Source organism: Muscardinus avellanarius, assembly GCF_963383645.1.
Source record: "Muscardinus avellanarius genome assembly, chromosome: X".
Lineage (NCBI taxonomy): Eukaryota > Metazoa > Chordata > Mammalia > Rodentia > Gliridae > Muscardinus > Muscardinus avellanarius.
This window is the reverse complement of record NC_137792.1, coordinates 71,250,360-71,394,538: the sequence shown is the minus strand read 5'-3', so window position 1 is coordinate 71,394,538 and position 144,179 is coordinate 71,250,360. Positions and strand designations below refer to the sequence as shown.

Below are 144,179 nucleotides of genomic sequence, written 5' to 3'. Positions count from 1 at the left end.
AATTCTCCAATGCACATGATGTATTTTAACAAACATTTCAAAGTCAATCACTAAGCCAAACAAGAAGGAGGGAGTGGGAGGGAATGAAGTGGGAATTGGGTAAGGGCTAATTAAGTGATGTGTACACATGTGCATGTATGTCTCCACCATCTTGTATCCCATTAAGATGTATGAGTACAATGCATCAATAAAACATTAAAAATATAAAATAAAAACTGACTTCTGAGAAGTTCAGAAATACTTTATTACTCAGGGAATATACTTGACAGCAGTTAAATTGACTAGCCAAGTATAACACAGTGGAGTTTAGCAAAAAGCTCTTAACAATTAAAGCTGTGAAATAATTATCAGATTTCAGAGCTTCTGAGAAACCCAGTTTGCAAAATTATCTTTGATATTCTCTCAATCTCTAATGTTCTAAGTGCTCCACAATTGTAGATAAGAGCACAGTTCTCATCAGATTACTTTCTTTATAACTGAATAATCATGGCTACCTGATGCCTACATAATAAATCCAAATAATGTATTATGGCATTCGAGGCCTTGTGCTATATCTCAGTTCTAAATTCCATACAAAGGGCTTGTACATAATATTTAAGAATCCAGGTTTTTATCTCTCTACCCAGATCTAAGATTGAATTATTTGCCTCATCACCATTTCAATAAATCCCAAATGATTTGCCCTTTGGATCCAAATTCACCTCTTCATCATATTCCTGTCTCTCCAGATCCCTGTCAGAAGGTATCTCCACATGACTGTGTCTACGCTGCTCTCATGGAATTTATATCTTTTTACAAGGTAGCTTGTTTTTTTTTAATGACCTCCCTACTACAGTGTTATCCCCATAAAGATAGGATTCCCCCAAGAAATCCCAGCATATTGCTTGCGCATGCCAGGCTGATAGTAAATGTTTGTAGAATTGAATGAATGAATTAATTAATTAATATATTTTTCTTGTAACAAGGGCCCTGCTAATTTACAGATGCTACCAGCAAGTGGCAATAGTCTCCTTGGGCTCATCTACCACTCAGCTCACTACTGTTCATCAGCATCTATAATCATTGTCTAAACTCAAGCTCAATATGGGATTCTTGGCTTGTTGACAGCATCATTTCTCAACTTTTTAGAATGTACTTATGATAACAATATTCACTGAGGTATTTCCGTAGAAATTCTCTCCAAATGCTTGTTCCTTGTTTGGATGTAATGGGAACTGCCAAAGCTCAGCCATCTCAAATCTCTCTGACTAGTATTGAGTCTCAGGAAGAAATTGGGCAGTGATCCTTAGAAAGGAGGGAACAAGGCTAAACATGGTAGTATATGCCTGTAATACCAGTACTTGGGAGGCTGAGCCAGGAGAATCAGAGGATCCAGGCCAGCCTCAGCATCTTAGGCTCTCATTAACTTAGTGAGATCCTGTAACCAAATACAAAATAAAATAGGAATGGAGTATAGCTCAGAAGTAGAAGACCCCTGGGTTCAACCTCCAGAACAGCAACTTTAAAAAAGTGAGGGAATCAGGAGGAAGAAGGAAGGAATTTGAGTTCAAGAACCAGGGATCACACAAATTCGGAAGGCTGGAAATCAGCTCATAGTGGGAAAGAACCCTGTGGTGTTTCTTTAGAAACCTCAGCACTTTTTTTTCCTGCATGGATGTTTTCTAAAGTTCATTATCTGTGGAGAAAGGAGTAGTAATTATTTATACTTATTATGATAATTTAAGTATTTAAATATTTTTGTTTATTTTTAAAAGTTTTGGAGCTGGGCATGGTGGCATGCTTATAATCCCAGTACTTGGGAGGTTGAGACAGGAGGATCGCTGTTAGCTGATAGCCTTAACTACTTAGTGAGGACTTCTGCAACTTAATGAAACCTTGTTTCAAATTAAAGAATACAAAATAGGGCTGGCGATATAGCTCAGATGTAGAATATTCCTGGTTTCCATCACCAGTACTGAAAAAAATTAAGTTTTGGTGGTACTAGGGATTGAACCCAAGAGGATTCTAACTCCAAACTACAACCTCAGCCATATTTTTTTTTTGTGGTACTGGGGTTCCTGGAAGCCCTTCTACCTCGGGGCTACACTCCCAGACCTATTTTTACATTTTCATTTTGGAAACAGGGTCTCCTAAGCCAGCGCGCGCGGCTGGCTTCGAACCTGCGCGATCCTCCTGTCTCCGCCTCCCAAGCGTGGGGATTACAAGCGTGCGCCACCACGCCCGGCCATATTTTTTTTATTTTTATTTTGAAATAGGGTCTTACTAGATTGATGAGAGTCTCAAAACATGTTGAGGCTATCCTGGAACCTTTGTTCCTTCTGTCTCAGCCTCCCAAGCACTAAGATTACAGGCATGTGCTACCACATCTGGCTTCTATTTAGATATTTTAAAACCACAGTTCTACCATAATTGATGAAAAGGTATCCCTGCTTCCCATCTTCCCTCAGTTGAGGAACAGACAGTTGATGAGATATGGCTATCAAGGACAGCACAGCAGGAAGCCGGAAACTAGGGCAGAAATCACAACCAAGATTTATTTGGCAGGGTAAATTTGGTAGTCATAAGAAGAGAAATTCTCACTACATCAGATTTTAAAATCAAGAAGGAAGAAATGTTTTTTTTTTTCCAAAATGGCGACTGAGGGACACAGCACTTCTCAGTAGCTGAAGCAAATAAAGTTTAAATACTTAGAAAGCAGTGTCTCAATCAACAAAATAAATACATACTAGGAACCAAAACACATCCAGGTACCTCGGCGGAACCCTGAACTTGAAGAAGAATAACAAAGATCGGACACAGGACCTGCTGCAGATACAATCGGAACGCTGATTGGAACACCGATCGGCGGGCTGCTTTTGCAGCTGCCCAAGGAACTGCCTGCCCGATATTACCGCGGCAAGATAATCCGGGACTAAAAACGGATTTAGGACCGCATCTTAAGCAGCGAGCAGCACCACATCAGAATTCTGTGTGCTCACCAGTGACTGGATCACAACTGCATAGAGACTCCCACGGATTCCTGCACCAAGTCAGGTACCTGAGGGCGCCCTGGTAAGTTGGGGTCCTAGCGTGTGCGCAGCCTCAACCCCCCAGCACGGGCCCAAGCCTCAGAACCGAGCACTCTCCTCGCGCACCTTGACTGCACCACGGTCCCCTGCTAGTAGTCAGTGCCTGTACCACTGCCACCCCTAAATTGGAGCCTGCTTGTGTGTCTAGCTCCTGCCACCTTGCCAGAGCCTGCCTTCCAGGCTGCGAAAGCCCTGTGTGAACCGGAAATCTCCCTGGGGCACCCCCAGCTTCTACGTCCCGCAGGAGGCAGAGACCATTGCTGGACACCGCGCACTGGTCCCTTGAGCACCTACCCTGCACCCCTGGCCCACCAATGGGTGTTCCCACCCTCCCGGTAGCCAGATGCTTAGTTCTAAGCGAGAACACAGCTCAATACACCTTGGAAGAGCATACCAGCTCTTCCAAGACAAAAAACAAAAAAAAAATTCAAAGAATCAATAAAACAAAAAGTTGGTTCTTTGAAAAGATTAATAGAATTGATAAACCCCTGGCCAACCTAACCAAAAGAAAAAGAGAATCAACTCAAATTATCAAAATTAGAAATGAAAAAGGAGATATCACCACAGATAGGGAAGAAATTCAAAATATTATCAGAAACTACTTTAAAAATTTATACTCCAATAGATTTGAAAACCTGGATGAAATTGACAGATTTCTAAGCACAGTTAACCTTCCTACACTCAACCAAGAGGACATAGCAAGCCTAAACCAACCAATAACAACCAAAGAAATAGAAATGGCAATAAAAATTCTTCCACCAAAGAAAACCCCAGGCCCAGATGGGTTCCTAGCTGAATTCTACAAAACCTTCAGTGAACAACTAATACCAATACTTCATAACATGTTCCGGGAAATTGAAAGAGATGGAACTCTTCCAAACTCCTTCTATGAGGCCAGTATCACATTAATCCCCAAACCAAATAAATATACCTCAAGAAAGGAAAACTACAGACCAATATCCTTAATGAACATAGATGCAAAAATTCTAAACAAAATACTAGCTATATGCATTCAAAACTATATCAAGAGAATAATACACCATGACCAAGTCGGTTTCATCCCAGAAAAACAAGGCTGGCTCAACAGAGGCAAATCAATACATGTTATTCACCACATAAATAGAACCAAGAACAAAAACCACATCATCATAGCAATAGATGCTGAAAAAGCATTCGACAAAATCCAACACCCATTTATGTTAAAAACACTGAAAAAAATTGGGATAGAAGGAAAGTATTTCAACATCATCAAGGCAATATACTGCAAACCCAAAGCCAACATTATATTGAATGGAGAAAAACTGCAAGAATTTCCGCTACAGTCAGGAACAAGACAAGGATGCCCACTATCACCACTCCTTTTCAATATAGTCCTTGAGACTCTTGCTGCAGCAATCAGACAAGAGAAGGAAATCAAAGGAATCCACATAGGAAGAGAGGAAGTAAAATTATCCTTATTCGCAGATGACATGATCCTTTATCTGGAAGACCCAAAGAACTCAACCAAAAGACTTCTGGAGATGATTGACAAATTCAGCAAAGTCGCAGGTTACAAAATCAACCTAAAGAAATCAGTGGCCTTTCTTTATGCCAACAACGAATCCACAATGAAAGAAACAAGAACAACAATTCCATTCACTATAACCTCAAAACCAATAAAATACCTAGGAATAAACCTAACCCAAGATGTAAAAGACCTCTACAACAAAAACTATAAAACATTAAAGAAAGAAATAGAAGAAGACCTTGGAAGATGGAAAGATCTCCCGTGCTCATGGATAGGCAGAATAAATATCATCAAAATGGCCATTCTGCCAAAACTGATCTATAGGTTCAATGCAATTCCCATTAAAATACCAGTGACATTCTTCAGAGACCTAGAAAAATCAATCATGAACTTCATATGGAGAAAGAAAAGACCTAGAATAGCCAAAGCAATTCTCAATAACAAGAAACACGCAGGAGGCATTACAATCCCAGACTTCAAACTATACTATAGAGCAATAGTAGTAAAAACAGCATGGTACTGGCACAAAAACAGATATACTGACCAGTGGATTAGAATAGAAGATACAGAAACAAACCCACACATCTTTAGTCAATTAATCTTTGACAAAGGGGCCAAACACATACGCTGGAGAAAAGACAGCCTTTTCAACAAGTGGTGCTGGGAGAACTGGCTAACCATTTGTAAAAAGATGAATCTAAACCCCTATATCTCACCTAACACAGGAATCAACTCAAGATGGATCAAAGACTTAGAAATTAGACCTGAGACTGTGAAGTTAGTAGAGGAGAACATAGGTTCAACACTACAACATATTGGCACAGGCAGTAACTTTCTCAACAAAACCTCCAAAGCTCAGGAAATTAAAGCAGGAATAAACAAGTGGGATAACATCAAACTAAAAAGTTTCTTCTCATCAAAGGTAACTATCAATAACCTAAAGAGGAAGCCTACAGAATGGGAAAGGATCTTTACCAGCCACCATTCTGATAGGGGCTAATATCTAGAGAATACAAAGAGCTCAAAAGACTCTACACTAGCAAAACAAACAACCCAATCAAGAAATGGGCAAATGAACTAAATAGACACTTCACAAAAGAAGAGATACAAAGGGCCAATAGATACATGAAAAGATGTTCTTCATCACTGGCCATCAGGGAGATGCAAATCAAAACTACACTGAGATTCCATCTAACCCCAGTCAGAGTAGCAAACATAAAGAAATCAAACAACAACAAATGCTGGTGAGGATGTGGGGAAAGAGGAACTCTTTTACACTTTTGGTGGGAGTGCAAACTAGTTCAGCCACTATGGAGATCTGTGTGGAGATTCCTAAGAAAGGTGGGAATAGATCCACCATATGATCCAGCTATACCACTCCTGGGTATCTTTCCAAAGGGGTTGAATTCAGAGAAATACAGCAACATATGCATACCTATGTTCATAGCAGCACAATTTGTAATAGCCAAAATATGGAACCAACCCAGATCACCATCAACAGATGAATGGATAGCAAAACTGTGGGAAATACACACAATGGAATTCTATTCAGCCATAAAGAAGAACAAAATATATCATTTGCAAGAAGATGGAAAGCCCTGGAGAGCCTCATGTTAAGTGAGATCAGCCAAGCACAGAAGGAGAAGATACACATGTTTCCTCTAATATGCCCAAACTAGAAAACACAAAGGATACCAGTGGGACTCCAGATATTAGAAGGGAAATACTAGCTAAGTTTTAAGGGAAAGACAGGAGAGGAGAAAGGCCGATCTTGATTAATGAGGGTCTATACCTGAACATGTGTAAAATTATGAATAAGACATGGTTAACCTGGACAACCATTGGTGGGAGGGGGGAAGAGAAAATGGGGGCGGGGGGTTAGAGGGCACCAAATATAGTGTAAATGTATACTATTTATGTTCAATAAAAAATGTTAAAAAAAGAAATAAATAAAAAAAGAAGGAAGAAATGGCTGTTAAGATACTTAAAGACCAGTTGTGGTGGCACATGCTTCTAATCCCAGTACTTGTGTGGCAGAGACAGGAGAATTGCAGGTTTAATGACAACCTCAGCAAATAATGAGACTTCCCTTAACCTAGAAAAACCCTGTTTCAAAATATTAAAAATAGTGCTGGGTGTGTAGCTCAGAGGTAGAATGCCTCTGAGTTTAATCCCCAGTGTTACAAAAAGAAACAGAAAATGATTTAAATAGCTAGGATTTATATTCCATTAACAAATGTAATGGGTATTGCATTTATATATTTGTTCCTTAAAAATATAACAAAATTATATATTATTTTAATAAAGAGTTGAATTTGGTATAGAAGCTGATTCTAGCTGCAGGGAAACATCTTCACCTTTTCCCTGTTATCTAGTGGCAGGGGTTTTATGTTACAAGAACAATAATAAAATTTGGAACAAAAATTTCCTTTGAAAGGAAAATTCTGAGAAGGAAGCTAATGGGGGTGGATAATATTTTCTACTTAGAAAGAATAACTGATTTGTCAATAAAAAATTAAAAAAGAAAGAATAACTGATTTAAGTTTAGCTTAGCCCATGATATTTGTAATGGATTAGACTTATAATGCCCCCTAGCCTCATGGAAACAAAGTAGTAATGTTGGAAGCAGTTCTTGGTTGCTAAGGAGCAGTCCCTAGGAGTGTGACTTTGGGGATTATATAAAGTCCTTTCCTAACCTTTCATTCTCTCTACTTCTAGCCTCCATGATGTGAGAAAAGATCCCATGTAACCTTCCTCTCTCCACTTCCCACTGCCATGCTCTGTCATTTTAAAGAACTCCAAAACTGTGAGCAAATAAATCTTCCTTCCTGTAAGTTGTGTGGTCAGTTTTTTGGATTGTAACAGTGAGAATGTTGGCTGAGGCAGTGGATCCACACCCATAATACCAGTACTTGGGAGGCTGAGGCAGAAGGATTGCAGATTCAAGGACAGCCTCAGCAAAATGGTGATAGCCTTAGCAACTTAGTGAGATCGTGTTCCACAGACAAAAAGTAGAAAAGCTAGGGGTGTAGCTCAGGGATAGAATGCCTCTGAGTTCAATCCACAGAACCAGAAATAAAGCATGAGAGACTGAGTTTTGTGTATACATATGCAGCACTCTCTAAGGAAAAGAAAACAAATCTCAATATAATGCTAAATTAATAAATCAGATTAAATTCCTATAAACAGAATAACCCATTCCCATAATTATAATAGACACATATAGAAAAATGAATGGAAGAAAATTTACAAAATATTCACAGAGCTGTGGGTATAGCTCAGATGTAAAATACCCTGGGTTCAGTCTCCCATCATCAAAATATAAAAAGTAAAATTAATATCAAGGTCTATTGTGTTATTAATTAAAAAGTAGATATGATCAAGTTACTCTGGATTTTTGAAGCCCCTCTCGTTATCTATCCTTTCCCAGCTCCCTACCATCAACAGGTTCCCAAGAGTAAGATATTAATTACAAAGATGCCCCAGAAAATAGCCTACTTATTACTGAATCCCTAAGTATTTATGTATCCTTGTAAAGTGGCCTGTGCTATGTGTGGGATGAAAAGACCTCATTTATCCCTTCAGCGTGAAGAGTCTTGGAATTAGGCCTAAGTAGGCATTATTATAGGATCAACTTTTTTGTCCTTGACTCATCTTGGTTTTCTCCTTCTAAAGGTCAAGGGACTCTGGGCTGACTTGTCACACTAGTCACATGAAATACTGTGGCTCAAGGAGGGCACAGAAAATTCCAAATACACTGGAGAGATAGGCCTCAGTCCTGTTTCAACTTAAATCACTTTAATCTTCACAGAGAAAGCTCCCATGCCTATTAGGGGACAGAAGGGGAGAAGTCCTAGGGTAGGGCTATCCAACTTTGACAATCCTAATAAGCACCTACCATGTGCTCCCACACACACCTCAAGTAAAATTTTGCAAACATGTTATCAATAGGGCCTCTTTCCTAGGCATATGACACATACACAGCAGAAAACACCATGCTTTATTTAATACTCTGCTTTTGCTGCCTGGATATTATTAACCATATATATACTTTTTGATGGTACTGGAGTTCCTGGAAGCCCTTCTACCTCTGGGCTATACTCCCAGACCCATTTTTTAAATACTTTTTGTTTGGAAACAGGGTCTCTTAAGCTAGCACGGCTGGCTTCGAATCTGCTCAATCCTCCTGTCTCTGGCTCCCAAGCACGAGGATTACAAGCGTGCGGCACCACGCCCTGCAACCATGTATTTTTGAACTCATATTTTCTAGATAAAGTAAGATGCAGCAATAGTGTTTGTGCATCTATATGTGTGTTTTGCCTGTTCTTCTGGTCCTGTTTGCATGCGGTCATTGTGATGCCCCAGGTCCTATTCTTGGGAGTTAAGCAAGACTGAAAGGGGAGGATAAGGTTAGTGAATTCCATCTACCACTCAGTACGATGGGGTGGGAATGCTGTTACAGTGATGCACCAAAGAGTCCACAGTTTCCTTTTGAACCAGTACTTGTTTCTGATGTGAAAACAATGCAATGAGATTCTGAGAGAAATGAAAACCAAAGAACCCTCTCCAGTTACAGTAGTGTCCCTTTAGCTGTGGTTTCATTTACCCCAGTTTTGGTTACTCAATCAATCATTGCCCCAAAATATTAAATAGAAAATTATAGAATTAAATAGATTATAATTTTTAAATTCCCTGCCATTATGAGTAATGGGATAAATTTTTGTGTCATTCCCCTTGGTGTGCCTGAAATAAGAATCACCTTTTAACCCATTTACCCACCCATTAGTCACTAAGCAGTCTTCTGGGTTATCTGGTTGATCAACTGTCATGGTATCACAGCGCTTGTGTTCAAAATAACCCTTATTTTACTTAATAATCTCAAAAAACAAGAGCAATTATGCCCGCAACTTTGTTATAGTATATTTTTATAATCATTATATTTTGTTATTAGTTGCTAAACTCTTACTGTGCCTAATTTATAAATTAACTTAATCATAGATATGAGTGAATAGAAAAAAGAATTATATATATATATGTATGTGTGTATATATATATATATATATATATATATATATATATATAATTTCAACACATATATTTCAACACATATCCCCAGAAGAGAAGAGGAGACTATAGTATGCTTTAAATGATGACATAAAAGGAGAGGCAAAGATATATGAACCTTTTCCCTTTTGTTATTTCCTACTGAAGGCAGAGAATATTGGTAAAATATACATCAAGAAGTGAAATAAGGGTTGGATTTTAGCTCAGTGGTAGAGAGCTTTCCCAGCACACACAAGGCCCTGGATTGAAACCCCAGACCCACAAATAGTGCAATAAAATATGGTATATACACACACACTGGAATTTTAGTCACCCATAAAGAAGCACAAAATTGTTATTTGCAGAAAACTGGATAAAACTAGAGAATATTATGCTGAGATCAGCCGTCTCAGAAAATCAAGGGTCATATCTTTTTTCTCATTTGTGGAAGCTAGAGATAAAATAAGAAACAAAAAGTAATTTCATAAATGATGAGAGAAACCAGCAGAACAGTGGCAGGGGCTTGGACGTGGTGGCTCATGCTTGTAATCCCAGTACTTGGGAGGCTGAGACAGGAGGATTGCAGGTTTGTGGTCAGCCTCTGTTATTTAGTGAGGTTCTCTACAACTTAGTGAGACTCTATTTAAAAATTAAAAAAAAAATTAAAAATAGGGATAGGAATATAGCTCGGAGGTAGAAAGCACCTAGATTCAATACCCAATTCCACACACACACACACACACACACACACACACACACACACAAAGTGGAAGGGGACTAGGGAAAGGGGGAGAGGAAGCTTGCTGAAGAAAACAGTTCAAATAATGCTATGTCCATATATGTAGGTATCACTATCAATCTCATTAACATCCATGGAGAAGGGAGAAAATGGGGTGTAAACCAAATGTTGTGTGCATATAAATTGCTGAGGTTCAAACCTGAAATCCTCATGTCTGTAACACATTGAACCTCACTATAATGTATAATTATAATGCACCAATAAAAGCATCTTAAAAGCTGAGTGTGGTGCCACATACCTGGAATCCTAGTACTTACGAGGTTGAGACATGAGAATTGCAGGTTTGAACCTCAGCAACTTAGTAAGACCCTCAGCATCCTAGGGAGACCCTATTTCAAAATAAAAATTAAAAACTTTGGGGGTATAGTCAGAGGTAGAATGCCACTGGGTTCAATCACCAGTACTCCCAAAAATGTATTTTAAAATAAATTAGTTTTGTCAAGCATTTTCCACGTTCTGGTAAGAGCTAGAAAATGCTAATTATGTAATTTTGGTGATTCTACCTGTAAATTAAATGTTCTTGCTCTTACCTTAGACTGGCCTTTAAATACAGATGAATACTAAAAAAATTTGTTTATTTAAAATTTCTTCTTTTTACTTAGTATGATAATAAGTAGCCAACAAAATAAATGTCATAATAAGTCGAGATAATGAGTGTGTAGATAAAAGGGGAAAAAAAAAATTTGTAGCCGGGCATGGTAGCGCCCGCTTGTAATCCCCAGCGCTTCGGAGGCGGAAACAGGAGGATCGCGCTGGTTCGGAGCCAGCCTCGCTAGCTTAACAGACCCTGTTTCCAAATAAAAACTATAAAATAGGCCTGGGACTGTAGCCTGGAGGTAGAAGGGCTTCCAGTAACCCCAGTATCACCAAAAAAAAAAAAAAAAAATCTTTGTATTTGACCTTTAACATTTGTTTCCTGCTTTTTTTTTTTTTTTTTTTGTGGTGGTGGTGGTGGTACTGGGGTTGCTGGAAGCCCTTCTACTTCCGGGCTACACTCCCAGACCTACTTTTATAATTTTTTTATTTGGAAACAGGGTCTCTTAAGCCAGCACGGCTGGTTTCTAACCGTGATCCTCCTGTCTCTGCCTTCCAAGCGCGGGGATTACGAGCGTAGGCCACCATGCCTGGCTTGGTTTCCTGCTTTTTGATCAAGGTTCCTAACATTTTTACTTTTTCACAGGCAATATTTCACAATGTTTTGAAAAAACTTTTGGCTTTTAAAACCTAGTACATTTTCTGAACCATTTTTATTAACTTTTTTGCAATTGAAATGTCCGGGTAAACTTTGTTAAAATTTAGTTGACCCTTTATGAGTATGTTTATTTCTGGAAACTCTCTTCTGTTCCTTTAATATGTTTGTTTGTTTGTTTATTGATCATCTATCTAAAAGTAAATGTACCCCAAATAAAAATTTTGAGATAGACACAACAAGAATGAGAATATGGGAACTTTGAGAAAGTGAATAAATTGAATTTTTTGGAAAAAAAAAGAGAGTTACTATAGGAAAGGCTTAAATATTTAAGGAAGGGAATTGATGAGAAGAAAGGTAGATAAATGGGTGAAAATTTGAAGTTGAAAATCTCAAGGGATATGGTAAAATATGAAAAGTGAATTGAAACTTTATCTTAATATACTAATAAAATGGGTCAGACTGAAAGTTAACCCATGAGAAACTGTTCAAATATCCATTAACAGGAAGCCAGACAAATTGTGGCATATTCATATAATGGAGTACTATTCAGTAATAGAAAGAAATAGACCCTTGATAATACACATCAGGTAAATCTAAGTAACATTATAAAGAATAAAAAATCCAGACACAAAATAATATAATAAGAATATATTCGTCATACATTATAAAGAATAAAAAAACAGACACAAAAGAATATATACAATATGGTCTCATTGGGACTGAGGAGGATGTGGTAGAGTAATTGCTTAGCATGTACAAGGTCTTGGGTTCGATTTCTAGAACTGCAAAAACAATTCCATTTATATAAAATTTAACAGCCTACAATAGGCAATGATGATATAATTCAGAACAAAGGTGGGGAGCATGAGGGTGGAAAGAGGCACAAGGGGATCTTTTTGGGTTATTTTGGTACTATTAGCATGGGTGTGTACATTCTTCAAAGTACATAAACTGGTACACTTGAGATATGTGCCTTTAACTTGGAATGAAACCACCTTAGAGCGCAGCTATACTACTCTTATTTATCCAAAATACCTGAAGTCAGCATAGTATACTGATACATGCATACCCATGTGTATATCACCACAATTTACAACCGCCAAGTTATGAAACCAACCTAGATATGAATAAAGAACATGTGATATATGCATAGAATGTAGTTTTATTCAATCATAAAAAGAATAAAATTGTTATTGTTTGCAGGAAAATGGATGGAACTGGAGAATATCATGCTGAGTGAAATCAGCCAGACTCAAAGTTATGGGCCATATGTTTTCTCTCACATGTAGAAGCTAGAGAGAAGAAGAAAGGGGGAAGTTTCATGAAAATAGAAGGGATAGCAGTAGAGTAGGGAAGCAGAGAATGGGGATCAGGTGGAGGGGAAGGAGAGGTGTTGGAGAATTAAATCAGCCAAATTTTTATGTGTGTGTGAACATTATCACAATGAATTCCAGTATTACATATAATTATAATGCACCAATAAAATCAACTTTAAAAGGTCTGTGTCTTTAGCTGAATTCAATTATATCTCAAAATTTTAATGAACCACTGGATCAATATTGTAGTAATAGTGTGTGTGTGTGTGTGTGTGTGTGTGTGTGTGTGTGTGTGTGTGTATTGCTGGAAATTAAACCTAAGGAAACTCTATCTTCTAACTAAAACTACAGACCCCCCAGCCCTTTTTATTTTTTGTTCTGAAACAGGTTGCTGAAGCTAGCTTCTATCCTGTGATCTCTCTGTCTTAGCCTCTCAAGTATTTGGATTATAGGTATGCACCACTATGCCTGGATTGGACCAATTGTACTTTGAATCTATTCATCACTGCTTCAAACTAAGATGCGTGTTTCTTTTCAAATGAAATGCTTTAGGTGAGGCTATCACCACCTGTACTGAAAAAGACTCATTTATAAAAAAAATATTCACTGTGAGGCATGTTTGTGCATGCCTTTAAATCCCAGTACTTGGGAGACTGAGTCTGAAAGATTGCAGATTCAAGGCCAAGCTCAGCCAAAAAAAAAAAAAAATCCTGCTTTCATCCATTCTTCCTCATGTGTACTAGTCCACCTAGAACCTTCCATTTGGATTTCCCACTTTCAACTATGCGCTGCTACCATTCTTTTTCTGAACAGCAGCTACATCAATCATATCATAGCATTTGCCTCCTGAGCCTTCCAATGTTTTACTCTGGCACATTCAGAAAGAAATGAAAGTTCTTTCCTCTGTCCTGAAAGCCCTGCAAGATCAGGTCCTTGCCTCCTCACTCTGCCAGTGCACTGTTTCTTCAGAATCTTGCATTAACTGTCCAGTAAATATTTGGTAAATGAATGGATGAATGAATGAATGTTCCTGTCTTGCTAATTAGCTATATAACCCTTAAAAGGGTTTTATAACGGAATATTTTAAAGGATACTATGACTACTGGCCTAATGAGAAAAAAAAGGGAACACTAAGCTGGGTGCAGTGGTGTGCACATATTATCCCAGTAGTTGGAAGGCTGAGGATTGCAGGTTCAAGGGCAGTATCAGCAACTTAGTGAGTACTCAGCAATTTATCAAAACCCTACTTTAAAGTAAAAAATAAAATAGATCTGGGAGTGTATTGTAGAGGTAAAATGCCTCTGGGTTCAAACTCCACTACTCCTGAAAAATAAATAAATAAATAAATAAATAGGGCTACATGTAGCTTAGAGTAGAATATCCCTGGATTCAATCCCCACAAAAAAGAAAAGAAAAAAGAAAGGAAGAAAGGAAGAAAGAAAGGAAGGAAGGAAGAAAGAAAGAAAGAGAGAAAGAAAGAAAGAAAGAAAGAAAGAAAGAAAGAAAGAAAGAAAATTATTGAAACTACTGTGGACAGAGTAGAAAGATGAGCAATCACGAAAAAGTGAAGGGCATCTGTTGTTTGAATGAATGTCCCAGGTGATGCTTGAGACAAATGGTTCCAAAAGGGACTCAGGCCAGAGCCAGCCAGCAAAAGTACGGGTTATGAAGAGAGGTGTGAGGATGAAGAATTCAACTCTAAGAATTTGATTCTCAGAATATTTAATTTATTCTAACGTGGGGGGGCCGTCAGCCTACTATCTCTACTGGCCAACCCCTGCTCCTGGGTCAATATCTCTACTGGTCGACGACTACTCTTGGGTCAGTATTCTCTATTGTGCCAATTCTGGGTTTGTTTTTTCCAGAGGTATTTATACAGTTACAGGTCAATCAATATCCTCGTGCTGCCACCACCAGAATACAATAAAGACCAATCCAAAGCACATATATTACAGATAGGTTAATCAGTACCCTCATGCCATCACCATCTGATCTTCTCCCAGACCTTTTACTTTGAACTTTCTATGACCCCAAACCTTGTTGACTCTGGGCAAAGGAGAGTCAGCTGAGTCAGAAATATTCTTTTAGGGAAAACCTTAATGGCTCTCCACAGACTCATTGCCTGTTTCATGCTACAGGTACTTTAGTATTAGAATCCAGGGAGAAAACAGGGAAGAAGATGGGAAATTCTTACCCTTACAGATTTCACATTCTTGTGGAAGGTGAGAGAAAATAAGCAAAATAAGAAAATACTGTATAATATGATGTTGCATTTGTAATGATAATGTAGGGCTCAATGTTTTTGCTTCTGTCTGCATTCTCTGGATTTTATTTTATTGTTTTGATGGTACTGGGGGTGGAACCCATGGGCTTTTCTACCTCCAGGCTATACTCCCAGATCTATTTTATACTTTATTTGGAAACAGAGCCTCACTCACTAGCTGAGGCTGGCTTTGAACCTGTGTGATACTCCTGTCTCAGACTCCCAAGCACTGGGATTACAAGTGTGCACCACCAGGCATGGCAATTCTCAGGATTTTAGAATGAACCTGAATCAGGTCACTGCCCTTTCTATTTTCACTGTGCTTCCAAACCATGATTGTACCATGGAATGGTTGGGGAGCTCTTACGAACATTAATACTTTGGGGTCATCTACCAAAAATTCTGACATGTAATATGGGCATGTGGATTTTTTAAGTTCCTAAGGTGATTCTCATGTCTATCCAAGGATGAGATGCTGTACTAGAAAGACTACAAGATCCAGCAAGGTTTTGGACATCTGTGATTTTTAATAAGCATCTATTTTTTGCTGAACATTTCAGTCCTAGGCAGAGGTTCTCAGTGTACCTGAATCTAGTTTTTTTTGAAAATTTAAAGAATTTTATTAAAAAGATAGAAATACAGAAAATAGAAATACAGAAAATAGTTACAGCCCCATGCCAAAATGGCATGAGGGGGGAGGGTGGCCCGGGCCAACTCACCACTCCCCAGCCTGAATCTGTTTTGCCTGAATTCTCTGTGTCTCTTAATGTATTGAGAAACTTGGTAAATGCTGACTTTTAGAGTCTATACTCAGATGTTTTGATTCATAGATCTTAATGAGGCCTGTGAATCTGCACTGAAACAAGTATCCTCCTGGGGTCCTGAGGATTGGCCACTCCCACAAACTGGGGGATACAAAGTCCTGTTCTAGGTGATATTGTGGGTTACAGAAAGAAAGACTAAATCAAACACTTCATAGCCTAGTCGAGAAGAGGAATGCTTCATGTAAATAACTGCAAGTCACAGTACAATCATGTGCAGGGATATTTATGTAGAAAAATATGAATTTGCTGATATCCAAAATTTTTCTTTGATAACAGTACTAGGGATTGAACTCAGAAGCATTCTACCTCCAAGCTAAACTCCTAGCCCTATTTTATTTTTTTTATTGTGAAACACGGTCTCACTAAGTTGTAGAGGGCCTTAATAAGTTGCTGAAGCTGGCCATGAATCAGTGATCCTTGTTTCTCAAACTCCCAAGTACTGGGTTTACAAGCCTGTGCCACCACATGCTTCAAAACATTTTTAAGGATGAACAAAACATTAGTAGGTTGAAATAGAGAAAGAGAGGGGCAGGCCTATACCACCACTACCACCCCTTCCAGTCCTAGTGTGGTGCACTAGGTTTCAAGAGTATCTGGTTTTAGTATTGAGCTCAGTTCTTATTTCTTTGGAATAAATGCCTAAGAGTAGCATTTGTCATGGGTCACATGATAATTTTTAACAAAAAATTTAAACAATTGTATGTTCTAGTGGTGATACCATTTTACATTCTGACTAGCAATGTGTGCATGATGCTGTTTTCCCACAATCTCACCAGCATTTGGTGTTGTCACTGTTTATTTTTGTTTTAGATATTCTGATAGGTATATTGTAGGAATATTTTGTTGTTTAAATTTGCATTTCTCACCTGAGAGTGGTGATGTACATCCATAATCCCAGTACTTGGAAACCTGAAACATTTCTATATTGAAAAGAAGTGGTGGTAATAGACATCTTTGTCTTGTTCCTGTTTTAGCGGGAATTTTTTCAGTTTTTCCCCATTTAATATGTTGGCTGTGGGCCTATTGTAGATTGTCTTTATGATGTTGAAGTACGTTCCTTCTATTCTGGTTCTTTGCAGTGCTTTTAGCATAAATGGGTGCTGGAAATGCTTTTCAGCATAAATTGAAATGATCATGTGATTTTTGCCTTTGTTACTTTTTATGTGATGAATTACATGGATTTTTTTGTATATTTAACCAGCCTTGCATCCCTGGGATGAACCTTACTTGGTCATGGTATATGCTTTTCTTGATGTAGTTCTGAATGTGTATTGCTAATATGTTGCTTTGCAGTTTTGATTCTAAGTTCATCAATGATATAGGCCTGTAATTTTCTTTCTTTGAGCTGTCTTTATTTGCTTTGAGTATTATGTTGGTTTCACAGAATGTATTTGAGAGAGTCCCACTTCTTTCTATTTTATGAAATAGATGGAGAAGTAATGGAATTAGCTCTTCTATAAAGGTTTTAAAAGTTCACTTGGGAAACCATTTGTTCCTGGGCTTTTATTTGATGGTAGGCTCTTTATTGCTGCTTCAATTTCTTTGATTGCTAATGGTTGGTTTAAATTTTTATATCTTTTTAACTTAGTTTAGGAAGGTTGTATTTATCTAGAAATTTGTCAATTTCTTCTAGATTTTTTTCATTTTGTTATAGTTTTTCAAATTAGTTTATGATAATCCTCTGGATTTCTACACTGTTGGTGGTAATATGTCCTTTTTCATCTCTTATTTTTGATTCTCTTTGTTTTGATTAGGTTGGCATGGCCCACCTAGTTTATTTTTTTGAGAAATCAGCTTCTGGTTTTGTTGATTTTTGTATACTTTTTATTCTCTACTTTGTTGATTTTTGCTCTGATTTTAATAATTTCCTGTCCTCTACTGGCTTTGGAGTTACTTTTTCTGTTGTTCAAGGGCTTTGAGGTGTTTATATAATTAGGTTATTTATTTGGTGATATTCTGTTATTATGTGGGCACTTAGTGCTATGAATTTTCCTCTTAATTCTGCCTTCAAGGTATCCCAGAGGTTTTGATATGTAGTATCTCTATTTTCATTTGTTTCTAGAAATTTATTAAATTCACCCTTACTTCTTCTATGACCCATTCCTCATTCAGCAGTATGGAGTTCAGTAGCCACACATGTGGTTTCTTTGGATTTTTTTTATAATTGATTTGTAGTTCACAGAGTCATCTAAACAGACTCTGGGAAGTATGTCACATTTTTAAAAATTTGCTTGTGCTCACTTTGTGGCCCAGGAAGTGATATATTTTGGAGAAGGTTTAGTGAGCAGCTGAGAAATATGTGAACTTGACTATTTGCATAGACCTATATTAGACATATATATTCCATTTCTATTTGTGTGTAATAGGTTCATTTGGATGGCAACCAAAGGAAGCAGCACATACCAATCCTGCTGATTGCCTTAAAAACAGAATTCTACAAAGCCAGAAAATACTATCAGTAAAGAAGTAAAATGATAGGTACAGGTCTGCCAGGAAAAAAGTTTAGAAGACCTATCAGAGAGCAGAAAAGAAACCCACCTGCCTTGAGGCTGTGGACACCACAGTGGCACCACCAAACCTCAATACACCAGACACCAGAACCTTCTCCAAAATAGACCACATCCTGGGCCACAAAGTGAGCACTAGCAAATTAAAAAAAATGTGACATACTTCTCTGTGTCTTTTCAGATCATAATGGAATAAAACTAGAAATCAACTATAAGAACACAGAGAAAAACCACATAAACAGGTAGAGGCTGATCACCACACTGCAAAATGAAGAATGGGTCATAGAAGACATAAGAGGTGAAATCAGGAAATTTCTAGAAACAAACAAAATTAGACATACAACATATAAAAATCTCTGGGATGCTTGAAGGCAGTATTAAGAGGAAAATTAATAGCACTGAGTGAGCACATAAGAAGAACAGAAAATCACCAAATAAATAACCTAATGACACACCTCAAAGTCCTTGAAAAACAGGAACAACCTAACTCCAAATCAGTAGAAGGCAGGAAAGTATTAAAGTCATAGCAAAAGTCAACAAAGTAGAGAATAAAAAATTAGAAAATCAACAGAACCAAAAGATGGTTTCTTGAAAAAAGTAACAAGATAGATGAACCACTAGACAGCCTAACCAAAAAAGAGACAATCAACCCAAATTAAGAAGATAAGAGACTTCCGGGAAGATGGCGACCGAGAAAAGCGGGGCTTAAGAGTCCCGCTAACAACCAATCTCCATTACCACAAAAAGAGCGCCTTTCATAGCCAGAAAACACCATCACCAGAAAAACAAAAAAACCCACCAGGCTCCAGAGAGAAAGCGGACTGAGAACAGAGCTCAGGGCCACAGAGGAGACACACGCGCCCAAGGACGCGGCAGCAGCGCCATACTGCCGGCGGCAGCGGCGAACTCAACGGACGGCTACAGCAAGCCAGGTGAGCCGCTGCGGAACAGCCAGGCGGGATCTTTCGGCGCAGACAGCATTTAAAGCTCCCAGTGGCTGAGCTCAGCACACGCTACAGGGATTCAGAGTGGAAATCAAAACCAGAGAAGAAAAAATACGCCAGCCTCATGGCCGAGGGCGTGGCAGAGGCGCCATATTGCCACCGGCAGCGGCAGCAGCAGTGAATTCACCGAATCCAGTACAGCTACATCTGCGTACTCAAGAACAGTGAGTCAAATTGCGGGCCACAGAGGAGAAATCGCAGTATTGTGCCTCCTGGGACTTGACCCAGTGAGGGAGTGGTGGTGGCAGAGATATCACACCATAGGAGAACGTGCAACCTGGCACCCCTCATAGTTTAAAGCAGCCTCTATCGACTCCCTGGGTCGGAGACTCTGTGATACAACCCAGTAAAGGAGTAGTGGGGTCTGAGATAATACAGACTCGAGATCCAGAGCACCTTAAGTGAAGCCATAGTGACCCAAGGGAAGAACCCAGAGAAGGCACAAACCTCCGAAATCATGGGAAAGAGGAATAACACTGGAGTAATGAATGTGCACAACCCCACAACATCAGAACCTGATAAAACAGAAAATCAGAGATTTCTAGAAGATCAAATCAGGAAAATAACTGTAGAAATAATAGATGTGCTTCGAAAAGAACTCAGAGAGAGCCAAAAAGAGATAAAGGATGCAATTAATGAAGTAAAGGCCTCAATTCAAAGCACAAACAACCGATTAGACCACATGGAGAACAGAATCTCGCTCTTAGAAGATGAGCAATCCAAAAATGAACGCATAGTTTCTAATCTAGAAAAAAATATCCAACAGCAGGAATCTGACATTGAAGAAATATGGGCCCATCTTAAGAGAGCTAACCTAAGAATAATTGGAATAGAGGAGGGAAAAGAAAGTGATACCAAAGGGATCAACAATCTCTTCAAGGAAGTAATAGCAGAAAATTTTCCAAACATAGAGCAAGAGGTTGATACACAGATCCAGGAAACTTATAGAACTCCCTTTAGACAGGATCGGAGAAGAGGATCCCCACGCCATATAATTGTCAAAATGACCAATGTGGAAGCCAAGCAGAGAATCTTAAAGGCAACAAAAACAAAGGGCCAACTGACATTCAGAGGCAAACCAATTAGAATCACTCCAGACTTCCCAAACCAAGTCATGAGAGCCAGAAGGGCTTGGAGTAACATATTCCAAACTCTGAAAGAAAACAACTTCCAGCCAAAAATTTCCTATCCAGCAAAACTTTCTATCAAATTAGATGGAGAAATAAGAAGCTTCCATGACAAACAGAAACTGAAGGAATTTATGTCTTCAAAACCAGCGCTAGAGAAAATACTCAAAGAGATTAACTACAAAGAAGAAATAGGTAACACTCACCAGAACCAGAGAAACAAGAGTTTCCATCCAACAGACAACTAAGATTGGTTATCTGTGGAGATTCATTATTTATGTTAGTCTTTTACCTATCTCTAAGTTGTATTGTTTGCCTTTATTGTTGTTAATTTTTAGGATTTCTAGTTGGAATATTAATATACCTTCAGATATAGCATTTGGAAATATTTTATCCAATTCTATTAGTAACTTTTAACTCTGTTTACATTGTCTTTGGATATACAATATTTTCTTTTATTTTTTAGGGAGTTTGTATATTCTTCTGTTGCCTGTGCCATTGAAATCATATCTGAGAAATCACTGCCAATTTCAATGTTGTGAGGTTTTATGACCCAGATTTTCTCCTAAAAGTTTATAGTCTTAAGATTTATATTTAGGTCTTTTATCTATTTTGAGTTAATACTTGTATATGGGATTAGGTAAAGGTCCAATTTTATTCTTTTCCATGTAATTATTATTTTTCAACAATATTTAGTTAAAAGATTATTATTTCTACCACCAAATGTTCGTGGAAACCTTGTCAAAAATAACTTGACAATATAGGGAAGAATTTAGCTCTAGGCTTGTATTTAACTCCAATGGTCTATATATCTGCCTTTAGAACAGTACTACACTGTTTCAATTATTGTAGCTTTATATGGTTTGAAATCAGAAAATATATATCTTCTAGCTTTGTTCTTTTTCAAGATCGTTTTGGGTATCTAGAATTCATATTCCATATTAGGATAGATTTTTTTCTGAAAAATAAATATATAAATATATGATAGTTTCACCTAAAAAAACAGAAAAAAATATGCTCTAGTAAGAAAGAAAGCAAAAAGAAATATTGAAATGCTATCTTTAAATCATCAAACACTTGGTATCAGACAAATGAAACTGTTATGTGAGATTATCATTTTTAATTTTGGATAAATTGCTATAATACTAGATGTCAACCACTAAGCCAAGCATGGGAAGGAGGGATGGGGAGAGAATGGGGTGGGGATCGGGTGGGGGCTGACTGGGCGATGTGTGAAAAAAAAAAAAAAGAAAGAAACTATTAAAATAATTTCTGGTTTTTTGTTTGAAAAAAAAAGAAGATAAGAAATGAAAAAGGAGATATTACTACTGACAGTGTAGAAATACAGAGGATTACCTGAAATGACTTTGAAAAACTACTCTCCAACAAAATGGAAAATGTGGAAGAAATTGACAACTTTCTAGATAAATACAACCTGCCTAAACTGAGTCAAGAAGATACATAAAATTTAAACCAACCAATAGCAATCAAAGAGACTGAAACAGGAATAAAGAGCTTGCCGTGAAAGAAATCCCAGGACTAGATGGTTTCCCAAGTGAATTTTATAAAACCTTTATAGAAGAGCTAATCTCAATTTTCCTCAATCTATTTCATGAAATAGAAAAAAAACCGGACTCTCCCAAGTACATTTTATGAAACCAACATCACATTAATACCAAAACCAAATAAACACAGCTCAAGGAAGGAAAACTACAGGAATATATATTTTATGAACTTGGATGCAAAACTGCTAAACAAAATACTAGCAACACGCATTCAAAACCGCATCAAGAAAATCGTACACCATGGCCAGGTAGGGTTCATCCCAGGGATGTAAGGCTGGTTCAACATATAAAAATTAATCTATGTAATTCATTATATAAACAGAACCAAAGACAAAAATCACATGATCATTTCAATAGACGCTGAAATAGCATTTGAAAAAATCCAACATCCATTTATGCTAAAAGCACTGCAGAGAATCAGAATACAAGGAACATATCTCAACATCATAAAGGCAATCTGCAACAGGCCCATAGCCAACATCATAGTAAATGGAGGAAAACTTTGAGATTTTACCCCCAAAATCAGGAACAAGAAAAGGATGTCCATTATCATCACATCTTTTCAATATAGTACTTGAAATTCTTACCAGAGCAATAGGCAAGTAAAAGAAATCAAAGGAGTACAAATAGGAAAAGAAGAATTCGAACTTTTACTATTCACAGAGAACATGATACTATACTTAAAAGACCCAACAAACACAACCAAAAGACTTATAGAAGAGATCAACAAATTCAGCAAAGTGTCTCAATACAAAATCAATCTTAAAAAATAGAGGAGCAAACAAGACAACCTAAATGAGGGGATGGGAAGGGGAAAGAAAGAAATTCTCTAAAACACACAATATACTTAAACATCGATGTCAAACACTAAGCCAAGCAAGGGAAGGAGGGATGGGGAGGGAATGGGGTGGGAATTGGGTAGGAGTTAAATTGGTGATGTGTACATGTATGTCCACACAAGACTTTTTTGTACCCCAAATGATGTATGAATATAATGCACCATAAAATTTTTTTTAAATCGGAAGTTTTTCTCTATAATTACCATAAATCCACTGGAAAAAATCCAGAAAACACTTCCACTCAGGATTTCCCCCCCAAAATTAAAATACTTAGAAATAAACTTAACCATTGAGATAAAAGACCTCTTAAAAATTATAAAACATTGAAAAAAGAAATCAAAGCTGGGAATGTTGGTTCACGCTTGTAATCCCAGCATTCAGGAGGCTGAGACAGGAGGATCACAGTTTGTGGACAGCCTAACCTACTTATTGAGGCTCTTTGCAACTCAGTGAGACCCTGTTCCAAAATAAAGAATAAAAAATAGGGCTGGAGGTGTAGTTCAGAGGTGGAATGCCCCTGGGTTCCATCCCCAGTACGACAAAAAGAGGAAGAAATCAAAGAAGACCTTAGAAGATGGAAAAAATCTTTCATGTTCATGGATAGACAGAATAAATATCATCAAAATGGCCATAATTCCAAAGGTGATCTACAGATTCAAAGCAATGCCCATTAAAGTACCAAGATCGATCCTCACAGATATACAAAGATCAGTATTTAAATTCTTTTGGAACAAAAAATACCCAGAATAGTCAAAGCAGTTCTCAGCAACAAAAACCATGTAGGTGAAATCACAATACCTGACTTTGAACTATACTACAAAACTATAGTAATAAAAACAGCATTGTATGGCACAAAAACAGATACACAGACCAGTGGAACAGAAGAGAAGACTCAGAAACAAATCCACCTACAGCGAATTAATTTTTGACAAACGGGCCAAAAACATACACAAGAAAATAAAGATAGCCTGTTCAACAAATGGTTTTGGCTAAACTGGTAAACCATATGCAGAAACATAGAAATTAATCCCACTTTCTCACTCTGCACAAGAGTTAATTCGAGATGGATCAAAGACTTAGAAATTAGACCAGAGACTTTGAGGCTCCTTGTAAAGGGCATAGGTCCAACACTGCAACACATAGGCACAGGTAAAAATTTCTCAACAAGACAGACCCCAAAGATACAAGAAAGTAAAAGGCAAATCAATATGTGGGATTGTATGAAACTGAAGAGCTTCTGTGCAGCAAAGGAAACTATCAAGTACTTCAAATGTAAGCCAACAGAATGGGAGAAAATTTTTGCCACCAACTCCTCCAATAGAGGACTAATGTTTAGAATATACAGAGAACTCAAGAAACTCAGCAACAAGAAAAGTAACCCAATCAAAACATGAACAAGTGAAATAATAGACACTTCACAAAGGAAGAAATTCAAATGGCCAAATAAATGCATGAAAAAAATGCTCAACATTATTAGCAATCAGAGAGATGCAAATCAAAACTACCTTGAGATTTCACATAACTCCAACTAAAATGGCAATTATTCAAAACAAAACAACAACAAATGCTGGCAAAAATGTGGATAAGTGAGAATTCTAATACATTATTGGTTGAATTCTATTAGTGCAACCATTTTGGAAAACAGTATGGAGGATCCTCAGAAGAGTGGGACTGAACCTACCATATGATCCAGCAATACAACTTCTGGGTATCTATCCAAAACAAAGGAAACCAAACTACCAAACTAATGCATGTGTATCTATGTTCATAGCTGCACAATTCACCATAGCCAAGCTATGGAACCAGCCAAGATGTCCATTAACAGACAAATGGATTACAAAACTGTGGGATATGTATTCAATGGAATTTTACTCTGCTATAAAGAAAAACACACTTACATAATTTACAAGAAAATGTATAGAACTGGAGGACATTATGCTAAGTGAGTTTAGTCAGTCACAAAAAATAAGAAATCGAAGGCTCTCCCTAATATGCAAAAGCTAGAGCTAAGTGTATCATAGGGGAAACTCTAGATGAAGAAGGAGATTCTATAGATTAGCAAATAAGGAGACCTAAGGGGATAGGAGGGAAGAAAAGGAAATTCTCTAATTAACATGATGTACTTTAACAAACATATCAAAGTCAATCACTAAGCCAAGCATGAGAAGGATGGGAATCAGGGAATGGGGCGGAAATTGGGTAAGGTCTAATTGGGTGATGTGTGCATTTATGTCTCCACCATCTTGTAGTCCATTAAGATACATGACTACAATGCACTAATAAAATTTATTTTATTTTATTTTATTATTTTTTAAATTTATTTTTATTGGTGCAATGTATTCATACATCATAATGGTATAAAGAAAATACTTTTGTAGACATACATGCACACATCGCCCAGTTAGCCCCTATCCAATCCCCACCCCATTCCCTCCCCATCCCTCCTTCCCATGCTTGGCTTAGTGGTTGACATCTAGTTTTATAGCAATTTATCCAATATTAACGATGATAATCTCACATAACAGTTTCATTTGTCTGATACCAAGCTTTTGATGACTTAAAGATAACATTTCAATATTTCTTTTTGCTTTCTTTCTTACCAGAGAATATTTTTTCTTTTCTTTTTTTTAGGTGCAACTATCATACATTTATTTATTTATTTTTCAGAAAAAATCTATCCTGATATGGAATATGGACTCTAGATGCCCAAAACAATCTCGAAGAAGAACAAAGCTAGAAGATGTATATTTTCTGATTTCAAACCATATAAAGCTACAATAATTGAAAAAGTGTAGTACTATTCTAAAGGCAGATATATAAATCATTGGAGTTAAATAAAAGCCTAGGGATAAATTCTTCCGTATATTGTCAAGTTATTTTTGACAAGGTTTCCATGAACATTTGGTGGAGGAAATAATAATTTTTTAATTAAATATTGTTGAAAAATAATAATTACATGAAAAAGAATAAAATAGGACCCTTACCTAACACATATAAAATATTAACTCAAAATAGATAAAAGACTTAAATATAAATCTTAATACTATAAACTTTTAGAAGAAAATCTGGGTCATAAAACCTCACAACATTGAAATTGGCAGTGATTTCTTGGATATGATTTCAATGCCACAGGCAACAAAGGGTAAATAAACTCCCTAAAAAAATATTGTATATCCAAAGACAATGTAAACAGAGTTAAAAGTTACTGATAGAATGGGATAAAATATTTCCAAATGCTATATCTGAAGGTATATTAATATTCCAACTAGAAATCCTAAAAATTATCAACAATAAAAGCAAACAATACAATTTAAAGATAGGTAAAAGACTAACATAAATAATGAATCTCCACAGATAACCACCCTTAGTTGTCTGTTGGATGGAAACTCTTGTTTCTCTGTTTCTGGTGTGTGTTACCTATTTCTTCTTTGTAGTTAATCTCTTTGAGTGTTTTCTCTAGCGCTGGTTTTGAAGACATAAATTCCTTCAGTTTCTATTTGTCGTGGAAGCTTCTTATTTCCCCATCTAATTTGATAGAAAGTTTTGCTGGGTAGGAAATTTTTGGCTGGAAGTTGTTTTCTTTCAGAGTTTGGAGTATGTTACTCCAAGCCCTTCTGGCTCTCATGACTTGATTTGGGAAGTCTGGAGTGATTCTAATTGGTTTGCCTCTGAATGTCACTTGGCCCTTTGTTTTTGTTGCCTTTAATATTCTCTGCTTGGCTTCCACACTGGTCATTTTGACAATTATGTGGCATGGGGATCCTCTTCTCGAATCCTGTCTAAAGGGAGTTCTATAAGTTTCCTGGACCTGTGTATTGACCTCTTGCTCTATGTTTGGAAAATTTTCTGCTATTACTTCCTTGAAGAGATTATTGATCCCTTTGGTTTCACCTTCTTTTCCCTCCTCTATTCCAATTATTCTTAGGTTAGCTCACTTAAAATGGGCCCATATTTCTTCAATGTCAGATTCCTGTTGTCGGATGTTTTTTCTAAATTAGAAACTATGCGTTCATTTTTTGAAAGATCATCTTCTAGGAGTGAGATTCTATTCTCCATGTGGTCTAATGTGTTGTTTGTGCTTTGAATTGAGGCCTTTACTTCATTAATTGCATCCTTTATCTCTTTTTGGCTCTCTCTGAATTCTTTTCGAAACACCTCTATTATTTCTACAGTTATTTTCCTGATTTGATCTTCTAGAAATCTCTGATTTTCTGTTTTATCAGGTTCTGATGTTGTGGGGTTGAGGGCATTCATTGCTCCATTGTTATTCCTCTTTCCCATGATTTTGGAATTTTGTGCCTTCTCTGGGTTCTTCCCTTGGGTCACTACGACTTCACTTAAGGTGCTCTGGATCTCGAGTCTGTGGTATCTCAGTCACCACTACTCTTTTACTGGGTTGTATCGCAAAGTCTAAGACCCTAGGAGTCAATCAAGGCTGCTTTAAACCATGGAGGGGGAGGTGCCAGATTGGGCGTTCTCCTATGGTGTGTTATCTCTGCTACTGCCACTCCCCCACTGGATCAAGTCCCTGGGAGTACAGTATTGGTATTTCTCCTCTAGGGGCCACAATTTGACTCACTGTTGTTGAGTGCGCAGATGGAGCTATCCTGGACTCGGTGAATTCGCTGCTGCTGCCGCCGGTAGCAGTATGGCGCCGCTGCAACGCCCTCGGCCATGAGGCTGGCGTATTTCTTCTCTGGTTTTCAGCTCCGCTCTGAGTCCCTGCAGGGTGTGCTGAGCCCAGCCTCTGGGAGCTTTAGATGCTCCCTGCGCCGAGAAATCTGCCGAATTCCTCCCGGCTGATCCGCAGAGGCTCACCTCGGCTCGCTGCCTGCCACTACTCTCTGGAGCCTGGTGGGCTGTTGTGTGTTGGTCTGGTGCCGTCCGGTGAGCTCGCCGCTGCTGCCAGCAGTAAGGCACTGCTGCCGCGTCCTTGGGCGTGAGGCCGGCGTATCTCCTCTGTGGCTCTGAGCTTCGTTATGAGTTCCCTTCCTCTCTGGAGCCTGGTGCTGCAAGGGAAAATCTAATAAAAATTTTAAAACATAAAAATTAGAAGCCGGGCGTGGTGGCGCATGTTTGTAATCCCCACGTTTGGAAGGTGGAGACAGGAAGATTGCGCAGGTTCGAAGGCAGCCTCGGTGGCTTAAGAGACCCTGTTTTCAAATAAAAATATATTTAAAAAATAGGTGTCTGGGACTGTAGCCTGGAGGTAGAAGGGTTTCCAGAAACCCAAGTACCACACACACACACACACACACACACACACACACACACACAAATAAAAATTAAAAATTAAAATAAAATAAAATTATAAATTAGAGCTGAGCATGGTGGTGCATGCTTGTAATCCCAGCCTTTGGGAAGCTAAGACAGAAGGATAGTGGTTTGTGGACAGCTTCAGCTACTTAGTGAGGCCTCACTAAAGAATAGAAAATAGAGTTGGGGCTATAGCTTGGAGGTAGAATGCCCCTGGGTTCCATCCCCATTACCACAAAAATAATAAAAATATAAATTAAATTTCGTTCATAGTTGTAATTCTATTCAAATTATTTATTTCATATTGAGTGAGTTTTGGTAGTTTTATTTTCAATGGAATTGATTAATTTTATATAAATTATCAACTTTTTATGTGTTGATTTGTTTGTAACAATCTTTCATAGTCTGTCAATAGATACAATCTGTACTAATATATACCCTATTTCATTCCTGGTATTAGTAATCAATGTTATATCTCTCTTTCTCTTTTTAAATCTTGCTAGGGATTTGTTAACTTTATACAACTTTTCAAAGAATCAGGTTTTTGTTCCATTTATTTTCTTTGTATTTTTCTACTTTTAGTCTATTTAGTTTTTTAGCACTTTTATTGGTGCACTGTAATCATACATCATAGATTCAAAGCAATACAAACGTATATGCACACAGCACTTGGTATATTTCTTTCTGTTCAGTCTCATTAACTTCTTGATTATTATTTCCATACTTTTCCTTTCTTTGAGTTTATTTTGCTCGTCTTTTTTCTAGGTCCTTATGGTGAGCTTTTAGAGAACTGATTTTATATATTTTTCTAATACAAGGATTTGGTGTTATAAATTTTCCCTTTAACTCTACTTTAGTTGATTTCTACAAATTAAAATAGTTTTACTTTTCATTTAGTTCAATGAATTTTTCTGTTTACTTTGAGGATTCTTCTTTGATCTATGGATTACTTAAAAGTGTGTTCTATAGTTTGAGAATTTTCCCATTATTTTTCTCTTATTAAGTCTTAGTTAGAAATTATCATGACTAGAAAATTGGCCCTGAATGTTTTCAATATTTTTTATATTTTTGGAAGTTTACTTTATGATCCAGAATATGATCGATTTTAGCATTAGTTCCCATGGTTACTCAAAAAGAATGTGCATTCTGCTGGCTTTGGATGGAATATCCAATAAATGCTGATTACTCTTTTGACTAATAATATTTAATCTTTCTATATCTTTACTGAATGTCTGCCTGGTTCTATTAATTTTTTAATTTTTTATTGGCACATTATATTCATACATCATATTGGGGTAAAAAACTTTTGTGTACATACTTGTACACATCCCTTGCTTGGCTTAGTGGTTGACTTCGATATGTTTTAAGTACATTGTGTGTTTTAGAGATTTTCCTTCTTCCCCCATCCCATCCCCTCATTTAGGTTGTCTTGATTGTTCCTCTATATGATTTCCTTTTTCATCTAGAGTTCCTCCTATTACTCATTTCTCCTTAGCTCTCACATATTAGGGAAAGCATCTGATTTCTTATTTTTGTGACTGACTAATCTCACTTAGCATAATGTCCTCCAGTTCCATCCATTTCCCTGAAAATCATGTAATAGAGAGATGTTGAAGTCTCAACTAAAATTGTTAATTCTCCTTCAGTTATATCAATTTTGCTTCACAAATATTTCAGTGCTGCAGTTTGATATGTATACACTTAAGAATCATAGCAGCTGGCTCTTTTATCATTATATAATGATCCTCTTTGTCATTGATAATTTTCTGTATTTTATTATTCCTGTCTTTCTATATGGGACTTTACCATTTTTAAAATTCTATTGTGATTTATGTACAGTGGTGTTTGTGTGTGTGTATGTGTGTGTGTGTGTGTTACTATTTTTTACTTCTTTCCTTCCTTCCTTCCTTCCTTCCTTCCTTCCTTCCTTCCTTCCTTCCTTTCTGGGGCATTCTACCGCCGAGCTATACCCCCAGCCCTCTTTTTTTACTCTTTATTTTGAAAAAGGGTATCACAGAGTTGCAAAGGGCCTCACTAAGTAGCTGAGGCTGTCCGCAAGCTGAGATTCTCCTGTCTCAGCCTCCCAAATGCTGAGATTACAAGCGTGTGCCACCACACCTGGCTCTGCAGTGGTTTTAAATGTACTTCTTTATATTACATTTTTTGTGGTTGATCCAGGTATCATACTATACATATATAACTTCTCATAGTTTACTGGTATTGCCATTTTACTAGTTCAGGTAAAGTATATATACTTTACCTTCCCATATATTCCTTTATAATGCCATTATAGTACCATTAATTTTTGTGTGTGTGGTATTGAGGATTAAATCCAGGATTGTTCTATCACTGGTCTATACCCCAAGCCCAATTTTATTATTTTTAATTTTATTTTAAAACAGGGTCTCAAGAAATTACCATATGCTGGTCTCAAAACTGCAATCCTCCTGTCCTAGTCTCCCAGGTACCAAGATTACAGAAATGTCCACTGTACCCAGATGACTATTTTCTTAAACACTTCCCCTACATATATTAACAACAAATTCAAGGAAGTGTTATATATATTTGCTTCAATTGTGAAACATGGTTTAGAAAGCTCAAGCGAAAACAAAAGATATTTATCCTATTTTGTGGGTTCTGTTATTTTCTTTTTCTTTTTTTCTTTTTTTTTTTTTCAGTACTGGAGATGAAACCCAAGGAAATTGTACCTCCAAGCTACACCCACAGCCCAATTTTTAAATCTTTTTTACTTTTGAAACAGGATCTCACTGAGTTGTGAAGGGCCTCTCTAAGTAGCTGAGGCTGTACATGAACCATGATCTTCCAGTCTCTGCCTCCCAAATGGTGGGATTACACGCATGCACTATCACACTCGGTTATTATCTTTTTTCTGATAAAGATGCTCCTTCTATTTCCTGTCTGTTAATAGGCATTTCTGTAAGCATTCTTTTCCCACTGACATGGCATTCTTTTTCTTCATCTGAAAATGTGTTAATTTCACCTTCATTCTTGGAGAATATTCTGGCTATAAAGAATTTTGGCTTGACAGTTCTTTCCTTTCAGTATTTGAAAATGTCACTTCTTTTCTCCACAGTTTCTGTTGAGAAAACTACTGTTTTTTAATTATTTTCCCCTATTCTTTTTTTTTTCCTTTGGTGGTACTAGGGGTGGAACCCAGGGGCTTTCTACCTCTGGGCTATACTCCCAGATCTATTTTATATTTTATTTGGAAACAGGGTCTCACTAAGTTGCTGAGAGCCTCACTAAGTAGCTGAGGCTGGCTTCGAACCTGTGAGATCCTCCTGTTTCAGCCTCCCAAGCGCTGGGATTACAAGCATGCGCCACCACACCCGGCTTCCCCTATTATTAAGCTGTCATTTTCTTATCATTTTTAGATTTTCATTTCAGAATTTTAATGTGATTCTTTTGGTCTGAATTCCTTTCATTATATCTTTTTTGGAGGTTGTTCAGCTTCTTGAATTTGTAGATTTATTTCTTTTGCAAATGGAAACTTCATTCATTATTTTTGAATAATTTACTCAGCTCCCCAATTCTCTTTTGTTAGAACTCTGTTGACAACATATGAGATATTTTGCTATATTTCCACATGTCTCTGAGGATATGTGCATTATTTTCCATCAATATGTTCTCTGTTATACGAATTGGGAAAAGTTATTGTTGTATTTTCAATTTCAAATATTCTTTCCGAGCCGGGCATGGAGGCTGAGACCGGAGGATCGCAGTTCGCGGACAGCCTCAGCTACTTAGTGAGGCCTCTTCAACTCAGTGAGACCCGATTTCAAAATAAAGAATAAAAATAGGGCAGGGGGTGTAGCTCAGAGGTAAAATGCCCCTGGGTTCCATCCCCAGGCCCACACATACAAAAAATATTCTTTTCACTGTACTGCACATTCTGTTGTTAGGCCATCTATTAAATATTGTATTTTGGTTTTTGAACACAAAAAGATTCAACTTGCTTCATATTTATAACTTTCTTTTCCCTTTTGGATTTTAACTTTTATTTTCTTCAAATATGTCTGTAATTGTTCATTGAAGCATTTTTATTACAACTCCTTTAAAAAAATTTTTTGGCTAATGCTAACACTTGTTTTAAATTGATGTTGGCATCTACTGGTCACCTATTTCATTGTTAGAGGTCTTCCTGGGCTGGGAATATAGCTCAGTGGTAGGGTGCCTTTCTAGAATGCTCGAAGTCATAGCACCAGAAAGAGAGAGGACGAGATCTTCGTTTTTCTTTGTAAAACAAGTGACTTTTTAAATGGAAACCTGAATATTTTTATATTATGTTTAATATTAGGGCTCTTATTAAAAGAAATCATTTTCGATTATTCATTCTGGCTCTGTATTAGTAGGAAAGGGAGAGACATTGCTTCCTATTGATAGGTAGAAGTCAAAGTCCAGACTTCCCAATTGACCTCCATTTACACCTGGGGAAGCTTTCTCATTACAGCTATGAAACTCCTGACTTCAGGTATTTTGTTATAGTAACAAAAAATGAATTCTCACAGTCCTCAAGCATTTTTAAATTTAAAATTTGTCAACTTTTAAGACAATGGGGGAATATGTTAAAATCCAGATTTCTGGGTCAGGCACAGTGTCATGTGCCTATAATCCCAGGTATTCAGAAGGTTGAAGGAGGATCACAAGTAGTAGGTCAACCAGGGAAACTTGGTGAGACTCTGTCTCAAAATGAAAAATGAAAGGGCTGGGGGTATAGCTCAGTGGTAAAATATCCCTGGGTTCAAAGCCCAGTACTGAAGAAAAAGAAAAGATTGCTGGACTAATCCCTCAGATACTCTGACTAGGTAAATATGAGAAGAAATTTGAAAATTTGCATTTCTCTTTTTGTGGGTCTGGGGATGGAACCCAGGGGCATTTGACCTCCAAGCTACATCCCCTGCCCTATTTTTTATTCTTTATTTTCAAACAGCGTCTCACTAAGTTGTGGAGGGCCTCACTAAGTAGCAGAGGCTGTCTGCGAACTGAGATCCTCTGGTCTCAGCCTCCCAAATGCTGGGATTACAAAGGTGCGCCACCATGCCTGGCGAAAATTTGCATTTCTAACATGTCCTAGCCAATACTGTTCATTATGGACCACATGTAAGATACCTACTTAATTATTCTCAACTGGATGTGCAATTGAATCACCTGACAAAGCTGGGTGTGGTGGCCTATGCCTGTAATCCCAGTACTGAGATAGAGAAGGATCACAGATTTGAGGCTAGCTTAGTGGGGCCCTTGAAGCTTAGTGAGACTTTATTTCAAAATAATAAATTCAATAGGACCGGGAGTGTGGCTCAGAGGTAGAATGCCCCTGAGGTCAAACCTGAGTACAGAAGGAAAGAGAAAGAAAGAAGCAAGCAAGCAAGCAAGCATGCAAGCAAGCAAGCAAGCAAGAAAAAGAAAGAAAGAAGAAAGAAAGAAAGAAAGAAAGAAAGAAAGAAAGAAAGAAAGAAAGAAAAAAAGAAAGAAAGAAAGAAACCACCTGGTGAGCATAATTAAAAATACAAGAATGTTCAGACACTACCTACACTCCACTCCCCAGATATTTTAATTCCATTGGTCTGGAACTTGGCTTTGATATTCAGTAGTTTTTAAAACTTCCCAAACATGAATGTTCATAGCTGCATTATTCATAAGAGCCCTAATTTGGAAATAAATAAATATATAAATAAATATTTATTTGTATATTACAGGTGGTGAATACCTGTAATCCCAGTACTTGGGAGGTTGAGACAGAAGGATCACAATTTTGAGGCCAGCCTCAGCAACTTAGTGAGATCCTCAGTAGCTTAGTGAAACCCTGTCTCAAAATAAAAAATAAAATAAGGCTGAGGGTGTAGCTCAGAGGTAGAACACCCCTGGGTTCAATCCCCAGTACCATACACACAAAAAATACATATATTTGTATGTATATTGTGTGAGGGTCTGAGTATTAGTGAATACATAATTAAAATGTGTTATTGTAATACAGTGAAATAACATTTATCCAAAAAATGAAATGAAATACTGATGCATGATATGACATGGATGGACCTTAAAATATCACATGAAGCAAAAGAATTTAATCACAAAAAGTTACATATTATATAATCCCACTTATAGGAAATATTCATAATTGACAAATCTGTAGAGGCAAAACTCAGTGTCAACGTTGGCAAAGCTGGGGGAAATATAGAGTGACTGCTAATGGCTATAGGATTATTTTTGGGGAGTGATTAAATAATCAGGAATTAGTTGTGAAAGTTGTATAAATATGCTAATATAATAAACACTGCTGAATTGTACTCTTTTTTTTTGTGGTATTGGGGATTGAACCCAGGGGCATTTTGCCTTTGAGCTATACCCCCAGCCATTATTTTTTATTCTTTATTTTCAAATAAGGTTTCACTCTGTTGAGGAGGACCTTACTACTTGATGAAGCTGTCCTCAAACTTGCAAAACTGTCTTAGCCTGCCATGTACTGGGATTACAAGCATGCACCACCATGCCTAGTTAATTGTACTCTTTTTCTTTTAGAGGGTGTGCTGGGGATTAAACCCAAGGGCATTCTACCTCTTGTTTATATTCCTAGTCTCTTTATTATTTTTTTTAAAAAAAGGCCTCTCTTGGTTGCTGAGAGTCTCACTATATTGCTGAAGCTGGCTCAAACCTGTGATCCTCCTGTCTCAACCTCCTAAGTACTAGGATTACAGGTGTGCACCACAGTGTACCACTATAACCTCTTGAATTGTACTCTTTAAATGAATGAATTGTATAGTATATAAATTCTATAGCAATAAAATTTCTATCAGGTGATGTTTAATATATTCCAATAGTTGCAACAATGCAGAATTATACCCCACAAGCTGCAAATGCTGACCCCTGAGATGCTTTAATGTCCAGGTAAAGGGTCTGTTACTATTTCTGTAGGTCAGTGTTTTCTAAACTTACTTGGTTAGAAGAATCACCTGAGACCTTGTTTCTTAACAGAGTCCCAGACTCTTCTAATGAGGATTTAGATTCTTGATTTTAATCAGTTGTAGGTTTATAATGCTGCCTGTAGATGTATTGTCTTCCAACTCATATGCAGCGATTTTGATGCTCAAGCAAGTTTGGGAAATAGCTTTAGGTGATGGGAAGCCACTGAAGGCTTTTTCTCCTGTAATTATAAATTATGTTATTTCCTGAAATCTCTTTTGTTTTGGATGCATAATAAAAGAAAGTTAATTTAATCAGGAATTAATTTACTGCACATGTTTGTCAAAGAGTAATGAGTGGTCTTATATTTGAGCTGTTCTAAACAATGAGAAATGTTCTTTGTATTCTTACAGTCCATTCAATGCTAAGTCTAAATATTTCTCCGTAGTTCATTACTACAGTTAACAGTTAACAAATGTGAATTTGTGTGAACTTTATATTTCTAAATACTTTCTCATGATTTACCCCATCTTCTTCCTTTTTTCCTTTTATGTATTTCTAGCACATTATAACCTTTACATCATTGATTTTTGTTTTTTAATGTTTTGTTTTTGTTTTTTGGGGAGAGACTTTTTTTTCTGAGGATTAAACCCAGAGGTATTCTACCACCAAACTAAATCCCCAGCCCTTTTCATTTAATGTTTTATTTAGAAACAAGATCTTGCTAAGTTGCCGAGGACCTTGCTAAATTGCTGAGGCTGGCCTCAAACCTGTCATCTTCCTATCTCAGCCTCCCAAGTTCTAGGATTACAGGTGTATGTCACACTCAGCTACACATAGCTTATAAAAATGGGAAATTCCCCTCATTTCTGACAGTACATTCAAAAAATATTCAAACAATAAAAAAATAAAGTTCTCCTTATACTCCCCCACCTCCCAGAAATAATTTCTGTAAACACTGTGGTATATATACTTCAAACATCTTACATTGTGGTATATATACTTTGGTATATATACATTGTGGTATATATACTTCAAACATCTTTCATATATACAAAAATGGTACTTATACTATATGCCTTCTATTTTTTTTTGCTTACTATGGAAAATGTTTTTATTTCAATTTTTTTTCTTTTGTGGTGGTACTGGGGTTCCTAGAAAACCTTCTACTTCCAGGCTACACTCCCAGACCTAATATATATATATATATATATATATATATATATATATAATTTTTTTTTTAAATTTTGAAACAAGGTCTCCTAAGACAGCGAGGCTGGCTTTGAACCTACGCGATCCTCCTGTCTCTGCCTCCCAAGCGCGGGGATTACAAGCGAGTGCCACCGTGCCAGGCTTATTTCAATGTTTTAAAGATCTACCTTATATATCTTAGTAATGATATGGCATTTCATTATATATGTGTGTATAAGTGAATACTAAAATTTATATATAATTCAAATATAAATGAATGTTATAATTCATGAATACTATAATTCATGTAATCAGTACTCTCAGCATTTTTTTTTAGCAGTACTCAGGATTGAACCCAGGGATATTTTTACCTCTGAGATACAACCCCGATCTTTCTTATTTTTTAATTTGAAATAGTCTCACTAAGTCACCCATAAGCTGGCCTCTAACCTACTAACCTCCTGTCTGTACCTCACAAGAACTTAGATTACAGGTGTTTGTCAACACAGTCAGTTTGTAATCAGTACTCCGGAAAGACTTAAGAATCCATTTTGTTGCTTTTTTTTTTTTTTTTTTGGCCTTTGGAATTAAAGACTTATGTTTTTTATTATTTTTGTTTTTGTGCTTGATACAGGGAATTGAACCCAGAGGTCTCTATCTCTGAGTTACACCCCCAGCCCTATTTTATTTTTTTATTTTGAAACAGAGTCTCACTAAATTGCTGAAAGTCTTGCTACATGGCTGATGCTTCAAACCTGTGATTCTTCCATCTTAGCCTCCTTAGTACTGGGATTACATGCATGCACCACCATGCCTTGCTGACTTAAATATTTAAAATGAAATTATGAATGTATTAAGTGAAAATATAGAACATATTTATGATCATGGATTAGAGAGAGCTCCTTAAACCATAACAAGTAACCCAGACCATAAATAATATGTCAATCAAACTTCATGGCAGAAAAGTTGTTTTTTTCTCCTTTTGTTCAGTACTGGGGATCAAGCCCAGGGGCACTCTGCCACTGAGCTATACACCTAGGGGTTTTTTTTTTTGAGACAGGGTCTTGCTAAGTTTTTCAGACTAGTCTCAGAGTTGTGATCCTCCTGCCTTGGCCTCCAAGGTAGCTAGTATTATAGGTTTGTACCACCATGCCTTGTGGAAAAGTTAAAAGTTCTAACTGACACCATTAACAAAGTTAAAACATGTATTAGTAAATTGGATTAAATAGTTACAACACATGGCAGAGGCAAAAGTGTTACTATGTAATAAGCTCACAGAAAATAATTAAGAAAAATTTAAAAATCCAGAAGAAAAGTAGATCAAAGATATTGGTCAATTCATAGGAAATGAAATATAAGTGGGACATGAATTTATGAAAAGTTGTTCAATTGCAGTACTTAAATTGATATAAATTAAAACAATGCAATAGCATTTTAACTAATAATTTTGAAGACATTAAAATGATTAATAGTCTGGGCTTGAGTGTGGGAAAGTAGAGACGCACTGTTATGAGGGTGAAAATTTCCATAACCCATCAAAATACAATTTTGCATTTTCTCTCAGTATTTAAAATATCTACACCTTATGGTCCAGAAGTTATATTTCTAGGACTTTAACCTATAGAAATGACATGAGTGCATAAAGGCATATATACAACTATACTTACTGCAGCAATATTAGATAGCAAAGTGCAGAAACAACCAAATGTTTACAATAGGAAAATGGTTAAGTAAATGATGGTGGAATACTATGAAACTCTGTGTGTGTGTGTGTGTGTGTGTGTGTGTGTGTGTGTGTGTGTGTGTGTAGTGAACCCAGGAATATTCCAACTCTAAGCTATACCCCCAGCCCTTCTTATTTATATTTATTTTTGTTTATTTTTCAAACAGAGTCTCACTAGGTTGCTAAAAGTCTTGATACTTTGCTGAGGCTGTCCTCAAACCTGGGATCCTCCTCTCTTAGCCTCGCAAATACTGGGAATACAAGTGTGCACCACCACACCTGGCTAACTATGCAGCTTTTAAAATGAATGAATTTGATTTTCATGTGCTTATTGTGAAAAGATAGTCAGGAAGTAGTGTTACGTTAAATAAAAACTAAATTGACCCAGAAGGCCCCCGAAGTCCGGGCCGCATGGCCCCGACCCCAGGCTGGTGGGCTGGCGCAGGCGGGACTCCCTTAGACGACACCCCCCCACCCCCACCCCACCCCCACCCCCGCACCTGGAAGGCCTCCAAGGTCCAGGCCACAGGGCCCCGACCCTGGGAGGGTGGGCGGCCCCAGCTGGGCTCCCTTAGGCGACCCCCGCACCCGGAAGGCCGTAGAGGTCTGGGCGCATGGCCCCAACCCCGGGCTGGTGGGTGGGCATGGGCGGGGCACCCTTAGGCGACCCCCCCACCCGGAAGGCCCCCGGAGGTCTGGCCACAATGCCCCTTAGCTGGGCGGGGCACCCTTAGGAGACCCCCTCTCCCACCTGGGAAGAAAAAAAAATTTCCATCGCTACCCAGTGCCTGATCCCACATCCTCTCCAAACCACACATACTCTCTTCTCTTATTAAAAAAAAAAATGGAAACGAAGAAAGAAAAATATTCGAAAGGGGTTAAGATGGCCGCGGCGGCAGCTAGAATATTGGAGATGCAGACAAAACATATCAATCTGAACTGGAACTTTTGGAAAATTTCCCCGTGAAGGAGGACTGCTGCTTCTCTACATCGTTAAGAATCCTGGACATCACCTATAAGGAGAGAGTCTAGCGGAGACCTAGGAGGAAGGCGGTGGCAGCAGCAGTGGCCCAGATGGCGGTGTAGACTTGGATTTGGGAGAGGCAGACATCTGATCCAACCCATCCTGATCCTCTGAAGAAATTACCCCAAAGGTCGAATGCTACTGTCGCGGATACTTAGGAACACTGGACATTATGCAATATGAGAAAAGAGCTTGGGAAAGATTTGAAATGGTGGAGGCAGTCGCATTGGCAGCAGCAAGTACTCAGGGGAGGCAGAGATCTGATGTAATACACCTGGAACTTTGAAGAAATTACCTTAGAGGGAGAATACTACCACCACATACCCTTGGGAATGTGGGACAACCTGCTGGGTGAAGAGGGTGCTCAGATTGGAGCCTGCTGAGGGGTGAGGCCGGTGCTGGGGCCAGCGAGGCCGGGAATGGAGCCTGCCATGAGGCAAGGCTGGTGCTGGGGCCTCCGAGGCTGGGATCCGAGTCTGCTGAGGGGTTAGGCTGGTGCCGGGGCCAGCGAGGCCGGAATTCGAGCCTGTCTTGAGGTATAGCTGGTGCTTGGGCCTCCAAGGCCAGGATCGGAGCCTGTCGAGGGTTGAGGTCAGTGCCGGGGCCAACGAGGCCAGGAACGGAGCCTGCTGTGAGGCAAGGTCGGTGCTGGGGCCTCCAAGGCTGGGATTGGAGCTTGCTGAGGGGTTAGGCTGGTCCCGGGGTCAGCAAGGCCGGGATTGGAGCCTGCTGTGAGGCAAGGCCGGTGCTGGGGCCTCCAAAGCCTGGATAGGAGCCTGCCGAGGGGTTAGGCCAGTGCTGGGGCCAGCGAGGCTGGGATTGGAGCCTGCCTTGCGGTATGGCTGGTTCTCGAGCCTCCAAGGCCAGGATTGGAGCCTGCCAAGGGTTGAAGTCAGTGCCGGGGCCAATGAGGCCGGGATTGGAGCCTGCCATGAGGCAAGGCCTCTGAGGCAGGGATTGGTGCCAGCTGAGGGGTTAGGCTGGTGCAGGGGCCAGCAAGTTCGGGATCGGAGCCTGCCATGAGGCAAGACCGGTGCTGGGACCTACGAGGCCAGGATCGGACTCTGCTGAGGGGTAAGGCCAGTGCTGGGGCCAGTGAGGCTGGGATCAGAAACTGCTGTGAGGCAAGGACGGAGCTCGGACTTGCACGACTAGGATAGGAGCCTGCTGAGGGGTTAGGTCGTTGCCACGGTCAGCAAGGCCGGAATCGGAGCCTGTCGTGAGGCTAGGCCAGTGCTTGGGCTTCTGAGGCCGGGAGAGGAGCCAGCCGAGGGGTTAGTTCGGTGCAAGGGCCAGCGAGGCCAGGATCGGGGCCTCCCATGAGGCAAGGCCGGTGCTGGAGCCAGCGAGGCCTGGATCAGAGTCCTCCAGGTGGCCAGGCCTCCACTGGGGCCGTCCAGAGTGGGATCGGAACTTGCAATCTGGCATGCACAGAGAAAGAGCATAGAAAATAAAATCCGGATGCTTCCCCTAATTAGCAAGAACTAGAAGGAAAGGGGTAACAGGAGGAGGCTGAGTAGTAGAAATGGCCCTATTGAGAAGCAATTAATTTGACCAATCAGAGGGGAGGGGATGGGGAAGGATGGAATCTCTTTAAAACTCATGAGGTGCGTAAACAATTATATCAAAAATAATCACCAATTAAGCATGGGATTGAGGGAGGGGTAGGGAATGGGATGGGGATTGGATGAGGGCTTATTGGATGTTGTGTGCTTATATATCCTCTCAAGTCTTGCATTCCAAAGTGATGTATGATTACAAAAATAATAATAATAAATAATTGCCACAAGCATAATGTCCTCCAGTTCCCACAAAAAATATGAAATCAGATGCTTTCCCTAATATGTGAGAGTTAGGGAGAAACAGGTCATAGGAGGAACTCTAGATGAAAAAGGAAATCCTATAGAGAAGCAAACAAGGCAACCTAAAGGAGGAGAATGGAGGGGGGAAGAGGAAAATCTCTAAAACACACAATGTACTTAAACATGTTGAAGTCAACCACTAAGCTGAGCAAGGGAAGGAGGGAAAGGGAGGGAATGGGGTGGGAATCGGGTAGGGGGTAAATCAGTGATGTGTACATGTTTGTACACACAAGTTTTTTTTTTAGCACACTATGATGTATGAATATAATGTACCAATAAAAATTTTAAAAAATAATTGCCACAAAAAATAAATAAATAAATAAATAAAAACTAAATTGCGAACAATATAAAATATTTCCTAACTGTATCTACTGTATATGTGTCTGTATGTCTCTGTGTTTTGTGAAGCATATATACACATACCTAGAATAAGCACACACCAAAAATGTCTGGAATGCAACAACAAATGTTATAGTAACTACCTCGTTGAGTGAGAAATTTACTATTTTTGTATATATTTATTATAACAAATATAAGTTTTATTCATATATATATATATATATATATATATATATATATATATATATAATGTGTTTCCAGTACTGGTATATATTTCCAGTACTTGAACCAAAGATATGATTTTGTTATAATGAAATTTTTTTTGTGTGTGGTACTGGAGTTCCTGGAAGCCCTTCTACCTCCGGGCTACACTCCCAGACCTATTTTAACATTTTTATTTAGAAACAGGGTCTCCTAAGCCAGCACGCGTGGCTGGCTTCGAAACTACACGATCCTCCTGTCTCTGCCTCCCAAGTGTGGGGATTACAAGCGTGCGCCACCACGCCCGGCTTTTTATAATGAAAAATTTAAATATTATTTCTGTAAATATACATATCTATAAACATATACATTTAGAATATGTATTTATGATATATAATATATATATAAAATTTAATCTGGAGGTTGTGTTTTTGTGAAAATTGACAGTTTTGGAGCAAGAGTTTGGACACAATTAGATCTGGACTTTGGTTTATTTAGGACAGAGGCAAGTATCAAAGAAAAGAATAGATAGCAGAGACATTGTATAAAATAAAATCCGAAGGAACTGACAATTAATTATATCTAAGTGAACAGATAAAGATAAGTTTAAAATAGCTTAAGCACTGAAAGAACATTGCAGGTAGCATTCACCTGGATAGGGGAATAGTGACTTCAGTGCCTATAGAGATGTATCAGTTATCTATTGCTACAAAATATATTACTCTCAAGCTTAGTGGCTCAAATTAACAATAACCATTTATTATTTATAAAATGTCTATGAGTCTGGAATTCAGACTTAGGCACTGTAAAGAAAATTTATTTCTACTCCATGATCTCTGTACCCTGAGCTGGGAGATCCAAAAGCTTGAGGACTGGAGTCATCTCATAGCTCTTTTACCATCAAGTCTGATGACATATTAGAATGGTGACTGTTATCAGTTGGAGCCCTAGGTGGGACTGTTGGCCAGGACACAAATATGTGGTCTCTTCATATGGCCTGGCTTCTTCACAAAATGATGGTTGGGTTCCAAGAGAGAGCTTTCTCCTTTACTTTTCTTTTCTTTTCTTTTCTTGTACTTGAGATTGAGCCTAGGGGGCATTCTACCTCTGAGCCATACTCCCATCCATTTCTTTATTTTTAATTTTTTAATCAGGGTCTTGCTAAGTTGTTGGGGCTGGCCTTGAATCTGTGATCCTCCCGTCTCAGCCTCCCAAGTACTGGGATTATAGGCATGCACCACCATGTCTGGCTGAGAGACAATACTGTCAAAGAGAGACCCAGATGGAAGTAATATAGCCTTTTAGGACCTTGCCATAGCCATCACCTTGTATTACCTGTACTATACACCACTGTATAGGTCAACCACAACCCCTCTTCCCAGTTTCAGTAGTGGGAAACCTACACCCCACTTCTCAGTGGCAAGAATGTTAGACATTTTGTGAGAGCACATGGGGTGGGAGATTTTGTGAGAGCATATGGGGTGGGAGAAGTTGCTGGGTGTGACCACCTTTGAAAAATAAATCTGCCATGTTTCATCATACCCTAAAGTGACTCCTTAGGCTCCATGGATTATCACTTTCAGAGATAATTGCATATAGCTTAGGGACCCTGATAACCTTCAATACTGTAACCTAAAATAAGTCACTATAAATGTTAGGGGCATGGTTTGAGGAAGTCAGCTTTAGTCATTAATTTAAAAGACTCAAAATATGAAGATATAAAAATTTTAAAAGACTTAAAATACTTTCATATGTTTGTTGGTCAGCTTTCTGTCACTGTGACAAAATACCCAAGATAAACAACTTAAAGGAGGAAATACTTATTTTGGTTCAGATTTAGAGGTACTAGTCCATGGTCACTTGACTCCACTGTTTCTGAGCCTGTGGCACGGGAGATCATCATGGATCAAAGCAGCTCAGATCATCACAGCTGGGAATCAGGGAGGGTTTGAGACAGGATATATCCTTCAAAGGCACACTCCCAGTGGTACATCTAATAATTAGATCCCACCACTGAAAGTATCCAACACCTCCAAATAGTGCCACCATTGTGGGACTGAGCCTTCAACACATGAGCCTTTGGTGGAAACAATAACAATGGTGGACAATGGTATCTATGATCTAGATTAAGTCTAACTCTTGGTCTTAATCTTCACCCTATTCCTTAACTCAACCCTTACCTTCGAGGTATGTCAAATGTCTAAAAGTTTATCAAACCTGCTGCTTTAGGTCAGTTTCTCTACAAGGAGAGCCTGAGGCAGGGATTCTTGTCTTTTTAATTGGAGCAGAATTCTCAGGAAGAAGTTGAGTGAAGGAAAATAGGACAGGGCAAAGGACACAGCTAAGCAAGGATGGGGGCTCATTTGCAGTCAAGCTTTGGCTCAGATCACCAAAGCTGGGAAGTAGAGATGATACCACAAAGATGATCCCATCATAAAGCAAGGGGTCCGTGTCAAGAAAACATTGGCTTAAGGTTGGTGAAGGGGAGGAAACAGACTTCCCACCTGATAGAGCCTGACAACCATTCAAGGTAGATCCCACTTCTGAGGGCAATTATCCAGAGAAAGGGGAGAAGATGACATTTGTAGCAGCTATGAGGTAGGAGTACTAGCCAGTAAGGGAGATTAGGGCAGACCAACCCTGGGAGCCACTACACACATGAATGAATTTCAAGGCTTCAGACTCTGGCTCCTAGTAGTTTCTTACTCTGGAGATAATTGCCTCTCATACTAATGTTTATTTCTTTTCCTTTCCCTTTTTATTTTGCTATTTTTTTATTTTTGTGGTACTGGGTATTGAACCCAGAGGCATACTAACTGGAAGTTAAACCCCAGTCCTTCTCTTATTATTCTTATTTTGGAAAAGGGTCACCCTAATTTGCTGAGGGCCTCACTAAGTTCCTGAGGCTGATCTTGAACTTGTGATCCTCCTGTCTCAGCCTCCCAAGCACCAGAATTACAAGTGTGTTCTACTATGCCCATGTGTAACTTACTCTCCTTCATCTCAAGTCAAAGTCAGGTACTACCTCTTCAAGGTTAAATTTCTTGGCTATGCCTATGCTCATTTAGAGGCATGTGAAACTATCTCTGAGCATTTAGCTGCACTGAAAACAATTGTTTTCGTCCTAGCTTTCTCCAGTGGAGTCAAAGCTACCAAGGCAGGAACCATGTCTTGTTAATTTTTTACCTTAGGCATGTGATAAAATATCCTACAGAAACTAAATATCTGATAAACTGAACACCAAGTAAGTGGCTTCTGTGACTATATGAGGCCATTTGGCTCAGCTCTTCCATCGCCATAGAGTAACAGCGGGAAAACCCAGCAATACATTTGGAATGAATGAAATGATTTATGACAAAATGGTTATAGGAGTTCTCTCTACACCAATATTAAAAATAAATAATTTTAGCCAGGTACAGTGGCGCACGCTTGTAATCTCAGCATTTGGGAGGCTGAAACAGGAAGATCGCGGTTCGCAGACAGCTTCAGCAACTTAGTGAGGCCCTTTGCAACTCAGTGAGACCCTGTTTAAAATAAAAATAATTAAAAAATAGGGATGGGGTGTCACTTGGAGGGAGAATGACCCTGGGTTCCATTCCCAGTATCACAAAATAAATAAATAAAAATTAATTCTATCAGTTACTTGTTATTTTGCAGTACTGAAGATCAAACCCAGGGATTCATGCATGGTAGGCAAATTCTCTACCACTTAAGCTACATCCCCAGTAGTATTATTACTTTTTCATTTTTATTTTTGGAACTGGGGTTGAATCCAGGGGAATTCTACCTCTAAACTATACATACCCCCAGTTTTTTTTTCTTTTGAAACAAGGTCTCACTAAGTTCCTGAAGCTGACCGTGAACCTAAGAGTCTTCTCTTTCAGCCTCCCAAATACTAGAATTAGATGAGTGCACCATCATGCTCAGCTCTATTATCACATTTAGTTTAGTTGTTTTTTACTTTTTATGGTACTGGGGGTTGAACTCAGGGGCATTGTACCTCTGAGCTATACTCACAGTTCTTTATTTCCTTACTTCTTTCCTTTCTTTCTTTCTGTCTTTGTTTGTTTGTTTCTTTCTTTCTTTCCTTCTTTCTTTTTTCCTTCTTTTGTAATAGGGTCTTCATAGGTTGCTGAGATTCTAGCTAAATTGCTAAGGCTGGTCTTGAACCTGCATTCCTTCTAAGTACTGGAATTACAGGTGTGTGCCACCATGCCCAGTTTATTTTTACATTCTAGAAATAAAGTATATATTCTTGCTAGGCTTAGTGGCACAGGCCTGTAATCCCAGCTACTCAGCAGGCTGAAACAGAAGGATCATAAATTTAAGTCCAGAAAGACCCTGACTAAAAATAAATAAAAAAGAAATGGAATTGAAGCTCAGTGATAGAGTGCTTCCTTAGCATGTGCAAGATTTAGTGTTCAATCCTCAGTAAAACACACACACACACACACACACACACACACACACACACACACACATACACATACACACACACTAAAGGCAATAAAGGACACATTCCAACATCAATTTAACATTGTCAGTATATTTTAAGTAGCCTTAAGGAAAAAAAGGAAGAATGATGTAACCTAAACTTTAGCAAGAAACAAAATGTTTATTTATTAGTAGAAATGATTTTTCATAAAAGCTGGATAAGAATTTTTTTCACATCACTGACCATTACCAGAAGTTTAAAAAGAAACTAATTGTGTATCAACAATATGGGCTAAATATGATGCAAAAGGCCTAAACAAAGAGAAAGGTGAAAGGGAGATGATATCTGCAAGGTAAAACTCAGCAGTACCTGATGGCTCGGTAATATGGAGGAAAGAGATGGAAAAAGACTCTAGGTTTAGGCAGGCAGGAGAGATTGGGACTGGCTGTGACAGGCCTGCCACCACTGTGCTTAGAATCACTTCCCATGTTTCATGTGCACCCCCTGGAGTTTCACACATAGATAATGATGTTCTTGCCTTGTGAGTCCCTGCCACTCCAAACCACAGGGGACTTAAGTGGTGGCCTCAGGGCAGTGGGGTAGCAGGAGGAAAATAACTCAGAAGATATAAAGAGAAAAGATGGAGGGAGTTTCCAGGGCCTCAGCACAGTCTTTGGAGGGAGCTTCCAGGGCCTCAGCACAGTCTTCTACTCTCTGACTTGCAGCAGGAAGTTACTTAAGTGGCAATAACCTCGGGGGAGCTTGTGTTAGGACTGTCCTAGGCCAAATTTCATCACCAGCTATTTTTATTTTTTGCCTACACCACCACTCAGAGTAACCAGGTCTATAAATGTCCATACAGTTTGCTGTGCCTGGACCCTGGCAGAAAAGAACAGCTAAAAAAGGATTGTGCTCAGCCTTGTGTGGGAAACTTGGCTGCCCTTGATCAGAAGGTGCCTGGACATTGCTTTGATTTTCTGGGCATGCTACTATCCTCACAAGCCCTCATCCCATCAGTGAACACAAGTAGATTGGTAGGTGTTAGTGGACAGATAATAGCAAATCCAGGTACCTGACAGTCCCACAAGATGCTGGAGGGAGGTCTCTAACCTGTGCTTCCACTTGCAGCAGGTAGACTCACTCATGGCTTCCTTTCTCTTGTCCCTCTGCATCTTGCTGTTCTGGCTTCTTGGACTCCCTTACTGGTGATCTGGTATCATGTTGGGACTCTTTTCATGTGTTTCTAGGCTCTCAGGCCCAACACACACTCATGCACACCTGTATTGCAGAGTAGGGAGGGGAGTTTGGACTCACAGCCAGGCAGCTTACCAGTAGAGGGCCCTAAGTTTCCTCATCTTCACTTGGAAGAATAGGCCCTACCTCATAGCACTATTGCCCTGAAAGAAGATGTGCAATGTGTAAGCCCTTTGCCTGGCACAGTTACATTCAAGGAACTACAATTCCAGGAGATCCCCAAAACATCTGCCTGGGCAGCTTCTTCTTTTGAGGTTTATTTTTATGCTTATCACTGCAGTTTGCTCCCTGGTTATTTCTACTTGGGTGGCCCACAGGTAAATCAAACTCACCTTGTCCCCCTGCACAAGGAATGACCCTTGATCTTTTCTATAGATTTATCACCACCTGCCACACTAGATATTTACTCATTTATCATCTATCCCAAAAGGCAGAGGTTTGAGCCTGTCTTATTTGCTGATGAATATTTAGCTCCTAAAACAATGCCTGGCATGTAATTGATGCTTACTAAATATTTGTTGAATGAATTCCCTCATGTGCTCCTCTTCCCTTGCTCTTCATCTTGATCACTAAGTTCCTTAATGCCCAAGCCAGAATACTGGCAGTCCTAGACTCCTCTCTTCTAACTCCCCATGTTTAGTCCATGGATAGGACTTGACTATCCTTTGACCCTAGTGTCCCTGGAACCTACACACTTCTCTCCCCCACTAGACCCCATTACAATGCAAATCACCTAGATTACATAAACAGAATTCTCACCTACCATCTGGATTCCATTTTGCCCTCATCTAATCCATCTTTTATGCTGCAGACAGAATATCACCCAACCATGATGTGGAGAGAGTCATTCAGCACTTTCTTGCCACTCTCAGAATAAATTCAACTCCTTACAAGGGAGCTATGCCCTGCCTGACCTGGCTCCAGCTCACTTCTCCAGGCTCATCTCTGGCCACCTCTCTCCCCATCCTACTCTCTTACCCCAGCTCCCCAACAATCTAGCCATACAGAAATTTATTTGTTTCCAAGGGGTCTCTTTCAGCCCCTCTCACTCTCCTGACCCCCTTCACCATTCCCCACTGTGACATTGCCTTCTTCTCTGCACTGGTCCCTGCTCTTCACCAGCCTTTCTTAATGTTCTTTAAGTAACAGCTTCAAAGTCAGGTGCTCCAGGAAACCTTCTCTGTGTGTCCCCACACCTCCAACTTCTCCACCTCCTATAGAATATATGCTCCTTCTTAGTGCTTCCATAACAAGACATTCTGTATTTCCTCTTTCGCAGCACATATTATAATCTGGAATCACTCTTTTATTTTTCTTCTAGAATACAAATTTTTTGAGGCTATATATTACTACTTCTCTTCCTTCTTCTTTCTGTTCTCTTCCTCCTCCTCCTTCTTTTTCTTCTCCTTTTACAGTACTGGGAATTTGACCCAGGACCTTGCACATACTAGTCAGATACTCTGCCACTGAGCAACATCCCAAGCCCTTATAAATTATGTATTTTATTTTAAGACAGGGTCTTTTTGAGTTTCCCAGGCTAGCTTCAAATTTATGATCCTCCAGCCTCATCCTCCTAGGTAGATGGGATTACAGTCATGTGCCATCTATTATTGTTTTTATTTAATACTTATTTAGAGCTTACTCTGTTCTAAGCAGATCTATAATCCCAGGGGCTATCTACTTCTCAGTCCTGTTTTTATTTTTTTTGTTTTGAAACAGGGTATGCTAATTTGCTGAAGCTGGCCTCAAACCTGTGATTCTCTTATCTCAACCTCCCAAATATTAGAATTACAGGCATATTTCATTGTACCTGGCTTTATAACTCTTTGTAAATATTAATTCATATAATCCACATATAAATCCTATGAGGTAATATTATTATTACTTATATAGATGCTGCAGTTGTGTCAGAAGGAAGTTAAGCAACTCACCCAAGCTCAAATACCTGGTAAATGGTGGAGCTGGGATTTAATCCCCAAAATCCAAACTCTTAACCATTATAATATGCTATCTCCTTTGTTCCCCCAATGTATCCTCAGTACTTTCCTTAAAGAAAGCCCGCCCGAAGGTATCTAAATAGAACAAAGAATGAGTTAACAGAATGGGAAACTAACACAGGTTTTTGTGGGGGCACTGGGAGGTAAAGAATAGCCACAGTGTAAGGCAGAGATTTTTAGAAGTCAGCAAAGATGAAAAACTTGCCCAAGCCGGGCATGGTGGCGCACATTTGTAATCCCTGCACTTGGGAGGCTGAGACAGGAGGATCGCACGGGTTCGAAGCCAGCCTCAGCTACTTAGTGAGGCTCTCAGCAACTTAGTGAGACCCTGTTTCCAAATAAAATATAAAAAAGGTCTGGGAGTATAGCCCGGAGGTAGAAAGCCTCTGGGTTCCACTCCCAGTACCACCAAAAAATAAATAAATAAATAAAAAATAAAAAAATAGCCCAAGGTGCAGAAGAAATAGCAGGTAATGCAATGTAAGGCAGTTGGGGCCTGGGGGAGCACAAAAAGGTAAGTGAAAAATATATCTGTAATCAACAAAGGAAAATATAGAACAGACCATTGGCCTTGGTCAGGAGCAGGCCACTGGGGACCTCTGAATAGTTTCCATGGAGTGCTGGAGAGAGAAACCATACTTTGGGGGGTTGAGGAGGGAGTACATGGTGGAAAAAGCAGGCAGGGAGATTTTACTTCCCTCTGGGCCATGGAGGTAGGATTTGGAAAAGAGTTACTAAGGTCTTTTTGTCAAGATGTGTTTAGGGCCTGCTTACAGCCAAAAGGGAAGAAATTGTTGGAGAGTGAAAAGTCAAAGTGACCTGCACTAAAACAAAGTGTTTACTACATGCTGGGGGACCACATCAGGGCTAGACGCAGAATGTAAACATGGGGTAAAGACTGCTAACATATGTATGAAGGGAATGAAAGCCAAGACAGCAGTACAAGGTAAATTTTTTTTCTCCTAAGAGGCAACTGGTGGCCCCAAATATGAGGCAGAAAGCTCTAAAATGGGAGAGTGTAGTAAGATAGAAAACTGAATTCATTTAGAGGCTCCCAGTGAACAAAACACATATAAAAAGCAGAGACTTGAAGAAAAAAAGACAAGTATTTTCAAGAGGTCACAAGTTTTAAAAAATGAGTAGACTGGAAAGAAGTCAGTATGGTTAGTACAGGTCACACACAGAGCTGCAATACAAAAAAAAAAAAACAAACAAACAACAACAACAACAACAAAAAAAACAAGTGGAGTCCAAGGGGAGTTGCACATGCCTGTAATCTCAGTACCTGGGAGGCTGAGACAGGAGGATCACAGGTTCCAAACCAGCCTCAGCAACTTACTGAGGCTCTCAACAACTCAGTGAGACTCTGTTTCCAAATGAAAAGTAAAACAGAGCTGGCAGTATACCTGGGCAATATAATGCTCTTGGATTCGATTTCTAGAACTGCAAATAAATAAATAACTCCATTTACTGGTCAGAGGCTTGGCAGTCAAAATGAACCTATAGTTAGGAAACTGGTGGGAAGATTTGACTGAAGGATGCAGACAGTGAACAGTGCCTATAAATGAGCCATTTTATAAGGAAGCATGGGTGGGATATAAGGGAAACTGCCAGGATTGGTTGGAGCTCCCCAGTTCAAGGTTGGTCTGAAGGGGTCTACTAGGGACTAAATATAAAAGACCTTGGATTCACAGGGACAGGGACTAGCCTACTTAGGGGAGGACAGGCAGGGGCAACAAGACAAGAATAGGTAATTCTAGGAAAGCAGCCTCAGGATAATACCCAAGCACCTGGGAAGACAATGAACAAATGAAAACCACAGCATATTTGACAGTTTCTTTCAACAACCACTTATTGAGCAAGTACTTTGCACCAGGCATTGGTTACAGGCTCTAATGAGTCTCAAGGAGTTAATATTCTAGTAGGAAACACAAGGCCATCCAAGGCACAAATAACATACAACAAAGGGGGGCTGATGTTGTGTTACAGAGAAAGATGTGGAAAATGTTAATGTGTACTAAAGAAACAAGGGACAAACTAGACACACAGTCTAGTATGATGTAGAGTTTACTTTCCTCCAGAAAAGGAAGAGTTGCTTTACACCGAGGGCTTGAGGTTTGATTTACTCCAGATAAGCACATCTATCCACAAAATTTGTTTTCATTTTTGTTGCATATACTACTTTTGTATTTTATGTCACTACTTTTGTATTTTATGAGATATGATATTTTTCAACTCTTTGTTTGTATCCTTTCAATTTCATTTGAGCTTATACCAAAAAGAACAAATATTATGCCTTGTTAGGAAGGCATTCACCTGCCTAGGAAGAATATCCCCCCCCAGAGGTCTACCCTAAGGGGCTTGTATGTCCATGACCACTGGAGAATTGTGTGACTGAAATTGTTTGTGTTTCACGAATACTGGTAAGTCATTTTTGAGAACCATTTCTGTGTATTCAGCCTAGAAGTGATGTTTTTGAATATTTCATAATTTTTAATATAGCTCTTTTCCAATTATAAAAGCAAGTCACACTCAATGTAGAAAAGTTGAGAGGGAAGTATAAAGGAGATTTATTTTTTATGTCATCTTAAAAATCATTTGTGAACTGGGGGATATCATGACTCAGGAATCTTTATTTAGAAGCTCAATAGATAGATATCACAATAAAATATAAGCTCCTAATAAAATATCTTGTAATTCTTCAACCAAAGCATAGTCTACTATAGATTCCAAAGTGGGAGGTACCTCTCCTAGGATGGTGCTGAAATGAAATAAAGATGCATAAAAGAATACAAGTTTGTTCCTGCATCTTTCTGTTTATTCATTTAAAGAAAGTAGATTTATAGGGGGCAATTATTTTTTCCCTGAAAAGTGGTAGTAAGCCAAATAAATTTGAGAGCCTCTAAGGTAACTGTCAATCCAATTAATTTACTTGGTGATTTTGTTTGTTTGTTTGTATATTTATGTATGTGCTTGGGATTAAGCCCAAGAGCAGTCTACTTCCAAACTACAGTCCTTCCCCAGCCCAATTTTATTTTTTTATTTTGAAACAGCATCTCACGAGGTTGCTGAGAATCTAATTACTTAACGGAAATTTTCCTCCAACGTGCAATCTTCCTGTTTCAGCCTCCCAATTACTGAGATTACAGGCATATGTCACCACACCTGCCTCATGGTATATTTCCTACTCAAAAATTGACTTTAAGAAAAACTTTGAATGAGGAAAAGTTTGTTTCTAGGTAGCAATATTCTCCCCACCCAGAGTTAGGCAGAATTCTTATATGAATTTCGTGATTTACACCTATAGGTTTTACATCCACCACAATTCTCTTTGAGTATGGGTAGGGTCTGTGACTTGCTTCTTGTTAGTAAGAATATGGCAAACATAATGGGTGTCACACTCATGCTTGTTATAAAAGGATCAGAGTGAAAGATTTCCCTGCTGACCTTGAAGATGCAGCTATAATGGAGAAGGCCACATGGCAGGGAACTGTAACATCAATGGAACTGAGAGTGGCCTTCAGCGTCCATCCATATGACTTCAAGGAAATAAATTTTCCAATAGTCTGATGATCTGCAGAGCAGATTCTTTCTCAGTTGAGTCTCCAGGTGAAAACACAGCCTGGTCAACACCTTGACTATAGTTTTACCTGAGCAGTGAATCCAAATAAACCCAAGCTCCTGATTCCTAAAAACCAGAAGATAGTAGATGTGTGTTTTGTTTTCAGCTGGTGAATTGTGATAATGTGTTACACTGCAATGGAAAAATAATACACTGGCCCCACCAGTGCTAAACTTTCAGAACCCTAGCCCATGTGACTATTGTCCTCCAATAATATTTTGTATCACACAATGGAAATGGCAACTTTAATGTCGCTTTCATCCTTATTTCTCCACCAATTCCCAAACATCCCATCAGCCTGGCCCCAAATGTACCATGCATAGTGCTTTTTCTGGCTGAATTTTTATTCACACTACTGTAACTTAGACTCCCTCCCTTCCCTCTTTGTGCCTTGACCAGTAAACTTTCTAAACTTCTAGACCACTGGACTTTTGCTTCCATTGCACTTTTTATTTTCACCAAAGGTCTGTCCCTGATTCAGACTGCCATGTGACCTTTTTGAAATCTTATTTTTCTAGCAACATTATTGCATATAGATATAGCAAATATATATGATGTCTATATAGAATATTTAAATATATACATATAAGTGTATATAGGTAATATCTCTCCTCATGAAGCTGCAAACTCAGTCACTGAAGCTCATGATTCTCTGTTGTGCATAGCATATTGCTAGAAATACTCTATTTAAAAATTGTGTTGCTATTTATTGAGCCCTTCTATAGGGGCAGACCTGAAGGCATCCTTCATTGTTACTCTAACCTCAGGGACTGTGGTTTCCATTATTGGGAAATTGAATGCAGTGCAATCTACCATCATTATTTCAAATATTAGAGTCTACCACGGGTACCTGGCACTTTATGGGTGCTCAATAAATGTGAGAAGCAGAATCTAGGTTGGCAAACCTCTCACGTGTAAAGGCTGCACAGATACAGTGGTGGAATTATCACATGCAGGTGAATGCTTCAGAGAGCTCAAGGAAACTGAAGAAGTTTGTGCATACAAAGGCCAGTTTCCATACTGTTTCCTGTATATAAGTGGAATAGAATGTCAGAAAACGATGCAGAAATACTGATCGAGAGTAGGGCTGTATCTAAAAGAATGCGAGTAAGTCTGGCCAGGAAAGTTTTCTGCTTCTGAAATGTTTTGGTCTAAACCACTGTCAAGATTGATCGATTGCAGTTAGCAAAGCGTTTTTCTGTGTAGTATGTCCAAGCATCTGCTTCTGTACTTCTGTGCAACTGTTGTTCAATTCACTCTTCCTGTCAAATCACCATTTTCGAAGAGCAAGAGAAAATCCATCCAGGCCTCCCAGACAAATCATCCCGAAGGCTTCCATGTCCTTTAAAGGAGAATTTGCGCCTAGGGAGGGTCTTTAACATTTTCCTTACCCCCTGCCTGAGTTCAAACTTCAACTCCCAGGGTTCGCTGAAGTCCCTCCCCATGCCCTGCCATCTAATGAATACGCAAATACCACATAATTGGCAGCCAATGGCGTGGGTTGTGGTCACATGGTGCTGGCAGTAGGTGAGCCCACAGAAGTTGTGTGTCAGTGAACAGAGAGGGATCGCTGGGGCAAGCGCTCTAGTGAGCGTAAACGGATGCTTAGACAGTAGTCCTGGCAGCAGCTGCGGTGGCAGTAGTGGTGGCCAGAGCTGAGGGGAAGGGGGAGGGCCCCGAGGGCTACACAAGCTCACACTTTTAAGTTCCCTTCCAGGGAGAGGAGGTGGGGCTGCTGAAAGAAGAGGCCAGCAAGCAGTCCCATCTGTCTTGTCCCATCTCCCCTTTCTCTTGCACCCTGCCCTCTGGCTCTGCGAGAGTTGAGGGTTCCAGAGGCCATACGTGGCAGGGAGGGCAAAAGGGCCAGGAGATTGGGGAGCAGAGGTAGGGTGCGGGGGGAAGATGCCCATCCTTCTGTTCCTTATAGACACATCCGCCTCCATGAACCAGCGCACTGACCTGGGCACCTCCTATTTGGACATTGCCAAAGGCGCTGTGGAGTTATTCTTAAAGGTAAAGGAAAGGGAAGGAAGGGACGGGGCTCGTTCCCTAGGGATGGGGTGGTGGTGGTGGTGGTGGTGGTGGTATTTAGCTGCTTCTGTAACGTCTCTATCGCTCCCCTCCTTTTTTGCGCTATCCTCTCTGGCATCCCTCGCTCCTCAGCTGCGCGCCCGGGACCCGGCCAGTCGAGGAGACAGGTACATGCTGGTCACCTACGACGAACCCCCATACTGCATCAAGGTAAGAGGGCTATCCAGGGAGTGGTGGGCGGAAAGCGCTGGCAAGATGAGGCGCAGAGGGCAAACCGCGCGGTGCTGTCAGCCACTTCGGAGGAGCTCCGAAGTCCGGGATCCGAGAGCGCGGACCTGGGAATGGCGGCGGGGAGGAGAAACTGCATGAGGACTGAGCTCGCGGCGCGATGTCCGCAGCCGCCTCGGAAGATGGCGGACATTTTGCTTTTGTATGAGCCTGGGAGAGCGAGGGAGACTGAGGGCGCTGCTGAGATGGAAAGGAGGAGGGGAGGGAGAAGAAGGAAGGAGGGCCCTAGCCCCGGAGGAAGGCTGTGAGGCGGGCCCACCCCTTCGCGGCGCTCAGCAAGCCCCTGCGGCCCAGCGCAGGCGGAGTCTGTGGCTCGACTTGGAGGCGCTTCGGTCTAAGCGCGCGGGCTTTGCGCGAGCCCGGGCTCCTCCTCTGGGTCCTCTTTCCTCCTCTTAGCGCAGCCCACCGGGTCCTCCTCCCCTCCTCCTGTTCTGTGCTCTTCTCTCCCTCTTCCTCCGGCTCCCCTCCTCTTCCTGCTGTAGCGTGGCAGCTCCAGCCGGTGGCCTTCAAAGGCCACACTGCTGCTTTTCCTACTTTTGCACTCCATCGCCTCCAAGCCACCCCCGCCCAATCAGAAATCTGTCCGCGAGGCAGCTCCCAACCCCCAGACCCAGAGACGCTCTTTTCATTTCTCCTCTGGATTCAGCTGGCCTCTCAGTTACCTTAGCTACTGTTACTGTTTCATTGGAGATGCCTGCGAAGCAACGATGTGTGGGGGGTTGGGGAAGCAGAGGTAGATGCCAAGGCAGAACCTACAAGGGGCAAAGCCATTTAGGGTCCTGGTCCACCTATTTGCCTCAGAAATCGAGTTTGTGCTAGCTCCGTAGGGATTTGCCCAGAGGACGCGCAAGAAAGGAAGGGGGACTGTGAGAGGTTACAATAGTCACATTTAATAAGCTGCTTCCCAGGGTTCTGACCCACCGGAAAAAAAGTAAGGAGGACTTAGCCTCCGTGGGGTAGTTCATTCCTGTTCCCATGGTGAAAAGATAAAGAACTGCTTTGCCTGCAGTGGCCAGATAAAATAGGACTCAAACTGTTAAAAGAACCTGCATGAGAGTCGTACTTGAATATTGAAAATTTAAAAAAGTTATTATCACAGTAATAATTACCTCCCTCTGGAATGATCACAATAGTGTCAAGAGGTTCAATCTGGATATTTTATAATCAGTTGCAGCAGAGTATAAAGTGTTAGTAAAGTGTTTTAATGAGTGGAACCTACCAAACTGAATAAGTGGCCAAAGTGTGTTCCTTTAGACATGAGGAAACCAAAAGGAGATTTTAATTTGGTAATTCGTAGTTTCCGTTAACAGTTTGATTAATAGGTTCCCTTAGCACTGTTCTGGTTTTGTTGCTTTGTTTTCAGCTTCTTATATATTATGAAAAATTGAACAAGTATAAATATATCAAAATGCCATTAACTTTGTAAGATGTTGGTTTTCTAAAAGTGTAATCTTTTCTTGAATATAGAAAAACATTTTTATGCCTTGAGTCGAAATGGCCATTTGACTACTAATACAGATAAGAACCACTATTTGTAGAGTAGCCATTTAAAGGCATGCTCCTTCATTTGAAGTAGTAAAAGGGGTACATACAAAGCAGTGTGCCTATCTTTTCTTTAAAAGGATGGCTTACATGGGATTTTTTCAAATGCTAGGACTGATAATTTTTTATCTATGAAATCACATGGCACTATTTATAGAATGCTTTCCTTTAAAAAATAAAAAGTCCTACCCCACTCTTAACCATCATTACATCTTTTTACCTAGCATTGCAATCCTACTGCACATATTACTTTATATTCTGCTTTTACCACTTATTTTATCCCATGAATTATTATGAGGTGCCACATAGTCTTCAGTCTTTAAAAATTTGAGTGGCCTGTGTAATTTATTCATGGTATATGAATACAGAAGGAAAAGGTTTGATTTTATTTTCAGTGGAAATTTTATCTGACTTCTTTTTATATACTACATTTTTCTCGAGTGAAAAAATTCTATGTAGGTCAGGTATGGGAAAATAATTTGTGTGTGTTTAGTTATTTATCATTGGTTATCTTCATCTTGGTCTTATACTTTCCCACAGTTTTTCAAGTTTTTCACTTATATTCTTATCCCACAGTTTTTCAAGTTTTTCACTTATATTCTTAGGTAACAACTACACATTCTAGGAAAAGATTAACCATCTAATGATATTGTCATTTTGCTCTGTATAACACAATTACTAATGATAGGTCATGTTTTGGTTTTCTTCTCTGGATCTCTTGTTGGTCACTCATTCCTACTGCCCCCAACCCTCCTCTCAGCATGCGGTAATTATTCTTTTAATTTTAGGATCTAGCCTGATTGGAAGGTAGGAAATTTTAGAACATCTAGTTATTTTCTTTTTTAAAATTTAGTCTAGTCTTTCACTTGGTAATAGCTAGGAGCCATAAATGTTTTCTGTCACACTGATTATCAAATAAGTCTTTCTTTGTTTATCAGCAAGCATCTTAGTTCCTACTTAAAACTTTATTCTTCATTAGAAGCCTGAGGTATTTTCAGCAGAGTTAGGTGGGAGTTTATTGGTAGCTTATTCTTCTGCAGGAAATTGTGAATGCATATTTTACTTTCTTTAAGGTTTGAGAGCTATTGTTAACCATTTACTTCTCGGGTTTAGGTTATAAGTAACTAAAAACTGAAAAATGAATTTTATTTTCTACCAGAAGTTTAATTTCTGTTGGTATTGTAACAGGCATGAGTTGTGCATTTAGTTATTGTTGCTGTTGTTGTTGCCGTTGTTGTTGTTTTCTCTTAATAGGCATGCAGCTATTCTCAGTATATCCACTTACAAGCTCTTTCACAATAAATCTTGTAAAAGGTTACTGACACTGGAATTTTTCACGAATGTGTGCTGTTGAGTATTTAAATATAGTATTTCACCAGTCTTAGTAACATTTTACTGCATACCTCTTAGCACATAGCTGTGCTCTCTTTTAAAATTAGTTATACCTGTTACTTGTAGTTAGCTTTACATGGGATGGAATTAAGCTTGTTTTGGGAACCACTTAAAAAGCTATGAAATGCAATCAATCATTGTGTGCTGCATCTGTTTTAAGTGTTGCTTTGTAGACAAGTTTTATGTATAATGTTACAAGTATTAACTCTACATTTATACAATTTATCTTTAGGGCACAACCAGAATGAAACCTTGTTTAATATATTTTTAAATTACTAATATATCCTCATAAGACTAATATAGTACATGGCTTTAAAAATGTTTTGTGGGTTTTATTTTTGGCATAATAGGTCTTGGCTGAGGTTCTGCCATCTTGTATGTTTTGTTATGAATCACAATTTCCTTTTATTCAGTGATGAGGAAAGGCAGAAGAATGTAAGTCATTGGACTTGGATGTATATGACTATAAGTATTCAAAATGGTTTTATGTTTGAAGCTACTTTATTAAAATTATTTCTTTGGGAGAGAATCTGGGTGGGAACTGAAGGGAAACACGATAAATGTTGTGCACATGTATGTATTTATAATTCTGAACCTCACTATGATGTACCAATAAAAATTATTTCTTTCTTATTGAAGGAAATTATTTTTAACATAAAATGGAGTCACTTTTCTAGAAATAGTTGAAACACATGTATAAATATTGGTTAGAAGTTGCTTTTTATAAACAGGAAGAGATAATGTTTCAAGGAAACATCCTAAGCCAGCAATTTAAAATCATTCACATTTGAAAAAGTAAAAATTTCTCTTGAATATTGCTTTTTTACATTCTGTAGCTAACTTTGCTTCCTGATGTCTTCATTACTTTGTTAATATATATTAGATGATGACAGAATTTTGGCTTACAGATTGAGAAAGTAAACTTGACCTTTTAAAATTATGTTATAGACTTGTATTGGAATTTTATCTGACAACTTTTTTATGTGACCATGAATATATTTTATGGGTTTATGGGCCTTGTTTGGAAAAGAAACAACTTTCAGAGGAGTCCTTCATTGTGGTTAGGAAGTTCTGAAAGCGTTTTGGGGGGAAACGGTAGCAGTAGGGCTGTGAGAACAATTTCAGACAATGTAAGATGCTTTAAAAACTCCAAATGCTCAAGGGCAGCACACTGACTTTTATGATAATTGCTTCCCTTGTGATCTTGTATTCTTTGTCACCTTCTTCACGGGCCATTTGAGGCATTTGACAATAGTTATTTTGAAACAAGGAAAGAGGAGGGTTAATTGTAGAAAACTAGATGTCTGGACAAAAGTAAAGTACAGATTTCAGACTAGAAACCAGTTGGATGATAAATAGGGAACACTGACAAAATGGTGGAGGCCTGGCTATTCAGCCTCAATTGTGTCAATTACCCCGTGTTTGCTCCAAGTTTAAACCTTTATTGCTCTTTACCTGTACCACTGCTGTAGCAACCAGTCAACTGACATCCAGCCTAGCTTTCCACTGATACTTACCCTCCATTGCCAAAAGAATATTCTCTTGTTTTGTATGTATGTGATACTCGGCATTGAACCCAGGGACATTCTACCTCTGAGCTATGCCCCCAGCCCTATTTTATTTTTTATGGGGGGGGGTACTGAGGATCAAACTCAGGGCCTCATGCATGCTAAGCAGGCACTCTTCCACTGAACTACATCTCCAACCCCTAGAATAGTAATAGTGTTCATATTGGGTTGCATAATACGGGCTTTTTAAGGGTGTGTATTTGAACATCACTATATTGGTAACTTAGTAACTAAGTAAGTACCTAGATTTTAGTAGGTACACAATAAGTGGGAGGAAAAGGATTTTGGGCAACATGTAAATGTGAACGATACTCGATACTCGGCTTCCCCCTCATGATTTTTCTACATAGGGTGACCACCACTAACAACTTGATATGTTTAACTATAGCTACGCATGTTTATTGAGCACCTCCTGTGCATCAGGCCTTGTTATAAGGACCTAAGGTGACATCAAAACACATGGTGTAAGGGGACTAGAATAGTAAAATATATGGCTCTAGTATTCAAGGGTCTTGAGAATAATAATTGGAAAATATGTGACTGGAGAAAGTTGGTGAATTGGAGGCCAGGAAGGGAGAATGTGTAGGTCTCTGTAAAAATTCAGTTTAAGCTGGTTGTGGTAGCATGCACCTGTACTCCTGGTACTTGAGAGGCTGAGACAAGAGGATTGCAAGTTTGAGGATAGCCTCAAGAACTTAGTGAGACCCTCTTTCAAAATAAAAAATAGGAGCCAGGCGCGGTTACGCACGCCTGTAATCACAGCATTTGGGAGGCTGAGACAAGAGGTTTGCCATTCACAGACAGACAGCCTCAGCTATTTAGTGAGGCCCTTTCAACTCAGAGAGACCCTGTTTCAAAATAAAGAATAAGGGAGGGTTGGAGAGCACCAAGTACAATATGCCATTGTCAACATGATCAATATTATGATGTGAGACTATAGAGCACCAATAAGATAAAATAAAATAAATATTTAAAACATAAAGAATAAAAAATAAAGATTAAAAAATAGGGCTGGGGGTGTCGCTCAAAGGTAGACTCCCCCCTTCCAATCCCAGTACTGTAAAATAAATAAATAAATAAATAAATAAGGCAGGGATGTGGCTTGGAGGTAGAATGTCCCTGAGCTCAATCCCCAGTAAAACACATACATATACACACAATTTAGTTTATCTGGTAAAGACTGTAATTAGTTCAGACTATACAGCAAATGGCTTTGAAGTTTATAGGCTAGAGTTTATGCATTTCTTCTGAGATGAGTATTTTGATTGATTTGAAGAAAAGTAGGGCAAGTTTTGTTGTCTACATGCTTTTTTGGATATTATACCACACCTCTTGAGAGGGAATGAGAGGGGAGAAGGAAAGGTGGGGGAGGGGACCTAGGAGATGCAGTTGAAGTTGCTTAGTTTTGCATTAGTAAAAGCATTAACCTTGGTGTTGAGATGGGGAACAGGCAGCAGGGCTCAGGGAAGGGGGAGGACAAATATTTTCCTTTTCAGTTTGCCTTTGCTTCAGGAAGATACTTCAAACTGGTTAGAACATAGAGATCTCAGTTTCACAGTAACCAGTCAAGGCAGCTGTTACACATCTTGGGTAGAAATACACTTTTTAGGAAGGGGGCAGATAGAAGAACTCTCTTAGGGGGTAGAAGCCAGGTGAAAAAAGGAATGTATTTATTCAAGTGCTTAAATGAGAAACTTTATAAACCTGGCCACTGGTTCCCCTTGACCCAGTGAATGTAAATGAGAGATCGAGGCAGACATTTTGTATGTGTGTTAGGAGCCTGGAACACATTATCTCTTGGATACAAGATTGGAAATGGTGATTAACTTCCGATACCTTGCTCCTCATTTTAACCCGTAATGGTCACTTAGCCGAAGAACATTTGTGCACTGGGGATATAGATCAGTGGTAAAGATATAGCTCAGTGCTAAAGCAATTTCCTGGCATGCTCAGAGACCCTGGGTTTGATTCCTAGATCCTGAAAAAAATTATTTTTATTATTATTTCTACTGGTAAATGAGTTTGAGATTCCAACTTGATTTGTTAAAAATAAATCAAGCCGGGCATGGTGGCGCACGCTTGTAATCACTGCATTCAGGTGGCTGAGACCGGAGGATCGCAGTTCGCGGATTACTAAGCTCAGCTGCTTAGTGAGGCCCTCTGCAACTCAGACCCAGTTTCAAAGTAAAGAATAAAAAAATGCCCCTGGGTTCCATCGCCAGACCCACAAAAAATAAAAGAATAAAAAATAGGGCAGGGGGTGTAGCTTGGAGGTCAAATGTCCTTGGCTTCCATCCCCAGACTCGCAAAAAAAAAAAAAAAAAAAAAAAAAATCCTTCCCCTTCTTCACAATTCCCTGTGGCCTAGTGCTTCCAGGGAGGGATGAGGATATAAGTGGATGCTACACCGAACAATGAACGACATAGTGTTTTGGAAATATTGGGTTAAATAAGTTATATTATTAAATTTGGCCCTTTTCTTATTTTTTACTTTTTTGTGACTCAAAGTCTCACTATGTTGCCCAGGCTGACCACAAACATCTGGGCTCAAGTGATCCTCCTGCTTCACTATCCCAAGTATCTTGCACTGCAGGTGTGTGCCACCATGACCACCTTTTACCTTTTTAATGTGACTGCTTGGAAAAAGAAAGTTATATATAAGGCTTGCAACATTTCTGTTAGACAACAGTGTTGGTCTATATTTTTTCTGAAGATAGTTTCTGATGTTCGTGCCCTAAAGATTGTTTCTGAAGGAGAATTCTTTCAAAGTTCTGTTTAAAATGAACACTTCCATGAAGGACTCATTTATGCATGAAAGGTTATCATACAGTTTATAATTGAAGGCTTGATAACCCTTTCCCCTGGGGCAAAATATGAAAGCATCCCATTCTTATTTGTACTGAAAACCAGTTTGGTTGCTTAAACTTTTGGATCAGTTGCTGATCTAACTGGTTGGGTTAGAAGGTTTTTTTTTTTTTTTTTTTTTTTTTTTTTTTTTTACTGTGCCAAGTACAACAGAATATGTCTGTGAACTAATTTAACTGTGGTAATTCAGAATTCTGTTTATAACATGTGCCAGTTTGTGACACTAAATGTTTCAGGATTTCAATGTTATTAGAAAAATGTAGCATATCCTTTATTGATTTACATAACTATTTTGCCCAAGACTTTTCAGGAGGTGTAATTTTCAGTAAATGTTGGGTAGAGATCTTGGCATAGTATAAAAACCTGAGGAACAAAAGGGAGTTTGTAGCATTGCTATCACTGAAGGCTTTTTTTATGTTCCCTGAGCACTTGTCTTATCATGGGAAGTAATCAATAGCATTAAGAGGAGGGGGAGGTATACCAGACAGGAAGGCTCCCAGGGTTCTTAATGCTGGTGGTAGCCAACTTTCTAGTGGGGTTTCCAGGGATGCATACTTGTGATTTTTGTTACTATAATGAATCCTATGTAAGGGATTAATACCAATGTCTAATTGTGAGGCTGGACAGAAGGACAAGTATTCTAATGAATAGCCACATATAAGAGGTGAAGAGAAGCTGAGGATGTACCCAGTGGCAGTGTGCTTGGCTAACATTTGAAAGGCCCTGAGTTCAAATGCCAGTGCCAAAGAGAACCAATTCAAAGCCCTAGTTTTGGAGCCTTTTGAATCCCATCTTATAGTCGAAGGTGTTATCTGGCTTTTATAGCATACCCTGTATCTCAGAAATGAGCTGACTTATATCTGCTTCCTTATAATAACGAATAATAATATAATTGCTTTCTAATAATAGCAGCTGACATTTATTGAGTAATGCTTATGTAGAGGGCACTGTGCCAAAGAGCAGAAAGTGTTTAGTTTATCTTCCCAGTTAGCCTATGTCATAGGTACTATTATTATCACCAATTAATAGATAAGGAACAGCTTTATCTGGGGCCCAGAGAGATTAAGTAACACAAGTGATCCCAGATTTTTCTCTATTCCAGTAATTAACCACCTCACTTTTCCTATAAATTGTGATAGAATTTTTCTTTTGATAACATTTCGCAGGTATTTTCTCATGGTGAAATATATCCCGGAACCATTATTTTCCAGAAACAATCATCATGCTCTTATTTATAGGTGCAGTTAACATAGCAGTGCTTGTTACCACGGATGCACTCAATGGATAAAAATGATGACTGCTAGTGTTATTTCTTTGGCTATTTCTGGGTGGGTATCATTTTGCATTTATTTGCAAAACACTTCAGCCTTTGACATTCCACAGTTATGCCCCTACTCAGGGCAGATGCGGAGTTGTTGAAGTTGAGTTGATGGAGCTTAAGATAATACATTTGTGCTGGGGAGTAAAGGGGAGGAGCCTAGTAGCTAGCTAGGCTGAGTAGGCCCTATAGAAAAGAGTGGTAGACTTATAAAAGCAACAGGGTAATCCAATGAGCACGAGATATGTCATCTTCACTTTATTAATCTCCTATGAAATGTTATTCCTTTGTGAAAAAGAAAGACATTTCATGTATGCCACAGAAGACATGTTGTTTCTTTGTTTTTGTTTTTTAATCCATCTCAGGCTAAAGTAGAAGTATGTTTTTTTGTTTGTTTGCTTGTTTGTTTGTTTTACAGTATTGGACCCATAGGCATTCTACCTCTGAGCTATACCCCCAGCCCCATTTTTTTTCTTTATGTTAAACCAGGATCTTACTAAGTTGCAGAGGGCCTCACTAAGTAGTTGAAGTTGGCCATGAACCTGCAATCCTCTTGTCTCACTGAGATTACAAGTGTGCACCACCATACATGGCTTTTTTTAAGGCTTGGATATACTGCACTAACTTTTAGAGTTTTACGTATCAGAATGTGCCTCCATATGGCCCTTATTTCATCCAGGTTTTCCATTCTCTCCTCTAGCCACATATCTGTCATAGCCAGAGAGCTTTCTACTCTCCTCCTGTTCAGTTATATGGTCTCAAGTAGAAGGTGGATTTCAGCAATGAAATGGAGATGCCACCAACTCAATCACTGAGTGATCACTAGAGAAGCATGTTCCTTCAACTCAATCTCTACTGCCATTACTTTAACCAGGTCCTCGGGTTTTTATTCTTTGGCCATTGTACGAAACTTTTAATTGGTCCCCCATGTACCTCTCTACTCTCCACTCATACCAACTTCTCATTTTCTAAAAATTCTGATTCATCATATCACCCTCTCCACAAACCTTCAAGACTTCCCATATTGATGGGGCCAACTCTAAATAGCTCAGCCTGCTATTCAGAGCTTTGAAATCTGCTCTATGTGTCTGTATAAACTTACTTCACATCATTTTGGTCTTACACTTCAGCCAGACCTGTTTCTACCCCTGAATCTGTCCCCCACTCCTGATGGCAGCCCTTAGAACATTAGTTAACAAAGAAAAAAGAGATTCAGTCCCAGCCAGCTGAAGGCCTCAGAGAGGAAAAAAAGTCAAGTGAAAACATTCCATTAGGGGTGTGACTTGAAGGTGCTTTAAAATGCTATTGTAATGATGAGAAGTTATAGAAGGAATGCGGGAGGGAGTTGGAACATGACCTTCAGTGGTTGTTTACCCTGAACTAGACTAGGATATTTAGATTTAAATTGGGCTAAAGTTGCCTGGAGGCACTTCTATTTAATAAGAAACCCATCTCTCATGAATTTCTGTCTCTATGGAAGAGAGCCTGCATAACTAGGTAGTAGATTATAGGATTCTGGGAAGAATACTTAACACTTAATGCAGCCACAACACTGGAAAATTTGGTCTCCCTCTCATTTTATTTCTTAAATGAGAATGCTTATGGTGTACAGAGCAAATTTTCTACTTTTCTTGAAATCTTACCTAACTATATAGACATCATAAACTCCATTTCATAATGATTGTTTTGAGCTGTATGCTGGAAGATTTAGGCAATTGCTGGGTACTTTTAAAAAGTGGTCACAGTACATCCTGTCTGATTGATCACACCTTATAATTGGTAAGTTGTGCTACTTCAGCAGCTTTGTAAATGCTAGACTGGAGGGCTGAAGACTGGAGTCTGCTACTAATTACCCACAAGACCCAGAGCAAGTCACTTAACCTTTCATGGTGTCAGTTTCCTTGTCCTTTAAATGAAAGGATTTGACAGGATTACTTCCAGGGTTTATTCCAGAAAAGGTACAGAAAAGAATTGTAGAATGAAAAGGCAGGAAGTGGGATAATTGAGACTCATAATTCAGGCTGATTTCCAAATTACTTTACATTTTAAAAGAGTTCCTAGGTGTGCTCAATGTGCTCTATCACACACTTAGTGGTTAAATTGGTTATTGTCACTTCATCTTATTGATGTTTTTGTTTGATCTTAACAGTTAAATAAATGTTCAAGACAGAGCTCTATCAATAGTTACTTCAGAGGGGTAACAGTGAGGGTTTGGTGAACAGATAAATTAATTTCATCTTTCTGATGGGATTTTTAAACAATGAATATGTTACTTTTATCAGGTAAAAAACAACTCATAAAATTTGAGGGGATTTTTAAAATAGAGTCTGGGAGGGAATGCTAGAAAAGTCTAGAATGGCATAAATGGACAGGCTGGGGATGTAGCTCAGTGCTTACATGTGCATGGTCCTGTGTTCAATCTCCAGCACGTGAGCGCGCGCGCGCGCGCGCACACACACACACACACACACAACACACAGAGAGAGAGAGAGAGAGAGAGAGAGAGAGAGAGAGAGATTATAAGTTGCCACTTTGCTACTGTGTTTACTATGCTTAACTTTTTATGCTATATTTGGGTGGCTTAGTCTCATTTCTATTCATGTGTGTGTTTTTTCCAATGCCTCTTTAAATTTTTATTTTGTATATGTGTTTATAAAATGTCTCCTTTTTTTTGCGTTACTGGGGATTGAACCCATGGGCATTCTACCTTCGAGCTATACCCCCAACCCTATTTTTTAGTCTTTTATTTTTTTAAAACAGGGTCTCACTGAGTTGTGAAGGGCCTTGCTAAGTAGCTAATGCTGTCCTTGAACCATGATCTTCCGGTTTCAGCCTCTGGAATGCTGGGATTACAAGCTTGTGCCACCACACCTGGCTTAAAATGTCTCCTATTAGAAGCCAAAATTTAAACTAATATGCATGTAAACTGCACAGTACCATTTTTTTCTGAGAGTGCATATTGGTTGATGGCTACAGTTGAAATGGTCTGAGTCTGGGGAAGAAATTTGTTTTTCTTTGTGGTGTTTAAACCTAGGGTCTTGAACATTCTAGGCAAGCATTCTACCACGGAGAATAAAAAAAAATAAAGAATAAAGACTCAAAAAAGGGCTGGAGGTGTAGTTCAGGGGTAGAATGCCTCTGGGTTTAACCCCAAGTACCATGTACAACACACACACAAAAACCTGAATACCTCATAAATATATTTTGAAAATTTCCTACATTAATCTTTATGATTGTTTAGCCATTAAAAAAACCAATACTATTTCAAGCTGGGTGTGGTGGCTCATGCTTGTCATCCCAGTACTTGGGAGGATGAGACCAGAGGATTACAGGTTTGTGGCCAGCCTGTGGTACTTAGTAAGGCCCTCTGAAACTTAGACCCTGTTTCAAAGTAAATAATATTTTAAAAAATAGGGCCGAGGTAGAATGCCATTGGGTTCAATCCCCAATACTGCAAATATATATATATATATATATATATATATATATATATATTTAAAGCAAGATGGTGAACTGTGTCTGAGGAATAAAGATGTGAATCACTTCTTTGCCTGGTTCACTTGAAATATATGGTCCTATGAGTCGTTAGCAATTTGCTGAAAAAAACAATTCAGCATGACACAGACTGTCAAACAAGTTTCTGCAATATATTTGTGGGTCAATTTCTTAAGTATTTCTTTTTTAAAGTAGGTGACTTGAGTAAGCTAGACGTGTGTGTGTGTGTGTGTGTGTGTGTGTGTGTGTGTATTACTGAGGATTGAACACACGGGTATTCTATGTTGGAGCTACACCACCAGCCTTTTTTAGTTTTTATTTTTTTTTGTTTTGAAACAAGGCTTGCTAATTTCCTGAGGGCCTCACCAAGTTTCTAAGGCTGTCCTCCAACCTGTGATAACAAGCATGTGCCACCATAGACTTCTTTTTTGTGATCTTGATTGGTGGTATTTCTTTGACTATGTGGCTAGAAATTGAACTACAGAGTGGTAGCATTCAGAGTTCTCAAGGAGAAAACTCATTTATTCAAGTATAATGAACTGGACTTGGTTTACCATGAGTACAGAGCACTTAGGGACATAAATCTGACAAAAGAAAATCCAAGAGAAATGGATATTCTTAAAACAAACATTTTTTACGGAAGAACTATACTAGCACACATAAACCTCAGACTAATCAAATGTTTTCTTTGGGTCTGAAAGTATATCAGTACCTCCAGTTGATTAAGAAACCACACAAAAAAGGAAAATCAGGCCAAATTGCTAGAGGAAGAAAGGAAAAATTGTGTCAGACAGGGTCAGAAAACAGAATGCAAGAAGAAGTTTTGAAGCAAGCCAGTTTCAGTTTTTGTAATGATACAGCTTCTTCCAATATGTAATTCATGATATTAACAACCTCTTTTATAGGTATGCCAGTTGCAAACATAATTTGAAAAATATTCTAACTTTTAAAGGTGATTCAGCTGTCACAGTGTTCTGCTGCTTAAGAGGGCAGATAAACCTTGTCTATCTGTCAGCATTGGAGTCCATTTTAATGGTGAGAAGAAAATCTTGATATTGAAAAATTTTACTTTGCATACATATTCAGCATAAGGTTAAAGGCAGCAACCAAGAGAAAAAAGTTATTTGTCTACCTGGGAGACAGAATTTATTGGAGAAGCAGGGCTTCTTCTTTTGCATATCATACCATCTTCTTCATCAGTTTACCCAACACAGGAACGGTTTGTGATGACAAAGGTGCTAGAATGTTAAATAGAAGAAGTAAGTCCATTAAAAAATACTGTTGAAATGATGTGTTCCAACTGTCTGGACTGTTGCAGGGCAAGTTCCCTCCAAACTTATGGAGATCACGTGGAAAAAGGAAAATAGTTTGTCTTTCAACAAGAGAACTGATAGCCCTGCTAAATTTAGGTGCTTTGGCCTTAACTTGGGACATCTGGGAAAATACTCAAATCCATTAATCATCTACTTTGTAACCATCTAGAAAGGAGCCCAGGATTCAGAATAACCCTCTGATATAGGCTTATGAAGGGCAAATATTATAAGGCTGATTTTATTTTCTTTAATAAAAGATAAAAATTTATTGGAGGGAAGGTGGCATGTATTGTCTCTCTTGACATCAGTAACACATGTTATTGATCATGAAGGCTTTACTAACAAGCTAGGAATACTAAGAAGCTAGGAAGACTTGTGCTGGACTGCACCACTATTCAGGGGAATCTCCAAATAATCAAGGGGCAAGTATGCTCCAAATGGGTCAGTGCAGTGGTTCCTCACTAAGTTGGGAATACAGAAAGTGGTGCCTCCAAAGAGAAGTTCCCCCACTGCCATGAGAGAGCCTGGCTCATCACAATCCGTAATATATAATGATTCTTTTTTTTTTTGTCTTTGGTTAGATTCACTGCCAGTCTCTTTGACTAGCTACTGCCCTAGAATCTTCATTATTCAATTATTATTTAAATTACAAATGCTCGATTTACATACAATTTATAAGAGGTACTTCTGTGGGTCATGACAGCTACCCTAAATATCAGTTACAAGGAAATTAATAACATGTTTATTAAACATCCTCATTATACATCATCATCAAGCAAGGTCACTAAATACTCTGGAAAAGGATTACAAATGATCTTTAGAAATAGAGCAGGAGTTTTCAGAAAGGGCTCTAAACTACTCCCACATTCTTTTCAAGGACAGTTGTTGTGCTTTTACCCCTTTTACTTCTTTATAGTTCCTGGCAAGATTTTGATGGTGAAAGAGTTCCTCTATTTTTCTAAAAGTAAAAAAAAATAAAAATCATTGATTCATAGAAATGGTCTGGTCAAAGTAAGAAGTTAACAAAGGACAAGTATTAGAAAGCTGAGGTTTGGGGAAGCCAGTTAAGTCACACATCTTCTTTAACCTCCTCTATTTAAAACCAATGGAGAAAAAATGGCACGAGAACTAGCCAGAGTTCTAAGTAACAGCTATATTGCAGGTAAAAAGCTAGACCTGAGGATATAGCCTAAATATGTGTTCACAAAAAGTTTCCAAGTAGTTTATGTATTGACCGACCTTCCCTGTGGGTCTGTTATAGGGGCTGAATGTACCTCATAAGCACCACATGTCAGAGAATATACCTGAAAATCAAAAAGGGGGATTCAGCAACAGGCCTAGAGAGAATCAGCATGCCAATTTTCTGACCCCAAACCTGCCAGTCAGGTAGGAAGAGAAAAATGAGGACATACTTCTGGTTGCTATTCTGAGCAAAGGGGTGCGAATTCATTCTTCTGTGGTGACACGAAGGGAGAGTAAATGACCATTGGTTAACAAAATAGAGTTGAGACCAGAACCTAGGTCACTGACAGTCTAAAAGGCCCATATATGCAAGGCAGTGTGGTTCACACCTGTAATCCCAGTAGTTTGGGAGGCTGAGACAGGAGGATCGCAGGTTCTAGGTCAGCCTCAGCACTTTGCAAGACCCTGTTTCAAAAATTTAAAAGAATAAAAAGACCTGGGAGCTTAGCTCAGAGGTAGACATCTCCTGGGTTCAATCCCCTGTATAAAAAAAAGGAGAAAAGTGCCGGGCGTGGTGGCGCACGCTTGTAATCCCCGCGCTTGGGAGGCAGAGACAGGAGGATTGCGCAGGTTCGAAGCTAGCCCCGCGCGCTGGCTTAGGAGACCCTGTTTCCAAATAAAAATGCAAAAATAGGTCTGGGAGTGTAGCCCGGAGGTAGAAGGGCTTCCAGGAACCCCAGTATCACCAAAAAAAAAAAAAAGGAGGAGAAACTATTTTTCTATTAGTATGAAATGACTTTTTAGTTAACTATAAAAATTTAAACCTGGCCCAAATTAACATTTTTTTAAAGACAGGAGGTACTTAACTTTCTGTAAGTCAGACTTGTTTAAATTATTGCAAGGTACAGAATTATGGGGTACATATGTGCAATTTATATAAAGGTGCAGTTGTTTGACCTGGACAAATTGCTTAGACTTGCTGAGCCTCAGTGTCATCATCCATAAAATGGACATCACCTACTTAGAGGGTATTTATGAGGCCCAGATGAGAAATGTGTTTATGAAAGCTGTGCTTAACAAAAGTGAGTTCCTAGCATATAGGCACTCATAATCTATCATTATTCATTATCATCATCATTTTACCTATGAAAGATTTTAAAAGTTGGACCCATGAAGATAATCCTTAAGATTTTACCTTTCCCAGGTTAGCCCTTTGTCTTAAATCTTTGTCCTCATCATCTTTTATTCTCTTTCCTGAGTATGACTCCTGCTCTTTCACCAAGTCCTATCTTGTTTCTTTCAAATGTTTCTTACTTAATACCTTCTCTATTCTCATCTTAATTCATGCCTCCCTCCATTCCCATAAGCCTGGATTACTATTCAAACCTCCTACCTCCCTTCTTTGACTAGTATCTCCTTCCTCCAGTTTGTCTTACAAGTTACTACAAGATTAATATTCTGAGACATTGCTTTTATGCAATTTTCCCCCTGCCATGGAACCTATAGTGACTCCGTTGTCTGCTGCCTCAAGGCCAAGCACTCTTGCCTGACCTTTAGGTACCGTTAGTCTAAAATGTCAATGTCCAATAGAAATGTAATGTCAGCCATACATAATTTACAATATTCCAATAGTCACATTGTAAACTAAAAAAAAACAGGTGAAACTTACATATTTTTAACTTAGGATATCCAAAACAGAATCAATCATTTCAACAGGTAATCAAATATAAAAATGAATAATAAGATTATTTTCATTGTGGGGAGAGTGGTTGTAGAGCCTAGCATGTATGAGGCCCTGTGTTCAATCCTCAGGAGCACAAAAAATCCATTTGTATTCTTTTTATTGTTGTTGATACTAGGAATTGGACCCAGGGGCATTCTACCTCTGTGATACCCCTCCTTCCACCCTTTTTATTTTTTCTTTTAATTTTGAAATAGGGTCTCACTAAGTTGTTCAGGGTCTTACTTGCTGAGACTGTCCTCGAACCTGTGATTCTTCTGTCTCAGCCTCCCAAATACTATGATTACAGGCATGTGCTACCACACGTGGCTAATCTATTCTATGCTTACATCACATCTTGATTCAGACTAAGCACATTTCAAGTGTTCTGTGGTAATATATGGGTAAGGGCCACTTAATCAGATACTGCAGTTATAGAATGTGAGTTGTCACTACTGTCACTTCAACAAACAAGATATATCAAAGTCTCACTTCTCCCCTGTTTTCTAAAATAGTGCTAGTAATGTCATGCCTATTTTATAGGGTTGTCCCAAGCCACTGTGAAGTGTGAAAGAGTTTTATAATCTTTTATAGTTGTTCAAGAATCTATGAAAGTTATTTTCAGGAATAAAGCAGTTTCCCTAATATGAGATTAGGATTTCTTTGAAGTAAATTAATTTAAAAGAAAGGGCCATATTAAATTGATAAAGTAGGGGCTGGAGATATCCCTGAGTAGTAGAGTACATGATTACCATGTGAGAGGCCGTGTGTCCAAATCCCCAATATAAAATATATATAGCTAATTAACTGGCCTGAATTTGAAATCGCTTTATGCACTAAATTAAGATTAGTATAAATGTTCACTTTCTCTTGCTATATATTTATTTTTTGAATTTTTTAGATTAATCCTCGTGAAAAACTCGCACATTCACTGGGAATAAGTCATTGCAGAAACTTTACTCCTTTGGGTTTTTGCCAGCACCAACACTGGCCTTTGCAGTTTCCTTTTTTCATTCTAATGTTCCTTTCGCTGTTTTCTTGAGGTCTTTTTCTTTTAATACAGGCTATGTCTTGCCAGTCTATGTTTGGGTTCATTTTTCCTTGCATAATTCAAGGAACCATGAATCATGCCAAAGCCAGTTGTCTTGTCACCACCAAAATGGAACCTGAATCCAAATACAAAGATAACATTTGGTGTTATCTTGTACATTTTAGCTAATTTTTCCTGAATTCCCATCTTAGGCACTGTTGCCTTCCCAGGGTGAAGTGTATCAATAACCATTAGCTTCCTCTGAAATACTCAGTTGGTCATGGATTTCCTGGGCCTGATTGTTACTGTGCCATTCATGGTGGTAACAGAACCTCAAAAAGCCAGTTAGGAAAAACAGTATTATCTCTTTATAATAATCCTTCTTGGAAGATACTTGTCATATTAATAAATTTTCTAGATATTTAACCTGTGAACCTTTTCTTTTCCTTCAGAATTTTGAAAAGTAGATAAAAGAACATTTAGTTTTTATTTTAAAATAGGGACTGGACCACTACTAAGAAACTCAACGATTTGATTAGTAAATGTGAACCATACTAGTACTGAGTTAGGAGATTTACAAATTTCTCATATGTCCAATTTGTTGCAAAGGGTCAGAATATACCTAAAAACAGAATGTCAGAAATCCAGATGTTGTAACTATTCATAAAATGCTTTCAATCCACCTTATAAAGGAAAAATTAAACTATTCTGAAAGATAATGGATATGACTACTAACAACCAGGGCATCACTTTAAATAATAGTGAGTTATAAAGTAATGTCCAATGTCTTATCAAACCAAATAGTCCACTAAGATATTTTTACTCTTACCCAGGACTATCAAGTGGCCCTTTAGGTTGAACATTAATATAATAATAACCATAAATTTACCGTGTGGAAGTAGCATTACTAAATATATTAATGCCCCTAAAAGTCAGCTTTATAAAATGGCTTCTGGGTAAAGAACCCCACCATTCATAAATGTGCCCAAATCAGAAATGCCAATCTAATGTCTGACACTTTCTCCCTCACCTACCCCTCTAGCTAACTACTAAATCCTTACAACTCCATCTCTTAAATGCTTCTTTAATCTGCAACTTCCTCTCTGTCCTCACTGCCCTAAATTTGGATTTCTTAAGCTACTGCAGTAGTCTCCAAACCAGTTTTTGTACCTCAAGCTTTAGCCTCCCCTCAACCCCACAATTTAGCCTCCAACTCCGGGCAGAATCATCTTGCTTAAACACAGATGCCATCACACCAGTCCCATAATTAAAAACTCCATGTTCATTCCAGAGCTGACATATAAAATCCAAACTACTGAGCATGGTGTATAAAGCCCTTTACACTCAGAGCCCAAGTGACCATATCTAACATGCCTCTTGCTCTGCACCCAGAACAATGATTATTGTACCTAGTTCTCCAATAGTTCCTATTCTTTTATGAACTCAATTCTCTCTCCTTGGATGATCCTTCACATCAGTGAGTCTCTTGATCTTTAGACTTTCTCAGTGTTCCATCTTCCCATTGGTCACTTCCTAACAGCCTTAATATTCCCTCCATATATCTTGGTGCTTTAGAAGACCATGAAACTAGAAAAAAAATGTTGTACTTGTATAGGTAATGGATATGTGCCTTTAGCTAAGTGTAAAATTTAAATTGGTTAGCACAGTTCAGTGTTATTTGTCCTTGCTGTCCATCTCCATCTGTACTGGCCTAGTTGCAGTAACTTCATCCTTCAGCATATATCACCCTGCTGTCTTTAGGGTTACCAAGGCTCAGGTGGCCCGTGAGTCCATCATATTGCTAAGCTGTGCCATCTGCCTTCACCTTTGCTGGCCCACTCCTGTGAATTAGTGATAATTACCATCTTCCTTTGCTTTTTTTTTCTTGAATTTTTGTGTTGATTTGTTCTGATAGCCATCACTAGCCAGAAGTACAATTTTTTCCTTCTTTCTATTCTATAGACCAATCCATTACAGCATGCTGGATGTTAACCTTGGGTCTTTGGATCGTTGCTGCTATTCATGGATGCTAATAGTGCCTAGAGGATCCTGCTTATTTGCCCCAATTTTGTTGTTGCTGTTGTTATTTCTTTCCTTTTTCCCCTTATTCTAGATTTGGGGCTTTCTGAATAATTGATGGTGCCAAAACATTTTTCCAAATAAGTGTGGCTTTATTCTTTCTTTTCTTTTTACTTTTTCTTTCTTTTCTTTTTTTTTTTTGGCAGTACTGGGAATGGAACCCAGGGGCATTCTACCACCAAGCTACACCCCCAACCCTATTTTTTAGTCTTTTATTTTTGAAACAGGGTCTCCCTGAGTTACAAAGTGCCTCCCTAAATAGCTGAGGCCATCTGCAATCCTCCCGTCTCCGGCTCCCAAATGCTAGGATTACAAGCATGCACCACCACGTGGCTCTATTCTTATAGATCCTTTTTACTTTGATTTCAAAATAATTGCTTGGGAGGAAGAATTTTGGTTAGCAGAATTCATGTAGATCAGATACTCAATAGCTAATCACTTGTCTCTATTGAAGATAACACACTATTTTGTGGTGCTGGGGATTGAACCCAGGGACACTACCTCCAAGCTTCATCACCAGCCCTATTTTATTTTTTATTTTGAAGCAGGGTCTCAGTAAGTTGCAGAGGGCATCACTAAATTGCTGAGGCTGTCTTCAAATCTGCGATCCTCCTGTCTCAGTCTCCCAAGTACTGGGAATTATAAGCATGCATCACCACATCCTGCCAGAGGATAATGCATTTTAAAAGTAACTGCTCCTTACTCTCCTCTTACTCCATGCTTCTCATCAGCTAAGGTAACTGAGGTGTTTGGGTAGGTTTGGTTGAGCCTGAATAGAAATCTGGACTTCTTGAGCCAAAGCCCTCCTGCCATAATGGATGAATGCATATGCTTGAGTTAAGATTGCTAGAGTTTGCTCTTGATCATTAAAGCTACCAGAACTTCCTCAAACTGCTTGCTTTAGTTCTATTCAATAAGTCAAGATACAGAATAGGATTAGGTTAAGGAGTGACTAATTTGTTAGCCAGAGGTTTAATACTTGCTGTTTAGTACTATTGCTCATTTTATAATCAGAAATTTCTTTGTAAATGTTTGGTTTTCAGGCTGGTTGGAAGGAAAATCATGCAACATTCATGAGTGAACTAAAAAATCTACAGGCTTCTGGACTGACTACTCTTGGTCAGGCTCTAAGATCCTCATTTGATTTGTTAAACCTCAATAGATTAATATCTGGAATAGACAATTATGGACAGGTAAAAAAAAATTGAGTGAGTATAGCTAATTTATTTTGGTGACTTGGGGTAAGCATTCACAATCGGACATGGTTACCAAGATATCTAATATATTTTACTTCCTCTAAAAAGAGGCTCATATACATATTAAATGCATAGCTTTAAAAAAAAACTGTTTTTTGGTTCTTGAATGTGGCTTGATAATACAATAGTATAATCTGCCTACAACAAAATCATTAGATATCTGAGAATGTGATGAATAAATTGCTGAGAAATACTGGGACAAGATTGTTGAAAAGAAACTTTCTACATCTTTAACCCCCCTCTCCTCTCCCCACATAGTGAAAAAGCTCTAGAATAAGAGGAAGTCAGAAAAGCAGTTGTTGCTGCTACTATTATTCTTTTCTCTTCCAAAAACTGCTCAGCTTCTCCAGAGACACCCCCCATTGCTCAAAGTGTTGCTATTGCCACTATGTGTGCCAGGATTTTTACTTAGGTGAATGGACCCAGGAGTGTGGGTGATACTGCCATTACAATCCCTTTAATATCATTATTTTTTATTACTGGAAATCAGTGAGAGAAAAGTGTTTTGAATGTTTTGGCTCATGAAGTTCCTTAATTATAAGAATTTCTCAGTTTATACAAGTGTTATCTCTTTGAGAATTGTTCTTTTGATTCCTATCCATTTCAATCGCTAATCTTTCTATTCTTACTTATCTAGGCAAATTTTACCATTAATTTGAGAGCTTATTGGCAAGGCAAATGTGGAAATTTAAATATAATTTTATTACTTTACCCAGCTCTAATGCTTTTTAAATGTATTTTAGGGAAGAAATCCATTTTTTTTAGAACCGTCTATTTTAATTACCATCACAGATGGAAACAAGTTAACAAGTACTTCTTGCATTCAAGAAGAGGTGAGATTTAATTTTTTTCAAGTTTCATTTCAGTGTCAGAGAACATGCAGCTAATTCTGTGGGAGGCATGTATTTCTGGTTTAAAGTCAAATTTGGACAATTCTCCCATCTTGGTAATCCTGGAGAGATTGCTTAATTTTATTGTTCCATGAAAGAACCTTTTGACTCTTTCTTCATTTTTATATAGGTTGTTATGATGAACCTTTTCAAATTTTGCCTTATCAGCTTCATCTTCCTTTGAACTCTCCTCTGCCTGGAAGTGAACTAACCAAAGAACCTTTTCGTTGGGATCAAAGGTTATTTGCCCTGGTGTTGCGATTGCCTGGAGTGGCTTCTACTGAACCAGAGCAACTAGGGAGTGTGCCAACTGATGAATCGGCCATCACACAGATGTGTGAAGTCACAGGAGGTATTGGCTAAGTTTCATCTTTTTGAAAGAAAAATTGGGGGCAGCAGAGTATAGTCTCATTCAATGCCTTATCTAGCCTTCAAAATATTTTAAATTGCCAGGTGTGGTGGTGCACACTTGTAATCCCAGTACTTAGGAGGAAGACACAGGAAGATCTCACAGGTTTGAAGCCAGCCTCAGCTACTTAGTGAGGCTCTCAGCAACTTATATAAAATAGGTCTGGGAGTGTAGCCCAGAGTTCTAAGTAGAAAGCACCCGGGTTCCATCCCTATTACCACAATTTTTTTTTTAAATATACTGCTTAAGCTCATCAATGGTATTATATTTGCTGTCAGTGTGTTACAATTATTAGAAATTACGTTTTAGGATTTCAAATGTTCATATAATGAAATAGTATTTTCTTTAATCAGATTTGTGCTATTTGTTTTTCTCTCTGGTATAGGTCGCTCCTACTGTGTTAGAACACAAAGGATGTTGAATCAATGTTTAGAATCTCTAGTTCAAAAAGTTCAGAGTGGTGTAGTTATTAATTTTGAAAAAACGGGACCAGATCCACTTCTTCCTGGAGAAGGTATGGTAGATAACTTTGTTTTTTTTTTTCCAAACTTTAACATTTTGTACAGAAAAGTTTATCTGACATTCTTGAAATACTAAACAAGTGATAATTGAGACAGCCTTCATTATCCAAATACATTTGAGTGGTTACACACTTCCAACTTCTAGCATATATTAGTTATCTACATATGCGTCAGGTGACCAGATTCTAACAATTTTAATTTCATGTCAAAAGTCCCCAAGAAAATTGCTCATTTTCCAAGCCTATTTTATACTCGCTGGTCCCAGTGTTTTTGTTTGTTTGGTACGGGGGATTAAGCCCAGGGATGATTTACCTCTGAGCTACAACCCTAACCATTTTATTTTGATAGGTGGGGATACCCACCATTATATTCATGAAGATGGTGCTAGCCCTTTTATTTTGAAACAGGGTCTGTGTTAATTACTATATCACAGCAGAGTTTGTGAATGTTTATCTAGGAACTTAGAATTTTCCATAAGGTACTACCCTAATATATTCCTGGTCAGTTTTTTTTTTTATTTTTTATTGGTGCATTGTAGTCATACGTCTTTTTTTTTTATTTTTTTTTTTTACTTTTTTTTTTCATATTTATTTTTATTGGTGCACTGTATTCATTCATCATAGTGGGATACATACTTTTGTAGACATACATGCACACAATGCCCAGTCAGCCCCCACCCGATCCCCACCCCGTTCTCTCCCTATCCCCCCCTCCTATGCTTGGCTTAGTAGTTGACATCTAGTATTATAGCAATTGATCCAAAATTAAAAATGATAATCTCACATAACAGTTTCATTTGTCTGATACCAAGCTTTTGATGACTTAAAGATAACATTTCAATATTTCTTTTTGCTTTTTTTCTTACCAGAGAATATTTTTTTCTTTTTTTTAGGTGAAACTATCATATATTTATTTTTCAGAAAAAAATCTATCCTGATATGGAATATGGACTCTAGATACCCAAAACAATCTCGAAGCAAAAACAAAGCTAGAAGATGTATATTTTCTGATTTCAAACCATATAAAGCTACAATAATTGAAACAGTGTAGTACTGTTCTAAAGGCAGATATATAGACCATTGGAGTTAAATACAAGCCTAGAGCTAACTTCTTCCCTATATTGTCAAGTTATTTTTGACAAGGTTTCCACGAAGATTTGGTGGTGGGAATAATAATCTTTTAACTAAGTATTGTTGAAAAATAATAATTACATGGAAAAGAATAAAATTGGACCCTTACCTAATCCACATACAAGTATTAACTCAAACTAGATAAAAGACCTAAATATAAATCTTAAGACTATAAACTTTTAGGAGAAAATCTGGGTCATAAAACCTCACAACATTGAAATTGGCAGTGATTTCTTGGATATGATTTCAATGGCACAGGCAACAGAAGAATATACAAACTCCCTAAAAAATAAAAGAAAATATTGTATATCCAAAGACAATGTAAACAGAGTTAAAAGTTACTAATAGAATGGGATAAAATATTTCCAAATGCTATATCTGAAGGTATATTAATATTCCAACTAGAAATCCTAAAAATTAACAACAATAAAGGCAAACAATACAATTTAGAGATAGGTAAAAGACTAACATAAATAATGAATCTCCACAGATAACCAATCTTAGTTGTCTGTTGGATGGAAACTCTTGTTTCTCTGGTTCTGGTGAGTGTTACCTATTTCTTCTTTGTAGTTAATCTCTTTGAGTATTTTCTCTAGCGCTGGTTTTGAAGACATAAATTCCTTCAGTTTCTGTTTGTCATGGAAGCTTCTTATTTCTCCATCTAGTTTGATAGAAAGTTTTGCTGGATAGGAAATTTTTGGCTGGAAGTTGTTTTCTTTCAGAGTTTGGAATATGTTACTCCAAGCCCTTCTGGCTCTCATGACTTGGTTTGGGAAGTCTGGAGTGATTCTAATTGGTTTGCCTCTGAATGTCAGTTGGCCCTTTGTTTTTGTTGCCTTTAAGATTCTCTGCTTGGCTTCCACATTGGTCATTTTGACAATTATATGGCGTGGGGATCCTCTTCTCGGATCCTGTCTAAAGGGAGTTCTATAAGTTTCCTGGATCTGTGTATCAACCTCTTGCTCTATATTTGGAAAATTTTCTGCTATTACTTCCTTGAAGAGATTGTTGATCCCTTTGGTATCACTTTCTTTTCCCTCCTCTATTCCAATTATTCTTAGGTTAGCTCTCTTAAGATGGGCCCATATTTCTTCAATGTCAGATTCCTGCTGTTGGATATCTTTTTCTAGATTAGAAACTATGCCTTCATTTTTGGATTGCTCATCTTCTAAGAGCGAGATTCTGTTCTCCATGTGGTCTAATCGGTTGTTTGTGCTTTGAATTGAGGCCTTTACTTCATTAATTGCATCCTTTATCTCTTTTTGGCTCTCTCTGAGTTCTTTTCGAAGCACCTCTATTATTTCTACAGTTATTTTCCTGATTTGATCTTCTAGAAATCTCTGATTTTCTGTTTTATCAGGTTCTGATGTTGTGGGGTTGTGCACATTCATTACTTCAGTGTTATTCCTCTTTCCCATGATTTCGGAGGTTTGTGCCTTCTCTGGGTTCTTCCCTTGGGTCACTATGGCTTCACTTAAGGTGCTCTGGATCTCGAGTCTGTATTATCTCAGACCCTACTACTCCTTTACTGGGTTGTATCACAGAGTCTCCGACCCAGGGAGTTGATAGAGGCTGCTTTAAACTATGGGGGGTGCCAGGTTGCACGCTCTCTTATGGTGTGATATCTCTGCCACCACCACTCCCTCACTGGGTCAAGTCCCAGGAGGCACAATACTGGGATTTCTCCTCTGTGGCCCGCAATTTGACTCACTGTTCTTGAGTACGTAGATGTCGCTGTACTGGACTCGGTGAATTCACTGCTGCTGCCGCCGCCAGTGGCAATATGGCGCCTCTGCCACGCCCTCGGCCATGAGGCTGGCGTATTTTTTCTTCTCTGGTTTTGGTTTCCACTCTGAATCCCTGCAGCGTGTGCTGAGCTCAGCCACTGGGAGCTTTAAATGCTGTCTGCGCCGAAAGATCCCGCCTGGCTGTTCCGCATCGGCTCACCTCGGCTTGCTGTAGCCGTCCGCTGAGTTCGCCGCTGCCGCCGGCAGTATGGCGCTGCTGCCGCGTCCTCGGGCGCGTGTGTCTCCTCTGTGGCCCTGAGCTCTGTTCTCAATCCGCTTTCTCTCTGGAGCCTGGTGGTTTTTTTGTTTTTCTGGTGATGGTGTTTTCTGGCTATGAAAGGCGCTCTTTTTGTGGTAATGGAGATTGGTTGTTAGGGGGACTCTTAAGCCCCGCTCTTCTCGGTCGCCATCTTCCCGGAAGTCATCGTAGTCATACGTCTTAATGGGATAAAAGATGGTGGAGACATACATGCACACATCACCCAATTAGCCCTTACCCAATTCCCGCCCCATTCCCTCTCCCTCCCTCCTTCCCATGCTTGGCTTAGTGATTGACTTTGATATGTTTGTTTAAGTACATCATGTCCTTTAGAGAGTTTCCCTCTTCCTCCCCTCCGATCTCCTCAGTTAGGTCACCTTATTTGCTCATCTATAGTATCTCCTTCTTTGTCTAGAGTTCCACCTATAACCCATTTTCTCCCTAGCTTCCACATAATAGGGAAAGCATCCTATTTCTTATTTTTTGTGACTGACTAATCTCACTTAGCATAAGGTTCTCCAGTTCTATCCATTTCCCTGTAAATGATATAATTGTGTTTTTCTTTATGGCTGAGTAAAATTCCATTGTGTACATATTCCACAGTTTTGTAATCCATTCATTTGTTGCCTATGGCCATATCACCCTAAATGCACCTGATCTCGTCTGATCTCAGAAGCTAAGCAAGGTCAGGCCTGGTTAGTACTTGGATGGGAGATATATAAAGCTTTTTCTCTTCAAATGGGATTTTACAGAAAGTTTGACACCTAGAAATACATAAAATCAGGGCTACTTTTGCATAAGGGACATTAACCATAGTTAATATAGATGTTTTGTGAAAGTATATAACCACTTGAATGCATATGGATTTCAAAGGGCTCATAAAACTAAATCTTACCATATAATGCATTGCAGGACATTCTTAGTTTATTTTAGGTTATTACTTTTCCTTATTCATGTATTTCACACACATGCATAAGATACTTGTCATTCACACACATTTTACCATGGTACTTGTCTAATCTACTCCATACATTTTAATTGCCTTGGCTAAGATCAAAAGGGTCAGGTGCACAGGGCCTAAAGGGACACATTTCTCTCTGAAGCAATGGATCCTGTGGTTTCTGATTTCCTTTTATTTCCTTGCATTCCTGGATCCCTTTGAGAAGGTGTTGGAAAAATAGAGTTCTTTCTCAAGAAAAATAGACATAGATCACAAGGAAAATTTTATGTATAATTTTAGTATTTTTCCTGGACACCTAAATTAAGAACACTCATTATATAATAAGAGGGAGGCCTTACAGCCTATTTTAAATTAATCACATTGGGAAGGCATGTTATATAACTAGAAATTGCTGCCCAGTCTATAAATTTGTGTTTATTACCTTAAAGTTATCTGCAAACTTCCATGTGGAAATCTTGGTGTGAGTTGCTGTTAGGTAAGTAGCTCACATTTCCTTTCTAGCTCCAGTTCTACTTTGTCCAGAGTTCTAAATCTTTCAGATTCCGATGAAAATGGTAGACCCTATCCTCAGGAAAATGTACATACCCAGAATTGCAAGCTCAAATTTAGAGGGGTTCTCCAGAACCATTACACGTTCTCCCTAGAGCCCAATGGACCCCAGTAAGTCTCCTGGTATAAAAGTATTTACTTATTAAAATAATGCTAAAATTAAAAAATTAAATGGCCTGTAATTTAAGGAAAATGAGATTTGAGTCATTAAACGTCTATTTTACAAATATCATTTAGATTAACAAATTATGACATTGAATGTCATGTCATTCTGCCTGTTTGCAGGGGACAAATGAAATAGGCAGGTTTAAACAATTAAAATGCATTCAGCATTACACAATTCTTAATTTCCGTGGAATTTTAATGATGAGTGGGGAAACCATAGTGAATTAAACCACAATAACCTTGGTATATTTGCTTTATGTTCCCCACCGCACCAACTACACATATAAGGTTATATCATCAACATTCCTTCTACTTTCAAATGGATTTGGATAGTTCTTTTTTGCCTTTGTGTGTGTGTTTTTTTTTTTTTTTTGCGGGTCTGGGGATGGAACCCAGGGGCATTCAACCTCCGAGCTACACCCCCTGCCCTATTTTTTATTCTTTATTTTGAAACCAGGTCTCACTGAGTTGCAGAGGGCCTCACTAAGTAGCCGAGGCTGTCCGCGAACCGTGATCCTCCGGTCTCAGCCTCCCAAATGCTGGGATTACAAGCGTGCGCCACCACACCCGGCGCCTTTGTGGTTATTGGTTCTAACTATTCAGTATAGAATACCTTTTCATGTAAATGGAATTTGTTAGCTATTTTGTCAGATTTCAGAAGTATTAAGACTGTATTGTGGAAAAATTGATTTTATTTACCCAATTTGGTCATTGTATTCTCGAAAAATAACTAGGGTATTGGTGTGTTTATATATCTGAGTCTCATGAAACTTAAATTTTCCACATAATTAAATATTTTCATAGTAGGGTTGTTGAATTAGAAAAGGTAGATAGAAATCCTAGTAGCATCATTTTTTCTTCTTTCAGTGCTTTCAGTGTTCTTTTTTTTTTTTTTTGGTGGTACTGGGGGTGGAACCAAGGTGCTTTCTACTTCCGGGCTATATACTCCGAGATCTTTTTTTAAGATTTTATTTGGAAACAGGGTCTCACAAAGTTGCTGAGAGCCTCACTAAGTAGCTGAGACTGGCTTCGAACCTGTGCAATCCTCCTGTCTCAGCCTCCCAAGTGCTGGGATTACAAGCGTGGTATTACGCCCGATGAATTTCTCTTTTTTAATTTGCTTTGTATTTTGTTTTTAGCTGGAAATTTTGTGTGAGAAGATCAGCAGCTGTAAAAGAAATTCATGCCTTAATCTATCTTTTGTTTAATTTTCAGATGGACATATGGATTCATGTAGGCCAAGCAATTCATTTATTGCTCAACCATGGCATAGTTGTCACAAACTCATTTATGTACGACCTAACTCTAAAACTGGTGTTCCTGTTGGACATTGGCCAATTCCAGAATCTTTTTGGCCAGATCAGAATTTACCTTCACTAGTGAGTATTATAAATAAAAAAGGAAACTGTTATTCTGGATTTTTAATTTGCTGATTACAGTGAACCTCTTATAGTATCTTGGAAGCTTTTTTTGTTGTTGTTGGTACTGGGGATGGAACCCTTCTACCTCCGGGCTACACTCCCAGACCTATTTTTATTTTACTTGGAAACAGGGTCTCTTAAGCCAGCAAGGCTGGCTTCAAACCTGCGCGATCCTCCTGTCTTCGCCTCCCAAGCCCGGGTGTGCACCACCACACCCGGCGATATTGGAGGCTTTTAAGTTGTGCCCCAGGCATGTGGATTTTCCCTTCTTTGACTTCTATCACTGGAAGTCTAACCTATGCCTCAAAGCAAAGAAGGAGACCTTTTTAAATTTTCTGGCACTTTTCTTTCTTTCAGTTGCCTTTACTACTTAAACTGCCTTCTTTGGATATTAAAGCTTTATTATATTTTTTGTTTGTTTTTGGTGCTGGGGATTGAACTCAGGGGCATTCCACCTCTGAGCTACACATCCAGCCCTGTTTATTTTTTGTTTTGTAACAATATCTCACAAGGTTACTTTATCCTACAGATCATAATGTCTTCTTAAAAGTAAAAAATCGAATGCTCTCCCTAATATGTGGAAGCTAGGGAGAAAATGGGTAGGATGAACTCTTGACAAAGAAGGAGAAACCACAGATGAGCAAAAGAGTCATGGAAGGAGGAATAGGGAAATTCCCTAATGTACATGATGTACTTTCACAAACATATCAAAGTCAATCATTAAGTCAAACATGAGAAGGAGGGAGGGGGAAGGGAATGGAGTGGGAAATGGGAGGGCTGAGTGATGTGTGCATGTATGCCTCTACCATCTTGTACCCCATTAAGATGTATGACTATAATACACCAATAAAATAAATATACAATACATAAAAAAGAAAAAAAAGAAAAGAAAAACATATTTGAAGCATGTTTTGCTTTACTGAGATTCTAGTTATGAGTATTGTAATTTGCCTTTCATCTTACCAATGCTAAGTAGATGGTAGAGATAAAGAATTGAGTCTCAACTGGTTGTGGTGATACACACCTTTAATCCCAGTACTTGGGAGGCTGAGATAATAAGATTGTAGGTTTGAGGACAGCCTCAGGAACCTAGGCACTCTCAGCAACCAAATGAGAACCCATTTCAAATTTTTAAAAAAGCCCAGCGTGGTGGCGCACGCTTGTAATCCCTGTACTTGGGAGGCGGAGACAGGAGGATCGCACAGGTTCAAATCCAGCCGCACTGGCTTAATAGACCCTGTTTCCAAATAAAAAAGTATAAATAAAATAGGTGTCTGGGAGTGTAGCCTGGAGGTAGAAGGGCTTCCAGGAACCCCAGTACCACCAAAAATATTTTAAATAGGTTTTGTGGTGTTTCTCAGAGGTACAATGCCCCTGGGCTTAATCTCTAGTACAAAAAAAAAAGAATTTGAGTTACCACCATTTGTAGAGGCCATTGGTGATTTCTACAGATCTAGTGACTGTTTCTCAAAGCATTAGTCTGTATCTCAGTTATGAATTTAACAAAATATGAAATGGCTTGAAAAATTGTCAGAATTGTAGACTTGCTTGCTAACTGTTCATGTTTTCTTCTGTTTCTTAAAGCCTCCACGAACATCTCATCCTGTTGTGAGATTCTCCTGTGTAGACTGTGAGCCAATGGTTATAGACAAACTGCCCTTTGACAAGTATGAACTTGAACCTTCTCCTTTAACTCAGTACATTTTGGAACGAAAGGCTCCCCATACTTGCTGGCAGGTACTTATTTTTACCTATTAGCCAAATGTCTCTAACCACCCTGGGATATGGGAATTATTTTAAGTTTCAAAGATTAATCTAAAAATATTAACGGAGACTTTTTTACCCATATGTTATTAAATAAGCAATAGCACCAAGCAAATAACTTTGATATGAATCACTAGCCTCCTGTACATGCCATTCAAGGCAGTGGAATCTTATGAAACCTATATATTTGAGAAGTTGGGGGACTCCACTGAACCCTATCTGTAGACTCCAGGTTAGGAATCCCTAACCTAAAGGATATAATTTTACTAAAGTATGGTTTCTGTATCTAAAGGAAGGTTCTCAGTTTTTAGTTTGAACTCAGAATATGGGGAGTACAGAATATTCAGGGCAAAAAATCATAAGTTCTAAAATGAACTTCTGTGTTAGTATAATATAATAAAACTCTTCTTCCTATAGTACAAACCACTGTATTGGGATTTTACTGGACATAGCAATCACAGACGTTTTTTTCTGCAGAACTAGGAATAGAAGCCAGGGGCATTCTACATCCAAGCTACACCCCAGCCCTATTTTTTATTATTTATTTTGAAACAGGATCTCACTAAATTTCACAGGGCCTCACTAAGTAGCTGAGGCTGGCCACGAACCTGCAATCCACCTGTCTCAGCTTCACAGGTGCTAGGATTACAAGTGTGTGCCACCATGCCTGGCTAGCAATCACAGTCTTTTTATTTGGCTACATTAAAAAGTCTTACACTGAGCTGGGCTGGACGTGGTGGTGCAAGCTTATAATCCCAGTACTTGGGAGGCTGAGACAGGTGAATCTCAGGCTCTCAGCCAACTTCAGCTACTTAGTGAGGCCCTCCACATCTTAGTGAGACCCTGTTTCAAAATAAAGAATAAAAAATAGGGATGGGGGTGTAGCTTAGAGGTAGAATTCCTCCAAGTTTGATCCAGTTCCACACACAAAAAGTCCTGCACTGTAAAAGATAAAATTAATTTTAGTCCTAAGCTACAGTACCATATAGCAATCAGTAAGTTTTCAGTTCCATTGATACAAGGAAAACTTTCCAATTTCCATCTATTTCACCTGAAAATGTGATATTATTATCAGTAGTTATCTGTAAATTAATTGTTTTATACCAAGATTCTTAAACCACTTAAAAGGGAGAAGAGGCTTGAAGTAAAAATGTGAAAGGGCAAAAAACAGAACAATCTCAAAAACATAATATTGAGCAAAATCAGGCAGACAGAAAAGATTACATATTGTATAACTTCACTTTATACATATTCAAAGAGAGGTAAACTATTTAACTCTGAAGTCAAGATGGTGGTTTCTACTGGGGATTGTAAGGTAGTAACCAGAAGCATCCTCCTATCCTTTTCTAGTTGTGTTTGATTTCTTAACCTGGGTGCTATTTCCACATGTACATCCTTTGTCAACATGACTTGAGCCATGTATTTATAGTTTACTCAAAATGTTAGAAATTTAGAAATATGGGTAATAAAATGCTAACTTAAAATAGAGATAAGCCAGGCATGGTGGCACATGCCTATAATCCTAGTGCTTAGGAGGCTGAAACAGGAGGATTTCAAGTTCAAGGCCAGCCTCAGCAACTTAGTGAGGCCTAAAGCAACTTAGACCCTGTTTCAAAATAAAATATTAAACAGGGCTGGGGTGTAGCACACAGGTAGAATGCCCCTGTCGTCCATATTCAGTTCCCAATAAACATACACTCTCTCACACACACACACACACACACAATAGGGATATTAGAATGCTTACTTAAAGATATGGATAATATGCCAACAAACCCCAATGTGAGGTTTGAATTCATAGCTTGAAAAACATTTTGCAACTAAAGCAAATAAATTTTAAATTAAACTTTTTTCCTCAAATAAAATCTCTTCTACTTCGCACATTCTTTGTAAACCTTCTCCAAAGAAAGTTAAGAAATCTGATCTTCACTCATGCATAAATCTTCAAATATGCCATAGTCCTTTGGTCTAGCCTTATGTTACTTTGCTTTAGCACTTAGTTCATGTGATGAACTAGTGGGAGTGAAAAAGAATAAAATGAACTAGGAGCCATAATGGAAATTTGGCCAAGCCACAATGGAGACTAGATCCTAACACTATCTCTTCCATCAATTAATGTGGCTTTGTACTAGATGCTTACCTTCTCTGGTTTAAATAGTTCTTAAAGATCTTTTACCCCCTGCCCCCAAATCCATGAATTTGTGAGTAGAAGAAATTTAGAAAGATTCAACGGGTATATATGAAAGAAGGAAAGAAGGGAGAAAGGAAGAAAGATGGGAGAGGACGGAAAAAAAAAAAAAAACAGTGCTTTCCCATACATGGGAATCATAGGTCTGACCCTTAACTGCTGTGTGTGTGTGTTTGTGTGTGTATTATTTTATGATAAATTTTCCCCTCTCCTAATGTTTATATTTAGGATGTTAATTTCAGCATGTTTAATTATAGTTATCTGTTTATGTTAAGATTCAAATTAAAACACAAAATCTAGTAGAATCCTGTTTTTAGCACAATTTATATTTTGTGCAGTCATAAATTACTCAGTACATAGTTATTATTAGCAAGAATTTACTGAACTAGTAGGTGATACTGCTGGTAGGAAGAACTAACAAGGTAAATAGATGCTGGTAAATATCTGGGCTTGTTTTTGACTTAGATGATTCTACCAAAAGGAAAAGTAGAGGCCTAGGTTTATGAAAGTATATAGTGAGGTCCTAATCTGGAGCTAAGAGTCAGAATATGGAACCCAGAGAAAACATGTAAGCTAGAGGACTCTGGCACAGTACATTAAGTGTACAGGAGATGACCATATAATATATACCAGGTTAGGAATATCAATAAAGAATAAAAAGATAGTTATACTGAATAAGGTTAGTGTTTTAATTGTTTGTAGGAATAGTGTACACTACAAGAAAAAAATACATTCCAAATTGAATCAAAACATCTCCTTGCTGCCTCAAAATAAATTGCAATAATGACTCTGATAATAGAATACTCAGTAAATATTTATTGAGAGAAAATGAATAAATGGATAAGTGATTAGAACAGTCAAAATGGAAATGGAGCAAGACTTAATGGTAGCGCACATGAGAACTGTTTTCAATCTTTTAAATGGGCTTTCATTTTGTAATTGTGTGCATGAGACCATGTTCGATTTTCCTAAATCTGTACCCTGATATCTACTCATTCAAGAAGTTAATATGTTTTAATGTATGTTTTCACTTAATGGTATTATGTCCTTACTTTCCATTATTCTAACCAAATAAATATTTGCATATGGTTCATGTGTCCCGATTTCTGAATGGTTATTTCATAATATTGTTCTATTTCTTTTTTATTATTTTATTTTTATTTTTTATTAATTTTTAAAATTAAAAAAATGTTTATTGGTGCATTGTAGTCATACATCTTATGGAGTAGAAGATAATAGAGCATACATGCACATATCACCCAATTAACCATTACTCAATTCCCACCCCATTCCCTTCCCCCTCCATCCTTCTCATATTTGGCTTAATGGTTAACTTTGATATGTTTGTTAATGTACATTAAGGAATTTCTTTCTTCCCTCCTCTCATCCCCCTGAGTTAGATTACCTTATCTGTTCATCTATAGTTTCTCCTTCTTCATGTAGAGTTCCTCCTGTGACCCATTTTCTCCCTAGCTTCCACATATTAGGGAGAGCATCCTATTATTTTTTGTGACTGACTAATCTCACTTAGCATAATGTTCTCCATTTCCATCCACTTTCCTGTAAATGATGTGATTTTGTTCTTCATTATGGCTGGATAAAATTCCATTGGGTACATATCACATAGTGTTGTAATCCATTCATCTGTTGATGGACATCTTAGCTATTCCCATAGTTTGGCAATGGTGAATTGTGCAACTATGAACATAGATATGCAAGCATTAGTTTGATTGTTTGATTTCCATTCTTTTGGGTAGATACCCAGAAGTGGTATTGCTGGATCATGTAGTAAGTTCATTCCCATTCTTCTGAGGATCCTCTACACTGTTTTCCAAAGTGGTTGCACTAATTTGCAATCCCACCACCAAATATATTAGTGTTCCCACTTCTCCATTTCCTTGCAAGGATTTGTTATTGTTTGTGTTTTGATTGATTTCCATTCTAGTTGGAGTTAGGTGAAATCTCAGGGTACTTTTGATTTGCATCTCTTTGCTTGCTAATGATGTTGAACATTTTTATACATTTATTGGTCGTTTGAATTTCTTCTTTTGTGAAGTATCTATTTAGTTCATTTGCCGATTTTTTTGATTGGGTTATTTGTTTTCTTAGTGCTGAGTATCTTGAGTTTTCTGTATATTCTAGATATTAGTCCTCTATCAGAGAAGTAAGTGGCAAATTTTTTCTCTCATTCTGGTCTGGAAGTGTATCCCAGAGGTAGAAGGCCCCTGGTTTCCATCCCCAGTACCACCAAAACACACACACACACACACACACACACACACACACACACACACACACATATTCTGATTTGTCCTTCTGGTGATATCTGCACTTTTGTGTTTTCAGGATCTGTTATTGTGGGGTTGTGGGAACTCATTGCTTCCTTTTTATTTTTCCCTCTCATGATTTCAGAAGTTTGTATATGTTGGTTTTGAGAGATTTCTCTCAGTCTGTAGGTGTTGGCTGGTATATACAAGGGCAAGTTGTGTTGTATTCAATGGTGAAGGTTGAATGAGGAGGTAAGTGAAGTTGTAAAAGCAAGAATAGAATAAACCCACAGGTGGGATCAAATAGAATGAGAGTATGTGTTTGGTAAGTTAGTATATAGTAGAGATTAGAAATAGTGAATATGTAGTAGTATTCTAGTAACAAATGTAGAGCGTTTAGTATAGTCATATGAAGTGGATTTAATACAAGACAAAGAAGAGAATAAAAGAAATGGGATGGAGAGAAGAGAATAGGTATGTACAATGAAAGAGGCTTAGGAAAGTGGTGGAGAAGAGAGCAAACAATCACACACAGAATAAAAGAAAAAACAGAACAGTACAACAACAAAATAATGCAACCCTACTAATATTTGAACAGTCAGCAGACCTTGCCTCTGCAGTCTCAGATTTTGAGTGCCACTGGCACTTTTCCTGCTGCAAGCCTGGTTCTCTGAGTCTTTCTCAGTTTATGCAGATGGCCAGTATCAATGGGGCTGGATCTAGTGTTTAGAGTAGTTTGCCCTCCATGCTTTCCACTGATGCAGAGCCTGAATCTCTCAGATCCTCTGCTATGTCCAACAGCAGATACTACCCCCACCTTCTCCAAATTGAACTGCAAAGTCTGAGACCCAGTGAGTTTATAGCAGCTGGCGAGTCCCTGTGGACACAGCACCGTGCGTTTTCCCATGGAGAGGCGTCTTCACTTATAGCATTATTGAGCATCGCTCTGGATCTCTGGAGGGTATGGTGAGCTTCATCACCACTACTGCATATTGTAGCTGGTGTGTGTGTGCAGAAGGAACTAAAGACTTACAGTTCTGATGAGCTGCAGCCACTTACTTTGTTTCAAGTTGTTGATTTTTTCTTGTGAGTCTCTGGCTGTTGGGTGTGGTGAGGCAAGTTGGTGCAATAGCAGCAACCATTGGAGCCATTGGAGGCAGGCAGGATACTCTTCTGCTCTCTGATCAGCCTTCTCACTTTTTTCCTGCTGCCTTTCACTTATTGTGCTCTTTTTAATTTATGATGTTTTCTTTCTTTTGTCAGAATGCTCTTTTTACAGCAATGGAGACTCAATGTCAGCAGGACTGATATGTGCTGCTTTTCTTGGTCACCATCTTCCCAGAAGTCCCATTTTATTTCTTAATGTAATATATGGAAAAATTGCAATCTGATCATTCATTTAGTATCATATATTTTGACATAACCACAGGCTAAAAGTACCAATTTTATTTTAAAATTGCAATAAAATTTACCACAGTTGTTTCTATGGAATGTTGCTGTGGTTTTGGCATTTCATTAAATCATTATTGGCATAACTATATATTACTTCATCTTCTTTTCAGGTATTTGTTACCAGTAGTGCAAAATACAATGAACTTGGGTATCCATTTGGTTATTTAAAAGCTAGTACAACTTTAACTTGTGTAAACCTCTTTGTGATGCCTTACAACTACCCAGTTTTACTTCCTCTTTTAGGTAAGTAAAATATGTGCCATTAATCGTCTCTAAAATCCAACACAAACAAAATGTAGACAATGAATTAAGCAACCAAAGAATAAGTGATACCAGAAAAGATGAAAATATAGAACTGACTTGAAAGCATAAAATTTGCATATTTTCCACTTTACTTTGCTTTTTATTGTTTATACAGCTCACCAAAGAGGCACTTAACTTCTGGTGTGTGATTCTTATGATGTTCTTTATCTTGCAAGCTCCAGTGAGCACCCCTTTTTCATTTCTGAAGTTCACCTGGCCCTTTGTGTAGATTTGTTTGGGCTAAAAACATAAGGGTTTTATTGGGGTTAACTTTCCTTCCAGTAATTGAAAGATTTTCTTTAGAAAACAGGACTTCATGGACTGGGGATGTAGCTCAGTGGTGGAAAGCTTTCTTTAGCATATGGGAAATCCTGGGTTCAATCCCAATACTGCAAAAGAAAGAAAAAAGTAAAGGAGAGAAGGAGAGAAGAAGAAAGGAAGTAAATAGAGTTTCCATATGGGCTTGTGTTCCTTTCATCTCAGAATGTGTGTGTGTGTGTGTGTGTGTGTGTGTGTGTGTGTGTGTGCGCGCGCGTTGCTAGGGATTGATCGTCGGGAATTCTGCCTCTAGAGCTACACCCTCAGCCTTATTTCATTTTTTATATTGAAACAAGGTCTTCTCAATAAGTTTTTGAGGGCATCACTATGTTTTTGAGACTGGCCTTGACCCTGCAATCCTATCTCAGCCTTCTAAGTACTGGGATTACAGGTATGTGCCACCACACCCAGCTCTCCTCAGAGTGTTAAATGCTCTACAGACATCTTATTAGGCAGGGCAGCCAGTTAAGTCAATAGGCTCAAGAATCAAGTCTGTAGTAACTGTGATTGTAGGAGCTTTGTTTTCATGGAAAAATTCTAAAAGGAAAAATTCAAGCAAATGTTCGTCAGATAATATTGAAAATGTGTATGGGGATTCTTTTCTCATTTGAAAAGCCGTATATATTTGGCATGCTAAAGTACTGTGTGGTGTCTATCTGGTTGTCAAGTTGTGAAAGATTGTATTTAATGGAATTTTTAAAGCTTTGTGAAAAAATTATGAAATTGCCCTACCATGGATCACATCTTTTCTAAGTTTGATCATAGTAAGACTTTTAGTGCTAAAAATATTACATGTTTTGAACACTGGAAAGAATACATTTATTTATTTATTTATTTATTTATTTATTTATTTTGGTGGTACTAGGGGTGAATCCCAGGGATTTTTCTATCTCTCGGCTATACTCTCAGACCTATTTTATACTTTATTTGGAAACAGGGTCTCACTAAGTTGCTGAGAGCCTCACTAAGGAGCTGAGGCTGGCTTTGAACCTGTGTGATCCTCCTGTCTCAGTCTCCCAACCGCTAGGATTACAAGCTTGCGCCACCACAGCCAGCTGGAAAGAATACTTTTAAATGTTCAAAATTAGAAAGTTTAAGAATAGGTTATTATAAATATAATTAGCATAATCTTTCTATAGTTTGATCCTTTATTTCATAATTTAGTCTGAAAGTATATTATTTCTAAGAATTGTTAATAATATAAAATATGTTGTCTTAGAGATTAATAAGACTGCCAATAGAAAAGTCTACATTCTCTGTATACTCTGATTGTTTTCTTAAATATGGCTTTATGACCTCAGATTCCACAACTATAAAGAGATTAGACGAGGTAATCTTCACTTGGACTGTTAATAGTATTTTTTTATTTTATTTTATTGGTGTGTTACTGGACAAGGAATCCAAGAACATTCTGAGCTACATCTCCAGTACTATTTTATTATTTATGTATGTATTTATGTATGTATGTATTTATTATGTTTTTATTGGTGCATTGTAGTCATACATCTTAGGCATACCTGCCTAAGGTATTTCACTCCATTTCCTCCCCTACCCCTTTTTCTCAGGTTTGGTTTAGTGATTGACATTTTTATGCTTGCGAATGTACATCATGTACATTAGGGAATTTTCCTCTTCCTTTTCCCATCCCCCTCAGTGAGGTAGCCTTATTTGCTATTTAGCTATAACTTGCTATAGTTTCTCCTTCTTTGTCAAGTGTTTTTATTTTTTAAACAGGGTTTCACTAAGTTACTGAGGGTCTCGCTAATTTACCGATGCTGTTCTTGAACTTGCAATCCTCCTGTCTCTCTTGTGGCCCTTTTGTAGTTGTACCTCACTCCCTTCTGTGCCCATCTCTCCTTAACCACTGACAACTACTTATCTGTTCTGCATTTCTGTGGTTTTTTTCTTTTTTGATTTCTTAAATATTTTACTGGCTGTAACATTATGTAAAACAAAATATATCATATATTATAAAATTATAACAAAATTATATTCAAATACAATTATATATTTTATATGACATATATTTATTATTATATAAAATAAATGTGCTTATTTTATTTATTTTTTATTTATAATATCCGAAGTGTTACATAAATGAAATCAGTTAGCATGAGCCTTTTAGAAGTGACTTTTTTCACTCAGCATAATTTTTTTGGTATTCAAGTAGGTTGTTGCATGTACTGAGGGTTTCCTTTAAAATGCTGAGTAATAAACCCTATTATGAAGCTGAGTGTGGTGGCACACACCTCTAATCTCAGTACTTGGGAGGCTGAGGCAGGAGGATCACAGGTTTGTGGCTAGCCTCAGCTACTTAGTGAGGCCCTCTACAACTTAGTGGGACTATGTCTCAAATAAAGAATAAAATAGGGTTGGGGGTGTAGCTCAGAGGCAGAATGACCCTGGGTTCCATCCCTAGTAACACAATTTGCATAGCCATTCACCTATTAAAGTATATTTGAGCTGTCAATACATTTTGGCTTTGTGAATAAAGTTAACAATAAACATGTACATATTTTTGGGTATACGTAGTCTTCAATTCTCATTTTCTTTCATAATTAGTCAGGAGTGCAATTACTGGATTTTTTAGTAGTTTCATGTGTATTTATTTAAGAAACAATTCAAGCCAGGAATGGTGGTGCATGCCTGTGATACCAGTACTTGGAAAGTTGAGACAGGAGGATCTCAGATTCAAGGCCAGCCTCAGCAACATAGCAAGACCCTATTTCAGAAAAAAAAAAAAAAATATATATATATATATATGTGTGTGTGTGTGTGTGTGTGTGTGTGTGTGTGTGTGTGTGTATGGCTAGGGGTGTGTCTTGGAAGTAGAATGCCACTGGGTTTAATCCCCAGTACCACACATACGCATAAACATACACATACACATACACACACAGGTTATGTTTCTCTGGGAAGCTCTACCATTTTACGTTCACATCATCGATATATGAGTTTTGGCAGTTTTTTCTGCATCTTCACCACCCATTGGAGTATTAGGTTTTTTAAGTTATTTATGTTTGTTTTTTAAAGCCATTCTGATAGGCATATAGTGACATAAGATTCTGATTTTAGTTTGCATTTTCCTAATGGCTATTAAATTGACCATCCTTCCGATGTGTTCTGTGCCATCTATAGATCCTCTTTCTTTTTTTTTCTTTTTTTTTTCAGTACTGGGGATGGAACCCAGGGGCATTGTACCTCCAAGCTACACCTCCAGCCTTATTTTTCTTTTAGTCATTTTGATTTTGAAACAGGGTCTCACTGAGTTACAAAGGGCCTTGTTAAGTAGCTGAGGCTGTTGATGAACTGCAGTCTTCTGGTCTCAGGCTCTGGAATGCTGGGATTACAAGCATGCATCATCATGCCTGGCTTCCTTATACTTTTGTATATCCTCTTTGATGAACTGACTTGTGCCTATGTTCTAGTTTTATTATTTGCTGTTATTTCTGAATTTGTAGAGATCTTTTTGTATTATAGATACCAGTCTTCTGTAAGATTTGTGGCTTGTGAATATTTATTTGGATCTTTAATTTATTTCATCAGTGTTGAGTGGTCTTCCACACACAAGTACTGTGCATGTTTTGTTAGGTTTGTATCTAAGTATTTTCCCCATTGAGTGATTAGGAATGATATTGTATTTTTAGTGTTGATCACACCTGATCACACCTACTGGAATGAAGTATAATCACTTTTAATGTTTATATTGTGTCCTATAACCTCCTTTAACTCACTTATCATGTCTAGGATTGTTTTGTAGATTTCTTGGATTTTCTATGTAGACACTCATATTACCTACAAATAGAAACATTTTTACTACTTTTTAATTTATATGCTATGTATTTTTATTGTTGTCATATTGTACAACAGAGGACTTACAATATAATACTGAATGACAATCTTATGGGGGAAAGCATTCATTTTTTTCACTGTTAAGTAGAATTTTTTTTCTTTTAAATTTTTTATTGGTGCATTATATTCAAACATCATATTGGGGTAAAAAACTTGTGTGTACAAACATGTACTCATCGCTGATTTAACCCCTACCCAATTCCCACCCCATTCCCTCCCCATCCCTCACTCCCTTGCTTGGCTTAGTGATTGACTTCGATATGTTTAAGTATATTGTGTGTTTTAGAGATTTTCCTCTTCCCCCTCCTTTCTCCTCCTTTAGGTTGTCTTCTTTGCTCCTCTATAAGGTTTCCTCTTTCAAGAGTTCCTCCTATGACCCATTTCTCCCTAACTCTCACATATTAGGGAAAGCATCTGATTTCTTATTTTTTGTGACTGACTAATCTCACTTGGCATAATGTCCTCCAGTTCCATCCGTTTGCCAGAAAATGATGTAATTGAGTTTTTTTTTGGTGGCTGAGTAAAATTCCATTGTGTACATATCCCACAGTTTTGTAACCCATTCATCTGTTGATGGACATCTCAGCTGGTTCCATAGTTTGGCTATGGTGAATTGTGCAGCTATGAACATAGATACACATGCATTAGTTTGGTAGTTTGGTTTCTTTTTTCTTTTGGGTAGATACCCAACAGTGGTATTGATGGATCAAATGGTAGATTTGCTCCCATTCTTCTGAGGATTCTCCATACTGTTTTCCAAAGTGGTTGCACTAATTTGCAATCCCACGAGGACTTCCGGGAAGATGGTGACTGAGAAAAGCGGGGCTTAAGAGCCCCACTAACAACTAATCTCCATTACCACAAAATCAGCGCCTTTCATAGCAAGAAAACACCATTACCAGAGAAACAAAAATATCACCAGGCTCCAGAGAGAAAGCGGACTGAGAACAGACCTCAGAGCCACAGAGGAGATACACTGGCCTCACGCCCGAGGACACGGCAGCAGCGCCATACTGCTGGCGGCAGCGGCGACTTCACCCGACGGCTATAGCAAGCCGAGGTGAGACGCTGCGGAACAGCCAGGCGGGATTTTTCGCCGCAGGTAAAATCTAAAGCTCCCAGTGGCTGAGCTCAGCACACGCCGCAGGGATTCAGAGTGGAAATCAAAACCAAGAAGAAATACGCCAGCCTCACGGCCGAGGGCGTAGCAGCGGCGCCATATTGCCACCGGCGGCAGCAGCAGATAATTCACCGAATCCAGTACAGCTACATCTGCGTACTCAAGAACAGTGAGTCAAATTATGGGCCACAGAGGAGAAATCCCAGTACTGTACTCCCTGGGACTTGACCCGGTGGGGTAGGGGCGGTGGCAGAGATATCACACCATAGGAGAACTTGCAACCTGGCACCCCCCACAGTCTAAAGCAGCCTCTATCGACTCTCTGGGTCGGAGACTCTGTGATACAACCCAGTAAAGGAGTAGTGGGGTCTGAGATACTACAGACTCGAGATCCAGAACACCTTAAGTGAAGTCATGGTGACCCAAGGGAAGAACACAGAGAAGGCACAAACTTCCAAAATCATGGGAAAGAGGAATAATACTGGAGCAATGAATGCCCACAACCCCACAACATTAGAACCCGATAAAACAGAAAATCAGAGATTTCTAGAAGATCAAATCAGGAAAATAACTGTAGAAATAATAGAGGTGCTTCGAAAAGAACTCAGAGAGAGCCAAAAAGAGATAAAGGATGCAATTAATGAAGTAAAGGCCTCAATTCAAAGCACAAACAACCAATTAGACCACATGGAGAACAGAATCTCGCTCTTAGAAGATGATCATTCCAAAAATGAACGCATAGTTTCTAATCTAGGAAAAAATATCCGACAGCGGGAATCTGATATTGAAGAAATATGGGCCCATTTTAAGAGAGCTAACCTAAGAATAATTGGAATAGAGGAGGGAAAAGAAAGTGAAACCAAAGGGATCAACAATCTCTTCAAGGAAGTAATAGCAGAAAATTTTCCAAACATAGAGCAAGAGGTCGATACACAGGTCCAGGAAACTTATAGAACTCCCTTGAGACAGGATCGGAGAAGAGGATCCCCACGCCACATAATTGTCAAAATGACCAATGTGGAAGCCAAGCAGAGAATCTTAAAGGCAACAAAAACAAAGGGCCAAGTGACATTCAGAGGCAAGCCAATTAGAATCACTCCAGACTTCCCAAACCAAGTCATGAGAGCCAGAAGGGCTTGGAGTAACATATTCCAAACTCTGAAAGAAAACAATTTCCAACCAAAAATTTCCTACCCAGCAAAACTTTCTATCAAATTAGATGGGGAAATAACAAACTTCCACGACAAACAGAAACTGAAGGAATTTATGTCTTCAAAACCAGCACTAGAGAAAATACTCAAAGAGATTAACTACAAAGAAGAAATAGGTAACACACACCAGAACCAGAAGAAACAAGAGTTTCCATCCAACAGACAACTAAGATTGGTTATCTGTGGAGATCCATTATTTATGTTAGTCTTTTACCTACCTCTAAATGGTATTGTTTGCCTTTATTGTTGTTAATTTTTAGGATTTCTAGTTGGAATATTAATATACCTTCAGATATAGCATTTGGAAATATTTTATCCCATTCTATTAGTAACTGTTAACTCTGTTTACATTGTCTTTGGATATACAATATTTTTTTTTATTTTTTAGGGAGTTTGTATACTCTTCTGTTGCCTGTGCCATTGAAATCATATCCAAGAAATAACTGCCAATTTCAATGTTGTGAGGTTTTATGACCCAGATTTTCTCCTAAAAGTTTATAGTCTTAAGATTTATATTTAGGTTTTTTATCTATTTTGAGTTAATATTTGTATATGGGATTAGGTAAGGGTCCAACTTTATTCTTTTCCATGTAATTATTATGTTTCAACAATATTTAGTTAAAAGATTATTATTTCCACCACCAAATGTTCGTGGAAACCTTGTCAAAAATAACTTGACAATATAGGGAAGAATTTAGCTCTAGGCTTTTATTTAACTCCAATGGTTTATATATCTGCCTTTAGAATAGTACTACACTGTTTCAATTATTGTAGCTTTATATGGTTTGAAATCAGAAAATATACATCTTTTAGCTTTGTTCTTTTCAAGATCGTTTCGGGTATCTAGAGTCCATTTTCCATATTAGGATAGATTTTTTTTCTGAAAAATAAATATATAAATATATGATAGTTTCACCTAAAAAAATAGAAAAAAAATTCTCTGGTAAGAAAGAAAGTAAAAAGAAATATTGAAATGTTATATTTAAGTCATCAAAAGCTTGGTATCAGACAAATGAAACTGTTATGTGAGATTATCATTTTTAATTTTGGATAAATTGCTATAATACTAGATGTCAACCACTAAGCCAAGCATGGGAGGGAGGGATGGGGAGAGAATGGGGTGGGGATCGGGTGGGGGCTGACTGGGCGATGTGTGCATGTATGTCTACAAAAGTTTGTATCCCACTAGGATGTATGAATACAGTGCACCAAAAAAAAAATAAAATAAAATAAAAAAATAATTTGTAATCCCACCCACAATGTTTTAGAGTTCCCACTTTTCCACATCCTCACCAGCATCTGTGGTTGTTTGTGTTTTGAATGATTGCCATTCTAGTTGGAGTTAGGTGGAATCTCAGGGTAGTTTTGATTTGCATCTCTCTGATTGCCAGTGATGTTGAGCATTTTTTTCATGCATTTATTGGCCATTTGAATTTCTTCTTTTGTGAAATGTCTATTTAGTTCATTTGCCCATTTTGTTATTGGATGCTTTGTTTTCTTAGTGTTGAGATTTTTTTTAAATCTTGAGGCCGTTTACATTCAGTGTGATTATAGAGAGATAATTTTTAATTCCCTACATGTTAAGATCTTATTTCTGTTTGAGATACTGTTTATCATTCTTTGCTTAGTTGTCTGCTGGATGGGAATTCTTGTTTCTTTGGTTCTGGCGTATATTACCCATTTCCTCTTTGCAGTTAATCTTGAGTATTTTCTCTAGCTCTGGTTTTGAAGACATAAATTCCTTCAGTTGTTGTTTGTCATGGAAGTTTCTTATTTCCCCATCTAATTTGATAGAAAGTTTTGCTGGGTAGGAAATTTTTGGCTGGAAGTTGTTTTCTTTCAGAGTTTGGAATATGTTATTCCAAGCCCTTCTGGCTCTCATGACTTGGTTTGGGAAGTCTGGAGTGATTCTAATTGGCTTGCCTCTGAATGTCACTTGTCCTTTTGTTTTGTTGCCTTGAAGATTCTCTCCTTGGCTTCCACATTAGTCATTTTGACAATTATGTGGTGTGGGGATCCTCTTCTCTGATCCTGTCTAAAGGGAGTTCTATAAGTTTCCTGGACCTGTGTATTGACCTCTTGCTCTATGCTTGGAAAATTTTCTGCTATTAAAGAGATTATTGATCCCTTTGGTTTCACCTTCTTTTCCCTCTATTTCAATTATTCTTAGGTTAGCTCTCTTAAAATGGGCCCATATTTCTTCAATGTCAGATTCCTGTCGGATTTTTTTTTCTAAATTAGAAACTATGCGTTCATTTTTGGAATGATCATCTTCAAGAAGTGAGATTCTGTTCTCCATGTGGTCTAATCTGTTGTTTATACTTTGAATTGAGGCCTTTATTTCAATGATTGCATCCTTTATCTCTTTTTGACCCTCTCTGAAATCTTTTAGAAAGTCCTCTATTATTTTTTAAAGTTATTTTCCTGATTTGATCTTCTAGAGATCTTTGGATTTCTGTGTTATCAGATTCTGATGTTGTGGGGTTGTGGGCATTCACTGCTCCATTGTTATTTCTCTTTCCCATGATTTTGGAAGTTTGTGCCTTCTCTGGGTTCTTCCCTGGGTCACTATGAGTTAACTTAAGATGCTCTGGATCTTGAGTCTGTGGTATCTCAGTCACCACTATTCCTTTACTGCGTTGTATCACAAAGTCTCAGACCCAGGGAATCAATTGAGGCTGCCCAAACCATGTGGGGTGTCAAGTTGGGCGTTCTCCAGTGGGGAGTTGTGACTATGTTGTGTTATCTCTGCCACCGCCACTCCCCCACTGGGTTGCACTGCTAAAATCTCTGACCCAGGGAGACTATCTGCGCAAGTCCCTGGGAGTACAGTACTGGGATTTCTCCACTAGGGGCCGCAATTTGACTCACGGTTGTTGAGTGCGCTGATGGAGCTGTAGTGAACTCGGTGGATTCACTGCTGCTGCCACTGGCAATATGGCATCACTGCCACGCCCTTGGCCGTGATGCGGCGTATTTCTTCTCTGGTTTTGAGCTCCGCTCTGAGTCTCTGCCAGGTGTGCTGTGCTCGGCCCTTGAGAGCTTTAGATGTTCCCTGCAGCGACAAAGCTGCTGACTGCTGCCCGGCTGTTTAGCACCTGCTCACTTCGGCTCGCTGTCCACCCCTGCTCTCTGGAGCCTGGTGGTTGGTTGAGTGCGTTGGTCTTCAGCTGTCCGGTGAACTCGCCGCTGCTGCTGGCAGTAAGGCGCTGCTGTCGCTTCCTCGGCCGTGAGGTTGGCGTAGTTCTTCTCTGGTTTTGAGCTCCGCTGAGTCCCTGCAGGGTGTGCTGATCCTGGTGCTTGGGAGCTTTAGACACTCCTTGCGCAAAAAAAAAACTGCTGACTGCTGCCTGGCTGTTCAGCAGCGGCTCACCTTGGCTTGCTCTCCACCCCTCCTCTCTGGCGCCTGGTGGCTGGTTGAGTGCGTTGGTCTAGAGCTGTCTGGTGAACTCGCCGCCGCCAGCAGTAAGGCACTGCTGCTGCGTCCTAGGTTGTGAGGCCAACATGCCTCCTCTCTGGATTTGAGCTCCCTTCTGAGTTTCCCTTCTCTCTGGAGCCTGGTGCTGCTAGGGAAAATGTAGGCCATGCTGCTCCGCACCATGGCTCCGGCCGCTCCAGCCGCTTCGCGCTGCGGCTCCCACTGCTCCGTACCATGGCTCTGGCCGCTCCTGCCGCTTCATGCTGCGGATCCGGCTGCTCCGCACCGCAGTGGCCACGGCACTTCAGGCTGGTTTCTTTCTGGTGTCTTGTTTTTCCAGCCCTCTTTTTCTCTGTCCCTTGTATTTACAGTTTTTATTTCTTTGCTGGTGGTGTTTTCTGGCTCTGAAAGGCGCTGGTTTTGTGGTAATAGAGTTCGATTGTTAGCGGGACTTGTAAGTGCTGCTTTCCTCCGTCGCCGTCTTCCCAGAAGTCTAAGTAGAATTTTTATTGGTGTATTTTAGTCATGCATTGTGATGAAGATCAAGGTGATACAGGCATACATGCACACAGTGCTCAGTGAACCCTCCCCAAATTCCCAACCCACTCCCTCTTCTTCCTCACCTTCCCATACATACATAACACCTTGATTGGCATTGATTAGTTAGTGTATGTACATCATGCCCATTGAAGTGTTTATAACTCCCATTTATCAAGCTCAGGAAGTTAATGTCTAGTCTTATTTTGGGAGTGTTTTAAATTCATGAATAGGTGTTGAAAAGTACCAGATGTTTTTATTTACCTATTAATATAACCATGAGATTTTCTTCTTCTTTAGCCTGTTGTTAGGTTATATTACATTGAGTGATTTGAAAATATTTAACTGGTGTTGCATCCCTGAAATAAAATCCACTTAGCCATGGTGTATGATTTTTGTTATCAAGCTCCATTTTATAATTTTTAATTAAATGTTTTTGCATTTATGTTCATGAAAGATAACTTGTCTATAGCTTGCTTTTTTATATTGTTTTGGTGTTGAGGTCAGAGAAATACAATCATCCTTCAGTAAACCCCATGATTACAAAAATCTACAAGTGTTGAAGGCTCTCATATAAGATGTATTTTTATATGATCTATACACATGTTCCCATATGTTTATTTTTTTAATTTTTATTGGTTCATTGTAGTCTTACATCTTAATGGAGTTCAAGATAGTAGAGGCATACATACACACATCACTCATTTAGACCTTCCCCAATTGCCACCCCATTCCCTCCCCCTGTCTTCTTTCATTTTCAGCATATTGATTGATTTTGATATGTTTATAAATATACATTAGGACATTTCTCTCTCCCCCTTCCATCCCCCTCAGTTATGTTGCCTGTGTTTTTAATGCTTGCCATTCTACTTGGAGTTAGGTGAAATCTCAGAGTAGTTTCGACTTGCATCGCTCTGACTGCTAATGATGTTGAATATTTTTTCATAAATGTATTTGCCATTTGAATTTCTTTTGTGAAGTGTCTTTTTAGTTTATTTCCCATTTTTAATTGGGTTATTTGTTTTCTTAGCAGTGAATTTCTCAAGTTCTCTGTATATTCTAGATATTAGTGTTCTGTCAGAGAAGTAGCAGGCAAAAATTTTCTCCCATTTTGTCAGCAAAAAATTCCTCCCATTATGTTGGTTCCCATTCCTTTGGCAAACTGCATTGAATTTGTAAATCACTTTGGGAAGAATGGCCCTTTTGATAATTTATTCTACCTATTCAAGAGCATGGGAGGTCTTTCCATCTTCTAAGATCTTATTCAGTTTCTTTTTTCAATGTTTTATAATTTAATATATAGAGTTTTTTTTACCTCCTTGGTTTGGTTTATTCTAAGTTTTTTAATTTTTTGTGGGATATTGTGAGTGGAAGTGTTTTCTTTTTCTTTTTTTCTTTTTTGGTGGTACTGGGGTTCCTGGAAGCCCTTCTACCTCCGGGCTACACTCCCAGACCTATTTTATATTTTTTATTTGGAAACAGAGTCTCTTAAGCCAGCGAGGCTGGCTCTGAACCAGCAAGATCCTCCTGTCTCCGCCTCTCAAGCGTGGGATTACAAGAGTGCACCACCATACCCGGCTCACTGGAAGTGTTTTCTGGATTTCTTTTTTTTAGTGGATTTATGGTTGGTATACAGGAAAACTCCTGATTTTTTAAGATTGGTTTTTGTATCCAGACACTGCTGAATTTGTTGTTCAGTTCTATAAGCCTTTTGGTTGAGTTTATTGGGGTCTTCTAAGTATAGTATCATGTCATCTGCAAATAGAAATGGTTTTTTCTTCTTTTTCTATTTGTATTCTTTTGATTTCCTTCTCTTTATTATTCTGGTAAGAGTTTCAAGTACTATATTGAAAAGAAGTGGTATGGTAATAATAGACATCCTTGTCTTCCTGTTTTTAGTGAAAACTCTCACAGTTTCTTCCTGTTTAATAAGATATTGGCTGTGGTCCTATTGTATATTGCCTTTATGATGTTGAGGTATGTTCCTTCTATTCCGATTCTCCATGGTGCTTAACTTGATCAATGAGCGTGTCAAGAAGAAGAAGCATGTCAAGAGGGTGGTCACCAGATTGTTGTAGTTGGCAAAAGATGCTCTCAATTAGGAAATTCTTTTTTCTTTTTCTATGGTGCTGTCAACTGAACGCAGGTCCTCACACATGTTAGGCAAGTGCTTTACCACTTTTCTGTATCCTCAATCCTTTTTACATTTTATTTTGAAACAGGATCTTGGTAATTTACCCAGGCAGGCTGGCCTCAATTTTTTTTTTGTGTGGTACTGGGGTTCCTGGAAGCCCTTCTACCTCCAGGCTACACTCCCAGACCTATTTTATACTTTTTTTTTTAAACAGGGTCTCCTAAGCCAGCACAGCTGGCTTCGAACTTGCGAAATCCTCCTGTCTCCACCTCCCAAGCGCGGGGATTACAAGCGTGCACCACCACGCCCGGTGCTGGCCTCAAAATTTTGATCCTCCGGCTTCAGCCTTCTGAGTAGCTTACAGGCATGTAAGGCATGTATCACTGTACCCAGCTGGAATTTTTTTTTGTTGTTGTTGTTGGTGGTGGTCGTAGTGTTTCCTGTCAATAAATACAGAAATTAGGGCATTTGTAACAACTGTTCTTTTTTTCTTTTTCTTACATATACTATATTCAGTAAACTTTAAAAAAAATATTGCCAGGGACTAAAATTCAATTCTGTATTAAGATCAGTTATAATCAGGAAGAAGAAAGGGAAATATGTCAGAAGAGAGATTAAACAGAAGATAATTTAACTTGAATGAGTCACTGTATATCTAGTACTTGACAATTTAAAATGTTTTGATTGTTTTCAAACAAAATGTGGTTCTCCGAACAGTAATGTGGTAAGGCAATTATCACTTATACCATTTTATTTATTTATTTACAATTTTATTTTTTGCAGTACTGAGGATTGAAACTAGGGGCATTATACCTCCAAGTTACATCCCCATCCCTATTCTATTTTTCTTACTTTGAAACAGGGTCTCATTAAGTTGTGGAGGACCTAAGTAGCTGAGGCTGGCTACAAACCTGCAATCCTCCTGTCTTAGTCTCCCAAGTACTGGATTACAAGCATGCACCACTACGCCCAGTTATAGTATTGTACAAATGAAATAGATGCTCAAAATGTGAGTTGATCTATCACCCAACTAAGAAAGTAACTGAACTTGAAATAAATCCCAGATGCATCCTCTCTTTGAAGAAGAAAGCAGAGAAAAAGGAATTGGTAGAGAAAATAGCAGCTTCTAAGATATTCACAGTATTATTTTACTTTTATTTTACACTCTCATTTTCTCTACTTTAAAATGTGGAATGGACATGGAAATCATTTTATTTATAATATTTATAATATTCTCACTTCAACTCCTTTGGAAAGATGGATGGGTCACAAAACTGTGGTATATACACACAAGAAATTTATATACACAATGGAATTTTTTCAGCATATAGAACAAAATTTCTATTTACAGGGAAATGGATGAAGAATATTATATTAAGAAAGATTAGCCTGTCTCAAAAAGTGCATAGCTGTATGTTTTCTTTCAAATGTGGAAGTTAGAGAGAAATTGGGAAATAGGGAAACCTCTGATACAGGAGCAAAGACTCCAACAAAGTGATGGAGGTGCTTAAGGAGAGGCATAAGGGGGGATGGAGATGTAAAGAAGGTAACAGTTGAAATAATGGTATATATGTTTTGTAAATTACCAATGCCAATTTCAAAGACATGTATGGGGAGGGAGGGGGTTTGGGATCCGAGGAGAAATATTCCAAGTATTGTACATATGTGTATTCCTATCACTCTATGCCTCATTATGATATATAATTGCAATACACCAATAAAGGCATAAAAATAAATCATATTCTCAGCTACAGAGGTAGCAAATAAAGTTGTATCACACTAAGAGGTCTTAGCCAACATGGTGGCACACACCTCTGTAATCTCAGTACTTGGAAGGCTGAGACAGAAGGATCACAGGTTTGAGGACAGCCTCAGCCACTTAGCAGGACCCCGTTTCCAAATAAATCTTAAATAGGGCTAGAGCGTAGCTCAGAGGTAGAATGCTCCTGGATCCAATCCTCAGTACCATAAAAAATTATGCACTTTTTACTATTAATCTAGACAATGGAACATTCTCTTTCTTCTTCTGACCCTCATTTTTTGCAGGTCTGGGGATGAAACCCAGGGGCATTTGACCTCCTACCTAAACCCCCTACCCTGTTTTTTTATTCTTTATTTTGAAACAGGGTCTCACTAAGTTACAGAGTGCCTCACTAAGTAGCTAAGGCTGTCCGCGAACTGTGATCCTCCGGTCTCAGCCTCCCAAATGCTGGAATTACAAGCGTGTGCCACCATGCCCAGCTCTGACCCTCATTTTTAAAAAAACTAACAAGGAATAATTAGACTAAACCAGCTCCTGGGCAGAATCATTGTCCTTGGCCTTGTTAGAAATATTAAAAGTAAGCCGGGCATGGTGTTGCATGCTTGCAATCCCAGCATTTGGGAGGTTGAGACAGGATAAATGTAGTACCTGTAGGAAATATACTCTTATCATCATTGTCTACAGAGCCCAGAGAAGCAGTCCCAATTTTCACAAGGAGAGATTTTCCCACGGTATCATTGTTTTATGTTTTAGAAATATGTTAAGGGCCGGGCGTGGTGGTGCATGCTTGTAATCCCAGCATTTGGGAGGCTGAGACCGGAGGATTGCAGTTCGTGGACAGTCTCAGCTACTTAGTGAGGCCCTCTGCAACTCAGTGAGACCCTGTTTCAAAATAAAGAATAAAAAATAGGACAGGGGATATAGCTTGGAGGTCAAATGCCTCTGGATTCCATCTCCAGACCCACAAAAAAGAGATATTAAAAGTAGACAGGTGTGGTGACATATAAGTGTAATCCCAGTACTTGCAAGGCTGAGACAAGAGGATCACAGATTTAAGGACAGCCTCAGCAACATAGCAAGACAGACCCTCAGCAACCTTGTGTGACTCTGTTTCAAAACAAAAAATAGAAAAAGGACTTGGGGATAGAATGGCCCTGGGTTTAATCCTTTGTACCACAAAAAACAAAAAGGGGGAGAGAGACAGACCGTCAGACAAAGTATTCTTGACTTTGGTTATCTAATCTATTTATATATAAAAGTCTTTCCAATATTTACACATGCAGTTTCCAAAAATCTGCTTAATCCCCAAAAGTTTCCACATACAAACACACTATATAACAGGATATTTCCAAGGTGTCTTGTTTCTTTCTTTCAAGAAATAGGCCAGCTGTGGTGATGCACATCTGTAATTCCTGTACTCGAGAGGCTGATACAGGAGAATTGCAGATTCACTGTCATCCTCAGCAATTTAGTGAGGCATTAAGCAATACAACAAAACTTGTTTCAAAGTAAAATGGGACTGGGGGTGTAGCTTAGAGGTAATATCCCCCTGGGTTCAATCCCCATTACCAGACACATACAGAGAGAGAGAGAGAGAGAGAGAGAAAGAGAGAGAGAGAGAGAGAGAGAGAGAGAGAGAGAGAGAGAGAGAGAGAGGGGGAGAGAGGTGATAGACAGATGATAGATTATAGATAGATGATAGATGAAAAAATAAAAAGATGAATGGTCTGTAAAAGACCAGTATGCTGCAATGAAACAGAAATTTCTTTAGATATTTTTGTTCTATCTACCCTTTACCAAAAGAACAAAATGACCTATGTTTTGTGACTCTGTAAATTCATTTAAATTTGTTTCAATAGGCATGAATTATTTATTGTGGCACTAAAAGGAAGAAAATATGTAGTTGCCTTTTTTAGCTAAAGTAATTCAGAATTTCAAAGAATAGTCCTATTTGTAAAAAAATTATGCATGATTTTCTCTCTGAAATTGAAGTACTTACTTTTTAAAAGAATTAATAAAACCCAAAGAAATAAAATAGAGAATAAATTTATGGTATATTTTTATAGTGTGTGTGGCAGGTTCGTGTCTCCAGATGCCAATTTTTTATATTGGGGATTTAACCCAAGGATATTCTACTTCTGAGCTACACACCCATCCCTATTTTATTTTTTGTTTTAAATAAAGGGTCTCATCACATTGTTTAGGCTGTCCTCAAATCTGTGATTCTCTTGTCTCAACCTCCCAATTACTGGGATTACAGGTATGTGTTTCTACTCCTGACTTATGGATACCAATTTTGAATTACTAAATTGGAAATTTTTTTATAAATGGTAAGAAATAAAGTATGAAGAAATAATTATATGTTCCAAACTTTTCATACAATATGGATAATATATTTAGAATATTAAAATAATTAAATTTATATTTTAAATAATTAATGTATATTTATATTTTAAATAATTAATGTATGGAATTCTTAACTTCAATATAGCATCTTTATGTGCTTTCATTATCATCCCCAAACTAATAGTTAAATGACACAAAGTTTGGCTCAAAATACTTGAACACCGAAAGCAAATACATATAGAGGGTGAGCAATAAAGTTAAACAAAAAATGAACCAATTAAGAGAATCCCAAATCTAATTTAGAGTTTGCCCCGCCTTGCCTAGAAATTAGAGGCTTAACTTTTGTTCTCATATGCTTTGTAAAGTCTCTTTACTTTGACCTTTCATCAAAAAGAATAACATCCTCTATGTTTAAATGAAAGAAACGATATTTCATAGACCAGTGACTGTGGAGCCACCCTCAGGTGAAAATGATTACAGTAGAGTTACCAGTATGTAATAGATCAGTAAAGTAGTTGAAGTGAATCAGAGTCAATATTTTAATATTGTATTTTCTGTAGCTCTGTGGACAGAGAGGGATATATAACTTGAGAATTTGTTGCACTTTCTAGACAAATACAATATAGATACTCCTTGACTTATGATGAAGTTAAGTGCTATAAATCCACTATAGGTGGAACATGCATCTAATATCTCTAACTTACTCATCATCCTAGCTTCACAACACTAGTACGCTGTAGAGTGTCAGTCATTTCCCCTGGTTATCCAGTGACTGACCAATGGGGAGCTGCAGCTCACTGCTGCTGCCCAGCATTGTGAGCATGGATGAATCACGCTGTGTTATCTCTAGGCTGGGAAAAGATCAAAAGTCAAAATTGGAAGTTGAGTTTCCACAGAATACAAATCACTTTTGTATCATAGCAAAGTAAAAAAAATTAAGTTGAACTATTATTGAATTGGGGACCATCTATATCTAATTAAAAAAAATACAACCATCCAAAAAACAATATATTACAATGAAATATGCATCTCGTGTAACTAAAATCTGATTTGTCAATGTAAGCTTCTTGATCTGGGTCTTGGAATTCAGAGCTGGAATAATATAACATTTTACTTGATTTTCTGTTACAGATGACCTGTTTAAAGTTCACAAGCTTAAGCCAAATCTGAAGTGGCGACAGGCTTTTGACAGCTACTTAAAAACTCTGCCTCCATATTACTTATTAGTATGTATTGATGTGTATATACATATTAACTGTGTCAATGATGATCCTTGTCATGAAAATGTTAATGAATCAAAAGCTTTGCCCCTGCAATTAGATAATTATCTGTTTATTTCATAGACATTTGTGTAGTCATTGCCTTCTCAAACCACACATAAGAGAATAGAGATGGCATGATGACACAAAAGAGCTCTGTTTTCTCTGTTTTGTTTCTTTTAACTGCCATGGTTATTTTCATGAAACACGTCTGTGTTTCTCTAATTAAAGCTAACCATACAAAATTGTAATTTTGGAATGTAACAATAAAAAGGTCTCTATTCCTTTGTCACACTAACTTCCCTTTTTAACTCTAGAAATTCTCAACGTGGGGTTTCCCTCTGAAAGCAAATTTTTGAAGATGTTATCGTTGTTTATTGTCTGTTGAATGTGCCTTAAGCACTCCCTAAAGTATAGGCACAGTAAAACATTCCTTGGCTTCATTTTGGTTTTTATAATTTTGGGGAAAACATTTATGATGATTTTGAACTGTTGATAAAATCTAAATCTAAATCCAGATTCTCAAAGCTATTTCAGAGGTTGACAAAATAACTCAAAGTCAAGTTCTAGAGGTGAAAAGGTATCTTCATTGGTGCCAATGTGAGGAAAAATTGGGGTGTGGTAGTATTGATCATGGCAGGGATGGGGTCGGCAATAAAATGCAATGTAAAATGATTTTGTGACTTGGGAAATATGAAAGCAATTTACTTGTTTGAATTTGCTATTACTTGCTCTTCTTATCCCACTCTCTTCTGATTTTTTTTACTTTCTGCTCCTTACTTCTCTGCTATTTTCATTGCCACTTTTTAATGTTCCATGTTTGGTTTTATGTGCAGCACCTTGACTTCTAAGAAATGAATCATGTCCTTTGCCCCTTATGACTAAACTTTGAGTATTTTAAGATTTATTCTATTCTTACTGTTGTGTATTTTGTTTCCTTATAGCCATTAAAGAAAGCACTAAGGATGATGGGAGCTCCAAATCTGATATCAGATAATTTAGATTGTGGACTTAGTTACAGTGTTATCTCTTACCTTAAAAAACTCAGCCAACAGGTAGTATTGGTAAAAACAAACAAACAAAAATCCTTTGCCCTGAGAAGTGCATTTCCTTATTCTTTAGTGTAATTGTAATTTTTCAAATTAAATGTGTATATATCTCTCCACTTTATGGATTAATAATAACGTGATTCTCTGTGGCTTCTAGCTTCACCATTAAACTGCAGTTAAGGGTCTGTCAGTATCATTTGATGCTGTACCATCTCTCCTTCTGCCTGACAGTTTGTCTTGCCCAAAAGCTGGCTGATATTTGTGGCCTAAGAGAGGAAGAGGCTTAATATAATTCTCTTGAGGGTCACATTTTGTCTATCCTCAACCTAATTTCTCCTTGAATCGCTTTGGGCTAGAGCATCCCCCTTTGTAGGTCAGCACACTGAGGCCTAGTGTGATTAAATGACTTTGCCTGAAATTTATTTTAGGCAGCGCGTGAAGGGCTTAGACTCATATGCTAGCCCTTGGATAAATGGCTGTCTGCTTTTCCCTGGAGAGGGGGGAGATGAGACCAGTGTTCTACAAAATAGAGGGTGATAGGCTCCAAGGGGACTTGGAGAGTGGAGTTCAGTCTCCTCTCTCTTTGCCCTACACCTGTTCCTTTATACCCCACCTCATTTACCATTATTCACCTTGTCCCTTGCCTGCCCCTCTCTATTAGTACCTCATCCTCCACTCACCCTCATACTTCTCACCTCTACCTAGCCCATTCTTGTAGGATGGAAATGTTTGGGAACTATTAAGTTAGAGCTCTACTGCCATATAATTGTTTTATGTTATGTTTGATAAATTAATGTAGCAGTTTTACTATCTTATGCACAAATGTATTCTCAGGTAGGAAATAGTAGTAGCATTTTTGGAAGAACTTATAGTGCTTCAAATTGGTCTAATTACACTAACGGACCAAAAGGACTCCACAACTGGGATGCTGACATGGCTTACCAGGAACTGGCAAAAACCTAAATATCATCTGGAGCTTACCAGCTCCTCCTGGTCCAGTGTGCTCAAAAATGCAAAAGAAAGTAAAAGCAAAACTAGAGATCTGATCTACCAAGTGTTCTCCTAACCCCTATTTTTCTCTTCTGATAGGTTTTTGTTATTTCTGTGTTTTGGTCTGGTTATTTATTTTTCTATTTATTGTTTTTTAAATTGATGCTTACCTTAAGCCTTTAAGGCTATGGCAGCAGGGTATGGCCACAAGGAAGAATAGTGAACAGAATTAAAGCTGATGCAATTTCTGGAATCTTCTGGGGCACATTATCTGTATAAATTTACGAATGAGTTTTCAGGATCATTTAAGGAAACAAACCCTTCATTTGCTCTTATCTCACATTTCATGACTTAAGAATTTTTGGAGCTATAAACATATATGCAATCCCCAAAATAAGAGAAAATAAATATCTCTGACCAAACCACAAGAAATCTAACATTATTTTGGGCTTATTGGACATTGGTGGAACTTTATCTATTAGAAAAAGGCAATGACTAACTTAAGATAGCTCTAATTATCAATTCAATTGCTACTTTACTATGTCACAAGTGTTCCTTGAACCATCTCAAATGCATATAAAACAAAATATATCAAATATCTTGCTACCATAAATCCTTAAGCAAAATCAATAAAGTTAAATAATTCTTATAAAGAAAAATTTTTATTATAAGTTAGTGAGAAACATATTGAGTACATGTTACAAATTATTTTCTGGGCAGTACTTGTTAAGTATTACATTTTAAGAAGTTTTTTGTTGTCCAAAAATGTAGTTTTAGATATAATTCCAGTCAATATAATCTAACTTTTAGCACTCATTTGTGTATATAAATATGGAGTCTTAAGCACTTATGTCTAGGTCTGAAATTCATGTGTTTAGAATAGATTTTACAGTAAGAAGATATGCTTCATATGTCTATGAATACAATTTTATCAATGGTTTTCATTCTTTTCATGATTCAGCCATAATTTTGACACTAGACAAGAGACAAAATATATTATTTGCCTTTCCAGCCCCCTCTCTTTTTGCTGTAGTACAGAGAAACACAAGAAAATGTTTAATTTTATGTTTTTGTGTGATTTGAAATTGAAAGTTTTTCTGTGGGGTTACTGAAGTATTATCTTTCTTAAGTAGTAAAAATGACAGTGACAAGGTATATGTTTTCATAACTTACTGTGTACTTTCATTTTAGACCAAACTAGAGTCAGAACGAATACTAGCATCAGTGGGGAAGAAACCTCCCCTGGAAATTGGTATCAAAGTGAAAAATCACTCTGGAGGTGGTGTGTCCTTGGCTCATAATAAAAATTTTAGAAAACTACTGAAAGAAATTACAGGAGAAACCACACTAAGATTAACAGAATTGAATACCAAAGAATTTGCTGGCTTCCAAGTAGGACTCTTAAACAAGGTAAATTGTGGCATTAAGAGGTATTTGTTTGAACCTGTCTCATGTCTCATACATTAATGTTATTTATGTTACATTAATTGTGAAATAATGACAGTCCTCTTTTGGAGTTACTAGGTGTGTGTGTGTGTGTGTGTGTGTGTGTGTGTGTGTGTGCATGTGATTGGCATTTAACCTGGGACATTCTACCTCTGAGCCCTTCTACCCCCAGCCATATTTTATTTTTGTCTTGAAACAGGGTCTCACTAGATTGCTGAGAGTCTCACTACATTGCTGAGGCTGTCCTCAAATCTGTAATCCTTTCCTGTTTTAGCCTCCCGAGTACAGGGATTATAAGTATGTGCCACCACACAAGCTTGGAGTTAGTAGTTATTAATGGAGCAGTTTGGGAATTGACCTGTTCCAGAGGCCAAGATGGAATTAAATATATGAGATATGATTGGGGGAGGTAATACCTGTAAAAGATAAAGGGGAGAGCCTCCAGGTCATTGTGCTGATCTAGCATTTGTGAGGGGAGGGGGCAGGAAGGAAGACAGAGACAAAAAGAGGCTCAGACATTGGTGCGGCTTGGAGAAAGTCTGGGCCAGCCCCCAGGGACCTTAGGTGCCAAGTTTCTCATGGAAATGGTCCATGTTGGCAGTACCTCACCAGTTTCAGTCCCAGACTGTGGGTATCCAGCATGTCTCAGCTAGGTGCTGCAGCAGATCCTTGAAGCACTGCAGCTGGATGCCTAGCAATGGGTTCATCCATTGCTGTCCTGTAGGGAGGTTCTAGAAGCCCATCTCCATTTCTGCTAGAGGAATAAATCCATATGACAAGCCGTGGTCTTGCAAGGCAGCCACAGCTATTAAGTCTCAAGTATATCAAATAATATACTTGAAAAGGGCTATTCCCAGTGGCTTTAATACTTTGTGGGTATGTTAGAAATCAGAAAAAAAAAACAAATGGAAATTATCCACTGGAAAAAAATCTACTGTAATTATATTAATTATAGCTCACTTCAATAAGATCTTAAGATGGTTAAGTATTGTATTTTTACGTCAGAAGCCTCAGGAGTAACAAAGTATTCATTGCATTTCAAATAGGATTTGAAACCTCAAACTTACAGAAATGCTTATGATATTCCACGTAGAGGTCTTTTGGACCAGTTGACCAGAATGAGATCCAATCTGCTGAAAACACACAAGTTTATTGTTGGACAAGATGAAGGTAAATATACAACAGAATACATTTCATTAGGAAATGCCATGCATGGCTTACATGAAAATGTTTATTGCATAAAGAGTAGGTAAAATATTTTGCAACAATTTAATGTTTTGAAAGTCTGTTTTCATTGAATCCCTACATGAGCTCAGTACAGTTTAGTTTTCTCAAGTTTAAAGGCAAGCATGCATTAATCAGCACATTTACCACACTTGCCTTGCTTCTGTGCATTAGTTCTTATGAGCCTTAAAAAGCCCCAGGATATCAATACCCTTTTAATGCCCACTTATGGGCATTGAAACTGACAATGAGTATTTACATAGTTTTTCCAGATTTAGCCCAAAGTAGCAGAACCTAGATTTGTCACATTTCCCAACTTGCACAACCAGACACGCTACAGTATGTAATTAATACATACTGTATTAAATCAGTAGAGTATCCCTCATTTTTATGAAACAAATTAACTGGATTGTATTCAGAAGAAATGTGACTGTCTGCAATTTCCATTTACTCTATTTTGTTTATTTTAAACAGGTACATCCTTCCAATATAATGAACAAATCTTAACTTAGCTGAATCTATAAAATTACTAAGTTTTGTATGAAAGGGGGATTTTCTAGGAAGACAGCCTACATATTTAATCAAGTCCTCATAGGTCAGGGTCTCCTAAGGCTCTCTGCATGATAAGATAACCCTAGGGGGCCTAGGCTCTTTGGAATGCACGGAGTACATGGTGTTTTTGAGTTGGGGTTGTAGTATAAAAAGGTCAGCCCTTATACTACAAATCTGGTTGGAAGAGTCATAGAAATGTGAGTCTGAAGGCAGTAGTAATGGTAGACTAATGATTGGGAGGAAGAAAAATGGTTCTAGATCCTAGAATATTAGATTGGAGAATATAGACTTGATTTGATATCAAGATACACATTGCTAGACAAAACAATGATCACGTCCTCTCATAGGAGACATATGCTTCAATTGTATAGCATCAATTTCTTTGCTGGTGATTTTGCAGATTCCCTTCATAGTGTTCCAGTTGCACAAATGGGTAATTATCAGGAATATCTAAAGACATTGGCTTCCCCACTACGAGAGATTGATCCAGATCAACCAAAAAGGCTTCATACTTTTGGCAATCCATTTAAACAAGATAAGAAGGTAAGGATGCCTATTTCTATCTCTCTCTAAACTGTAACATTCTTGATATAATTTCCTTTTATTCAGTAAGGTGAATACAAATCAAAGATAAAATGTGACAACAGGTGTTTTCATGGATGGAAAGTGGGAGCCTCTGGATGCAAGGTATTGGTTGAGTAAAATAATAGCTCCTTTTAATTGAGTACCTAATAGAATCAGGTGTTTTAAACTATTACATTTTAATACTTACCACTATTTTGCTAGGTGAATATTACTGTCTATTCATTATCAGGTCAAGACTTACAGTGGTCAAATGTCAAAGCACTGACAGAATTCATAAGAGCCAGAATTTAAATCCATATCTTTCTGGCTCTAGAGTCTATGCATTTCCACCACCACACATCAATTCCTTTCATAGTGAGGTCACCAATTATTTTCTTATTTCCATGATTCAGATTGGTGGTACTCCATCTAGTGATGAGTGTGTCCTTTGAAATATGAATCACTAAGTGGTGTCACTTAATTTGAATGGTCCTACTAGACATCTAAATGTGTGTGGGTGTGACGTACTGACTTGGTCATTTAACGTGAAAACAAATGGGATTATATCTGCACTCACAGAGAACACCATTAATAATAAAACCATGGAGATTATTACACAAAGCATGTAATAATCTTCTTTGTAATAAAACTGAATTCAGAAGGAATCCATTGTACCCCAATCCTCAATTATTTGAAGTTTGTTTTTATATTCTGTGCCTTAGTCTCCTCATTTGTAACACTGAGGATAATAATTATACCTAAGAAGCAGAGCTATATAGAATACTGAGTTAGTGCACGTACACTGTTTAGAATATACTGGACATGTAGTAAATGTTCAATGAAAATGTTTTCCCCTTTTTATATAGTTTGTGGGGGGGGATTCCTTTTAGGAATTATTATCATAATTTTGTCAGAGGAAATAAGAAAGAGACTTTGGAAAATTAATAAAGAGGCCAGTAAAATAGGAAGAGGGTTGGGAGAGGGACATAGGGAGGAGAAAAAGGAGAACTGATTAAAGAAACAGTTCAAATAATGTTGTCTGTACATGAAGGTATCTCACTAATTATGTACAAGGAAGAGTGGGTAACAAGGTGGGATCTGGGGGAATACACCAAGTGCTGTATGCATGTATGCTTGTGTCACTTTGAAATTTACTATGATGTATAATTATAATGCACTAATAAAAGTATAATAGACACACATATATATAATTACAGTGCATTAATAAGAGTATAATACACACACACACACACACACACACACACACACATATATATATACACACACACATATATATATATATGGTACATACTCTTGGGTGATCCTTTCATGACAAAAATTTTTAGCTAACCTTCTGTGCTGCTTATTCTCATCTCTTATTTATCCACAAGCATTAAAAGCCTCCTCACTCCCTGTGGAGCACCCAGACAGACAAATTTTAGTCCATATTTGAAGCTGTGGGTAGAGGAATTACACTTTTTATCCACCTACCTTTCGCCATCTAACATGTAGCATTCTGTACAATGATAATCAGTGTTTCTTAATAATGAATTTAATGTACAAAAGCACCAATGATGAACTTATTTTCCCTAACAATGTTTAATTCAATTTATATTTCTCCAAAAAAGAAGATTTATATAAACTTGGTTTATCCCATTTTGGTTGATAAAACTTCTCATTCCTTAGGCTTTCTGATTGATCATTATTGTGGTATATTTGGTCTGGAATAACACCTTGTATACTCATTTTCTACTTGTTCCACTTAGACTGGATTAAAGTTGAGTTGCACTTTTTTTTTTGGTGGTACTGGGGTTCCTGGTAGCCCTTCTACCTCCGGGTTACACTCCCAGACCTAATTTATACTGACTTATACTTTCTAAATCATAGTTGGTAAATCCTCGGCTTATAAATAACGTACTGGGTGACTAATTGTATATGCATATGAACAATGTATACAATTTTTTGACAGTGGAGTTCATGTCTTTAATGGAATATGTCTTGATATTTTTTTAGGGAATGATGATTGATGAAGCAGATGAGTTTTTAGCAGGGCCACAAAACAAAGTAAAGCGTCCTGGAGAACCCAACAGTCCTATGTCATCTAAAAAAAGAAGGACTATGCCCCTGCAGTTGAAGAAACCACAAATGCCACCTACTGTAACTAACCACATGAGTGGAAAGGGAATACTCTCAGCCTCCTTGTGCTTTCCATCTTATCCAAACCTCATAGAACCAGTGCTTACACATCCAGGTATAGAGTACTGGTTGTGATTTCCTTATTGGCTCCTAGAGGACTAAGATGCTAAATGATTGTATTTTCCTTTGCATTCCTTTTTTGTGTTCAGTTTTTGTTCATGAAGCAAACCATTATTAAATTGTCTATGTGAAAGGTACAACAGGCCTCATGGGGAGTGGAGTTCTTGTTTTAAGGATTTCAGTCTTCATGAGGAGGGAAAGTAATCCATGATGGCAAAGTAAATAGTGCTTAGTAATGAATGCATGACTTTGTAAGGAAATAACACAGTATTTAATGGAGAAATGGACTATTAAGATTATATTTGCTGCAACCATTTGGAGCGGCTGCAAGCGTGAGATAAAGCAGGTTTCTGAGGCAATAGGAGCAAATGGGCTCAACAGGGAGTGTGTGTGCAGATGTCACCTCCTATCTATATTCTAATCCAGTGCAATATGGTATCTGCCTCATGAACCACACTGAAACCCTTCTTAGGGTCACCTAGTATCTGCTGCAGATTGCCATTCCTTCTCACAAGCATCTGGCACAGTTGTTCACTCCCTCTGCTATGGAACCCTTCATGAATTCCCAGACATCTAGGTTTTTTTCCTTTTAAGAATGACTCCTTTCCAACCTCATTTTCAGTTTTCTCCCCTCCTTTCTCACCTCTAGATATTGTAGGTACCTGAAGCTCAATGCTGTGTTTTCTTTACTGTACTCTCTTTCTAGGTTATTTCATGAAGTCTTGTGCATTTAAATTTTATTTCTATTTCAACAACTCCAGTACTTATCACTTTAGACTACAACTCATTCTTCAATTGCAGACTCTGACTTAACCATGGACAGGGTATCTCCATTTAGCTGTCTAGTTGACATACAGAACTCATTAAGTTTCATATGTTTCAACTGTACTCTCAAACTTGCTCATCTCCAGACTAGCTCTGCTGACATCCTTCTGCATGGCAGCTAATGACATCATCCAGTGGTGTGCTGATAAAGTTGTAGCACATGTGGAGTGAGGAGGGTAGAGAAATTCTACACTGCAGTGTTCAAATATTTCCATAGTGGAAATTATGCTGATATTATTGATGCCAAGTTATCAATCTGACATTACTGAATCAGAGACAGGAAGAACTGGGCATAGCCCACTCTCAAGGGCAATAGAATTCTAGCTGCTGCCCAGCCCTTGCACTATTATTTACCCAGTGGTTCAGGTTACAGGCCTTAGAGTCAAAATGGTTTTTCTTTTATTCTTTTCTCACTTCCATTCATTTGTCAGGTCTGGAAAAATTTGACTTTTACTATAATCCCTGTATCCCACCATTTCTCTTCATACATTGAATCCATACTTTTCTAATCACCCTACTTCCCATTCTTACTTCTAACTCATTCTTGCTCTGTAGCCAGAGGGATGATTGCAACAGGTAAATATGATCATGTTGTATTGATCCTGTAAACCCATTTTCCACTTTGCTAAGCACTCAGAACACAAACTGAGTTGACTGTGCTCCATAAGGCCTGCAGAGCTTGGTCCCACCATCCTCTCCTTGTAAGAGTCTTGTCAAATTCCTTTCATTCTCTCTGCCTCTGCCTTTCACTACATGGTCCCCAGCAGGTTCCCGCTCTGGCCCCTGTTCTTGCCCTCACTGCAGCCTGGCACTGTCCCTCTGCCTCTGCACAGACTGGTTCTGTCTCGTCTGCAGGCTCCGCTCAGAGGACACAACCCAGAAGGCCCTGCCACCACTGGGGCCCCTCTGCTGCTCCCTCTCCGTCCCTCATCACTTCCACGCAACACAGTCCAGCCAGGGAGGCTCTGTGGCTCACTGCACACTTCCTGCCTGACTCCCTCAGGATGGTGTAAGCCCATCAGGGCCGGTACTGCTTCCGAAGTCTGTCCTGTTCAGTGCTGATCCCCAGCTCCTGCCACAGCAGAAAAGTAAATGACATAGAAGTGTCAGACATGGAGAAAAAGCAAACCCATTTCTTGACAAAGAAGAGAGGGATGAAAAGAATTATATGCAGTTAGGGATTTTGGTAATGAAATATAGATGGTGTTCAGCCTCATGGCCATAACTATTTTTTCAGAGTAATTGATGTAGTCAGGAAGCAGAATGTAGTCTACATAAGTTATCTGGTTGAAAGCTGTAAACTATGACAGTTAACATATGACTTTGAGAAATCATGACATAGTGTGGGACTTGCTGCTTTTCATTTTGTAAATTGTAACCGGCTGACACTAAAGCATAAAGCCACATTGCTGTGGATGTTTCTTTATTCATTGCAATATGTTGGATTCAATTGTATTCACAGTAGCAAGAGAGATGAAAGTGGTCTTATATTTTCTTCCTGAGATCAGTTTGAGGGATCTCTTCTCTACCTCATACATCCTTCTGCTTTATAAAATAAATAATATCCTTAAAACTGACTAGTAGTGGGGCGAGGTGGCACATGCCTGTAATTCCACTACTTGGAAAGGTGAGACTTGGGATGTCAGGTTTGAGACAAACTTCAGCAACTTAATGAGACTCTGTTTTAAACTAGAAATATAAAGGGCTGGGGGTATAGCTCAGAGGTAGACTACTACCAAGTTCAATCCCCAATTAAAAAAAAAACACCTGATGAGCACAGCAATGTTCTCATGGGATTGACATACTGTACCTTCTCACAGCTTAACATCTCAAATTGCTTGCCAGATACCACTGTCATTCCTGATGGCCATGAAGAGAAGATGGAAAATGGGCAAACCCAACCTGATGGTTTCTTCTCAAAATCTGCTCCAACAGAGCTTATGAATGTGGCAGGAGATGGTATTCCACCCAGCCAAATGGATTCTCTGTCTGATGACTTCAATAGTATCAGGAAAGATGGACTGATTCACAAACCTGGTAATAACGTACTTATAGGAGGAGCCAAAAACTGCAGTCCCTCTGTAGATGACCAAAAACTTACAGTGTCATCTACTTTGGGGACTGTACCAAATACATTGCAAATCACCCCTGCAATGGCACAAGGAATCAATGCTGATATAAAACATCAGTTAATGAAGGAAGTTCGAAAGTTTGGACGAAGTAAGTAGTGAAGGAGCTTCTATCAATAATACAATGGGAAGTTCCTCTCATTGTGTGATTCAGAATAGACACAAGCTACCTCTTGAGTTGCATTTCTGGGCAATATTGGGTTTTCACATAATTTAAAAAAATTCTCTCTGGATTTAACTAAAAAGATGCAATCATCTTCCCCCTTGCATATTGTAATAGTTTCCTTTTTACCATGATAATACATTGTCACAAAATTTGTAGTTTAAAACAACACAAATTTAGAAGGGTGTGGTGATATATGCCTGAAATCTCAGAACTTAGGAGCCTGTGACAATAGTATCACAGGTTCACAGGTAGCCAGTGAGATCCTGTTCTAAATAAAAATTAAAATGGCTTGGGGTATAGCTCGATGGTAGAATGCCCCTGGGTTCGATCTCCAGTGCCAAAGAAAAAACAAAAACAATTTGTTATTTTACAGTTCTGGAAGTCAGAATTCTGAAGATATTTTCACTGAGCTAAAATGAAGGTGTTGGCAGGCCAGCATTCCTTCTGGAGGCTCTAAGGAGAATGTCTTCCAGCTTCTAAAAGCTGCCTGTATTCTTTGACTCATATCCCCTTCCTCCATCTTTGAGTGAGCAGCATTAACACTTTTTTCTCCTCTCTGACCTCTATTCCTGTCTTTTTGCCTATGTTCTCTCTGACTTTTACTGTTACATCTTAATAAGGATGCTTGTAATTACATTTGCACCACACACATAAAACCTGGATAATTTCCTCATCTCAAGATCCTTAACTCAATTGGATCTCCAAATAAGGTATTTAAGGTATCATGTTCACAGGCTCCAGGGATTAAGGCAGTTTTGGTCTGCCATTATTCAGCCTTCCGCATTTAGTTGGTAGTTACAAGAGTTTTCTTAGTAGATATGTACAGGCCTTTTGATTTGAGTGTTTGAAATAATGACCATATTTAACTTTTCATCCATGAAGAATGATTACTGAGGATAGATATACAATGACTGAATTTTATTTCACATTCATATTTTTAAAATACTAAAGTTTTTTTTTAAATATCTTCAGAGTATGACAGAATTTTCGTTTTGCTTGAAGATGTGCAAGGACCTCTGGAGATAAAGAAACAATTTGTTGAATTTACCATCAAGGAAGCTGCAAGGTGGGTATAAACAAGAACTCTCCAGCGTATGTTTTATTTTAGTAGTAGGGTCCACTGTGAGAAAAAGAGGAATAGGGTCTGCCTTGACATTCTCAAACATTGGTCTTAATTCATAGTTAAGTCTGTCTTTATAGGTATTTGGATTGATAGTACCTGAGTCTAACTCATTAATCCTAGACTGATGTGAGATAGGACCCTCAGCACTTTTAGTATCTGCTAAAGTACATAATAATGCCATGAGGACAAATTTTACATTCCCGTGTAGAATCAAACTCCAGTTTGTATCACATAGGTGCCTTGCACATTATTAGTTCTCTAAGTATCCTTTGGTCAAGAAAATTTCTCTTTACTTTCAGGTTTAAAAGACGAGTCTTAATTCAGTACCTTGAGAAGGTATTAGAAAAAATAGACTTCCATCACCTCAACAGTGTTATTCACATCAACAGCAGGTCATCATGTTAATGCAAAGACCAGTGAGAAAAAAAGGCCAAGATTTCTGTGTTTCAGGATTGATCAAGATATTATTGAAGCTTCCTAGAATGTTTGAGTCAAGGAAATTGCCTTTCAGTGTCTAAGAAAAAGCAGTGGAGCTTTGTTATTTTACAGTGATCTGGCGGGAAAATCTGAGCTCTTCCCTTAAGAATTTTTGTTGAAAGTGTCAGTTTTTTGTTCTGTTGCTTCTTTTCTCAGTTGAGGAAGATGATAGTGTTAATTCAGCAGGCGCAATTCATAAAACATTGCTGGCCCTACCCAGATAATAAGGGCTCGCTCATTTGAGCTTTGCCATTCCAGGGATTTTCAGAGTGATTAGGGGCCCCTGCAAGAACATTCCTTGGTGTTCTTCCTATGTCTTTCAGAAAGAATAAGCATATAGAATCAAAGCAGTGATCTTCTGTGTGTTGAACAGAGTTTTCAATAATTCCTAGATGTGCCTTTTAAATAATGCAATATTCAGGATAGTTTGAATCAAAGAGTAAAAGCTGCTATTTGGGTAACTTATATATCTCTGTGGGAATGAGCAGGGAGTCACCAAACAATCTACCTCCAACCTTCTTCTATTTTGTCTAGAGATATTACAAAGTATACCTGAGGCTCCCCTAACCTCAGACATTTTTTTTGCATGTGACGACAGAAAGTCTTTAAGTGGACTTGTTTGTACATTGTGTGCTTTGGAAGCACTAAAAGAAAAAATAATGTGCATATTTCCTTTAATGTTCATACAAAATTTTATATGGAGCAGTATTGTTATGTTTGTACTGATTTGTAAAAATTGATGGGTTCAAAGAGATGTTGGCTTTGCATATATTAAATAAATCATTTTATTGATTTTCACAAGTTTATTCATGCAGAAGTTTCAAGTTGTACATGTCTTGTGATTTGTTCTTCAAAAAACCACACACTAGCTGGTTGTGGTGGCGCATGCTTGTAATCCCAGCATTCGGGAGGCTGAGACCAGAGGATAGCGGTTCGTGGATAATCTCAGCTACTTAGTGAGGCCCTCTGCAACTCAGTGAGACCTGGTTTCAAACTAAAGAATAAAAAATAGGGCTGAGGGTGTAGCTCGGAGGTCGAATGCCCCTGGGTTTCATTCCCAGATCCGGAAACACACACACACACACACACACACACACACACACACATTAAGCCGGGGGTGGTGATGCACACTTACAATCCCATTACTTGGGAGGCTGAGAGGAGAATTGCAGTTCTAAGCCAGCCTCAGCTATTTCCCAAGGCCCTCTGCAACTTACTGAGATCCTGTTTCAATGTAAAGAATAAAAAGTAGGGCCGGAGGTTTAGCTCAGAGGTAGAATGCCCCTGAATTCAAACTCCAGTACCGGGGTGTTTGTTTATGCTTGGTTTGGAAATGTTGAGTTGAACAACAAAGAAACTATAAAATAACCCCAAAAAGTAAAACTCCCAAACTTCAGAAACAGGTTGTGTAATGAGGCTTATTAAGGGTTCAGTCACCTTCCTTCCCATATTAATCAGAGTTTAAATAAAGAAGCAGGAACAATAAGGGGTATATATGTTTGTTGTCATTGCTACTGCTGCTGTGCTGCTATTAAAGCAAATTGACCTTATGAAATTGTGAAATATGTTTAATAAGTCTATGTAAGGCTGCTGTTATCCACATTGAGGTATGGAAGGAAACAGGCTTAAACCCTCAGACATGTCATAAAGATAGAGGAATATACATTTCCATTATTGTTGCCTCTGACCTTGGTGATGACAGTATCCCATATAATCCAGAGCCCTGTGTCACAGAGCTAAAAAGAATACTCTGTCCAAAAGATAAACTAGAGAATCGGTCAAAGGTAGAAGAATTGCAAACCCAGCTCGTGCTTCATGACAAAGGAGAATTAACAGATCAGCAATAATGTGTATGAGCTAAAAGGGGCTGCTATTTGTTACCACCACAGTCGCCAGTCTCCAAGAATCTCCCTGTGGTACACTCTAATTAGGAACATTAAGGAAAAGGAATTGTCTGTAATGAATTCACTTCGTTAATTTGACATTACTTGAGGAACTGCTTGTCACCTTGATGCACATGCTCATCTCCTTAAACCATACTTAGTCTGTAAATAATGACCAAAAAAAGCCCTATTATTGCCTGCTGCCTGATTGACATCTTGGCCTTAATAGCTTATATCTTAAATACTATAAAATAAAGTTAACTCTTGTCACACACTATATTAGCAGCTAAGGGAATGAGATGGGGCAAACACAAAAATGCTTGATTCATATGTATGCAACCATGTTCATACTGAAATAAGGATTCATAATTATGACTTTTTACATATGGATATGGGGTCACTTCTTTCATTACACATTAAACATTCCCTTTACCCTCAGCAAGTATGTTCATGGTCAAGGTTCTTTTCCTGAAGTTCATGGCATTACCTATTCATGAATTAGGTTATTTATATGATCCACACTTATTTCCAACATCCTAAAGGGTTACTGGATCAATCAAATTAAATATCCAAAAACATGTATGAACAGAAGGTTCTTGAGTAAAGGCCCTTCTATAGTGAAAATGTCATAATGTTACTTGTTCTCCCCATTAGTACCCAAAGGAAGCTATAAAGCCCATTGGTGGGATGATGGTACATTGGGAAAGGGAAATAATTCTATTTCTCAATGATTACAGGACTCCCTCTCTGATTGGGTATTAACATTCTGGACACATAAATGACATTCAAACCCTTTTGAGAAACATTTCACTTATCAATGGACCTTAGTAGAGACTAAGTATTTGACCATGGGACATCACGTTACCATGCCACACAAATTCCAACTAAACCTGGGTGTTTTCTGACCTTTGTGCAAAATCACAAACACACAAAAAACAAAGAAACACTGCCTTATCAAATGAAAGACACATAAAGATCAGACCGAGGCACATCCTACAGCTATAAATACATTCCCTGAGGAAATGGACAAAAATTCATAGCTCTACCTGCTGTTATATTAACTTCTCTCTCTTTTTTGGAAAATTACAGAGATGATCCAAACTTTATTTGTCTTCTGTCCTTAAAATTGTATTACAGGACAAAATCATTACATACGAATACAGGAATTACTAAATTGACATATGTCTAAGCGAGTCTCTGACTGGGCCTGACCACCTATCATGAGCCCATTAAAAGTAAAGCACCTCTTTAGCTTCGCTAGAAAAATTTGATAATGGCACGGCATGGTGTGTATGCTTGTAATCTCAGCATTCGGGAGGCTGAAACAAGAGGATCATGGTTCAAGGACATCCTCAGCTACTTAGTGAGATCCTCTAAAACTCAGTGAGACCCTGCTTCAAAATAAAGAACAAAAAAATTGGTCTAGGGAATTAGCTCGGATGTAAAAATGCTCCTAAGTACCACACCCGTAAAAAATAAAAAAATGTTATGAGATCTGCAAGCATGAAAATATGGGGAAGAAAGACATGAAAACTTCCAGTAACAGCCCCTCTGAATAACAAGTGAGCCCCCAGGCCATAGCCAGCAAGAACCCAAGACTGGGTCCACAGGGAAAAGACACTGAATTCAGCTAACAACCTGAATGACTTTTGAATTGCATTCCACCTCAGACATCCTAGAAGAGAACACAGTGTGCCGCAACTTAGGTTTCGGCATTTTAAGACACAGAGAATCAAGAAAACACTGCAAACATTTGAGATAATCAATAATAGCTGCATGTTATTTTAGGCCAGCAGGTTAGGATTAATTTGTTTCAAACCCCTCAACTCCAGGTAATTTGTTAAACACACAATAATATGCTCAAAATCTCTACCCGTATCCCCACCTCATCATGTGGATTGCATAATAACTAGCTAGCGAAAGAAGCAATAGTTGAGCCATTCATGGCGCTGCATACCTGGAATCCCAGCCCTACGGAAGCTGCAACAGGAGGGTTACAGGTTCGAGGCCAGCCTGGGCAAATCAGTGAGACCTTCAGAAATCAAGTAAGGGCCTTTTCCCAAATAAAGAATAAGACGAGTTGGGCCTGTAGCTCATAGGTAGAATGCCCCTGGATTCAATCAGCAGCACAAAAGAAGGGGGAGGAGCAGGAGGAAGAGGAGGAGGAGGGCAAAGGAAGAAGAAGAAGAGGAGAAAGAAGAGACAGAAGAAGAAGCAGGAGGAGGAGGGAGGGGGGAGGAAGAGAAAAACTTCAAGCCAGGCTCTGTGGCACATGCTTGGAAATCCCAGTACTTGAGAAGATGAGAAAGGAGGGGTGTCGTAGGTATGAAGGCAGCACGCAGAAACTTTAAGAGATCCTGTTTCAAATTTTAAAAATGAATAAAGAAAGAAATGAAAGGAGGTGGGGTATGGCTCCAAGGTAGACACCCCCTGGGTTTAATCCCCAGTAACATACACAGACACACACACACAGACACACACACACACATCAAAAGAACCAATGCTTAAGGCCTCATTACAGGGAGCTCTCCACAGCACGGTGACACCGCCTTTCTAAATTTTCTGCCAGAATAAAAGAAAAGCAAAGAAAACAGAGCTTGCTTGGACTGACAGGTTTCAAAGGTTCCCTGTAGGAAAAGGCATTTTTCCATAATGTCTGAGGGAGGGAGGACGTCTGAAATTTCACTGCTGCATAAAGGCAATGAGAACACTGGTAAGTAAGGGCAAAATACATGTCGACACGGGTCAGGGGTTGTGCTCCTGGACTCCCAGCCGCTGTGGAGCCTAAGGCTGTAGCACTCCCCGAGCCCAGGACTCTGTCCAGGCCTGGCCAGGCAACACAGTGGCCAGCGAGACCCTATCTCAAAGATAAAATGATAAGAATTAATAATAATGATAACAACAATAATAGTAAAATGTTTCACAGCTCTAGAAATTAAACCAAAGACTCTGCAACAACTCGAGGAGTATTCCCTCAATTAAAAAAGGGGTGGGCTGTCAACAAGACCAGCAAGCTTTGTGGTGTTTCATCTTGCCCTTCTCCTGATCCCTGTCCTCAGTTCCACCGGGGAACCCTGAAGCCAGCAAGCAACCTCACATTGTGAGAGCTCAGGGACAGGAGGAGGCAATCCATCATCCCAATGATCTCTATTCCCACAAAACTGTCCCTTTTCCACATGCATGGCCACTCCCTGAAAAGCACCCTTCTTGGGCTGATCTCGGGGGACACCATGGGGGGGGGGCTTGCTTGGTAGGAACGATGCTTCGCCCGCAACAACTCAGGATCTGCGGAGCCCAGTGCCCAAGAGAAGGGAGGGACAGAGGGTGTCCACTTCTCCTTTGGATTTTTTCTGAGGAAGCCTTTTAATTATCGCTCCCTTAGGGATCTGGCATAGTGTCTGGGCTGGGTAGATCCCTTCCTAAGAAGTGCATTTAATTTTCCCTCGGAGAGCGCTGTTGGATTTTCTCCTGTGAGTGTTTTTCATGCATTAGAACGATCGGCCAACCCATAGCGTTCACATGTGTTTGGTATGTATGGCCTGTGAGCTCCGTAATCATTACTCCTTGTTGTCTTGCTCTATGGTAAAGACTCTGGGTCCTTAAAGATTTCCTTTTGTGGCCACTGTCCCTGTAGGGGGTATTTGAGAGACAGGAACAGGGAAGTCTGAGCATCCTGGTTCCCCGGGCTGGCTGGCCGGGTGTGTGTATGTGTGTGTGTGTGTGTGTGTGTGTGTGTGTGTGTGTGTGTGACCATGGCTGGCCGTGTGTGTGTGTGTGTGTGTGTGTGTGTGTGTGTGTGTGTGTGACCATTTTGCGGCCAAGGATTCTCAACAGCCGGCTCGGGCACCGTGTGCACACATGGCTTCTCCTGGTCTCGGCTGGAGCAGGGACGCTGTAACTGCAGCAGCTTGCGTAGGCGGCCAGATCAGTCCCTCCACCCTCCACCCCCCACCCCCCACTTTCTCCCGGGGCAGTAAGGGACCAGGGAAGCAGGTCTGGCAGGACACGCCTCCTCCCACAGGTGGTTCACCCGCAGCCCAGCTAGAGGGCGCACATGGAGCCCGCCCACCTCGAGCCCCGAGGGCAGGTTCCTAGAAAGTGAACCCGAGGGGGCTCCCAGCTTCCCCGAGGCAGTCAGTCCGAGAAGGTGCGTCCTCCTACCTCCTGGGCTCCTGGGCAAGGTGAGGGTTTCAGGTCTGGAGCAGCGATCTCCTTCCCCAGCGGCTCTTGTGCAGCCCAGACAGGGCATCTCGTGTGGGGTTCTCGACCCTTGGGTAGTTATTTAATCTGGGCTGCTCTGTGGGGACAGCGATCGATGAGGGCGGATCCACACAGTTGTGGAAGGAGGGCGTCCCCGGGGATAACTCTCTCATAGGCCTTGGGGTCCGTCCTGGGAGTCGCAGCCTCAGGACTCAAGGTGGGAGGCACGGAGTGTGTGGGGTTCCGGGTTCTTGGGTGATTATTTAACCTCGGTGGCTCTGCGGTGATGTGGTCACGATCGATGGTGTGGGGGCAATCCACAGAGCCGCGGGGGGAGGGTGTCCTCGGGGATACCTCTGTGGTCGGCCTTGGGGTCTGTCCTGGGGGCTCCATCCAGGGACTTGGGGTGAGAAGGTGCTCAGAGTGTGTGTGCATGTCTGGGTCGTTGGGTGGCTGTTTAATCTCCGTGGCTCTATGGGGATAGCGATCCCGGGGTGACCCACAGAGCCGTGGTGGGAGAGGACATCCCAGGAAACCTCTCTGTCGATGGTCTTGGGGTCCTTCCTGGGGGCTCCACCGCAGCGGCCAGGGATGCTTTCTTCAGTGCTCTCCGGCGCTCTACCTTGTGGGTAGGGGTGGGGTGCGGGTTGGCGTGGCAAAGGGGGGGTGGCGCTGTTTCCCGGCGTGCCCTGGCACTTTTGGCGGTTGAGACAGTTGGGGATCGCGGCAGCTCTGTGCGGATCACCGCCCACGAGGGGAGCCTTTCCTTCCAGACCGTTCTTTCTCAGCCTCAGGTGAGGCTGACTCCACAGGCCCTGCATCCCTGCTCACTCCCTGTGGATCTCCCCCTCTCCCCTGACTCGGCCATGTTGAGACGTCAGCCCTCAGATGCCCGTGACCTTAGATCGAGGGGGAGAGAGGCTCACACACGCGGGTGGGGGTGCCATTGGGTGAGTGCGAGGGCTCAGCACTGAGAAGTCCCCCCTACCAGTCTGGGGTTGGATGAGGGTTTGGCACCAGGAGTCCCGGGGGAGAGGCTGATGACGTTGGGGCAGGACTCCACACCCAGGAGCGCGTGCACCTAGCCAGCTCTAACGTCCGCCATTCTGCCGCTACTCTCGTGGGCCTGTCCCGAGGCGGGCCTCTCCTGCCCATTTATCAGATGGAGGCAGGCAGACAATTTTTGCTCTCTTTCTCTCTGTCTTATCTCCTCTTCCTCCTCCTCCTCTTCTTCTTCCTCTCTTCTCTTCTCTCCCCTCCCCTCCCCTCCTCCTCCTCCTCCTCCTGCTCCTCCTCCTCCTCCCTCTCCTCTCCTCTCTCCTCTCTCCTCTCTCCTCTCTCCTCTCTCCTCTCCTCTCTCCTCTCTCCTCTCTCCTCTCTCCTCTCTCCTCTCTCCTCTCTCCTCTCTCCTCTCTCCTCTCTCCTCTCTCCTCTCTCCTCTCTCCTCTCTCCTCTCTCCTCTCCTCTCCTCTTCTCTTCTCTCTCTCTCTCTCTCTCTCTCTCTCTCTCTCTCTCTCGTTTTCTTGCGTTACTGGGGATCAGTCTGGCCAGATGGCTGGGGCTGGTTCTGAAACTGCGATCCTCCTGGCTCAGCCTCCCAAGTCTTGGGATTCCAGGCGCGTGCCACCGCGCCAGGTTCTGCGACGCTCGGAGTGTGCTTCTGGTCTTCTGCGCACCGTTTACCGGGGTGCTTGTATTTGGAAAGTTGTGTGGCCCGGCACAGTGGCAGACCTGAAATTCTAGCGAGTTTTGAAGGTTCCGGGAGGAGGACTGCAAATCCGAGGCCATACTGAGCAACCGAGCGAGACCCTGTCCACGGTTAAAAATTAGAAAGGCTGGGGGTTGTGGGGAGTGTAGCTCAGTGGTAGAGCACCCTCTGGCAGCCTTGGGATTTGCCCTGGGTGGTTTCTGAATTGCGCGTCTCTGCGAGGCCACCACCCAGGGGCGATCCACACAGCCCCGAGAAGGGCGTCCCCGAGGGCACCTCTGTCCACCTTGGGGTCCAGCCTGAGGGCTGTGTCCCAAGGGCACAGTGCCCTGACAGGGCTTTCAGCTCAGCTGGGTGCCGGCAATCATGCGAGGCGAGGCTGTCCTAAGTGGACAGTGTTTCCCCGCCTCCACGGACTCTTCCTTCAGTGCTCTTCCTCAGCTCTGAGAGGATTTGCAGTTTCCCGGCTTCCCCTCACACATTAGGCTGTTGGGACCTCTGCTCGCAGTGTGTGGATCACAGCCCACGAGGGGAGTCTTTTCAGACAGTTCTTTCTCAACACCAGACGAGGCTGGCTCCTCTGGCCCTCCAGCCCTCCTCTCCTTGGGTTCCCCAGCTTAGCCCTGTTGGGGCGTTGGCCTTGGGGCGTGATGTCCTTCGGCCTGAAGGCAAGATTTTAGGCCAGCGCTCTCACCGACACTGGCGTAGGTGCTGGGCCTCAGCCCTGACTGATGGGGGCCCTCCCAGGCAGCTGGCTAAACTTTCGCCCCTGACCTCAGGTGCCTGGGGCTTTGGATCCGGGAGGGAAAGTTCAGGCGGCACCCCACTCTCAGTGAGCCTTAAGGGCCGCTGCTCTCGTGGGGGTGCGCAGGCTTCTCACCAGGCCTGCCCTTTGGGTTTCTCTGCTGATTAATCCGACGGAGCCACTTTCTGAGTGCTCTGTGGGTCTTTCCCACACATTTTTTACTGGGATGTTTGTATCTTTAAAGGTTTTGGCCGGGAGCCACTGCGGGCCTGAAACCCGATCAGCGAATGAGGAGGCTGAGGCAGTAGGATCAGAAGTCTAAGGGCAGCCTGGGCAATTGAGCGAGCCCTGTCTTCAACTGAAAAACAAAAAGGCTGGGAGCCCCCGGCGGTGGAATGGGCCTGTAAGCCCAGGATTCGGGAGGTTGAGACAGGAGGATCACAGATTCGAGGCCAGCCTCAGCAATCGAGAGAGGCCCTTTTTCCAAATAAAAAATAAAATGGGGCTGGAGGGGGTAATCGGCTTGGGAGTGAAACGCCTCTGGATGAACAGTTGGTTGGTCGGTTTGTTTGTTTGTTTAAATCTCCTAGTTTGGTCCAGTCTCTGTCCTCTTTTGTTGGTTATTGGCCTATCGTTGTTCTTCTTTTTTGGTGGAACTGGGGATGGAACCCAGGGCCTTCTACCTCCGGGCTACCCTCCCAGACCTATTTTATATTTTATTTGGACACAGGGTCTCTTAAACCAGCTGAGGCTGACTTCGAACCTGTGCGATCCTCCTGTCTCGGCCTCCCAAGCGCAGGGATTACAAGCGTTCGGCTCTATCCTTCTTCGAATACCATACTGTGGTCATTACTTGGCTTTTTATACTCAGTGTCTTATTTGGCAGTACACGGGTTCTCACTGTTGTTTCTCTTAAAGACTGTTTCTGAGCCCGGGGATTTCTATCGAGTTTTTATTATCACATTATCAATTTTCAAAAAAATAACTAGCATGGCAGGATTTTGAATAAGATTGCCGTAATCATTTCGGGGGGAAAAAGACAACACTGAGTATTGCGAACGGGCCTTCTAATCCAGGGAAAGACCATTTCTCTTCTTAGCGAGGTCTTCCTTTGCTCCCCGTGCCGTTTTATGCTTTGCATAGAGCGCTCTAGCAGGGCTTTCTTTAGGATTCCTCCTAGGTTTTCCGTGTCTTGGGCATTACACTCAATGGTACGTTGAATTTCACTTTCTAATTATTACTCTTATTGTACAGAAATAGAGGCGACTTTTCATGGCTGTCCCTAGATCCAGGAACTTACCTGCAACCACTTACTAATTTCACTGCTTTTATATCCTTTTGAATATTCTATCTAGACAGACACGCCATCTGTGACTCATGGCTGATTGATTTCTTGCTTTCAAACCTAAACATTATTATATTTCCCTGACCTTTCTGCATGTTCTGGAATCTTCGATATGTTATTATTGCATAAATAATAGACATCTTTGTCCCGTTTACAAGTTTGGGGAGAAAATATTTGGTATTTTGGTGGGAAGTTTGCCTTCACAATAGGTCATTTCCCCCCTTATTTTTATTTGATTATTGTTTTCTGGGGTAGAAACCCCTGATAATAAAGGAAATATCTTGTAGTAAAAGTTACTGGTGGCTTTTCATCGGGAATAGGAGTGGCATTTTCAACCCACTGGGGTGGAAAAAAAAAAGCCAAACAGGTAATTTCCCCCTGCTTTTATGGTATTGTTAATGTGGTTAACATCGATTGGTCTTTGAAATTTAAACCAGTGTTGTGTTTCTGCTTTATACTGCAGGCAGCGTGACATAAAACTTAGGGTTAGTTTTTTTTTTTTTTAATCTACATTTGTACTGTCTTTGCTAATACTTTCTGTGGTATTGATCCCAGGGGCATTCTACCCCAGAGCTACACCCTCAGCCCTTTTTGTTTTTTTGTTTAAAAACAGAGTCTCACTGAGATGCTAAGGATCTTGCTAAGTCGCCGAGGCTGGTCTTCAAACGGTGATGCTCCTGTCTCAGCCCCCCAATTTCTGGAATTATAGGTGTGCACCGCCATGCCCAGCCTGTTCGCTGGTATTTTATTTAGATTTTTTTTTTTTGGTGGTACTGGGGTTCCTGGAAGTTCCAGGCTACACTCCCAGACCTATTTTATACTTTTTTTTTTTTGAAACAGGGTCTCTTAAGCCAGCGCCGCTGGCTTCGAACCTACGCGATCCTCCTGTCTCCCCCTCCCAAGCGCGGGGATTAGAAGTGTGCGCCACCACGCCCGGCTTTTTATTTAGAATTTTTATTTCTAGTTTTAGGAGAGGTCTTGGTCCCCAATTTTCTTTCCTTTGAATGTCCTTGCTCCACGTTGACACTGGGATTCTACTGAATTATAAAATGAGTCGGGAAGTGGCTCTTGTTTGTTTCACTAAAGACTTTGTGTAAGCCAAATTTCTCTCTTGTTAGCTGGATTCACTAGGGAAACTTTCTGGATAGGAAAGTGTTGAATTTTGTTTTGTTAAAATTTTAACCAAGAGCCGGGCCTGGCGACCCATGCCTGTCATCCCAGTACTTAGGAGGCGGAGACAGGACGATTCCAGGTTTGGTTGAGGCCAGACTTGGCAACTTAGTGAGATCCTGTTTTAAGATAAAATATAAATAAAAAATTGGGCTGGGAATGTAACCCAGGGTCTAATAGAATGCCCTTGGGTTCAGTCCCCAGTACCACGTTGTTTTGAACCAGGTATAAGAATATCCAGATTTTCAGTTTCATCTTGCGTAAGGTTTTATAAGTTTTAGTTTTCTACAACTGTGTCTATTTTATCTGCTATTAAATCTGAAATTCTTTTCTTCATAATATTCCCCATTGGCTGTTTCTATCCCCTTCTTGATCCGTGGTAAAGTCTCCATTTTCATTCTCAGTGTTACTGATTTTCAAATACAAGTTTTCTACATTCGTGGATTATAGTGGGTCTATGTTATGCATGTTTCCATGATCTCGCTTTGCCCTTGTTGATGGTCTCTTTTTTGGTTTCTTTTGTTTTGCTTCTCCTTCAAAAGTAGAGCTGGGCTAGCTTAAAAAATGTAGCTCATGCCGGGCATGGTGGTGCGCGCTTGTAATCCCCGTATTTGGGAGGCTGAGACAGGAGGATCGCGGTTCACGGACAGCCTTAGCTATGTAGGCCCTTTGCAACTCAGTGAGACCCTGTTTCAAAATATAGGATAAAAAATTGGGGCTGGGGTATAGCCGAGAGTTAGAATGCCCCTGGATTCCATCCCTAGTACCGCAAAAAAAAAAAAAAAAAAAAGTGTAGCTCAGTGGCAGAGCACTTGACCAGACCTTGTGCCAGGTCTTTGGATCAATCTCAAGCACTTGGGAGAGCAGGGCTCCTTCGTTCTACTTTCTTAGAATTTCTTGTCCTTTTATTTTGAAACAGGGTCTCCCAAAGTTATCACCTACTGGCCTCAAACCAGCAATCCTCCTGTTTCAGCCATCCAGTAATAGGATCACAGGTCTCTCTCTCTCTCTCTCTCTCTCTCTCTCTCTCTCTCTCTCTCTCTCTCTCTCTTTCTCTCTCCTTCCTCTCTCTCTCTCAATCTCTCCTCTCTCTTTCTCTCCTTCTCTCTCTTCTCTCTCTCTCAATCTCTCCTCTTTCGCTTCTCTCTCTCTCTCTCTCTCTCTCTCTCTCTCTCTCTCTCCTTCCTCTCTCTCTCTCAATCTCTCCTCTCTCTTTCTCTCCTTCTCTCTCTCCTCTCTCTCTCTCTCTCTCTCTTTACACACACAGGCAGGTGCATGTACACACGCATGTGCGTGCACACACACACACACACACACACACACACTGACTCACTTAACAATTAGGTTGTTTCTCCCAGAGCTTGGTGGTTTGGGTCATGGTAAGCTTTCACCCACATTCGAACTCAAGTGAACGGTGAGAGTACACAACTGTACATACAGGCCAAGTCTGTTGTCAACTTTGGGGGGTTGGATTTTGTCATAAATGGAATATGTTCACTGAGGTTTTTCAGGAAATGATGAGTGAAGCAGCAGAGGAGCTTATCATCGGGCCCAACAGGGAAGTGAAACTTTTTGGAGAAGGCAGGATTCCCGCGTCATCTAAGAAGAGGCACAGCATGGCCGTGCTGCCAGTGATCCTGGAGGGAGAGGAGGAATCTCACCTCGAGGACTCGGCCGAGTCAGAGGGAGCAGGTAATCGCGGCTTTGTTGGGAGGCAGACACCTGCGGGTTGGTGGGTGCAGGAGAACCCTGCAGAACGGCCAATGGTTGGCAGTTGCTGCAAGAGTTTCAGGAACCAGGCAGCTCTCTGAGGGGCGTGGTACGGCCAGCCCTCCTGGATGGAGCAGGAGGAACCACCCGCAGCCACCTCTGCCTGTGCTCACCTTTGGGTTAGCGTGAAGCCTGCAGTGGACATCACCTCCCCTTGGCGCTGCGAGGCAGTGTGGTCTGCCTCCTGCCACGAGTCACTCTGAGTTGACACTGTCCATCTTACCAATCCTGACCCAGTTGTTCCCTGTCTCATTTATGGGAACCTTTTCCTCTCTCCACCATCTTCCCCTTATTTCCTCTCCTTCTTTTGGGGGCCCTACCGTTCTTCCTTTCTGCTTTCCCTTTTCTGTTCCGATGTCATCATGATAATAATTTCTAAGTCACCTCCTTTCCTCTAATCTTCTGTCCTACTCTGTTGTGACTGATCTCCAGTATGCTCTGATGCCTGCTTTCTGCTCCGTCGGCTTTCCATTCAGATCCCTTCACTGCCGGACTCTCTCACCCTGCAGCCAGAGTGATGATGGCACAGGTCCATGACACCATGCCCTGCCCATCCTGAAAACCTGCCCTGCACACTGCTTGGCCCTCAGAACACAACCTGAAAGCCTAACTGTGGCCACGGGGACATATGTCCTGGCCCCGCTGTCCCCACCCCCTCACCTGGGCCCCACCCTCTTCTCCTTGCTGTCTCTGCCTCTGCCCTCCACTCCGTGGGACCTGGCAGGTCCCCACTCTGGCCCCTGTCCTTGCCCTCACCGCAGCCTGGCACTGTCCCTCTGCCTCTGCACAGACTGGCTCTGTCTCATCTGCAGGCTCTGCTCAGAGGACACAACCCAGAAGGCCCTGCCACCACTGGGGCCCCTCTGCTGCTCCCTCTCCGTCCCTCATCACTTCCATGCAACACAGTCCAGCCAGGGAGGCTCTGTGGCTCACTGCGCACTTCCTGCCTGACTCCCCCAGGATGGTGTAAGCCCATCAGGGCCGGTACTGCTTCCGAAGTCTGTCCTGTTCAGTGCTGATCCCCAGCTCCTGCCACAGGGCCCTGCACAGAGGAGAGTGAATAAGTCAGAGGTGTCTGATTTGGAGTTTTTACGAAAAGCCACTTTTCTCTGATACATAGATGGACGAGGGGAGATCTGTCCTCTTAGCAGGGATTTGGGGTGATGGGTGCGTATCAGACATCCTGGCATCATGTGAGACTCTCAGGTTAGCAGCATGTAAGGCGTGTCGAGGTGACCCTAAATCCCCAGTGTCAGGGCTGCGTGCCTCTTAGTTGCCTCGTGCCACTTGGTTCCTGCATGCATTCACAGAGCCAGAAAGGTACCAGGCACTTTATTGTAATCTGCGTCCTGACGTTCCCGTGTCAGTTCTGGCAGTTCGTTCTCTCTGGCACGGCCTCCTGTTCTGGAATTAACAATTTTAGAGTGTGAAGTTCATGTGGATGTCGATGAAGCCCGCCTGCCCCATACATAGCTCAGCCTCTTCACTCTGTTTCCAGATACTCCCGTCAGCCGTGATGCCCAGGAGGAGAAGGTGGGAGGTGATCGTTCCCCTCCCGAGGGCTCTTGCTCTGCAGATGTCCCAGCAGAGCTCAGTGATATAGCAAGAGGCAGTCCTCCACCCAGCCTGCCGATCTCTGCCTCTAACGACTTCACTAGTCCCAGCCAGGCTGCGCTGCTTCTCAAGGGCGGAGGTGATGCCATCGGAGGAGGCCCGGGCAGCAGCGATGACTCTGCAGATGCGCTGAATGTATCCGCGGTGACTGCACTCGCCGTGGGTGCTGATCCATCCCCACGAAGGCCAGAGGAAATCAACACTGATATCAAACATCAGATCATGAAGGAAATTCGACAGTTTGGACGAAGTAAGTCCTGGGGGAATGGATGGCGATAGAAACACAGAAAGATCCAATTTACAATTTTCAATAGCATCAAGCCCCTTCAGGAGACACAACCTTTGCTGGACTTGAGTTTTCAGTAACTTAGGATGGTTCCTCTTTTACCTCCGCTAACACGTTCCCCACAGACATTTTTCTTTTCTGCTCTTGCTTTCTTGTTTCCAATAGTTGTTCCTAGGTAGGAGCAGGTACCTCGATTCAAGCATTACACACACACACACACACACACACACACACACACACACACACACTATGGAACATGCTGGTCCATTCAGCGTGGTTTCTGTAGTACAGATGCTCCAAGGTCCAGTTGTGTTCCACCTTCAGTTCTGAGAACTACTCAAATCTCCTTTTCTGTCTTCAGAATATGAAAGGATCTTCAGATTGCTGGAAGAAGTGCGGGGACCTCTGGAAGTCAGGAAGAAGTTTGTGGAATTTGCCATCAAGGAGGCGGCGAGGTGGGTGGCCTCAGGGCCTGTCCAGTTCCTCTCGGCAATGCGGCCAATGTAGTGCTGGGCTGAGGGGTTGGGGACTAGACCCTGCCTGAGTTTCCTCAGTCCCGGCCCCCACTCGTAGTGACGGTCGACTCCACAGTCGTGTAGCTGGATGTCGTCTGAGTCCACTTACCCTCCCAGGCCCTCTCAGCCTCCCTGTATCACCGTAGCCTGAGCCGGGCACTGATCCTCCAGTCGATTCTCTGCGTGCTGGGCCCTCTCTCGCCATGCAGATGTACTTCCCATCTCCTTGTCGGTCCTGAGGGCCCTGCCTTTCTCCCACAGTGCCCTTCACCCCACACTTCATGGTTTCTGTGGGTACCTTTTGGCTAATAGCATGTCTCTTTATTTCCAGGTTTAAAAAACGAGACCTAATTAAGCATCTCGAGAAGATACTAGAGAGCATAGTTTCCGACCATCTTCCCAAAACTGGGGAACAAACCCCAAACATGTAATCCTATTATTCCAAATGATCAGTGAGAAGAAACAAGATCCAGTTTTCTATGCTCAAGAATGTATTCGTGGGATTCTGAAGCCTCCTAGCATGCATTATTTAAGAGAATTAATTGCCTTCCGAAGGCCACAAATAGGGGCTGCAGCTTTTTACTGTTAGGCATATCTGTTAGTAAAACTTGGGCTTTTGACCTACCAATTGTTTTGAAAGGATGCTGTGTTTGTCTTTCTCTTATGGGAGGTTAAGGACCTTAACTACACTCTAGTTTCTGCAGCGGGTCACCAAATCATAGCTGATATTAAAAACTGTCTTCTTCGCTGCCCATGTCTGATTGCCTTTGTTTGTCCAGGGACAGCTCTGCAGCAGGTCATGGCGCTCAGCCTGGAAAACCCTCGTTACTGAAGGATTCGGATCCTTTCATGGCCCGCCTGATTTCAGTTGCTGTGACTTTCCTTTGTAGCTAATCACAAAACACAGGAGCACTGAGAAGGGCCCTAGATAGTCCACACGCATTCCTCCTTAGCTCCTTTCTAGTAGCATCCCAGTTTCCCTTGTTAGACAGGTTCTATCACCGTAGAAATTAAGGGAACCTTCCTCTCTACCTGGTTATTGAGAGGGAGGAACTATCTAAAGTGATGAGCTTGCAGCCTCAACTTCCATTTCGAAGGAGTCACTTCTGAATCCCCTTTTGAAGACAGTTCTTCATTTGCAAAGAAGATCTGTAGTCTAGCAGAGCCTAAAGATGTTGTATGGGAAATAGAAGTTTGCCACTGGATAGCTGGGAGTGATAGGTAGAGGATACCCTCACATTGCTGCCTTCGTTGCTGAACATGTGAATTGGCTATGGAAGAAATAGCTCCATATAATGGCTGCAGATAGAGAGCTTTGCTTTGTCCTAGATTAAGTTTACCCAGCCCAAAATGGTCCTGCTACCAAGATAGGACTATAATTGAAGCTTCTGAAAATCATCCCACTGTGTAATTGAGCCTGCCACTTCTGGATGGTAGGGACCATAGCAAGCCTAGTGAAATCTGTTAGCCTAAGATCATTGTTGCACTTCATTTCCTGTTAACAAGTTCCACATTTAGAAGTGATTCAGCATGGAAAAAAAAAAAAACCTACGGTATTGGTTATGGCCCTTCCTATAGCCACAAATGGTGTTGTCACTGTACCGTGGGTAGAAATAAAAATTCATATACATAGTAAGTGTCCATTCAAGTACAAAGAGCTGCCTTTTCCCTGATGGAAGCCGACCAAAATAATCAACCTGCCCTCTCAAAGCTGCCTGGCCATTCTGGGATTTGGGGCATATTGCAGACTCATCTCAGTGTTTGTCTCTGCTTCTGGCAGACTGGACATTTGATAATGAAGGTGCCGATATCATTCTTGGATTTTTTTTAATAATCATCACCTTCATTTTTCAAATCCTTCATGTACCACAAATTGTCATGTGGTAGATTTGGGAGAAACCAGTTCTCTCTGTAAGGCAGAAGTGAGACAAGAGACCCTGAGGACCTCGTTTCCATAATATCTTACTCTGACTGGTGGGCTACCATGACATTTTAGCACCTTGGAAATTAGGCCATTCACATCCAGTATCATGTTAATTTACCTGAAAATTTTGATTACTTAACTCTACACCATGTGCTAGCCCACTAGTAATCTGTCACAGTTCCCCTAGGGAAGGTTGAAACAAAAAATAATAGCATAACTATTTGGAAGTGTTGCTTAGCATGCTAGTGAGCTTGATGTTACTATAAGGAACAACCTAAGATATTGAACTTATAGAGTGAAAATGTTTGCTTTGGTTCATGGTCCTAGCGGTTCCAGTGCAAATCAGATGATGGCTTTGCTTTGGGCCTCTAGTGAGAGTACAGTGAAAGCACAGGAAGAGGATGGGCTGAGGTCACACAATCCCCTTCAGGGCCATGCCCCCAATGAATTCAGGCCAGCCCACAAGGCCGCCCCTCCTACATTGCCATGACATCCCTTTCTGAGGACTTAGCTAGATGTCAACCACTAAGCCAAGCATGGGAGGGAGGGATGGGGAGAGAATGGGGTGGGGATCGGGTGGGGGCTGACTGGGCGATGTGTGCATGTATGTCTACAAAAGTTTGTATCCCACTATGATGTATGAATACAGTGCACCAATAAAAAAAAAGTCAAAAATAAACAAATAAATATTGTTAAAAATAATAATTACATGGAAAAGAATAAAATCGAACCCTTACCTAACACCATATACAAATATTAACTCAAAATATATAAAAGACCTAAATATAAATCTTAAGACTATAAACTTTTAGAAGAAAATCTGAGTCATAAAACCTCACAACATTGAAATTGGCAGTGATTTCTTGGATATGATTTCAATGCCACAGGCAACAGAAGGGTAAACAAACTCCCTAAAAAATAAAAAAAAATTGTATATCCAAAGACAATGTAAACAGAGTTAAAAGTTACTGATAGAATGGGATAAAATATTTCCAAATGCTATATCTGAAGGTATATTAGTATTCCAACTAGAAATACTAAAAATTAGCAACAATAAAAGCAAACAATACAATTTAGAGATAGGTAAAAGACTAACATAAATAATGAATCTCCACAGATAACCAATCTTAGTTGTCCGTTGGATGGAAAATCTTGTTTCTCTGGTTCTGGTGTGTGTTACCTATTTCTTCTTTGTAGTTAATCTCTTTGAGTATTTTCTCTAGCGCTGGTTTTGAATACATAAATTCCTTCAGTTTCTGTTTGTCGTTGAAGTTTGTTATTTCCCCATCTAATTTGATAGAAAGTTTTGCTGGGTAGGAAATTTTTGGCTGGAAGATGTTTTCTTTCAGAGTTTTGAATATGTTACTCCAAGCCCTTCTGGCTCTCATGACTTGGTTTGGGAAGTCTGGAGTGATTCTAATTGGTTTGCCTCTGAATGTCACTTGGCCCTTTGTTTTTGTTGCCTTTAAGATTCTCTGCTTGGCTTCCACATTGGTCATTTTGACAATTATGTGGTGTGGGGATCCTCTTCTCCGATCCTTTCTAAAGGATCTATAAGTTAAAGTTCTATAAGTTTCCTGGACCTGTGTATCGACCTCTGGCTCTATGTTTGGAAAATTTTCTGCTATTACTTCCTTGAAGAGATTATTGATCCCTTTGGTTTCACCTTCTTTTCCCTCCTCTATTCCAATTATTCTTAGGTTAGCTCTCTTAAAATGGGCCCATATTTCTTCAATGTCAGATTCCTGCTGTCGAATTTTTTTTCTAAATTAGAAACTATGCGTTCATTTTTTTGAATGATCATCTTCTAGCAGCAAGATTCTATTCTCCATGTGGTCTAATCGGTTGTTTGTACTTTGAATTGAGGCTTTTACTTCATTAATTGCATCCTTTATCTCTCTTTGGCTCTCTCTGAATTCTTTTCGAAACACCTCTATTATTTCTACAGTTATTTTCCTGATTTGATCTTCTAGAAATCTCTGAATTTCTGTTTTATCAGGTTCTGATGTTGTGGGGTTGTGGGCATTCATTGCTCCATTGTTATTCCTGTTTCCCATGATTTCGGAAGTTTGTGCCTTCTCTGGGTTCTTCCCTTGGGTCACTACGACTTCACTTAAGGTGCTCTGGATCTTGAGTCTGTGCTATCTCGGTCCCCACTACTCCTGTACTGGCTTTTATCACAGAGTCTCAGACCCAGGGAGTCAATCAAGGCTGCTTTAGACCATGGGGGGTGCCAGGTTGGGCGTTCTCCTATGGTGTGATATCTCTGCCACCACCACTCCCCCACTGGGTCAAGTCCCTGGGAGTACAGTACTGGGATTTCTCCTCCAGGGCCCACAATTTGACTCACTGTTGTTGAGTATGCAGATGGAGCTGTAGTGGACTCGGTGAATTTGCTGCTGCTGCCGCCGGTGGCAATATGTCGCCGCTGCCAAGCCCTCAGCCGTGAGGCTGGCGTATTTCTTCTCTGTTTTTGAGCTCCACTCTGAGTCCCTGCAGGGTGTGCTGAGCCCAGCCTCTGGGAGCTTTAGATGCTCCTTGCGCCAAGAAATCTGCCGAATTCCTCCTGGCTGATCCGCAGAACCTTACCTCGGCTCGCTGTCCGCCTCTCCTCTCTGGAGCCTGCTGGGCTGTTGAGTGTGTTGGTCTGGTGCAGTCCGGTGAACTCGCCGCTGCCGCCAGCAGTAAGGCGCTGCTGCTGCGTCCTCAGCCGTGAGGCTAGTGTATCTCCTCTGTGGCTCTGGGCTCTGTTCTGAGTCCCCCTCCTCTCTGGGGCCTGTTGCTGCAAGAAAAGATGGTGCCCGTGCCATTCCGCGCAGCAGCTCCGGCTACAGCACTGCAGTCTGGTTTCTGGTGTCTCGTTTTTCCAGCCCTTTTTTTCTCTGTCCCTTGCAATTACATTTTTTGTTTCTCTGCTGATGGTGTTTTCTGGCTATGAAAGGCGCTGATTTTGTGGTAATAGAGATTGGTTGTTAGCGGGGCTCATAAGCCCCACTTTCCTCCATTGCCATATTCCAAGACTCTATTTTTTATGTTTTTTATTGGTGCTTTGTAATCAGCTATCTTGATGAAGTTCAGGGTGATAGAGATATACATACAAACAACACTCACTGAGCACTCCTCCAGTTTCTGCCCTATTCCCTCCTCCTCCTCTCTTTACTGTGCTCAGCACAGTGATTGACTGTGATAAGTTTGTGTATGTACATCATGTCCATTGAGGTGCTTCACTCTTTCCCCCTCCCATTTACATCAGTTAGGTAGCCTTTTTTACTCATCTAAGGTTTATCCTCTTTGGCTAGAGTCTCTTCTATGTCCAATATTTTCTCTAGCTTACAGATATCAGGGAGAACATCTGACTTTTCACCTTTTTGACTGACTAATCTCACTAAGCATAATGTTCTCCAGTTTCATCCATTTTCCCACAAATGACATAGTTTTCATCTTCTTTATGGCTGAGTAAAATTCCATTGTGTACATATCCCACATTCATCTGTTGATGGATATCACTGCTGGTTCCATAGTTATACAGCTATAACATAGATATGCATGCATTACTCTCATAGTTTGGTTTATAATCTTTTCGGTAGATACCTAGGAGTAGTATAGCTAGGTTATCTTGTAGGTCCATTCCCATTCTTCTAAGAATCTTCCACTTTGTTTTCCAAAGTGGTTGCACTAATTTGCAATCCCATCAACAGTACATTAGAGTTTCTACTTCTCCACATTCTCAGTAGTATTTGTTGTCTGTGTTTTTAGTGACTGCCATTCTAATTAGAGTTAGGTAAAATCTCAGGGTAGTTTTGATTTATGTCTCTCTGATTGTTAATAATGTTTAATTTTTATACATTTATTTCCCTTTGTATTTCTTCTTTTGTGAAGTGTCTATTTAATTCACTTGCCCATTTTTTGATTAGGCTATATTTTGGGGACAGTGATTTTCTTGAGTTCTGTGTATATTCTAGATATTAACCATCTATTAGCTGACAAAAATCTTCTCCCATTCTGTTGCTTTCTGTTGAGGATCTTGATAGTTTCCTTTGCTGTACAGAAGCTTTTCATTTTAATGCAGTCTTATGTATTGATCCTGATTTTAATTTCTGGTGTCTTTGGGATCTTATTGAGAATGTTTTAACCTGTGCCTATGTGTTGCAGTGTTAGATCTATGCCTTCTTCAAGGATCCTCAAGGTCTCTGGTCTTATTTCTAAGTCTTTGATCCATCTTTTTTTTTTTTTAATTT

At 39.6% G+C, this 144,179-nt stretch overlaps 1 protein-coding gene and 1 pseudogene across 5 annotated transcripts; one reads left to right on the top strand and one right to left on the bottom strand.

Annotated features, from left to right (window-relative positions):
- Positions 1-54,781: 54,781 nt before the first annotated feature.
- Positions 54,782-123,348, top strand: LOC308279160 (integrator complex subunit 6-like; the record flags this gene model as incomplete). 4 transcript variants are annotated; one of them, XM_080719148.1, is made up of 18 exons in its annotated part: positions 54,782-54,892; positions 55,043-55,120; positions 75,745-75,894; positions 76,701-76,790; positions 77,016-77,199; positions 77,642-77,770; positions 83,844-84,007; positions 85,634-85,786; positions 91,831-91,963; positions 109,853-109,947; positions 113,211-113,429; positions 114,512-114,635; positions 115,642-115,784; positions 117,819-118,056; positions 120,732-121,106; positions 122,154-122,247; positions 122,604-122,640; positions 123,316-123,348. In XM_080719148.1, the coding sequence occupies 18 exons, from the start codon at positions 54,782-54,784 to the stop codon at positions 123,346-123,348; spliced, it is 2,550 nt and encodes an 849-aa protein (XP_080575274.1). The 4 variants fall into 4 exon arrangements, with proteins under 4 accessions (XP_080575274.1, XP_080575272.1, XP_080575275.1 ...); XM_080719146.1 differs by lacking the exon at positions 123,316-123,348 and adding an exon at positions 110,925-111,035 and having other exon boundaries at positions 122,604-122,709; XM_080719149.1 differs by lacking the exon at positions 123,316-123,348 and having other exon boundaries at positions 120,732-120,923; positions 122,604-122,709.
- On the bottom strand, positions 72,549-72,940 carry LOC308278557 (small ribosomal subunit protein eS24-like; annotated as a pseudogene). The gene has a single exon. The product of its transcript is annotated as a small ribosomal subunit protein eS24-like (transcript).
- Positions 123,349-144,179: the final 20,831 nt, after the last annotated feature.